The sequence below is a fragment of the Calonectris borealis genome, chromosome 3 (genome assembly GCF_964195595.1).
Source record: "Calonectris borealis chromosome 3, bCalBor7.hap1.2, whole genome shotgun sequence".
Classification (NCBI taxonomy): Eukaryota; Metazoa; Chordata; class Aves; order Procellariiformes; family Procellariidae; genus Calonectris; species Calonectris borealis.
Window position 1 is genome coordinate 6776707 of NC_134314.1, and position 111804 is coordinate 6888510.

A 111804-nucleotide genomic window follows, 5' to 3' on the forward strand; every position below is an offset into this window, starting at 1 on the left:
AATCTGTACTGTTACTGACTGTGTGCTGATTTTAGACTGTTGATATAATAGAGCAATAACCGGACTGAACACAGAAGTCAGCCTGCTGGAAGATTTAAAATAATTAATTATATACAATAAGAGGTCAGGTTAATGAGTAACTATGAAGTGAATGTTTTGCAGGGTAGAACCTAGGCTCAGAGATACTGTAAAGGGGAGGATGCTTGAATTCCTACATTGGAGAGAGTTGTTAGTTGCTTGTAATTTTGCTAATAAAGGCTGCCATCCCCAGAGGGTGGCAGACTTGCTGGGAGATGCTTTGCATCATCTATATATGGAGAGGCTTGACTCAACTGAGTTACCTTTATCTTTCTGGCAGACTTGATAAGACCAAACTGTACTGTCCTCTACCTGTGAGGGTTTTTTTTTCTGGATGCTAAAACTGATAAGCACAGCATATGCTCCACTCATCTTCCCTTGCTCCTCCTTCCCCTGAATAGTTGTCATACAGTATGTGATTAACATGCTTTCAGTTCTGCTGAAACTCACCATCATAAGCCAGGTGTCAAGGTTACCACCAAGATTTTAATTACCAGAAATTTAAATGTTGACAGAAATGCAATGGCAGCACTCTAATCTGAAATACAAATATTGTTACAGATGGGGAAATCTAGGTCTAAACGCATTTCTCCTTCTAGCTTTAGGTAGCCCCTTCTGATAAGAATTGCTACAGGCAACCAGAAAGTGAATAGTAGTATCCAGCAGAAATCCTTATTACCCTCTAGTTCTTCCTTTGGTGTTGAAACTAAGCAGTGCTATTGTGGGAAGGGTTTAAAGAGAAAGTTTAAGTATTAAGAAATAGGATAAACTATATTCCAGTTGCATTGCTGATTATTTTCAATTCCAAAGATGCAGTATGGTCTGTAAGAGTGCTGAATATTCTTCCTGGCACATATTCTTCTTTGCTGCTGGTAGGGGGGGTTTAAAAGTAGCTCTTGTACATCCAGGATTTCATACATATCACGTACAAACCAAGAGAATCTAGAAAAACACCTCTTTCTCTTTAGAGAGAAAGTTGATATATTTTAAGATTATTGTTTTTAGTGTTAGTGCCTTTAACATGACGAAGTATTTCCACTACCTAGTTACAGTTTGTATGAATTATTGCATGTAAAAGCCAGCAGCTGATTTCCTTTTGAATAGCTAATTCAAAACAAGAACATGAGAAGCTGTGGCTTCCCCCTTCCTCAAAGCTGTGATAAAGGAGATAGATACCCTACAATAGTTTGTGGCAACATTTAATGACTTGCTAAATATATGCAACTCTGCAACATTCATACAGGCCATATTAATTTAGGGGAAGTTCTTAAGTACTTCTTAAACTAGCATTGAAGTTTAGAAGGGAATAGGGGAAGCTTGTAACACCACTTCCCAGCAGTAAAGGCTAACGTTTCATTATGTTGACTGCCTCCATAAATGAACTCTCAACACTGGGTAGAAAAGCCTTACAACATCCACCCCTCTGGGTTTATATGCTTTTCATCCATTAGCACCAAAAAACGGTTCCAGAATTGAGCTGATTTCAACTAACTATCAGTCCAGAACACTTGTTTCAGGGGGAAGTTTATCTTGCTATAAATTGAAAAGAATATACTGCCTATGAAAATAAACCAACATCCTGCACCTCCAAGGATCAGACCAACAGGATCAGATGTTTGCTTTAATATGCATGGTACCACCTTTCATTGCAAAAAACAGCTATACATATTTGTTAACTTAATAGGATTCAGATTAGGATTTCATTATGGAAAGGCCATCCATTTGCAATGCTGCAGATACCGCTATTGAACTTACCATTTTCATGTGCTTGCAACAATTTTTGTAGTCTAACATCTCATAAATGCTTACATTACCTTTACTGTAGTACAAACATACCATTTCTTGAAAGATATGTACAGTAGCATAGTAGGTATGGCCAAGACAGGATCCATGGCCATTATTTAAGCAGGGAAAATTCGGAAGTAAGCCTGCTATATCTGCATTTTACAAAACAGCAGACTCAACAGCTGCACGTTTGTCACTCCTCCCACACACAGCTCAAGATTGCGTTGTTCCACACTTCTGAAAAGTCATGCTGCACAACCCTTCATCTTATAATAGGCTTTTGTGGTGTGTTTTTTTTTTTTTTGAGACCGCATTTATTGTAAACAGCATTACTGCAGCTCTTTACCAAGAAAGTCTAGAAGACTTTTTTGATAAAAGAAACTGTGTTACCACTGTTGGTAACAGATAGCGTTATTTCCATATACAGTAGCAAAGTGGGAAACAAGGGCTCTTTTATATAAAACTTTGACCTAAAATTCGTAAGTTCTATCACACTTCCAATTATTTTTAATGAAGGCATACACTATGCAGAGTACAAGAAATAATTTGGGATGCATATGAGTTAAGGCCATTCTCCCCCAGCCATCCGCCCACAATTCAAGTTTTTTTCCAGAAGGGTTTTTAAATGAAGTAAGCACTCAATTCTTAATAGCACTATAGCAAAGATATATTTTACCTTCAACATTTCCAAACAGGAAGAAACCAAGAAAATGTGAAGCATACTTTGAGAGATGTCAAACAGGTCAATAATGAAAGACAAAATCATGCAAGCTTCTCAGTTTCCAAGCTTAAGTTACAAGTAGTATTACAGTGTACTCAAATCCACTTTCCAATAAACTTGTTCGTACATCATAAAAAGTATCATATACACAGAAACCAAATCCCACGTCCTCCCCAACCAAAAAGGTAGTCTGAAAAAACCTCACATCGCATCAGAGAAAAAGTTGATATTTTTCTCCAGTGGCATGATATGTGCTTTCAATTTCATTAAGCATACACCCAACAACTTAAAACAGTGTTTAACACCGGCTAGGCAAATATCCTAACTAACTATGCAAGAGGTACCTGCAAATATACCTAAGCAATAAAGGAAACATGTTTAAACCTCATCTGAAATACCCAAGTGCTGAAAGATTCCCTTCAGTTTTCTACAAAGGTTCATTTTACCCTCCTCAAAGCAGGGCCTTACAGTGCAATACGGAACAATGACATCACGAAGAATTCTCATGTTTGTGTTCCCAATCTTTTCGAATATTATTGTTCCCAAGCCCTTTGTTAGGGGAAGCCCACTGCTCTTCCCTTGTTGCGTGTTTGGGCAGGTAAGCCTAAGTACCAGGATGACTGAACAAGACTGACCAATTTTGCCCCCTCCTTAAAATCAAGGGTCACTTTGGCCGATGATAGAACTACACCTGTCACAATTTTAAAAGTGGGAGTTTAATGAACACCTCTGAGATTACAATCCAGTTATTTTTAGATCTGCCATGAGCATTGCTATGAAATTACTACAATAGGAATTTCTATTAAAGCAGCATGTTTCAAAGTGGGAAAGTGTGTAACTGAAGTAGCTACAGGTGAGGCTTATAGCATCTCCAACTTTCACTGTTATTCCTTTAAGCAAGCCTGTAGATCCTTCTTTAAACACACACTAAGTTTGTGCTACAATTCGTTTTTAAGTAGCAAATAAGCAAGAAAAGGTGGACTTAATGCATCAATTTGCTATCTGCCATCCACTTTTTGGAAGGTAGCTAGGGAAGTGATTAGTAACAATTTAGAGGTTTAGGTTTTCTACTTGGACTTCCCCAGCCTCTCTAGAAACTACTGTGAACATCATTACTGCCTTCACCTTGATAAGCCCCTGCACCATTCACTTTTAGCTGGCGTTAGCAAATTAAACTTCAGACATACCTAATGGTCAGCTCTGCCAAGAATCAGCTCTACAGTGTCAGGCACAGCTATCCCAGAAGTTTTCCTTCAGTGTTAAGAAAATGGCAACATAGGAAGACAAGGCAGTACACAGAATAACAGTAGGATTGCAGCGATGAGTCAGATTAAGTTATGCAAGACTTCATACACATCCCCCAAATTAAGGGGCTGTCCTCCAACAGATCTGCTAGTTTCCTGTTTTCCTAAAGCTACTATTACAGCTAGACTTTCAGCATATACCTTAAATTGGAGTATTTCATTGCCTTCCCTCTCAAGCGTTCACTGCACTTAGCTGTGATCTCTGGAAACGTTCCGCATCTGTTTGCAAGACAGCTTAACGCTAAGCAAGCATCCCTGCCATCACGGAGGAATCCAACAGATTACTTCTGACGCAGTGAGGAGCAGACAGTTCATAACACGGCACTGTAGAGTCATCACTCAGGCAGCGAGAAGTAAGCTCACTTCTGAACCCGCCTGGACATCATTCATTAAGTCTGGAATTAAGTTTAGCAAAATGAGTTTTGAACTTCAGTTAGTCAGCTTGTTGCAGCTCCTTGCTAGGTCTGCTAGCAACCCTCCCCATCGCAGTATTAGACTTAGTCACCCCTTAGTTTGGCAGAGCACATCCAAGGTCAAGATGTTCCCATCTTTGCAGGGTGCTGTGGATAGAACAGTAAATTGCACTTACAGAAATACCAGATTGAGTATTTGTGTGAATTTTGAAAGTTTCTTTCTCCTTCAGGCATTGTACTCTGAAGCAAAATGCAGAGAAATACTAACTCACACAGAGAGGGAAAAAAATTCAGCTTTTAAACAAGTCTGACAACTAGACAACTTTTCTCAATTCATACCATGTTTTTCATACAACCCTTAGTCAGCAGCTTCTCACCTACCATTTAAGTGAGCTCACAAAAAAAAAAAACCACAATAGCAAGAAGATTTATTGCCACACACAAAAGAATCAGAGTAATACATGGTTTTGACTCAAAAATTTTCCCTGACAGACACTTTCCTCTGGAAGAACAAACTCCAGTCTTAAACCTTTTTTCATATTAAAATGTGCTTTTTCAGATTTAAGAGTATATATGGCTTAAGCTTTATACGGCTGTTCTAATTGCGCGTTTAATCCTACTCATCAAATTCTAAGGTCCACCCAGACATATCAGATAAAACACAAGACAGCAAGCCAAGCTCGCACCTGAGAAGTGTCTCCACTGGCAGATCTGATGTTACACCCAGTGACAAGCTTGACAGCAATCTGAAACCAGCTTGTACATGTATCTTCCTTAATCGATTCATCTGCCTTATTCTGAAATACCCCTCTTGTAACAGAAATATAAAAGACTCCATTTGCGTATACAGGTGCTGTGCTTGTACGTGTCTTGTACCTGCCAGCGGCATGGAATTCCCAGAAAATTTAGTCCAGTGTACAGGAAACAATAGAAAAAGTAAAGACCTATATTTACCTAAAATCGTAAAGACCTATATGTACATAAATAAAATAATAAAAAAAAAATCAAGTAGTTTAATGCTGATTGCTAAAGGCAATACCACCTAGATTCATATTTTGGGGCTACAATTAACACAGTAGTTTAAAGAAATATGCCTAACTCTAAACTTAGACACTTAGCACTGCATGACCTAGCTTAATAATAATGTTGTTTTCTGCAGGATTTAATCCACCAAGCTATCTGTAATGGTGATCCATGCAAAAGCTTCCTTGGGCAGGAACGAAAAAAACCCCAAAGAAGTCTAGTCACATGCAGCGACTTGTTAGAATCTAGGAGACTTAAAAAAAAAACTCTCAAAGAAAAAAAAAAGGAGGGAGGGAGATGGGAAATTAAATCACCGTGTAATAGTCTGTGAAGTGCACCTCAGTTGATGTTACTTCCCTAAAAGCAGCTCAGAATGAGGTATTGAAGGTCTATTGTCACTACATGTCTAAATACATACACAGCTTTCCAGGTTTACCTAGAATATTTTCAAACCCTGAAAGATTAAGTGGTTGTAGGGTGAAACAGAAACACGCTCTTCCTCTGCATACCTAGTATGTACGTACTCCAGTATAGCAATGGATCAGCATCCGTTTCCTTTTACTCCACATCTTTATGCTGATCCACCTCTATTAATTTTTTTGTATAAGCTTACTTTAAGCATCAAACAGGAACTAGTACCAAGTGTTATTAATCTTGCAACAGTGGCTGGGCAGCTTCAGTATGTTGCATTTGCATGGTATTTGCTTGGGTGAGGATAAAATGCTTAACAAAAACCGCAATAAAAACCATAACAAGAAAGCTGCCCAGAAAGACTCCTAGAACAGTAGCATAGGTGTCTGCTCCAAAGGCTACAGGAACTTCTTCAGCAAGTATATCTTTCACAGCGTTGAATGAACCATTGTTTGGCAGCGGGTTAATACCAAGGAGATGGCACAATAAGGGGTACAAGTCTGTAGCATTCATGACTTCTTTGGTGGCATTCTTTCTGAAAGCAGGACCAACTGCCAAAAAAATTGGATGCATTTCTGGTAAGGTGTTGTCATATCCATGATTACCAACTAGAAATAAAAGATAGATAAAGGTCAATGTTCCAAAGTTGCAAAACAAGCATTGAACCTTTTCCTATAATTAGCATAATGCAGAAAAGGAACAGCCATCATTTATTCTTGCAGAGGTTTAGAAGAATCATTTTGATCAACAGCACAAACGTCTCCTAGCAAATACAAAGTCTCAGGACTACAAAGAGAAGATGCCCTAAAAAAAGAATGGAGAACACTAATTAAAAAAAAAGAAAGAAAAAAAAAGAAAGGTAAGCTCACATGGCAGTAATAGCACTGTCAATGGCATGCTATGCTACACCCAAGTTTCCTTGATTTTCCTCAAGGAAAAACTCCAACTTTGCAACTGGACCAGATCTCTTAGGGGGGAAGAAAAAAAAAAAAATTCATGTAGAGACTGTCTGTGTGACTCCTAGTAGCAGACAGAACTTGAGCTCTGACTGCTTGGACTTTGTCCAGTTTTGTGCACTATCTACTCATCAAGGAAAAAGTTTACAGATCTCACTAGTGGGTCTCCAGTGCCCTTACAGGGGCACTAAAAACTCTGAACAAGTGAATAAACATGCAGGCATAAAAACCTGCTCTCATCAGCTATCAACAACTGAAAAACTTGTTAAGTCTTGCAGGTAACGCTCTTCAGCTTCATAACCAGCAGCAAAGTTTAAAAGGTTTTCAATTAAGAAACTTAAGAACTGACCATATGACACCTCTATTCTTCCTCCTAGCTAACCAAAAGTTACAGTTTACTGTCTCCATTTTACCTATAATAAATCTCAAAACTCCAAGGTGAGGAACTTAAAAGTGTTTTTTTTTTTTTCCCTTCAAATCACCTAGAATGCATCTTATCCTGTAAGGCAAACAAAAATCACTGGTGTATAGTAACAAAATATTCAAAGACTCTTTCTAGCAATAGAACAAGGTTACTCTAAGCGTAGGCATCCACAGAAGCTGAGGACTTTCAGAAAGCATTCTTACATTTCCAACCCAACCCTTCTCCAGTAAATAAATATTACATGATAAAACAACGCTACTCATCCTCTGCTCAACAAATTCAGTTACAATTTTTTTTTAATTTCTCAGGAAGTGCTTGTCAGTTTGCTAGATCTCGCAAGAAGACCTCAAGTATGTGACCACTAAAACACGTGAATGATCTTATCTCAGTAAGTTTAATTTTTAGAAACGGTAAGTCCAGTTCCCCGTCCCCTAATAGTAAGGTGTTTCCCATCCCATCAGGAAAAAAAAAAAAATTCTACACACTTAGCTTCAGAGTTTTCCCTCCCAGTCTTAAAAAAACCATAAAAATTAACATCGGTTGAGATTGGGAGAGAAAGTACCATGTGAGGTCTCTGACTAGGAAGATATAACAAAACACTGTAAAGACAGAATACTTACACTGAAAACCGTCAGACTTATTATGTACAATTTCCCATCCTTTATCAGCCACTGCTAAGATTGGCTGAATTTTACTGTTGTGTTTGTAATGTAATCTATCTGGAATCTGCTCCTTTTTATATACAGTCATGTTGGGATGAGCATTGGCCAACGCTTCATATACTTCATCCAGTTTGCCTTCAAACAAACAAAAGAAACAAAAGACAAAACTTAAACATACTAATATGTTTTCTGAACTCATTAGTAGTTTAAATATAACTGAAAGAAGAGGGCAAAATGCACTTCCCCAAAAGCTAATTACAGCGGTAAGAGACAACAGCGGATTACAATGTGCAGAGAAGTCACTGTGAGAAATCCAGAGCGTCGTTCACAGCGAGATCACACCCGGCATCAGACTTCACAGACTATTCCTAAGCAGTAAGTGCCCTGCTAATTGTAGAAAAATCCTTTATTTCATAGTTATCAGAATGTAAGCTTCTCACAAGAATGAGTTAGAAGGCATTCAGTTAAGTCTCATGGAAAAGAAACCAGCTCCTCCTAGCTCCATGCAAAGCCTGAAAGCAAGAAGATAGCTCCTAAACCTGTTTATGAGGTAATGTGCACATTAAGGCCATATTCTGTCTTTCCCCCAGTTGGCTATGATGACAAGTTCTGTTCATCTTAAAGCAGTTTAATTCTTAGTTGCTTTCCTTTAAAAGGCCAAAGAGAGCAGCCACTTTGTTTCTTGGCATCTCTGAAAACTTATTTCTGAGTGAACCCAACTATTTATTTCTCCTTCTACAAGATGCTCCAATAAACAGCTATGTTTGACCTCATTTGATTTCCAGTCTTGATCTTCTACCATTTCAATGACAAGTTTAGCCAATTTAGAAAGAGTAGCTAGTTTGTTGCTATGTACCACGTAACATCATAGTATGAGCAATTAATAGCCTAGGGATAAGCAAAACTAGCTTGCGTTAGTCTTTCAACGGAAGCCCTCAGGTCACAGTCCAGATGCCACCAACACGTTAGGAGCTGTACAAAGACTGCAGGGGTCTGGGGAGGGAACACACATCAAAAAAACGAAGGGACGGGTTGGACTGGCAGATGAAGACAGCACTTTTGGTCTAGAACTGTCAGCCACTCCGTGTATTCAATAACGGCTAACAGCACTACCGACTGCTTTGTATTTAGTGCCTACTCCTTTCCCTTCCCTAGTCATCTACCGCATAGTGAGTGTAAACCCTCAAGAGCTCTACTAACACTACTAAATAAATAGGCATTTTCCACCCCCCATTCTTTATTTGCTTATTTCCAGTTTCTGAGCTTTTCTTTCCAGTAAAAGTCACTGAACAGCCAGAAAGCAGTTGGACAAGCTGGAACATCAGCGCACAGAAAGGAGGAACTGGGACACACAGACAGGAACACAAAGGTGAGTTCAGGAATCTACATCTGAACAAGTTTCTTCAATCCACCCCCATCCATTCTATTGAGGGCTATGCAGTGTCTATAACAGACTTCTCTTACACACTATATAACTCAGCTCCACGACTTATTTAAGTACTTTGTGCTACACACGCGCACAATTCAGTCGGACAGCTGAGTTCACAGCTAGTCTCTGCAGGCCAGTTTCAGCGCCCCAAGGTCTGAAGCACGGTTGGAAGATGTTTACATTTTCTTTGTGGCCGACACTGCCGTTTTTAGCAGACAAGTGGGATTTAAGCACATCCTGTCATTTTGACTTCTCATTTCTCACTAGTTCTGCCTTCACAGCTAGCTGAAGATCCTGCAGCGGGTGTTCCTGTTCTGACTGTCTGTCCCAAGAAACGATGGCCTTGATCACCACAAGAACAAGCGCTTCGTTTGACCCGAGACACCGCCTGAAGTAAACCAAGGCTAAAATCCGGTCTAACATTTACAGCATGCATGGGAAGAAAATATCCCAGGGAGAAAAAAAAAAGTTTGGGAGGAGGTGTCCAATGTCTTTAAAGAAAACGTCTTCATTTTCCCCCTCAGTTCCTAGGATCCAGTATAGAAATTCTGGAGAAAAACTCGAAAAAGATTAATATATAATGTTTCTTATCTCAAATTGGCATAAAAAAAGAATCACTAAACTTAAGAAACACAATAAAGGTCAAGATGAGAGAGCAGAAGTCCAGATATGATAGACATAGTTACAGCAACAAGAAAAGCAACAAAATTAATTTTGTTATGCCACTTTTCTATATGGGATAACAGGGAGGAGAAGCCCCAAATACAGCAAACTATGATTTCACACTAAATTAATTATTTGAATTAATATATTTATATTAAATGGAAGAAATATGCAACCAAACAGTCAAAGTAGCAGAAATCACTGCATTTTTAAGCATCCAAAATTTTTCTCAATGTCTCACTAAGTTTTACCATTCCCTTGGTTTAAGCAAGACAAATGGAATAACTGTTGAAGAATCAGTCCTATGTACTTAACTATATGTTATTTCATAGTTAATCTGAGAACAAAGCTCATTTTTTTATAATAAAAATTACAGCTGGTAACACAGAAGGAAGGAATTTTAGCTGTGCTCAAAACTAATTCTTGTTTATTGGTAGTGTAATAAATATCTGAACCTCCAATAAATATCTGAAATCCACGCTATTTCTGAAATCCATTGAACTGGCTTTTTTACTATTCTGTCATCTAACTGCTGCAGAGACACTACTTCTTTTCAGCATTTAGCAGACAGGAGAATCAGGTTATGCATCTTCAAGTTCTCATTTACTGCATTAGGGATGTTTCAGCACTAAAGTTTACTTTTACAACTCTTTTATTTGGTAGTGAGAACGTATTTGGTAATGGTCAACCATGTTTGTCTCCGTTAGGATGGAGCTTCCAAACTCAGCTCTTCTGCCACCGAGAGAAACAGCGCCCAGCTACAAGCACCGGCGTGTGCTCAGGCAGCAAATGATCTCAGTTTGGACATACTAATATTTTAGTTTGGAGTATTCTTCAAACTAAAAATGACAAGCGACATTTGTTTACACATTTAAAGGTTCCTTAAGTCTGCAAAATACCCTCCCTGCTGGGGCTTTAAATACAGAGTGCTATCCATTAGTGATGCAAATATTACAGAAATCTTGAAAAACACCTCTTCAGAAGGCCACCTTAAAACTCAACTTCCAAATTAGCACCCCTGCCCGCACAAAAAATACTATTTTCCAGGTTAATGTATTCACACCAAATAGTTATAGCTTTTGATCATCAAAATACAGAGCAGCACCTCTACCTCAGTGACACTAAACATACACCTGACACTTAAGCAACCCTTCAACGACTGCAACCAGTCTTCAGATTTCAATTCCAACAGCATTCTTGCTCATCATTATCACAATAAAAGTGGTATGAACATAACTGGCTGGCTGTTGAGTGTGATGAAAAAAACTAAAGTGAACTACAATAGCTGGCAGCTAATCAAATAGCCAACACAGGCTTTCTTTTTATCAAAGGTCCCCATCTGGTTTCAGTTTACTGTTTGAGTTAGAAATCTAATTCTTCCACTATGGCTTTAGCGTCTTGATGAAAGGCAAGATATGTAACATTCAGTTGTTATCTATCTAGAACGCCATTCATCCTTGATAATGCCATTAGATTATTTTACTTCTCATAAGGACTAAAGGATATTTGGCAGTATTCGTCAACAACAGACAGATTTGCTCACTTTTCATTTCAGAAAGTTAATCCAGGCTTTTGACAGCGCTAGCAAAAAGAACAAGGAAGTGATCCTGCAAGCACTCCTTGTTCAAGGCTGATGTCCTACTGGCATCAGTGCTGCTACCACCACTTCAGTTAAGGAATGAAGTCTATAAAGTTTTGACACTCAAGTATTTTCTTCAGAGAATTTTACTGCTATAGCTCCTACCTTCTTTTGGCAAAATAGCTACTGCAGGAGAGTGGTCAATGACTTCATAGAGGTCTCTGTTCACATACTGATCAAGCTCAATGAGCCTTTCTGAGGAAGACTGTGACATTCCATGATCGCTTGTGATTATGACATTTATCACATCCCACAGCTTCGCTTTCTTCAGTTCAGACATAAGATATCCCAGCTTTTTGTCAATATCACTAATTACCGGTCCCATAAGTGGGTTTTCTGGGCCCAGAATATGGCCCATCTCATCAGGCTGTTCCCAATATAGGAGACCAAAGTTTATGGGTCGTTCTGACGTAAACCAGTTAATAAGTCTAGCAACTCTATCTTCAAAGGAAACAGATTCATTGTAGGGCATATAATATGTAGGAAAGACTCCATGTATTTTCACATCTGTTCCAGGCCACATAGCTGCTCCGGTTTTATGTCCTTCCCTCTGATTTGTTACCCATATTGGGCTGGCTTCTTCCCAGAACTTGGAGTTATGGATATCCATTTTGTTCAGAGAGAAAGTTTCATTCAGAATAGGATCATACATCTCATTAGCAACTATACCATGGCTTTCTGCATAGAGACCAGTCACCATTGTATAATGATTAGGATACGTTTTTGTTATAAACACATTAGTGACCTGTTGGACATGAACACCATTCTCCATGGCATAGTGAAAATTGGGAGTTGACACTTTATAGATGTAATCCCATCGAAATCCATCAAAAGATACTAGCAACACTCTGGGCTGGGCTGGCTGGAGAGACAATGCACTTGGAAGAAATAGTAAGAAAATTGCCAGGACTTTCCAGTAACAGTTCATGGCTATTCTGGAAGGTATTCGTCCCCTCTTCTGAGGCAACATGGCATCTGTTGAGCAGAGACAGAAGATTTGTTTGCGTTAACCTGTTTGTCAAAGTCATAACTTAGTTTTAAGAATGAGTAGCTAAAATATTCCTTATGTATTTATACAGCTTGCCTTAGTAACACCGAGCACTCCAAACATAGGAACAAGACCATTTACCTATCAGTTATATTGATATCCCAATTTCAGAGACAGGAAGCCAGACGCTACAATTTGTTGAATGAAACACAGTTTGCAAAGCAACTTCTTTATACAACATCACTGCCCAACCTCTTCCTTTTTTTCTTCCTGCTCCCAATACACAGAACTCCTGCTCTTGCCATTTGACAAGTTTTCAAGTATTTTCTGTACTCGAAGTTGGAAGAAACTGTCCTATGAGAAAGCTTCTGCTAGTTAAAGAGTTAAGATGTAGACAGGGGCAGTTCTCACCTTGAGCATAACAAGGTCCAACTCCACCAGAACTTTATAACCCTCATTAAAATCTCGGGAGCATTACTTCTCTTCTGTGCAAGTGTGGCACAGACGCACTAGCATCGCCTGGCAGAGCAGCGGACGGGAGCAGAAGTACACTGGAACTGGAGGACTCCGCACCTGCACAGCTCCTGTCAGGGAGGGGGGACCAGCTAGAAACCACCACAGCTTCTCAGCCCCGACACTCGGTACGGGATTACTGAATGTGCAGAGGATAATTTCTAGTGGAGAAACTAGCAAATAAGCTTTGAATTTCAGATACAGCAATATATCCATTAAAAGGTTTTGCTGCTTAAAAGGAATCAGATCAAGAGTCAGACAAACAAAGAGCAGGAACACCAGTTTCCCAACATTTTATCACATCTCTAACCTGACCATAGCTTCCCTACGTAACAAAGCTCTTACCGATCAACTAATTCTGACGCTTACTACCAAAGGTCACTTCTAGTGCACAGACAGCTTTACAAACAAGAATGTATACAAGTCATACAAGTCAGTGTGCAGTTTAAGTTCTTCTAACTAACCACTTAGGTCTCTGAATAGATTGGAAAGAGGTGGTTGAAAGATCCAGTGGTACAGTTTCAGTGAGCCCCTGGAAATACCACATCTTTCAAGCAAGCACCACCCGTGCTTTCCAGTCAAACACCACTGCTACCTGAGCACAAGCAGCATGAAGTATGCAAGACACAAGAAATATAATGCAAATCCCGTCCATGAGCTGCATGAGATGGTGACCACCACACACCGTACCCTAAAGCATTTGCTCTCTAGACAAACATTCAGCACTGGTTCTGATCATATGACTCAAGGATATTGACTATTCCTAGCTATGACTGGCATTCCTTATCTAACAGCATGACATAATGTGACACACAATTTCATACTGTATTGGGCTGTAACCCCCTGCCCCAGTTTCCCTCCACCCTTTCCAAACAATTCCTTGTGCAAAACTCAGTTATCTAACTCGAAGTAAGACCCCTGAAAGAACCCTCACACAGGATTTCCCTATCTGTGACTGACCTAAAATTTCATGCTAATATTCCCCACTTCTTGCTCAAAAGCATAATTTAACCACAAGACCAGACACTGTTAAATCCAATCCTGCACATGGTCTGTACTGATACTCCACACAGTTCCCTTTAGGTTCCCATTTTTCAGCAATCCTCTGGAACAAGTCACTACTGAAATTCAGCTGGAAAACAGTGATTGTGTAACCAATACATCCATATCAATATCCGGAGTACATAAATATCCTAGTTAATATAAAAGGTTATAGTGTAACAAGCACCTGAATACCACTGCAATGATGGAATAGGATTTGTCATTTTGGTAAAACACAAGATATCTTCCACAGGAAATTCTCCTACTCCAATCTAAGTATGAGCTAAATCTCTCATATATATATTTACACTGAAAAACACCATAGGCACCGTTGACTTGCAGGTAGTCAAATGTTACACCAAACTTGCATGTCTCCCAAAATTAAAATTCAGGCCTAGAGTCCTGCTAAGAATGAACTGATGCTTCAGAGGCATAACTCCCCTTTCAGCAGACACCACAGACCCAAAGGCTGCAGAATCACTCGGTTTCACCCGATGCGGGATTTCTTTCACCTGAATCTGAAGGAAGAAAGGGAGAACACGCTGTTGTGCCCATCTGAACCCCATCCGCCAAATTAAGCACAGCCCACAGCCCAGTCATAAATCCCCCCTTCCGGGGAGTGACAAGTATGAATTTAAGTCCTCTCAACTGAAACCAGGTCTTTACTTCTGAATTTTATGCAGTTAATGATGTCAACACCACCTGATCCTGTAATTGCACATTTTTAATAAATAATGGTTTTTTTCAAGGCCTTCCTATACTGGTCTTCACTGGTTACATCCCGAGCACATCTACTGAGGCGGCTCTCTCCAGAAACCCAGCACCACAAGGCACAGCTCCGGGGTCCCGAAAGGGCTCTGGTGGGACGCAGGCATCTGACTGCCCAGGGCAGGGAGCTGCCACTGACAGGCGGACGGACAGGGGAGTGCCCAGGGACCTGCTCAGCTGCCGGAAGAGCTCAGCGCACCGAGAATGACAAGGGCAGGCCGGCATTCCCCTACACCGGCGCCTCCAACCGCGGCCGGACGCCTCTGTGCAAGGCTTGCTTCACCCCGACAGGCCAACACGCGAAGCAAAACCCGGACTCCAGAACCCCACGCTCCCACACGCGAGAATCACCTCGACACCCGGGGCAGCCCCCACCGAGGCCCACTCAGGCCTAACGAACCGCCCCCCCCCGCAGCCCTCGGTCCGGGCTGCCTCAGCTCCCGCCGCCCCGCGGGCGGGTAGGCCAGGAGCGAGGCCGCGGGGGCCGCCCGCAGACCCGGCCGCAGGCAGCGCGCCCCGCGGAGGAGCCGCGGCCCAGCCGTTACCTGCCGGCGGAGCAACACCGGGCTGCGGCGGCGGCGACCCCTCCTAACGGCCGCTCGCCCCGCCACGCCCCGCCCCGCCCCGCCCCGCCACGCCCCGCCGGGAGTGGCCAGCGGCGCTGTCAGTCAGCGCCGGATAACGGTCACGGCGCGCTGAGGGGGGGCGGGAAGGCCGCGGCGGCCCGGAGGAGCCGCCTCAGCCCGTGGGGTGCGGTCACGCGTGTTGTGCTCGGCTGTACAAACGCTGTGGGCGGTGGTTAACGCCTCTCGGGTGCCCCCGAGAAGGGCCCAGGCGAGGGGGCAGCTCCGGGGGGGCACTGGGCCTCCCCCGCGTTGGAGGCGGCTCAGCGTGAGGCGGCCCGGGTGTCACGGAATTGCTTTGAATGGAGAAGAAATGGGGCCCCGGCTGGCTGTGCGGTGGCCTGAGTGTGCAGGCAAGGAGCAAAATTGACCTTGTGCGCATCTGCAAGTGCTGCTTCCGTTTTAAAAAAAAATGGATTTTGATTCAGGTGCTTTCCTATCTGCCTTTTTTCTCCCCTCTTGTTCTGAGGCTCTAAATTTTCCATTTTTGTTCAGGCGGATAATTACACTTTCCCATACTGTGATGTTCAAGACCCATAGCCATGCCCTGGAATGAAGAGGAAAATCAGTTTATCCCTCCTCGTCTCACTAGAAGCTGAACTGCTGAAGGGGACGGAAATCCAAGCTGGGTTTCCCACCTTTACTGGGTGAGGATCTGTGCCTCATAGGGATCCAAAGCCCATGCCTTGTGTAAGTACACAAACCTTACCCCGCTTTGTGGCAGTCTGGAAAACAATTACACTTTCACTGGTGCACAGGAACATGCTACTTATGCATCACTTTATAGCTGGCACTGCCTAACTTACACATCCTTCTGGTGCAAACAAGCATTACAATGTAAAGAAAACATAACTTGTGGGTTTGGGATTTTTGTTGGTTTTCTCCCCCCCCCCCCCCCGAATCAAGCAGGATGAACCTGCTTTCATGTTGATGGCAATCTACTAGAGGCTTCACATCTCCGATGTCGTGCATTATTGGTAAGCAGGTAGAAAAGGGTTACATACAACCCGTGTACAGGCTGTAATCTGGGTGAGATTCTGGCTCCCTTCCCTCCTTTTTGTGTTAAGTTACAGCTTGGCTTCACGAACTCGAGATCACCGGGCTGGCCAGGCTCGTGCAGCAAGGGACTGGCTCGAGCCTGGGGCAGTGGCAAAGTCTGGTCATCTCTAAATTTTTTAAGCAAGAGTGATACCTTCCTCCTCTTCACCCCGGCTTTACAAATTATAGTAGGGGACAAGGCTCTTTTAATTCCTTTCTTAATGTCTTTTTTTCCCTCTTAATTACTGTTCTGTTAGAGATTTGGGACTGAGACTAGTAAAAACTGGAGGTACATATTGCTGCAGTGATTGGTAGCAGCTGTGTGGATGTGGCTTTTGTGCACAGGAAACTGAACTAGACCACACCTGCAGCATCAAGTTCATCACCTGATTCCCGACAGTGACACACACCACAAGTGCTGGAGAAAGGGGTAAAAAGAAAAAAGCCATTCTAAAATTGCACCTGTGTGTATTGAAATCTCTAGTTGGGTGCCCTTCAACAGCAATGTGCTGTCTCACGCTAAGTTACTCTCATCAGCTAGGAAAAATAGTACTCGCATTTAGTGTTGGTTCAACTGTAATTTTGGCTTCTTGTCACTCAGATCCAGAGGTCTGGGGAACCACGGTAGTGACCTGCACGCTTCTGCAGTGGCTGGAATTAGTCACTAGAGGGTAGAGGTGTACAGGGATTTAAGGCACTGTTCTGAATAGCTGGAAATGATAGTATTTGTCTTGGATGTAAGAAATGGCTCAGCTGCTTGAAACTGGTACAAAATGAAAACAAACCATGGACAAGGAGTTTGCTAATTCCACCAAAATGTTTAATACCATAATAGATTTTCACTGAAGTACAGAGCTAATGTGAATATTTGTACAAAATATGTGGTTAAAAATAGTATTGATTTATAATATATACAGATATGTCACATCTGTGTCAGAAATGCAGACACTTGAATGAAAACATGAGTAATGTTTTTAAATCTACAACAACATACATGAAATATTTCTGCAGCTACCCACAGTAGGACAACTTGCCAAATCGACACTTAAGGATCCGTCAGTCATTACAGATGACGTTCTTTTCAGAAATTCTGAACAAGAACTCTGCTCTAAAATGGATTCAAAACATTTACTTTCATTAACTGAATAGTGAAGAGAACACATCTGTGTGACACTCATGTAGACACAACTTTCTCATACCAGATTAATGATCAATTACAAATAATTTGTTAAAACGAGGCTGATTTTCTGGTGTATAATAATAGAGAAGTTTAATCCTTCTTGCTGGATACTCTTACTGAAGTGGGTGAGGAAGCCCCTGACTCAGGGACAGCAATGGGCCCTTCTTAATACAGCTCTCATTTACACGGATTTAAATCCTGAAGTGTGTCTTAAGGTCCGGAACATCTTCATTTTTCATTAACTTTGAGGCTGCTCACACTTCACAGCCTTCACAGCCTTACTCCAGCAAGAATCTCACTAACAAATGCCCCAGATTCTAGGCTTTGTCGCGACTGCATCGATACACAATGCTGTATTAAAAGAATCCACAGATGACTCGTAACTGTAGCCCCAGAATCTCTGTGTGGCAACTGAAAAAATTGACAAAAGGGGAGAGACGAATTAAGGCTTTTTTTCTAACCCTTTCTGAGCATCTCTGCAGCGGAGGCATTCAGGGTTCTTGCCCTTCCATCGGGCGCGCTGCTCCTGTTCTGCCTCTAGCAGCGCAGGCTCTGTTCCCCTCCAAGCCAAAGCAAATGTACTCGACACTTCAAACAGGCATGTGGGAAAGAGCTTGTACAACACGTCCTCCCTTGTAATTTTACCCGAATGCCGCAGTCTACGTGTATTTAAAAAGAGAGCACAGCTCACATTAGAAAAAAAATCTCCTTTTAAGAGGAGCCTAGAATATTTGAAAGCTGCTGTACTCCCCCTAGAAGATGTGCTAGAACAGGAAAAGCAATGTTTGCGTTGTTGGGGTTTTTTTCCATAGTTATTCAAGAGCATTGCATGAGGATGAGTATAAGCGAAGGTCTGTCTGGGACCTTGACCCGTATCAAAACCAAATACCTGGTTTTGCTTTTTGGTAAAACAGAACTAAATATGATTTCTTGGGCCGAGGGGAATCAAAGAAATGCAAAGGTCTTAAATTCATACAAGTACATGAGAGAAAGTCGTAAGTGGCTAAATGTTAAGTGGTAAAATGTTTACCACTAAAGAAGGAACAAAAATAAATTTAGTAAAGTTTCTTTAGAGGAGGCAATCTGAATGCACTTTAATCAGGATATCCATAATGACCTACTTAAAACCCCTCTCCCATAGAAAGCTTGTTCCATCTCCCCAGATCCGTGACAGGTATTGCCTTTACTTCAAGCAAGCTGTTCCAGTAAGCCTGCCTGTAACACCACCAAACTGACTACAGATTTCATCATCGGGCAGTAAAGTACCGAAGGACCCGACCCCTGTGAGTTGCTGAATCCGTTTTTAAGAAGTTGGGCCGATCGTCAGGGAGTGAGTTGGTAACTACGGGCCCAACTGCAGAGCTCTGCACTTTCCAACCTGTCCTTCTTAAATCGCCATCTCTCTTGCTTTGGTTGTAACTCTTTAGGCCAAAACACCGAGGCTGCACAAGGAACAGCAACAGCCAGACTATCAGTGATGACGTATAGCGAGCTTCAGCTGTAAGTGACCAAGGCACGAGCCATGGAAGCCTCAGGCCTCTGCTACCCTGGGAGAAATATCTGAACCTCCATTATTCCGTGTCATGCAGGGCAAGGTTGCACGTTATCACTTGCATGCACAAATGCCCAGTATAAATAAATATTGCCTATTTGTGTGTGCAAATTAAGTGCGGACTGAAGTTACACGCATACAGACAGCCTTGTCTTCAACCAAAGACCAGTTTGAGATCCTCCAGGACATACAGCTCCCTACCATTTACCACCGAAGCCTTGAAGCTCATTTCCAGGTGCTGTGTCCAGTGCCAAGCAAGACGGAAGAGCCACAACTGGGACGTAGGTGATGCAACATTTCAGTCGGAGCAGATGAAGAACCTTACTGTAGTTGGGGAAAGCTCATTTGTTGCTCAACACTGAAGAATAGATCAGGCCTCCTGTCGTGCATTTTACCTCTGAAGTAAGAAGATGACAATTACTACTTTTTCTGATCAAAACACAGATGTTGAGGCCTGTCTTTTCAAAAGGAATCAGTGAGCTCAGAGCTTACATTTCCAATGAGACTTCTTAAGCGGATCTAATTTTCAGAATCATGAACAATCACCCTTTGAGAAACTGAGTCCTTTATGCCAGGCACCCAGAAAAAAAAATAATTTTTCCAAATGCAGATCTGAGTGATCAAATATAAGAATTTCACAAGACAGTTAATCCGCAGACTCATCTCCTGGTTTCCAATCCTTTGCAAGATCCAGTACAAACTGTCACAACAGACTACAAACAATTCCTTTCAATTTTTGTAATAATTAATAGAACTTTTTCCGCTGCCTGGATGGTAGCTGGATGCCGTGTTTCTTACTCAAGCACTCATGCCCACTGTATTTACCCATTAGTACAAAAGCACAGTAAGAACCACACCAGCTGTCGGGATGTGCTTTTGCTCACCAGGGATTGCGCTGTATTCTTTTTTTGCGTAGCCCTAGCCAAATCCAGAGCAAACCAGTGCAAGTTCACATGACTCTGTGAAACTGCAGCAGTTTAAAACGGAACGTGGCGTATCCTGCCAATAAGAGGGCTATTTTTCCCTCCTAATTTCTATTGAAACAGAGTTTGGCCTATGTCACACATTTAAGCATTTTCAGTTCTACCAGGTAAGAGAGCAGCGGTATATACCACACTAGTCAGTTTATTAATATAGTTTAACTAACTCTTTAAATGTTGCTTTTCAAATTGCCAATGCAAGCAGAACACAAAAACAGTTTGCCATATTTATTTTTTAAACTAAGCTCTGAATTATACAAGTGTAAAAGTGATTAATTAGCCAATAGCTTTTTAATACTCCTATAAAATATGACTAAATAGAATATTTCAAAAGTATGTACAATGTAATGGAAATGCTAACATAATCTGTCACAGTGCTCAGACATACCACTGTTACCAAGTCTTGCAAGATGGTTCAGTCCGTACTCTGTACAAAGAACAGTCTTTCTTTTTGCAGAAAGCTTTTTCGCTGTTGCTGAATGGGAGGAAGGGGGAAAAAGGCCAAAAGAAAAACAACCCACCCCTCCCACCCAATTTAGGATCAAATAAATGTTAAACAATTTATCCATGGGGCACATTTTTATAATATAAAGCACTTTACAATAACTATGTCTGTAGTCTTGTTATGGTTGAGGAAGGGATGCTCTTGCTATGTTTTCTTGCTGAAAACAAAGTGTACTTGAGTGTGTATGTATATGTTAGGAAGGGGGGAGTTTGTACTACCTTGTCTTAATTACACAAATCAAGGCCACAGAAATTCTTTGTTTTGTTCCAAAAGAGCAGATTTCAAAATACCCTTTCTCTGTACGTTGTAAATGTTTTCATGCTTTTAACTGTAGGTAGGAAGTCATTCAAATTTCAACTTCGTATCTGCAGAGGTCAGAAAGGACAAGCAGGCAGCGGGCAACAGAAACGGGAACTGTACTCCCCTGATTTCCTTCTTCACTTTCCAGCCGGCAGCAGGAGCGATGTCCACCCAGAGGGACCCAGGGCATCGCTGCCAGCCGCTCCCATGGGCTCCTGCTTTGGAAGGGAAATGAAAAGGACGTCGCCTATGTCACTGTGCATCGGAAGCTGGAATGTAACGCAGAGTTCATTCTCATTTATAGTATTACGACATGAGAGAATCTACTTCAGCACTGCAGACATCCTGTGAAAAGTGCAAGTCAGAGGAGCTCACAAAAGAAAACTCCCACTGAAGTAAGTAGGGGCTCTGCCCGTGAATTACTGAATTAAATAGGACAGTTACTCTTCCAGATGGTCAGCATTTTTTGAAAGAAGCCTTTCTTCCGCATCAGGCAAGAACCTTTAGCAAAATGCCAAGTTCTATTAAGAGTCACAAATGCTGTTAATTTTATGGTAGGGACATTATTCCATAATACCTGAAACATTTTTCTGTGATGACCGTTATTTTACCACATAAAGGTGATACATAAGCTTTGACCATAGTTAAAATGGGCTTTGATTTTCAGGTTTGTAGTTGTGTTTCTATTTCTGTGCTTTATGAGTGATGTTCCGCTCCCTCCTGGTAGTACTACATAGTTTTACCAAGACAAGGAGTAGTCATTGAATGGGGCCTGTTTTTAAATCTGTCTGAAAATGCACTTTGAGGAAAGAACATTTAAGGGCCAATGCTTTAATTTGCAGTATAGTTTTACTTGAGGCCAAAGTCTGCAGTCTCTGCAAAGTTTGAGTACATGGATACAAGGACTAGATTCGGCCTCCAACACTTTCGCATGTAAAAATATCCAGAGAATCAACTTTGATTGGCGATGATTTCTGATCACTTCCATTAGTTGAGGATGTGGCCAGTAATTTCTTCCATACAGCATATATCAACAAAAAATCTTACGCGTTTAAATCTTACTCTCCCTGTTTATACTGGTCTAAAACCCATCGACCTTAGCGTTCTGTATGTTCCCAAAAAAGACAGTGCTGTTACTCCTGAAATATTGTAGGTGGCCTACGATGGTGTTTTCAACAGGAACATCAGGTTATCGTCCTAGGGCAGTGAGTGACAATTTATTTATTTAAACCAATTTTAAATGCATCACTGAAAAAATAATTGAAGTGAAACCTCTACGGAGTTACTTTAAGACAACTTTACACAGCTATCATGAGGATACTAACGCCCCATTTTTTGTACAGTCTCTGCTGTATTTAATGTGCTTCTATTAGTGTAACGCACGCATGACGATGTCCATAATGCAGGAACAAGTATCACATTATAGATATATGCTAAGTAAAGCACTACGTCTCAAGAGGAGTATTAGGGGGCTGTGGTGGTCGGAGAATGAACTACATGAGAATGGTAAATCCTCATTCTCAGAACGTCCTCACCATGCGTATTGAGAATGGCATCTCCTGTCTTCACCGCCAAAGCAACATGCTTTCCTTCCTGGAAGTACTGCAGGGCCAATACCCCAGCAAGGGGTATTTGACTCTGCTGAAGCTTGTAGCCTCACTGCTAATTAAGGGTGGAATGGAACCCTCCCTCAGAAACCACATCATTAGGTTTTATGACAAAAATCTTGATTACAGAACCTAAGCTGACTTTTCAGATCCTAGAATGAGCTTCCAAGATGTATTTACTTATTTTAACTTGTAAAGGACTTTAAACCATGGAATCTCACTGTGCCATTTTATAGTCACTTTCGGGAGTACAGCTGCAGCTAATTAGCTTAAAAATCCCACTGTATCTTACACATATGCTCAGTTTTCTGCAGTATTAATTTCAGTGGAACTACTCATGTGCATAAATTAAGCGCATGCTTAAATATATGCAAAATCTGAGCTCAAATGTCTAGAAAATATGTTCTCAAAATGACAAGTACACATTAAAAAAAAATCATCATGGAGGGTCTGCCAGACAGGGAATCCAGTATCTGTCTGCTGTCAGCCATGATGAAAACACAGAACAATTTTTGTAACCCAGTATACATTGCAAGTGAAAGAAACATGCAGGACAGAGTGAAAAAAGGGGATTCAATTGCATGCAGTCTAATTTCAAGTGTGTAATTATGGTCCTGTTTTCTTTGGCCTAAAAAAAGAGAAAAAAAATGACAAAAGAACACCAACTAACCTCTCCTCACCTCCACAAACCCAAACTGCATACAGCTCAAAAAAGGCTTTAAAGCACAAGAAGTGGGGAGGGAAAAGGTCTGAATATTAGAGATGTACCACTAATTACTAACAGTTTCAGGGCTATTCAACACACCACTAGTAAAGCATTCCGCCTGTATCATTACTAGAACTTACAGCTATGACAGAGAGTAATAAATCCCATCTTAGATGAGTCGTCAGTTAGCTTCTCTTTCTTCCTCAAACTCAGAGAGAAGTACCACTCGTACCTTTGTGGAAGATAAAATGACAGTCCCTATTGATATTCTGGCTCCCTCCTCCTTAGAAGGACTGAAAGACACCAGACCCTCCAGCAAGCTGCCGCCTCTCCCCTCAGCCCAGAGAGCTCTGTCTCACATCCCTGCCACCATTAAGAACCAGCGTACTCTACAGCTGTTGGTGGAAGAGGGTGTTTTTCTGCTGTTTCTAAAAATGTTGCAAAGATAGTATTCCTTACAGAAAATTCCAGGGGGATGAAAAGGCCACCAAGCTGCTAGTAGGTTAAGAACAACACACACAGCCCCCTTAAAAAAAAAAAAAAAAAAGGAAAAAGGGAAAAGACTAAGGTTTGCTGGGGAACTGAGGAGGTCAGAGGAGCAGGCTGCTTGATGAAGGGCAGTAGCAAGTATTCCGGGAATTTGAATATCAAGCCTGATATCGGCCTAATTGCCCACCCTGAACGATCTCTCTGGTAGTGGTGTTTCACATGCAAATTATAGCTGTGAAAAAATCCTCAGACTGAAACCCTCCCTTGTTTCTTCAGCCTTGTTTTGTCTTCCAGAAAAATCTATTCGTTGGTGTGTGATATGGTTACATACACAAAGATCTTTTTCCTAGCCCTTTTATTACATAGGCTTGATTACTGTGAAGGGATTTAAATGAGTTTAATGTCCTGGTACTCAAAAGGCAATGGCTGCCTTTCAACAAAACAAAGCAAACAAAAAACAAGAGCTGTGCTGGAGGAGAGAAGTGCTGCTTCTGCCGGAGAGGCTCAGTTAGATACAGGAGGTGGCAGACCAGGGCGTCGAGTTTGAATGATTTTTGGCTTTGGAGAATTCTTTGGGTCCTCGTCTTCTTCCATGTCGCTGTCACAGACGTGCACTACCACACTGGGAGTGGACTCCGTTCCTGCGTGCAGCTCGTATTTCTCTCCTGGAAGCAGAGAAAAATAGTTAGATCAAAAGACGACAGTCTGAGTATCAGCGCAGACCATGGCACTCCTGGACTGCAGAATACTCCTGCACCTGGATAGGGCAGATGAGCGTGTGCTGCTCCTAAATATAGTGAGGCAAGCAGCTGTCACAACAGATCCTGGGGATCCTGCCCCGGGGGGCAGTGATCATTGGTCTGTAAGGCATAATAAAATACCCTGGTGTCTGTAACGGTGTTTTGCACCAGTATTAGTGGCCAGCAGCACTGGGGGAAAAAAAAAAGTACGAAGAGGAGAGAGAACACGAAAGTTCATGGTTAAGAAGAGGGACTGGAATCCAACCTATCAAACGTTTGGTCTGAAGTCACGTCACACCTCTTGGGCTGGGGCTATTCTTTTGTTGTTGTTTTCTTTCAGTCTAGCATGGCTCCAGTCCCACTTAAAGTCCACTAGATTCTGCAACTTGTCGCCTCCAGACAGACACTGACACTTGGTCCAATTGCTCCAGAAATAAAAAAATACATATATCTGCTCCAGACGGATTTTGAAATTCAAAGCTCTTTAGCTGGGGCTGTAACAAATTCTGTCTCTACAGATGAGATTACAGAGTACAGTCTATAAATGCTCACTATCAGGCTAAATGCTTAAACAGTACATTAGATTTTCTAATTATGTGCATTCCTTATTCAAGTCTCCACCCAGTACTCCTGCGAGGAAGATGAATATGGCTTAGGTGGTTACCTGCAAAGAGTCCACAAGCAAACAAAGGAAAATCAGGATCAGACATAGGACTTTCAGTCCTGCATTCAGTCTGTTGGCACTACATGCGTTTTGGATTGTACACAGGATGTAAGTAGGTATTGGTTATTAAATTGCAAGGAATTAATTTAAGACTGTAAAGAAAAAAAAGTCCCAACGGTGACATTTCTGACAGGATGACTTGGTCTTTCAGAAGTGACAAACACCCATCAGCAGCACTAAAAACTAGAAACGATTTGAGATTATGGGCTGCCCCCCTTTGGACTATTTGTCATCACTCTTATCTCCAAGACCCACAAGCCACAGTTAAATTCAAATAGGCTTACAGTAACCGCACGCATACCTGATAGCTTGGATTTTTTTTCTTAAGACTGCTCCAAAACCACTGCACATTGCCTGCAAAATATTCTACGATGACAAAGGTGAGGCTCCTATTGGGACCTAGCTGACCTGTATTTGTGGTGCAGCAGCTCCTAAATGCCTGCGTCACAGGCAGAACCCGGCAGTGCTAGGTGTTGTATGATGAGAGTGAAATGTCAGTCCCTACCTCAACGCACTTGCAGTTTGCTCGTGTTACTAGTTTGGATTTTTATTTATTAACAACTTTGTGGCAGAGTAATTCATGTGAGGAAGGGGTTGCAGGTTTGGCCCTGCATTAGCACATGCAGTTCTGGAACCGTGCTCACATGCTATTTGTGCTGACAAATTCTTGGTCCCAATAAGACGGGGTGGCTTGCGGCTAGAGGACGTGCTGCATTTTTGCCTAAAATATAGGAGGCAACTAGTGAATAATAGCTGTAAGTCAGGCATCTTGCTGTGAGAAATATTTTACTGCTGTGATACCATTAATGTTGACATTTAACTGCTCTATTTTTGGCAACCTTTCTTCCGAATCCAAATTGAGCAAAGCATTACAGGTCTTGCTGATAGGCTAAAATATAAAAAGAGAAATAGCTTGGTTGTGCTGCATTGAGAAATTATATGGTTTTTCTTTGCCTATTTTCCCTGCGGGCTTCAACTAATTTCTCAGCTATGGGCTGACGTCAGTGCTGCCAACCAGCACTGAAGGCTACATTGGTCACTGTCAGCTACAAGCAGCTCTGCAGTGCTGCGCGCACACAACGCTGGGCCCTCTCCTCGAACACCAGCACCATGAAGTAAATCGGATTCACTGCCCTCTTAAAAGGTAATAATCCCAGTTCAAATGACACATTCTTTTACTGTTCAAATCCTTCCCAGAAGGACTCTTGGCGCTGAAAAAGAACAGTGGAAATAAGTACAGACACAAGGAAAAATATTCAGATGCCTCTGGCACAAGTAACTGCAACAGCAATTAATGTCACTTTGCAAATCAAAATGTGACGCACTCATAAATTAGGTTTTTAAGGCATACAGTTATTTCTGAGCATAAATGAGCTGCAGACTCAGTTCTGTACTCACGATTACTCATGCCTGCAGAACTGCGGCTCAAACTGCAGAAAACCTTTTAATGGCTGAGCTAGGAAGAGGACAACAGTAACTATGGGATTTTTATACAGCTGTATCTTGTTCCTAAATGTAACTGTTGTTTGTGGAAAAATACTAAGGTAATAAGTACAAAATAAAAATCCAATTGATACAGCCAGATTACCCCTTCCCTTCTGCTTTTTTCTATTTTTTCTTCTTTCCTCTTAAACAACACCTCCAGCATAAAAAAAAAGCTAAATCCACAGCAGTTAAGCTAGTGGAGTAATGGTTGAATCACTGCAATGGAGTGATGTTTACAAGACATAGGTTGTCCCAAGCTAAGAGTAGCAAGTTGAGTTAGCATAGTTAAGACTCACCAACTTCTGTATTTAATATCACTCAAGCATTTGTCCTGTTACCTCATTCAGCCGTCTCTGATGCTGCCTGCTTTGCGTTCTCAGGCCCTGCCTTGCTCCACCACTCCTGCTTCTCCCGCCTGGAGAACTCCTACAGGTAAAGCCAAAGGACTCCTGGGGAGAGGTGTCCTTCTCCTCCAGCAGTCTTTAGGCTATCTCTATCCCTTAATAATAAGTTGTTTAAATATTCATGTAAGCTGAGATAACAATGGAAACTCACATACATTTACTCAGAAAAATATCACAAAATTTATCAAATATGCTCGAACATCTGAAGTCAGCCTTCAGGATATAATGCAGGGAAGAATTAAGCTGTGGCACCTCCACCATACAGATTTGTCAGAAAATGTTCCTAACAAACCCCTGAAAATAGCAGTGATGTTCCTCTATTCATTTGCTTCGCACAAGAGAAAAAACAGGAATTTGAAGTTTCACCATTCAACAATGGGCCTAGCTCCTTTTATGTCACTTGGCACTACCTTTTGTGACCACATTAACCACAAGCAAACCCACAGCCTCAGGTGACGCAAGAAAGGTGACCACAAGAACGGCGCAAAAGCAACTTAGGCTATTTCAGAATTTAAAATAATGGCATGTGATTTTCTATCCCTTTGTGAATCAGTACTATGACCTTTCATTGATGGTGCATCTCTTGTCTAATGAGGCTATTTTGTCCAGAAAAGAGTATGTTCGTATACTTAATTAATAATGCAGAAATGGTAATTATACTGTGCAGCTACCTCATCCCTGATTCTGACTCATGATCGAAGGTTAATGGGTTCAGAGCTGTCCATTCCATGTTAAACGTGTCATTAGTATCATAAAAATACCTTCCACTTATAGTTCCTTCATCCAAGTGCTTTACAAATAATACGGTGCAGATAACAGGTGGTCCTTTGTACGCGTGCATGTTTGTGTTGGAGGAGATACAACAACCCATCCCGTACGATACCTCTACTGCATGGATCTGCCATATGCACGATGGAGGAGTTGCTCTCTGGAAGCCCATTACTGATGTTGCAGGAGAAGGGCACTGTCCTCTCCTGGCCAGCAGAACAAGGCAGAGGGAGAGCGTTCTGCACACAGCAGCTCTGTGTACCCTGTCCCTGGCAAGGGGAGAGAAGGGCTGAAGCAGCACCTAAGGACAGTTTTAGTCTCTAATTTTGTGGCTATGTATTAGAAATAGTGTGGCCAGCAGGAGCAGGGAGGTGATCGTGCCCCTGTACTCAGCACTGGTGAGGCCGCACCTCGAATCCTGTGTTCAGTTCTGGGCCCCTCGCTACAAGAAGGACATGGAGGTGCTGGAGCGTGTCCAGAGAAGGGCAATGAAGCTGGTGAAGGGCCTGGAGCACAAGTCTGATGAGGAGCGGCTGAGGGAACTGGGGTTGTTTAGCCTGGAGAAGAGGAGGCTGAGGGGAGACCTCATCGCGCTCTACAACTATCTGAAAGGAGGTTGTAGCGAGGTGGGGTTTGGTCTCTTCTCCCAAGTAACTAGCGATAGGACAAGAGGAAATGGCCTCAAGTTGCACCAAAGGGAGATTTAGACTGGACATTCGCAGAAATTGCTTTACTGAAAGAGTGGTCAGGCCTTGGAACAGGCTGCCCAGGGAAGTGGTTGAGTCACCATCCCTGGAGGTATTTAAAAGACGTGTAGATGAGGCGCTTAGGGACATGGTGTAGTGGGCATGGTGGTCTTGGGCTGACGGTTGGACTGGATGATCTTAGAGGTCTTTTCCAACCTGTATGATTCTATGATTCTATGATTCTGTGATTCTATGGCAGTGTTCTGTGAAAGGACATGACCTGTATTCATGGAATGGGAAAGTAGCATGGGTCTGTGTCCAAGTGGTGTATCTTACATTCCCAGCAAAGCAGGTCAGTAAAACTCATCTTGTACTGAGGACATACAAAGAAACTGTCCACTATTTACACACTCAAATGAGGTTTCCTGGCCCTGAGATATTAATCTTACCAAATCAGTGTATTTAATATAGCAAAGATTCCTCACAAGTTAAAGACACAGAAGTCAGGCTCTAACATTCAGAGTTCTGTAAACAACTGTGCCAGTGAGTATTTCTGATAGCTGATAAGCCATAGTTACATTTTTTAATTGTATTTTTTGAATGAAAAAAAAAATCTAACTTAGCTGAGGCTAACAGCGTTATTTGATGTACAGCAGTATGTTTTACTAATGTGATACTGAGAAATGAGTTTTGGTGGGATTTGTTTTTCAATGAAATTCTAAACATCGTAAATGCACAACTGAGAACTGCAACACTATTTTAAAACCGCCACTGCAGTTAACTAAAATTGATCTCTCTAACAAGTGCTAAAAATAGAAAGAAGAGAGCACACAATGACTTTTCATATTGCTCCCTGCAGGCTCCTTAAATACGGGTGAATATGACCTTCACGCAAAGCTGTCCCAGAGTGTGGGACAATGAGTGATATTTCACATTCCACTGCTCTAGAACAGGAATTGATTTATTACCCAGCTAGCTAGGGAATTTGTTTACATGTTTCCATTTATAACACTGCTGCATCAAAGGAAAAAAAAGGACTTTTTTGTTTTTCTTTTATTCAGCAGTTTAGAAGAAAAGCATCAATTCTGGAAATAATAATATGCAATATAGCACAAAGTGTTACACCTGACAGCTTTTCTATGGGCTTTCCTGCTGAAGGGGAGTAAGACACAAGAATCTCTGATGTTCTCCTGATATATATTTTCTCTCTGTGAGAGATCTCATGTGAAAAAGATATGAGATGATCCTGCAAACCTTGTGAATCATGAAACATCTCTTCCTGCACCCCACACACTTCAGCTCTGGGTTATTCTGGTGCAGTTACACAAAAGCCCCAGTGATAAGCTGTCTGCAACTGGAAGCTAGTCTCAGAACAAGAAAGCAGCATCTTAGTACAGCTGGGGAGAAGAAAATTCTTTCATCCCACAAGAATTTCGAAAATAAACACTGATAAATTTTCACCCCCCCAATTGTTATTAGATTGGATCTGAAGTGTTTTATTTCAATACGAAAATAATTTAACAAGCTATTTTTTCTTACGGTTTACAATGTAGATTAGACTTAATTTCTAAATGATACTGCTTAGACCTGAAACTGGAACTTTTTCCATTTTGAAAATGTTAAAAGAGGATGCTTTAACAGCTTTGAAAGAAAACTATTTGTAAAGATAACTTAATTAAATCAAAAATAATCCTCTCCTATGAAAAGTTTTGGTTTCATCAGATGAGCATTTTCTAAGGGAAAGCACTGTTTTGAAAATCCCAGCTAGCTTCAATTCCTGGCATTAGCTGAAGATGGGAAGACAGAAGAAAGTCTATCTGCATTATGCATTAACATCTATCCTATTTTGATAGAAGCTACAACTTGTCCCATTCCTTCTGCATACAGTTTTCAACAGAAAATGGGCAGTCCCAACAGAGCAATCCTGCCAGGACTGGGGAATGGTAGTTCTCTCTCGACAAACTTATTAATGTGAGAGATTCTCCACTCTGGTGGAGATGCAGCGATGCCTAAACATTTGATGAGGTATTCTGCATCATTCTGCAGTACCAAGCAGATGTGATTTAAAGCAAAAACTCCTCAAGTTCATGGACAAGCATTTGTCCAGTCCCCACATAAACCATCCGTTGTCTCATCTAAGCACAAACCCCAGCACAATAAATTGTGTAAACAAGCTTTGATCTGCTATTCAATCAAATAGCACTCACAAGCTGCAGATAAGATATAATTCTGTATGTAACGGTAAAACTCATTCTTAAGCAAAGAACCAGTTGACACGCATCAACTTAAAGCCAAAGCTTTAATGCAACTTACAGGCCTTACCCCAACTTCCTCTACAGTTATTCTCTATACTGCTGTTTCTCTTCTGCTTTTTCTGACACATTTTCACACAAGAACCACAAGCTCACCTGGTCCTAGCTTAGAAACTGCATAAAGGAGGTCGTAGTTGATGACAGGTGTTGCATCATCTATCGGTTGCCACCCTACAGGTGGGGAGGCTGGAGGCGAGATGAGAAACTGTTTTGCAGGCTGTGGCGGTGCCAAATGAAGCTTGTCTCCATCTGTCTCAGAGGTCTGAATCTTTAAAGCATAACAAATACATTGTTTAGTATAGGATGGGTAAATGGAATGATTACTCAAATCATACACTTCTAATACCAAATGCCACCCAAGCAGGGTTTCCACATCAGTCTCAGCAGAGAAGGCCCCATCTCAACCTTACAGATGGTTCCTCTACGGTAAATACACTGTGGGGGGCTGTTATATGAGCAAAGCTGCAATGTTTGTGCCTATTGTATATGTTCTCTGAGGATAAACACAAAGCTTTGGTATCCACAGCTGCTATTTTGAGGCTGAAAAGATATTCTTGTGATCTACTGGCCTAAACTCCTAAATAAAAACAGACATAAGACAAGAAACTCCTGCAGCAAGGCCTTATCAGTAACTTTAGAAAGGTTTCTGAAGTGATAAAGGAATCTATCCTATTCCTTAGTCATTTGCAACTAATTGTTCTCATTTTATTTCCATCTTAAATTATCTAGTTTAATTCCTTCTTTTTTCTGGTATACTAAAGAAGTCTCAACATAAATTAGTTATACTCAGCCTTACCTGAGCAAGTTTACAGCCAGCTGGGGCCCAGAAGCAATAAACTGCATTTTCATGACAGCAAGCCTGAAAGAGCACCCTGCTATACCACAGTGGGTTTTGGAAAGAGCCAGCCTGGGTCTCTCAGCTCCATGTTCCCCAGAACTTCTAGTTCTGGAAGTGCTTATTCAGCCTGGCTCAGGTCCATATAAACATACACTGCTCCAGACACTGTGTTGCTTCCACATATTCATTCCCTGGACACAACTAATAAGCTTTTTTAAGACTTCATGTACTTGAGAGCATAATGCAGATACCTAAATGGCTTTGCAGGAAATAGGCTTAGATATGGAGACTGATCACTGTTACGCACATTTTTCTTTTTCTTGTGTTATCCCAAGTTTCCTATTAACCTCTTGATTGTACAATTAGAGTGAAATGATTCTTAACAGCATGTCTGCTTAACAGCAAGTTTTGAAACCTTTCGGAAAAAAATTCAGAGCCAGATCTAGGAGATTAAGGCATATAAAATGGGATTGAGGTAGACTGTCAACACCTAGCTGTGAGATCTTCTGAACTCATCTAACCTGTTAAGCATATTGTTTTTTTCACAACTGTAGTTTCCCATCTTCCTGAGGTTCTGCTTCTGCCTAGGCTCAAAACAGCTCCTATTCTGACCAGGCTGTAGGGGCTCAAAATTTAACTGTCTCTTAGGTTTGATTGATATCTTCAAATGAGCCTGCCCTTTACCTAAGACTTCTGAAGGACCAATCGGGCAGCTCAAAGCACATTTACATTGCTTATGAGCACTAGTGAGTATCCCATAAGCCACAGTGGGCACAGCACTGTATTATTACAATACATTCAGAAGAGGTGGTGGTCAGGTTCTCAACCTCCCTCACCTTTCTATATCCTGGCTGGGGCCTAGTACTCACCCAGCCTGTAGGACATCTGGGTTCTCTCACCCTTGGCCAAGAAAAATTGAAACCCCCATCTCACACTTCCAACAGATGGATATAATCCTCTATGCCCCCAGGCTGGGGGTATTCTTCTCCCCCTACCTTCTCCCTTTTACCTGAACTTACTGAATTCCTTTTAGAAAATTCACACATGTATTCAGTAAGAAACAAAAGAAAAGGCAGGAGGAAGCCTGACTGTGGCTCAGGGTTGCAGTCACGTAAGTAATTCAGCCCTACTTTTTTAATGAACTTATGGTACTTTACATTACCGCTTTTTTTATGGTTAGTTTAGAGAGTTACCCACAGAAAATACCCAATGTTGTAAATCACTTCTAAGCTATGTAACTTCTGTGTGTTGAGTAAGAAACTTGGGTCCTAAGTGGTTCTTTAAATTTACTGCAGACCCACTGGGCAGGTACAGCTCAGGCAACATAAGGATGTCTGTTTAATCTTTTAGCAGAGAGATTGGGCATGGGAGAAACCTTTATTACTTTTATTCAGTGTTACTATATATTTCTATATCATACAGTAATGCTATGCGCTAACATAGAAGCAGATACCAGATTTCATTACCTGTGCAAAATACAGCTTTAACTTCTTCCCTCTGAACTGTGTTTCATGCAGCTCTATTCTGGCACGAGCAGCTGATTTGGGACTACTAAAATTTATCCGCACACGCCTGAAGCTTTTAAACAGCTGGAACGTCACACAGTCATCATAGGCACGGAACAAGCCTTCAAATTTTTCCTGCAAATGAAAAAGAAATAATGCTGAAGATTAACTTTGTGCTCTGTCACATCAGTCTGTGTCAAAGGATAAGCTGAAATTTGATGACAACTGTTTAACCAGGAGGTTTCAGCCTGTGGCCTTTGGGGGTGGGTGTCCATAGACGAATAAAGGCTCTGTGAAAAGAAACTAAGGAAAGCTGGTCTGGAAGTGCTGAACTCTGCAAACTGTTTGGGGGAAGGTGTCTTCAAATTGAGAACCCAGCAGCTATTGAACTTCTCATAAAAGTTAAGCAAAACTGCGACAGTGACTTATGAAATGAAGCTGAAACGGGCATATGACTGAAAATACCAGACAACTGTGGTCCCATCTGTACAAAAGCAAACACTGTGCTGAATTACAATGGAGTCAGCAGACAAAGTCAGGCCCACTGTAACTGAGGGTTACATTCACATCAACACTGCAGGGTCATTTTGTATTGCATGTTATGTTTTTCTGGATGTTTTGTCATTTCAATACTTAGCACAGACATATATTCATTCCTTGAGAGTTCCTATAGCAGGAAGGAAAAAATCAGATAACTTAAAACAGTGACCTGTCCCAAAGACAAGTTTCAGGCTTAAAAATGTTTAGCTGTAGAACTCCATATTCAAAAGCACATGACACACTTATGGATATTTTACCATTGCAAAAGAAAGGGCTGAAGTGTACCACATCTATGGACCTAGAGATCAACAGAAGTTCAAGGTACGTTAGCAGCCTTGGAGGATCAGACTCTCTCTGCAATTTCTCTGTAAACTATGCTCACACAGAGGACTAGTTCCACATCATCAAATAAAACCAAGTCCTTAAATCATTCTGACACACTTGCACAGGTCTTTTCATTCACGCAAGCATAGATTCATAAAATGTTAAGACTAAAAGGGAGCAGTTATCATTTAGTCCAGCCTTTGTGTTTACTCAGATTTTAGACTGCCATCCAGTGAGTCTCACATAAAGTCCTAGCATTTTAACTACTGCAACCAAGACTTGAAGTCTTAGAAGAATGGAGAATCAGCCAGAGCAAAGCCACTTCTTTTAAGAGTTCTTTATTCTGAAAAAAACAGTGTTAGAGATGATTTGCCACACCATTTCATACACTGAGGTCTATTACGTCAGGTGTTTGTATAGTTACAATAACCTGACATTTTCTTTGATATATCTGCAAGTAAGCGCGTTTTTACGTGTTTTAAAATATAACCTCTTTTCTTCTCATCCAGGAAAATGATTTCTTATCCCTTAGAGTGGATAACTGGGACAGGCTGCAGAAGATGACATAGAAAATGCAATTTATGTAATCTCATCAATACTTCAGTTCTCGTCTGTTGATCTTACAGCAAGACAAAGAATCCAGAACTTCTTAGAAAAATGCATCCTGAAGCACAGTGAAGGTGCATCAGGGAGCACTATTAGCACTGTGGGATTGCCTACTGTCAGCATGATACATTTGTTAAGGAGTTAACTAGGAAAACAGACCAGTTTCGTGGCAAGGAGTACGAAACACTAATGCGCATGTACCAGATCTCCTTTCATTCACTGCCAACTCTGTGGTCTTCCTCCCCATAACTGATATTACATCTCTGGCACCCTTTCAGAGGAACCTCCCTGCGGTCTATTAAGCTTTCATGATTTTCATTTCATTTTGCCTGACCTCACTCACTTCTTCCTCTCACCACAGGCGATACTTTGGGGGGGGGGGAAGAGAGGAGAGAGCTCAGTGGTTTGGTTGAGGGTGAATAAAGGCACGCAGTAATCCCACAAACAGTGTGAAGTTGATCAGTTTGTACAAGTGGTCTAGTCATACCACTTAATGTTCAAATTGTCAACATTTCACACCTGAGTTATGTTTTTTAACTGCTTTGCTTACAATTTTCTAAAATTCCATTTTCCAGAGTAGAAGTCTGCATCCAGTGACATTTGTGTAAAGGTCAGCCAAAAGCAGCAGTCATCTCAGTCCTGTCCTGCTTGGAATTTTAATGCTACAACTTTCACAATGACCAGGGGAAGAGGACTGGGGGAAGGGAGAGAAAGGGACAGAGACCAGCGTATGTGTAAAGTAGGACTTATACAGCGTTCAGAAACATGCAGTACTGTGTATAATCTAAATAACAAATAACAGTGACTAACTAATTAAAGCTTATGGATTTATGTTACCTGTATTACCTATTTCAGACTACTTTGGTATTTTTTTTAAAAAGCACCTTGAAGTAAACAAACAAATACATATCTGTATGAGCGATATCAAGGCATTTATATTTTTTTATATATATACACATCTATATATGAGAGATGATCAAGGTATTATAACAGAAGTCACATAAGCTAAAAATAAGCAGCAAGGTGAACATTTCCTAGTCCCCTGTAGTAGCTCTCAGTTTCCCCACAAGTCAACAATGAAATAATTCACCATATAAAAAAGGTATTTCACCAGCCGTGGAAGAAACCATGCATGGACTTGTCTGGACACTGGGAAGTAAGTATCTATTATGACTGACTATTGATTAGGAAACAGATTCTCCCTGTATCGACACAGCAGTATTTTCTTGCATCGGCCAGTCCTGTGTGCCTGCCCTCTTTGTGCACATCATACGTGACAACGTGGAACCTAGATCTTGGTTAGGGCCATAATGCAAAATAAGGGAGGACACGATTTCAAACGTGGGTCCAAGAACAGCGAGCACAAGGAATGTTCTGGGCACACTTCTGGACAATACTGAGATGCACTCTCATTAGGCACTGAAAGGGACAGATGGGAGTATCTCTAAATAAAGCTGATTAAGTACTGGATGCCAAATGTAATACTGGGAGAACATTAAAGCACTATGGACTTTATTCTGCTTACTTTTCAATTTGATACTGGCACAGCTTTAGAGAGCCAGCTTTGATTAACACTCCTAAAAATGCCGGGGGGGGGCATTCAAGCCCTCTATTTGATATTAATACAGGGCAGTCTATCCACAGTGCGGCCACATCTACTGCACTGACTGAAACTGCATCTCTCATGAAAAAGATTCATGCATCTGAATTTTTCTACATTTTCAGCTGATAATAATAATAATGACCTCAGCAGAGGTCATTAATCATCAACTGCAGTTAATGGCCCTCAGCTGTATCTTGAGCCACCCCAACTCCTCCCAGCTTGATATTAATTCCCAGGAAACGCCTTATGCCTTAATTGCTACTGCCTGTGACTTCTAATATCTGCTGAATGTACTTATCTGGATAAAAGTCTTTCAGAGTCATCCCAATCTATAAGAAAATGTATCATATACATTTTAAAGACCTAAGCAAATTCTCTCCCTTTCAAGTTTTGTAGATAAATTATTCAAGATTCATAATCCTCTCAATTTAGGACTTTTAAAGTTCTTTTAGGATTCAGTATTTTTAAGATGCTTTTAGAAAATAAATCTTTAAACTTTCAGAATACTTTGAAAACTCCTGAAAAAAAACAAAGGAATGTCTGAAGTTAAGCAGCAGTGTTGCTACTCTTAAAAAGGCAAAATGCAGAAAGTCCCGAGTGATGCATTTATTTCTGGGATTTTGGCATGTCTTCATCCACCCCAAGTATGTCTCTGTGAGACCCAATTAATGCTCTGGTAACTGTGAGTAGCCTTCATTTGACCAATACTACAGAAGTTCTCATTTCTCCCTCGTGGGCTCCGTGCCCTCTCTTCATCTCGCTATTTCTTTGCCCAACACTGGGCACCTTTCCCCAGTTCTTTCCTGTCACCTTACGTCAGCTCCCATCACCCATCATTCACCACCTCTAGCAGATTCTAGAGTTCTTTTTTTGGTTAATTAACAAAATTAGCACAAAGTAGGAACATACTAATTAAGGCTGCTGATTACTCAAGCTTAATTGTTATAATTTACGACAGCCAATGCAGAGGACAAACAGAGCACCATCCACGGAAGAAATGAGCACTGGAATAACAGAGACAAGCTAAAAGCCTCGGAGTACAAAGGCAAAGCTGTGCACTCCTGGACTAAAAACTATTTCTGCTACTAAATGGGAGCTCACCTGGGAACCAGCATCCTGTAAGTCACACGATAAAAGTAATCAGGGAAATGCAACCGTAAGGAGGCAAACAAAATACTGGATGTATCTGGAAAAGTATTTCCAGGAAAGCGAGGAAAGTATTAACAACATTATATAGAGCACTATTACACCTCATTAAAAATGCAGATTTTGTTGCCTGTATCCCAGATAGATTAAGCCAAACAGGAATAGATTCAGATAAAGGCTACAGGGAATGAACAACTTACTGAATAAGAAATGAAAATGCTTGGCTTATTTAGTAAAACGAAGCAAAGCCTGAGAGGAGATGGGACAATCATCAGTAATTTACCAGAACTGTATAGAGTAAAAACAAAATAAAGACTAGAAGACTATGTTGGCATAAAACAAGTGGAAACAACTGGCATAAACAGGTTTAGGCTAGAAGCTAAAGAAGGTTTCAAACATCAGAGTAACGATCCAGAAACAACCTTCCGATTACAGCAGCAGTGGCGAAAGATTTTTTTTTTTAAGATTGAATTTGGTTAGTTCATGCGAGGGACTATGACAAAGTATCGACACAACAAGCATTGTAAAACATGACTGCCTGAATTAGCAAGTGAATTGGGTTCCGACACAGCAAGTTCCTGTGATTCATTTCCAAACATTTCTTTCATGAATAGCTCCCCTGGTATTGTGTTCACTCAGGACAAAAGCCAAGGCCTAATTCAAATCAATGGAAGTCTTTCCACAGGCATCAGTGAGCTTTGGATTAGAGCCCTAGAACTCAGAACACAAATTACATTTTATTATTCAGCGTGTTTACGCTCATTATCACCCTCGTTACACATTTGATTTAGGAGATGGCTGTGATTTAAAACTTTAGATTAATCCTTTTTCCTAGAGTTTTACAAGCAAATAAAGCAAGCATTTTTCCCATTTTAATTTTCTTGTTCATTTATATAAAAGATAATCCAAAGGAACTAACTCTATACAATAGGGAAACTGAGACATAATTTACAATTATGAAATATGTTTTTCCTGAAATTAGTTCTGTACCAGATATAAATTTTCCTGTGAGAAATAAACTCGTGTCAGAGTCGAATGTTTTCTGTTTCCCCATAGCCATGCTGGTTGCAACACTGCAGATCTCTTGTGCGGCACAAGAAGAAAGATGGAATTTGATAGAACATATGGAGGACATGCACTGAAGAGTCTAGTAACAAAAACATTCTACCAACAGATTAATTCCCCGCTTACAGCAAAGAGGATGGGCATGCTGGTTAATTCTAGGGGGGATAAAGGAGTCACTAAAGTGGCACACAGTTTTAAAAAAATAGTAATACAGAAGCCTAGAAAATATCAGCTGGAAGTAATTTCAGGATTGGGATATGTCAATGCCGCATGAAGGGTATTGTAATGACCTAGTCTGGATATTGTGTATGGCTTTTCTCATCCAGGGTTAAGGAAGATGGAGGCAAGCTGGAAAAGCAACAGAAGACGACTGCAAGGATGATCAGAGAAGTGGTGAGCCTATCACAGGAGGTAGATGATCTCACCTTGGGAAACAGAAACTAAGGTACAATGTGTTTCCTGCTACATCTAAGTATAAGGAAATCAGTAAATGATGTCAAGGGAAAGGGATTATCTGAATTAAAATAACCAACAGTGTTGGTGTGAAACAAAGACTGACCATTAAAAGATTTAGGCTCAAATTGAGGAGGTTATTCAGCACTAGACCTGTAAAATTTCAAAATGCCATTGGCCCATGGTAGCAAAAACTAGCAAAAAGGCTAATTACTTTTATGAAAAGGATAGGAAGGAAAGATTACAGTACAGCAGTATGCATTTCTGTAGTTCTGAAAGTCAAAAAAAAAAAAAAAAAAGGGAAAAGGGGCTCTGATGTGCCTAATCAGAACCTTAAAGAACTGGGTTCACCTCAAGTGCTTTTAACAATTATTTCATGAGCCACAGAAAATAAGCAAGAAGCTTGATATAACTTACATGTGAAAATTCCTTAAATGGCAAGAACTCCTGTAAGTAGCCAGTGTAAACAACAGCCTAATCAATGATCAAATTCTCTGCTTCTGAAAAGGTAAAACTTACCAGGAAACGTTGGAACCACATATCAAAAAAGCACTATTGATTCTCAGTTAAAATTCCAGGAGTGCTAAAAAGGGAGAAAATACTTTAAACGATTATGATGATGATCAATAAAGAGCTCCCATGGTCTTGTCCTCATGCCTTTAAGAAATGGCAGGAGAATAAAATACAAATTTATCATTCAGAGATCACTTTAAGGCACAGGTCTCCAGGTCATAGCTTTTTATTTTACCTTTCACTGAAGGTAGCTGTAGCCAAGCTGCAGTTTGTAGCGAAGTGAGATCTTCCTACTCCCTCCTTACCAGTGGGACAGGGTATTATATGAATAAAATATTCAGACTGAATACTATTGTCTGAATATTGGTTTGCAGAAAGTTTCATCTGTTATCAAAGAGAATCCCTTATACAATCCCATAGGTAGAAACAGCAACAAAAAAAAGCAATAGAAAAATGTGTCCTTTCACCTGTCATTCATCAGGGTACATTTTAAGATGGTAACATTTCTACACGTGAGAAATTTTGAAAGGGGGAAAGAAACAGGGCACACTGGGAATTCTGTCAGGTAACCAGAATTACAAAGTACTCTGCAATGACCGCCTGGTTACCGTACTGTCTAAAAGTGTCTTTCTCACCTTGGATCTCAATGCAAAGTTCTGCTCATCTCTTCCTGAAGTTAGATTAGAGCATTGAGATAGGGGTGAAAAGATCTTGGGTTTATTTATTTATATTACACATAGCACTAATTAGCCTCTCCCAAAATTGCACAATTGTCTCAGTACATGAATAAATCGACCCAGGTTTGCTACCCCAGTTCACGCAGTTTGTTGTTCTGTGCTTGGCTTTCTGTTGTTTTTAAGGGGTGAAGGTCAGGTAAATTGTGAGCCAAAGATGAAATGAAATAGTGTAAGCCAAAATAAATTTTAATGTTGGACTTTGAGAGGGGCAGGTTAAAAAATGCATTAAATCTTGCTCTCTTTGGTTAAATCTAGAATGATTTGCTTGCACTTTTGCAATCCTGTTAATGTTAAAGGGGGCCCTAATATCTGTAAGTTTTACTATTCCAGATGTGATGCTAAGTGACCTCATTGCTCTGCTCTTTGCAGTGAACCAACCCCAACCAGAACACGCATTGGCCATATCTGCACACAGCCCTGGTCCATGGCTCACCCATGCTGCTGTGTTATCCTAACGCACGAGAGCTGTTTTGGAGGCATCTGCATAGAACTTTTAGATCCCAAAGGCTGCGTCCAGGCTTTTGCTTTCATTTTGTGCCAAAATCATTCTGACAGCAGAAATATTTGATATAATGCTTACTGCTTACAGATTCAGTGTCTTGTTCCAGAGAGAGACTTTGAGAAAGTATAACAGACATTACACAATGTGGTATAGACATTTGTAATTCATCATCTTACAAAAACTTGTGATGACAAAAATAGGTAGGAAACTGGAAGAAGCTTGATAGTTCCACCTCACAGTGGGACTGAGGCAGTAAGAGCCATCCCTCATTACCAGTCCTCCTGCATGGGGACAGTCTACCAAGGCATGATAGCACTGCAATAGCACTGCAAACCTCCTGGTGAACAAAACAAGACAGACTTGCCTCTTGAAAAATCAGCTGAACTAAATAAATTTATGTTCAGCTTCCAACTCATCAGCACAACAAAAGGTACAGAGATAATATCTGCCCCAAAGCTTAATGGAAATGGCATTCACATTTCAGAAGAGGCTGACAAATGTCAGGGGCACAGAATTTTGCTGCGTTGCCTTTTCTGTTTTTAACCAGCTCACATCCCTGTTTACCTCAATGTGACGCACATTCCTCCTGCTTAGCTCCACTGATCTGGAAACCAAAGGCTCCTTCAAGATGAAATAAATTGTTCCTGTGGCAATGCCAAGGGGGTGATTTAATATAGTTTGGAGACTTCTCAATTCAATTTCACACCCAATGATTGAGCTAAAAGAAAAATCCACACTTTACATTTCTTCTTTATATGAGCACTGCTATTTTACTGTATCACTCGCAACAGCTTTTTTGAACATTCTGTATTTGAAGTACTCCAGTTCCAGATGCCATATTAGCTCCGATGAAATGCTGGAAGCACTTTTTCAAACCGGCTGGCCAAGTGCACATTATATGACGAGATCTATTAGTTTCACCTCCAGTGCTGGCGAGGGAGTGTTCTGTACAGACATCATTCTTTGTTCTCTGAGAAGCTACTTTTGATTCCTGTGCTGGCTACCATTTTGTGCAACATAACTCCATACTTTCTTTTTTTTCTCTTTTGCATCATATTTGGCAGTGGAAAAAAAAGCAAGGTTTGTGGAGGATTTAATGCAATTTCTGTCTTCCAGAAGTAGCAGCCTTACATTTTGGCTTTAGAATGATAAAAATAATGCTAATAACAAAGACATGAAGAAAAGATTCAGACTTTCCTGAAAAAAAGCCTTTTTTTGTTTGTTTGATTTTAAGAATTCAAACAATAAATGAGTAGATAATGTATGTAGTGAACTCCAAGGAGCTTGTTTGCATTGGATTTAAGAAGGTACATAGTACAATACCGACTATTGACTTTGTCTTGCTGCTGCAAACATTTAAGCCCAACAATTAATTGGTAGCACAAGGAACAAATTGCTGTCTATATGTTTAGCCTGTTTCAATAATTCCTGAAGTTCCTATTATCTTAATTTAGCAAACAAAGCTAAGGAAGAAAAACAACCTTAATTAGTTTTTACCAATAGTTGCTGTGTTTATATCAATAAGAGTGTTCCAATAGGAGCAGATCTCTACACCTAAACAGTTGGTGCTGAGGACTTTCTAATCAGGTGCCATGGACTGAATGCCCATTAGCAGCTGGAGCATATTAAGCACACTACTGGAGTGCATCTTCTATATTAATTTCATCTGAAAGTTATCCAGTTCATGAACTGCTCTGTGATGTGAACGAAAAGCACAGTTAATGAGGATCAAGACGAAAGCTGCCTTATGAGAATCCTCAGCTCAGACTAAAAATGCTAATATAGATGCAAGCCAGTATCTCTCATAAGAATAGTTAGCTGGAAAAGCTAAAAAAAAAAAAAAAAAATTAAAGTGCTTGGGACAATAATAAATAAGGCACTGGTAGCCAGACTTGTGTAGGAAACTACTGCGTGAAAAATATTCATACTAACTGTATAAACTTAGGGACTGTAAGAAAAGGTACATAAATATCCATCTTCTTATTACACTATTTTTCAGTGATCTTTGACAACTTACGTTTCACCTCCTCAACCCTCTGAGGTATACCACTCTCTTCTTGTGTGGTGACACTGAGGTGAGGACAGACTTGCTTATGGTCACAGTGCCCACTTACGGGCAGCCATGGGAGTAGAACCAGTGTTTCCATACCTCATTCAGGAGCACCTTACTTCTATAAGCATAAACAATCCTAGTCAGACCATCTAGAAAGCTCAGTCTCTTAAAAATCTGTTACCGAGCCTGTTGAAGTGTCAGGGGACACCTCTGTTGCTGTCAGTGACGCAGATTCAGGACCTCACTGAACAGAATGCTGAATTGAAGAATGAAATACAATAAAGAGAACACTAAGAGCTGAGAAACTTTATTTATATTCTTGGAGTTGCAATGTTGTAAACCAACCATAAAATACATACTATTCATTCCCTGTGTCTGTCAACCCAGTTGAACTAGAAAAATAAACAAGAAAAAGCCATGGGACAGTTTAAACAAATAAAATGCTTGCCTTGCCCATTCCTGATTTACTATTTTGCCTACAGTGATCAACATTTATAGCATTTCATCGGTTTCTCATGATGGTCATGGGGAATGCTTTTTCCCTTCCCTCTCCTCAACAACTGCAAACTGCACTAACATGACTAAAAATGTAGTTTCAACTTGTCTGGATTTAGAAAGGCCACTGACGATTTTGAAAGTGACTATTAAAAAAAACAAGCAAGAGAGCAGAAGAGAATCTAATCTCATGCTCCTCCATAAATGTTATTTAACCGTCGAAAAAAGGTACAAGGGAAAACTGTTGACCCACCAATACACATCCTCAGCAGTTTAGTAAAAAGATCTCTGCTGAAATGTAGCTTCAAATCCAAAGGAAAACAGTCTATGAGGAAACAAAAATGTAGAAGTCAGTTTTCACTCAAGGCATTAGTCTTACTTTGCACCTCTGCACTAAAACACAAAACAAAGAGCCTCTTACCATCCTCTCTTGCCTTCCTCCTCACAGGGCGTTGCTGCCCACAATTAGTGGGCAGAATCTGCACTACTGTGACTGCTGTCTAACGCTCTGGTTGTACTATTTGTTTCTTATTCTTGCCAGTCTCTCTCGACCATCTGTCATTCGCTGTCTTACACTTCATTTGCAAATTACTCAAGTAGGTCTGTTTTCTGTATATATTTGAACAGCTCCTAGAAGCTACAGCCTCTAAGACTGGAGTCTCTTTGTACAATAAAGATACATCAAGGACAATAATACGCTACCTCCAGCTGAGCAACTGAATGGAGCCTGTAGCAAACCTACATAAACTACATGTGAACACATTTCAAGCCTAACAGTATACAAAAAAAGTTCAATAAAGGTACCTTCTATCAGAAATAAACATGTAAGAAAGAGGTAAAAAAAAACACCTAAGAAAAAAATCATCATTGGGCTGGAAAAGAGCAAAGATGTACAGAGAGGAAACTTTCTGCTTACAAATAGAGGGATATGGGAATCCCTTTCTCGGATCCTTTCAGACATATTCTGACCTATTCCATCTCTCGTACATCCAGCTCAGTGTAGATGACGGAATAGGAGCACGCTGGTCACAGAGCAACACGCCATAACTGAATGGATTACACATACAATCCAAACAAATTTTACCTGATGGGCTACGTAAGGATTTGAGGGTCCAGGGTCACGAGAGATGCTTACACCACACCACACCCCAGTTTTCTGCATTTTGCGCTTGGTTAATACAGCAAACCCCTTCACATCTCGCTAAACAATAGAAATCAATATAGTTTTCTTAAAATATGTTAACTTCTTCTAGTTCCTAATTTCACTCTAAAATAGAGAAGTGGTCTAAGTGGGAAAAAATGGATAATAGAAGAGGAAAATAAAGTGTAATAAACAACCTTAAAACATAGTTCAGAAACTATGACATCTCTCTTAAATTGAGAGATCCAGAAAAAATATGTTGAGTTGCTGCAATCTCTTAAGCAAAATTATTTCCAGAAAAAGCTCTTATGATTCATGAAAGTCTCCTTCTGTAGCTTGCCAGTGAAAATCCATCTTCATCACCAATTCTTTAGGTATATTTTATATTTAACCTATTTTGCTCTTTGTAGTCCTTAGTTCACTAATTGTTTATAAGAAAACATTTGCGCTTGATGCATTTATTTGAAGAGAAAAAGATTTTTTTTATTATTACATAGGATATAGATTTTCTTCACAACAGGAACTGTGCTATCGAAAATTGAAAGTCACCAGTGTATATACAGATCTTTTTTTTTTTTTTTTTTTAAAAAAAGAAGGATAACTACAGGTAACAGTCTGTTCCTCCTAACTTTAATTGGCAGAAATTCTATAAACTAAAATGCTTATATTTGTACATTGCACTGTAAGAGGCAACTATAGAAGACTGCAAGTATACCATTCTCCCACAGTCACTGATTTGGTGCCCACAGAGGACCCTCAGATGAGCTATAATCTTCTGGGTATAATTGACCTTAATGTTGTTATCACACTGAAAAGTTTACCTGTGAATTTGATTTTGCACCTCATAGCAGAAAATGAATGGAAAGCATCTGCATAAACAGAGATGGTACACTCTTCCCTCCATGCTTTTTCTATATTGTCACTGTAACACCTGTTTAAGCTTTGTCCTACAAAAAACTTAAGATGCTTTCCAGTTTGAATAAACTTCAGTAAAAAAAATGTGCTTGAAATATTTTTACACTTTGAGAGGCTGTTTTCTTGCCCATCACAGATGCTGAAATACCAAAGAAATGCTATACAGTGATCAACAGCATATTTTCATTTCCAATATATACCACAATGCTTAATTAGCCTCTAGAACTTTATGGTGTTATAGTACCTAATGAAAGCAAGACTTTAGCACATTTCAGAAAATTGGCCAGAAGAGAGGTTTTGGATGGACTTGGTAAGCAGCTTCCCAGCACGCAAAAAGGAGTTACTGAGATGACAGACCCGGGCTCTGTATCAGGTACGTAAGGGCAGAAAAAGAAGCAATGGTTTCTATCTGCCTCACCAGCCGCTAGTACTGTCTAATACCAGACAGGACATGGACGAGGGAATTTCAGTCTTACAGTGATATAATTGTTTTATTAGGCAGATGGAAGAAACCCCAGGGTGAAAAAGCAAATATTCCTGACCAAACTGCTCCCACGTCATTTTTCAACCAACTGGATAATTTCCAGTTGGCACAGATTTTGTTTAGAAACAAGAATTGGAAACTAGACTAATCCTATCTTACAGCTAAAAACGGCACTGCTCTTCATCAAAATAATTTTCATTTCCTGATGTGAAAAATATATCAGTAACAGCATGATATTAAAATGATACTGGACTGGCATTATGAAACTGAAGCCGCTCTTCATAGAAGCTTGTATCCAGAGCAATCAGTACGAAGGCAACGAGCCCAGTGACTGGCAAGCAGAGTGGTAACCAAATGTAGATTTTATTGTTTTTATAAGCAAGTTTTTTAAAAATAAGTAGGACATATAAAAATAATTAGTATCCCGTAGAGCCTAGTGTCTTGCCCTGTGGCACTGTTTCACACTGTCTCTGTGTCAAAGAAAGGTACGTCCTTTGCGATCCATTATGCAAGTCCATAATGTGTGTATTGCAGAGTGGGAGACAAACGTGTAGACTCAAGGAGTCTGGCCTTGAGGTCAATGAGATTTTCAAAGCATTAAAGTTTGGTGCAAATAGATTCTAAGTGACATGAGAAGACTTGGGACTACCAATTTCGGGGGAACTAGTCAGTCAAAATAAAGGGAAGCAACCTGTTCCCTACTGAGGTTACATCTTCAAAAGGAGAGGGTCTCCCAGACCACCCAGCCTGATGTACGGACTTCACCTGCATCTGTCTGCAAATCACTACGCTGCAGAAGCAGTGTCAGTTGTAGCCTCAAAAACAGAATTTACACTTTTCAATTTCAGTTGAACTGTTTACTTAATCAGTATGGGATACTAATATTTAATTAAGAAGGACAAATTATCAACTAAAAGTGAACAAGTTCATCCCACAAGTCCCTTAGTGCAGTCCACAGACTCTTTCTAAGGGGTATTTAAATCAGAAACACAGTAGATCTAGACTTGCTACATATAAACCTCAAATTTGATGGAAAACATTTAGGGGAGAATAAATCAAAAGAGGTTGAAAGCAAAGATATGTTCCTATAGATAAATGATCTCAAAATACAGTAGTTCAAGATATACCAATCTGCAGCTATTATCAACCACTTACTTTATTTTACACAGACTTATACACTCCTATAAATTATCATTTTACCATACCTATACCAATTACTTATTCCCAAAGTAAATTCTCCTTATCCAAGACATTTTAAACCTTTTCTTAAAGTCCATCTGCTCTGCTTCTGTTTCATTATAAAACTATATAAACTATAAACCTATATAAAATAGTTAAAGCTTAAGCAGAAATTTTAGCAAATACCAAGCCAATGACATTCAAAAATATTCTGTATTGTTTTCTAGGATGCAGTATGCATTCAGTAATCTCCTGTTTCGGGACTGCTACTGTAAGCCAAGCAAGTATTTTTATTCAGCAATACTTAGTGACACCAAGCTCTTTCTCCTACCCCAAGATACATCACTACTTTGGGAGTTAATATTGTGGACAGGTAGCTTAAATCACTACAGTTTTTCAACAGTTTCAGTCTAGTTATCTGCTACAAAAGCAAGAAATAAATATCTAAACAGCTTTCCTCTTTATTAATTTATTTTAAAAATTCAGACAAAAATGCATCAACTTCCCAAACCTCTAAAACTTTAAGTATGCCAATAATTTACTTCTGTCTAACATAAGCAGCGTACTTATTATTATTATGGCCCAGCATTTGGCCTTGCTCCCAGCTGTCGTGATTAATAAGAATTTTTTTTAGTTCAACGATTCTCAGATTATGGTTCAAGGACTAGCAGTAACCTGCAGAAAGCTGGCTGGTCGCAGAGCCCTGGAATTCCTCTAATATAATGAGCTGTTTCTAAAGATAAAGATACTACCTTTCACTCTTCAGTAGTTTTCTTAGGATCTGTAAAGAAGATAGCAACACGAAATCCCATTTTTAGACAACAAATGTGCATCTGAAAAGTCTAACCAGCCTGAAGAGACAAACGGCACACCTGCAATAGGCAAGCTTACTTAAACTCACCAATGGCCACATTAGCACAGAACCCAAAATAATAAACTTACCACTCAGCAGAATTAATGAGCTCAAGAACACCACAACAATACCCACAACTCGAGAGCTTTCAGTCAGCTTGACAACAGTCAGAAAGTACCTGCCTCTTGCAAACCACTATCCAAGCAGCAAGTGGGACTAGACTTTTATTCCACAAACCTAGGCTCTGTAACAACTTCAAGAAGTGGAATAACCTCCCCACAGAATAACCGATAATTAGCTATACCAGAAGAGTTTAAGTGCTGTAACAGCACCATCAGAAGGGCTGCCATCCTGGCCTCTTTGCTAAGCTTCTAATGCTCTTGCAGCTTTGCCACGTTCTCTCCAGTTGTCTGCATTTGCTTTAGAGCACACTGAAAACTAGCCACGGTAGCCCAGCATGAATGTACGGAAGAGAGAGAATAAGTGATATGTAGTATCTTCCGTACATCCAGAAATTACATGCAGGAAAACATATCCTGGGCTGCATAACAAGAAGCATGGCCAGCAGGTCAAGGGAGGTGATTCTGCCCCTCTGCTCTGGTGAGACCCCACCTGCAGTGCTGCGTCCAGCTCTGGGGTCCTACCACAGGTCCTCAGCACAAGAAAGACATGGACCTGTTGGACCGGGTCCAGAGGAGAGCCATGAAAAGGATCAGGGGGATGGAACACCTCTCCTATGAGGAAAGGCTGAGAGAGTTGGGGTTCTTCAGCCTGGAGAAGAGAAGGCTCCAGGGAGACCTTATTGCGGCCTTTCAATAGTTAAAGAGGGCTTATAAGAAAGATGGAGAAATACTTTTTACCAGGGCCTGTAGTGACAGGACAAGGGGCAACAGTTTTAAACTGAAAGAGGGTAGATTTAGATTGGACATAAGGAAGAAATTCCTTACGATGAGGGTGGTGAGACACTGGCACAGGTTGCCCAGAGAAGTTCAAAGTCAGGTTGGATGGGGCTCTGAGCAACCTGATCTAGTGGAAGATGTCCCTGCCCATGGCAAGATGATCTTTAAAGGTCCCTTCCAACCCAAACCATTCTGCGATTCTGTATTTGTTTTGATTACAAAAATATGACACTGCTGACTATTACTCATTGCAATTCACTAGAACTGAAGAGATTTACATCCCACAACTGTTTAGACACGTGAATTTCTTTATACAGCTGTAATTTTGATTTCTTTAAGTGTACTCCTTTGCAGTGAATATCGAATAACTGAATATCATCCTGTTGCTTAATTTAAGGTTGTTCAGAATTTTGACCCTGCCCCACCAGCACAGTGTCATCCACACATTTTTTTAAGGTTTTTCTCTGTTGACTGGTATTGTTAATGTCAACCTGGTTCCAGGAAGAAACACGTGAGCTTGTCTACTTAAATGCCTTCACTCTTTCAGAATGAACCACTTCTGTTTTAGACATTTTTTAAACAACTATGCACCCACCTTATGGAAATTATATTTAGACTGTAGATTACTTATGAAAATGACTTGTTGAACAGCGTGAAAGATTTAGTCAAAATATCCATCTTCCACATCTCCTTTATCCCACTTATCCAGTTGCCCTGTCAAACAAGGAACGCATATTTATTTGACATGATTTGCTCTAGACAACCCAAGCCTAATTAATTCCGAAGTACTTACAAACTTACTTCCCAGAATTCAAGTTAGATAAAATTATCTGTAATTATCCAGGCCTTTCTCCCCCTCCTCCTTCTAAACACAAATGCTATTTCTTCCCATCTCCCATCCTCAGCAGTCTCTCTGTAACCTATGAACTCTCAAAGATAATTTCAAATAGTGGAAAGCATGCTTTGGTAGATTTTATCGGGTCCTGTACACTTGAGTAACTTTACCTTACCTCTCTGTATGTTTAGCAGTTTTTCTCTGCTCTGGCCACTACTAGGGATTTTTGTTTGTTTGTTTGTTTGTTTCTATTAATTTAGCCGATTATCTGTCAAGCTCTTTATACAGACTGAAACATACAAAATCAGTCATAACTTAACCCTCCCTGCATTGTTCGTTATGTGCTGTCTTCTTGCTGTTAATGGATTTGCACATTGTTTTCCTTTTACTTTTTATGCATCACAGGAATTTCCTTGTTCTTCTTTAAATCCTCTGCTAACTGAAACTCATTTTGTGATTTTGCACACTTGGTTTTCTCTTTATATATAAATCCTTAAACTGCTGTAAAGCAAAAGGAGTATCTGATCTAGCCATAACAGTCTCTTAATGTACGTCCCATCTGTCCTTTGCATCAGGACGGATAATCTCCATTATGCATTCAAAAGTGCCTCCTTAACTGCTAATTCTCATGCACTTCTCAGTCTCTCAGATAATCTTCTTAGGAGACGCTATTTACCAGCTCCATAAGGTTGCTGAAAATGACTTTTCAAAAAAATAATTTTCCTTGTTCATCTCATCTCAGACTTTCTTTATTTCAAAAGCTTTCTTCAAAATAAATTTTCACCAAAAGCCCTTGCCATTATTAATTTCTTCCTTAATTGCTAGGATCAAAACCTAAAATCAAATACAAATTACCTATCTCCATTTGCTGAAAAAAGTATGCCCAGAACATTCTCATAATTTGATATATCACATCTTACTGTATCACTTACTGTTTGGACACCTTCAACAATTTAGAAAGTATTGTTTATTTCTAGTATCATTTACCACACTGGACAACAACCACAAGGGGAAACACACAATTCCTTCTTACATTCCAGGATGAAGCAGAAAGGAAGACAGAGAAGGTGGGAATAAGATATATGAAAAGAGAATAGATTTTTTTTTTTTTAGCGTTTACAGAAATATATTCTGTTCCACGCATGCATATGTAGCTTAGTCTAGCCACATTCAATCACTTAATTTCTTGTAAGACATTTAACACCAAAAAGTTTTGAGGAGGGAGTTGAAAGGAGGGGGACAGCAGCCCAGAATAACAGTTCACAAAGGGATTTTGTTACCTGGAGGAAGAATGGAAGCCTGTGGAAGGTGCTTTCAGGGAAGTAGATGAACTTTCAAGATTAATTTATCTAAGGTTTCAATGATGCTAACACCTGCTTGGTAAAAGCTTTGTCACAAAGTCCTCCTCTTTTTGACCATCACCTGGTTTCATCTGACATCTTGTGTCAGCTTCTGCTCTCAGAGTCCCCAAATCATTCCACTATACCATGAGAAGTCAAAGTCCTCTGTTCTCACCTTGGTCTTCCCCCGATTATTCTTTTTTCTATCAATTCTCCCTCCATCCCAAACTTCTCTGCCTCTGTCACCCACTCAATAAGAAGGCCTGCCACAGCCTCCGCAAGAGTTTCTCCGTTCTTGGTCTTGCACCACAGAGGCGCTTCTGATGGGGGGAAAAAAAAAAAGCTCTTATCATCATACTGACTTCCCTCCTCTGATACCCCATGCTTCCCCTTCTCATTTCAGCCACCTTTTTGAATAACCAGCTGCTTTCCTCCTCCCTTATGTTATAAACCACAGCTCAGAGGACTTCCACCTATGACCTGTTCCTTAAAGATACTCGCTTCTCATAAATAAATGTTCCTCTTTGAGGGAGAAAGGCCATTTCTGACAGTGGTTTTTTTTTTTTTTTAAATCAGCACTAGCAAATGAAATAATAAACCCCCCCAAAAAAACAAAAAAAACCAAAAGGACCCAACATCAGATCAACAGCTACAGAGAAGTGGTGGTTCTAATATAGTTCTAATTATTGAGACAATGAGAAAGTTTGTATTCTTATTGGTTTACTTACTGGTTTTCTCTGAGAAACATGGAAAAGTAACCAAAACTGAATGAACCTTGTCAGCATATGCAGCAACCTTGTCAGAATATGCAGCAAAGGACGATGAAACTTGAGGTTGATAAACTTGGAGCAAGACTTAACGCAGCAAATGAAACAATCTTCTTCCTGTCTCCTCCATAAATGGAATTCCATTTCTTGAGAGGATTAGCAGTTCTTTTACCATAATTTGTTCATCTGCCTGCACACCAGCACATCTGACCTCATGAATAAAAGGACAAATGAGATTTCTGCAAGGTTGCCACTTCTCTGGCCATGACATAGGTGTGACACAGCAGAACTCATGTTGCATGATTCAGCTGTCTGAATGCCTCCACCTTTTGTGGCTAACGTATCAAGATTACTCACTGCACTATAAGAAGCAGACAGATACTTCCACAAGTGACAAATTGAGCTGAAGAAATGACAGTGTAAAGCTGCCCACTGATAACTGCTCTGAGCACCACAGGTTCATCACGTTTCTCAGCTCAGTGACTATTATTTCAACAGATAGGACTATCCAGTGTTGCAAAACTGGAGGCTCCTCCCTGCTGCAGTACATTTCTCCTGCTAAATATGAAACCATCCTGCAAGATAAAGTCCATTTGTCCTTCCAGGTGCTGCCAGAATCTCAGGCAGATTCTGAAAGGTAGCAAGTTTGGGCTAATTCCCAAAAAAACCCAAAAACCAGCTAGCAATTAAGGAAAACTCCTTGCTCTCTGGAAATCATCTAGAGCTCAAACAGCATTTGAGATTGAACATCTACAGAACCCAATTATTAAAAACAAGGATTATTAATTACACCAGATCTGATACATTCCCAGCCAGCTTCCTAATCAGAAAACTTATTTCCTGGTTCCTTAGTTCTCCATCTGCAAATGAAAATACTTGGAGCTTTTTATCCGTAACGCCACTTTGAGGTTTTTCAGCAACTCCAGGAGTGCAGAAGAGAGACACATGCTGCCATGGAGATGTAAACAGCAGCTGCAGCACCCAGCTCTGCACAGGCCCATCTATGTGGTTCCCTGTTGCGCAGTTTGCTGGGCAGACAGCCTGCAAGGACAGTGGGGCTGTTCACTCCGTCAGAGCTGCTGCAACAAAATGTTTCTCCTTGATTCAGCACCAACAGAAACTCCAAATGAGGGCAGTTAAATGCATCACAAGGACACTGGTGTTGTGAGAAGGCGATCTGTGCTTTCAGGAATTAACATGAACAAAGCAGAAATCAACTTGAATTCTAGATGGAAAGCATAGGCTGGAGCCGAACTTGATGGCTGCACGTGCATTTTAGAAGCATTGTCAATGAGAAAAAAAAGAGGAGAAGTTTACTATTTGGCCAGAAAAAAATAAATAATTATAATATCCTATACTGCAGTTAATGCAGAGGGCAGCTAAGCTGTCATGCCTCAAGCTAGCAGCAATTGAGGCTCATCTGAATGATCTACACCAAACAAAAGAGTCGAGATCCACACTAGGAAGTCAATAAATAGTTACTTCAAGGAGGGTTAGACAGTACAGTCTCAGAAGTCTCCCATGGGAAAAATTTTAATTCTGTTGGCATTTAGAAGGAGAAGGTGCTTATTGACTCTTAGCCATATTAATGGGGGAAATTTTCAGGAAAATCCCCCGCACACAGTCCTGGCACCACTATAAATCGTGGAAAGAAAACACAAAATCCTGCAGCAACTGAGTACTGACTAGAGGCTTAGCTTGGCCAGTTTCTGGACCTTGGCAGCTTGTGCGTTAGCCAAGTGTTTGATAAACTATGGTACTCTTCATGTTCAACATCTCTTCACCAAGGAAGAATTCACTGCTCGAGACCACACTGTCATGGTTGTTTGCATTCTAACATATGATTAGATAATATCTTCCAAAGCAAATATGTTCAGCACATGAACGATCAAAACGAAGTAGATTGTTAAACACCTTTGGTAGAATCATCTCTAGAATATATTAAAGGAAGAACTGACAACCATAAAGCATATCTATTAATCTAGGTGAAAAAAAATTATTAAAGAGATACACACACACAAGACTGGTGCACACCTCTGCCTCAAAACCTGCAACTTCTCTCAGTATCAAAGCTTATATCATGCTAAGAAGCAGCAAACAGTATCAGTAAAGCTTGAGTCAAAACAGTGCACATATACAGTACCTTTAGAGAAGAAAGAGACTAGATCACTATAGACCTAAAAACAATATGCCCTTGTAACAATTTTTTGAGAAAAACAGAAAGAATTTGGGTACTTCACCTCTCCAGGTTCTTCTGGGAATTCTAAGCAAAGTAATTATTTAATGAAAAATCAGTATCGCACTTGCATGTGTATTAAAAGTCCCTCAATCTACAGCTGTACTGATTAATTCTTCAAATATGCTAAATAAAATCATCATCTCTTCATTGTTCCTCACATAGGCCTGGCCATTTATCAGTATAATTGCAAGGTCCATCTTACCTCATTACCTGCCTTGGATTAATGCTACACCTTCTAGTAACACATTCTAGCTGTTACTTATTTTCTTTCGACCACAAATCGCTCATTGTCTAATTATCCTTATGAAAACGAAATATCTTTATGTGAATTCCAACAGAAAGGAGGATCAAAAAGAATACAAAACCTCTGACTTCTTCTGCTGTTCACTCTCTTAATATTAAAAGAGTGAAGAATGATAAGCAGAAAGCATGCCATGTTCAGAGGTGCATAAGGACCTCCAGTGTAACAGCTTGACTTCCTCTGAGTCAGGCAAGAAGCAAATACAAATAATTGAAGGTAAGCCTAAGGGGCACATCACAACCCTTAGAAGTCTTACCATTGTATCATTTCTTGTTTGGAAACTTCTTAAGGGTTCAGTTGCCTTCACACAGGGGCTGTTAGAAGGACAAAGGCAAAGCCTAAACTATTTCTGTAACACAGGTTACCCAGTGCCTCAGTCTGCAGTAGCACTGGGTGCATGAGCCCCAGGTTTGCTGACTCAGAGTCTCTCAGCGCTGACACTGAAGCCATGCAGCAGGGTCAACGTGCTGGAAACAGCACTACAGCTTCTGGGACCTTTTGAAGAACAGCGAGAACAGTGCTACCATTCAATTAAAAGTGGAAACTATCTCTCTGGACATGTACCTGCTTATTTAGGTACCAAATATTTCTCTTGCTTTTGAAATTTTCTCATATTTACAACATAACAACTAGTGCTTTATATAAAAAAATAGATTCCAAACCTCTTAAAAAATGAAGGTGACGTATTTTATCTTTCTAACTCTCTTATTTTACATCTGTTATATCAGTATCACAGCTTTTTGAACACCGTAGAAAAAGAGGTTGCACTTTTCTCTCCAAACCAGTCTTATTTTAAAAGCGTTAAAACAGATGGAATAAATGAGCAAGAAAGCTAAGTGTTTTCATTCTTCCTCTTTGTTACTGATGAAGACAGACAGTAAGCAGACATCAAAAGACATATATATCTATTTCCCAAGCAGAATTATTGGATCTTAAAGATTTCACAGATGCAACATTATTTGCAAATAGAAAGAACTATCAGGTACAGTAAATACTAACAGAAGAAGTTATAAAGCAGTCCTTTCAACCCGTCGGGGTATTTTTGGTAGTCATGCTGTTGTTTGGTTTCCTCCTTATAGCCCCAGTCTGTGCAGTCTTATGACTGTGCAACAGCCTCTTCCCACAAATCAAGCTCACGTGGCTAAGGAGAAGAATTTGGAAATAGAAACCCTGAAACTCTCCCAACAAGTCATGATTTCTGCCATTGGGCAGCTGGCAGTACCCAGACGGGCAACACTCCTCCCTTTTTCTACAGCTTTCTTCACTTGACTCTAGTGTTACAGCACTTAAACTTTAAACCTCACAACATCTCTGTGAATGAGCCACTTTTACAAATGGAGAATTGAAGCAGGGAGGAAAAAACACAGGAACCTTGTATGCTTTTGCTCTCTAGACCTCAGCAGTTTAGATAAGATGTTAGACTGCTAAACCTCTCACAGGCAACTGCAGGGCAATGACTGATCTCCAAATCATCCATCCCCAACAACTAGTATTAGCAGAGTGCTCGCTGGAGCGTTTGAACTGAATAATGAGTTTACAGATTGGCAGAGATCCTGTTCCAATGGGGATTAATCCCCCAAAGCAATACGGTCAAAACAGTGAAACTATTTCTACTATTTCCCTTTGCTGCCTGGCTCGTGTCCACATTGTTTTTTGCTTGCATTAAGATAATGGTCCTATCCACATTACTTTACATTGCTGTCTTCAGATACAAATTTGATCAGTCTGGATCATTAGTGTTTCTTCTCTATTACAGTAGTGCCTCGTTGTCCCAATCATACCTTGTTGCCTAGCGGAATGGTGCGTGTGAACATAACGTGCGTGTGAAGAGAGAACATGAAGAATTAATAATATAAGAATATCTTGCTTAGAGTAAGAAATATGAGTTTAAATCCTCTTCCACTGTTTCAGTGATGTCTGGAATTTCTCTATTAGAAATAAACAAGATATTCATTAGCTAATTCCTTATGTAACAAACATCATTACATAAAATTATCATCTAGAGGCACCGAAAGAAGAATTTTAATTATCCAGGTGAACTTCAAAGCAGAACTGCACGTTGTGATTTCTATAGTTGCCTTCTCAACATTACTAGCTCCTGATACACTGGCACTGTACAGTTAGCAGCATGTTGATTAGCCTGACCCAATTTTTGGATTATAAAAGACAATTCAAAGCAGCAGCTGATCAAAACCGAAAGGCCTGTTGGATGGGTTCATGGATGGTAAACCAACGGTGTCAGTGCTGTGGGCCAGCTGCCAGTCTCAGGGCATCCATACAAGTCTCTGTTTGTTGAAAGGATGAGCCACTCCAAATGCTGAAACTAAAAAGCTTTGCCTTCAGTACTAAGTAATGACTCTCCTATTCCAGAGGCCAAACAGAAAAAAAGAGTATTTCCGAGCCTGTCTGCCAGATGCTAAGAGCATAATGCTTACAGAATAAGGTCACTTCCATAGGTGGAAAAGCAGCAATAAGCTAAGCAACTCACTCCACTCCAAGCCCAGTGCCCAGTAGCAGACGTTGCCTCTCTGTGTAAGAATTCCCCAGCACTGAAGGGCCGCTGCTCTTGAGAAGCAGCAACTTCAAGGAGTCACCATTGTCACCTGCTGCGAGAGCTCCTGCTCTGCAGCCCGAACACATACCCGGCTTTTCCACTGCAATCGGGGCAGCTCCTGTCTGTCCCCCTCTTCAGCCTGCTGGCTGCGGTCAGCCTCCCAGGTGCATCCAACCCACATGCCGCAAGCAGGACAACGATGGCTCAGTACAGCCAGCATTCTTCTCCAAAGCCTCACTTCAGTTCTAACCCTAAATTGAAATAAAGTAAGCTATGCTGCAAGCATATCCTAAAACCTTAAACACAATCCTTGCTGACATCAGAGAACTGCTTCTTCAGGACTAATAGCTCGTTTTAGCAAATCTCACCAAGTACCACATGTACCATGAAATCTTTAATATATGTTCTACCACTGAAGAAACATTCCCTTCACACAGTGAGAAGGTTCCCTACAAAAAACTTTCCTTTACATGAAAAGATCTATAGCAGAAGAAAACTGAAAGGACAATAACTTAGATTTCAGTTTTCAATACTACTTGTGCCTTCCAGTTGACCTGCAGAAGGGCTGGGCAGAGAGGTGCACACCGGAGAACAGGGGAGGGGGAGAAGGCAGGATTTCTGTGCTTGCTTTTGCTCATTTATGTCAACTTCCACACCCATCTCTTCTCAGAAACAGCCTCCTTCCTTTTTAACCTTAAAGCTTGATGTTCCCGTCATCCTATTAAAGTCAACATAAACATTTTTATGTTAACAGTGACCATACTGTCAACAAAAAAGTCCACCCCTTTTGCAGACAAAAAGAAACATTTTTTTTTTTTGCTGCAATTCTCCTGGGAGTGAGCAAAGAGCAGTAGGTCTCTCCACCTTTAAAATACCAGTAGCGCTGAAACTTTCACCAGGAGGATGCCTAGACTGCAGCCTGCTGTGTAGAGAAAGGCTGGGGATCAGCGCAGAGCTAGCCGGGCTTGAGCACTGGAAGCAGCCTAGCTGCGGCAGCGCCGCACACAGCCTCCACAACCGAGTTTGTTGACAACTAAGTGAAAATTAGTCTGCAGTGAGCTGTGGGTCACCGAGGACAGACTGCTTCTAGCATCTGAGCCAGACAACTTCAAAGCAGACTTCCCGTTTCTAAGCTGCAGTGCAGTCTGCAGTGCAGTCTCCATTGTAAATATACCCGAAGTCTTTGCACTCAACATTTTAATTCAGACATCAGACAAAACGAAAAAAAAAAAAAAGGCAGTTTTAACCAAAGCAAACAAAGTACAGAAAGTCCAAGTAACATAAAAGGGATTACAATTCCTGTAATGTCTCTGTAACCCTTTTGTTCTCTTTTATTCCATGTTCCTGGGCCACACTTTCCAGATGCTGCAGCTTAAACCAGGCTAATCTAAGTCTTACCAAAGTCAATGGAAAGCTTTCTGCTGATTTTATGGAAGCCAAAATTTTGCTTTCTCATTGCTACAGTCATATGAATAAGGATACAAGAAGATCACTACAACTTTAATTTCTTGCATAGTCTTATGTTGAACATGGACCAGACACTAAAAGACAGTTGCTCCAGGTACAAGCTCGTATCAATGCAGGCGTAATTCCTAAATTTAAAAAAATATCTTCTTAAGTAAAAAAAGAAGAAAAAAAAGGATAAGCAGACGAACATTTTACTACTTCAAAACACTACAGGAAACATGTCCCAATGCAGGCAAGCCTGCTCTCCTGAACCATTCCTCTGAATAATTCACTATTTCAACTCTAAATCCAGTATTAAACTATTAAGAAAAAGCTTCTTAAATTAAGAAGAACCTCTTGCTGGCAACGCAAGAGCATCTATACAAAGTATACATAATATTACCTGGTAAAACTAAAAGGGAAATAAAAATCATCATAACCTCTTGCAAATGAAAGTGGGCTTATTTCCAGATATTTCCATTGGCTTCAGTGTTTGACTCTGAATTAAACAGAACAGGGGTTCAAAATCTGACCTCTAATTTGTAAAACCTTTCTTTCCCTGTTCCATTCTTTCCATAGTAAGAACAATCAGATTAGGAACTAATGTTGTCTGTATCTTTGTCCTTTAAATAAACTGCTGAATATCACTGTGTTACGTCTGTGAGCTCTTTCAGATGATCTGTGAAAAGCATACTTGAAATTCCTTTTTCAAACTGAATTTGCAGTGATTTTCTTGCAGTAATATGAGAATAAATGAAAGAGATAATTGATTTCAGCAGTAAGCAATTATACACAATGACTTTTCTACAGCCGTTGTCTAATCAAGAGACAATGAGCCCAGCATATCAAGCCTTAGATTTAAGCATTGGTTTTGAGGTATTCATATGATATGCAAGATGCACAACTTTTTGTATTCTGTTATATTGCAGATGCACCAAAATACTTGCTACAAACTTTTAACCCTTCAGAAAAAATTTATACTTGTATACATGATTTGGATCTGAAGAAAAGAAACAGCTACTGTTCAACTGAGTAAAAATATCTGATGATTATCAACATCAATAAATAACATTTATGGCAAGGCTGATCTAAAAGTGACACTGGGCTAAAAATAACTCAACAAAATTAACAATGAATGATTTGTTATGAATATGAAACATGCATATACACAGATGCCAGTTACATAACCCATTTCTTGTATCATTAAAGAGTAAACACCAGCCTATTCTTTCAGCTTATCAAAACACAGTAAAAAGCAGGCACATTTCTCTCCTCTAATTAACAGATTTTTTAACTGCATGTCTTTTACTACTGCAGCAGAATCTCATCTGCCTCCTTAATCTGAATTGCTACATACAAATGCCTATTGCTCCCAAAGGCTTTTCTAAGAAGCATCTGTAACAAAAGAATTGTAGGCGCATACCTTAACCTCTTGGTTGGCAAAAATCTCCACATCAACCCCACAGGCAACCAGAGTGGAGACATCACAGTCCATGCTACGGGCTGGCATCCCCCCCTTTTGTACACAGAGTTAGGCAACCTCAGAGTACAAATGATTGGAAGAAAAAAAAAAAAAATCTTCAATTCAGTATTGCAATCGAACAGTCCAAAATTCTGTTTCAATGCTGACAATAACTGCAAGCTTCCGACACGAGCTCTTGCACTTAACTGAGTTGCTCCTTGCCTTTCCCTCGTACACCCACCAACTGAGCAGGCACAGCATAGTAACAGCGCTATTCCATCTCTCATGGCAATGACATCACCACAAAGACTGACATAAGCTAAATCTATTTTTTCAACCCTTTTATCTCTAGGCAGCACAGTGGATCAAATTGAACATGATTATGTGCTAAATCTGAACTCGGACTAAATCAATTCAAGCAGCGTTCACTGGCAACTGAGTCATAGCTGTTGTTTCAGCTGAGCGCTTATGTTGGCAAAAAAGATTGCCTGACACTGAAAGCTTCACTCTGAGTGTAAATTAACCCAGCATTTAAAGCCGCTAAGCACAGGGTAACATTCATTACTTTATTATACTTTAAAATCTACAGCATGAAAAAAAAACCAACAAAACCCTCAGCATTCTGCTTTTAGTAGCTCTAAGTCTTTTTTAATAAAGCACGCTATATAACCCCACACATGAGATTAGAGAACATCTAGTCCTACCATCAGGAGTGATCAGCATACTGCAAATTCAATCCCTGCACTTAGATAGACAAGTTGCACTATGACTCATCTTCAGAAAGATCAGAGGCATGTCTGTGTGTGATTTGGAAGTCAATGCTCCTTCAAAGAACAGAACATGAAAAGTTTGCCTTGAAATTAGGACTTCACACTAGGCAACCTGTACACCATCTGTCCTTAGGGTTACTCCTTCACAAATGTAACAAGAAATAGATTTAAGGAAAGGGAAGAAGTTTTATACCTGCTGACTCAGTGGTCTGTTTATTCTTTGCAAGCTTATTTTTTAATGATAGAAATAAAATATCTACAAATTTGGGGCTCCTAAAGTTGATCTTTATCCCAGACTTGCACCATTATTTTTCCTCTAATGTTTCATTCTTGTGATCCATAAATTACTTTTAATTGTTGCAGGCCTAGAAATGACATTTATGGATAAGTCAGATTAACAGGCAGAATTAAAATATTTAACTGTTGATATAAACCTAGCAGCAGCACATAGCTCAATGCAAGAGACTGTTCTGCTTACTCCGCTTCATTGACAAATACTGCAGTTTGTACCACATTCTGTGATGCTGCACATAGTTTTAGACAACCTAGTTTAAATATCAGTAGCGAACTATCTCGGACACGTATGCTGAACCACGGTCAGTTTGGGCTGCAGACTACCATACCTTTAATGCAATCAAAATGAAGACACCTGGGGAAAAATACATCACGTTCTCTGCACCAAAACTGTGGATTCAGGCACCTAAAAGCAGAAGCAGCTTCAGATTAGACTCAAGCTACCCAGCTTCCTGCCTTATTCTTTTGCCAGCGCCATAAGTTTGGTAAACGCAGGGAATTCCAGGTTAGCCGATGACAGAACAACCTCCACTGAGAAATCCACTCTTTACCCCTGCGAGCTGGCAGTAAGGTTAGATGCTGTTACAGAAAAGCTGAGATCTCTTATCAGAACATTCTTTTCCAAGTTCTATTAAATTATTTGCCTGCTTTTTAACTTGCATTTGTAGTAGCCCCCTCAGCAGTAATCACAAACTAAGATCCAGAACCAGGACAGAAACATATCCCAGCACTAAAGATTTTACAGACCAAGACTATACCGATCAACAGAAATGGATAAGGTAGTACAAGGCAGCAAATGAATCAATACGGTTTATCATGATAATCAATTGTTCTGTACACCAGTCACTTAATTACTGTCAATTTTTTTCATAAACCATAGGAAAAGACTTTTAGGAAACAATTTGAAATTAACATTTTTGTGCATGTTTAGAGGGACTTTTATTCATATATTTGAATATCATATATATGTGATATCATAGAAAAAAGTCATAAAAATGCCTGATTGAAATTCTAAGCAGGCAGCAATGGAAAAATCATGTCGATCAGAAAACTGAGAAGTTAGTAACTGGTTATCAAAGAGCTGGAAGGAAACACCGAAAGCAAAGACAAATCATGTATATCTGAGCCTAATGAAAGTTTTAGCAGTGTGGACCAACAGGACAAAAAAACATAACAAACATTTGAAAAAGGAAAAGATCAAGAATTAGATGATGCTGATCCCTAAGGTCTAGAAAGGCATCTGAAGTGAAAGTGATGGTGTGGTTTCATAGCAGTGACAGAAAAAAGATCTTACAATACAGAGCTACACTGGACAGTTCCATAATAATTTATTTCCTTTTTTCATTTTTAAAACTGTCACCTATCAATTTCAGTAGCCCATCTCCTTAATCTTATGAAAATGGTACATGGTGTGCGAACTGACCTGTTCCACTTCATGATTATTCTTGCACTTCTCCTTTCAAAACAGAATCATTGCAATTTTTCCACTCCATCTGACTAAGGAAATCTCACTGAGATCACAAATACTTTCATTTCTTGTTTCTTCTTGCCTATTCCTAAGCATAACCTATTTTTCCCCTTAAAAACCACTCTAGCTCACAAGGGTATTTTAGTGAGCTCTTTACAGAGACAACCTAGTTGTTTTTGCTTCTCGAAAACAAAGATTACCTAACAGAAGAACTCTACAGAGCGTCTGAGTACTTCAACTTACGTCTTTCAATATACGTCATATTCTATTTGTTACTACTCACTTCTCATTTGAAATCAAGACATAATCCTATGTGAGATTTTTTCAGGGTACTCTACAATTCCTTATAGTCTCATCTAACGTTAATAAAAAAATTTATTATCGGATAGTTTAAAATTGATTAATATTGACTGCTTTCTCCAAATCAGGAGACTTGTTTTTCAATCAAATTTAAAGAAAGATTCTTTCAATTTCTTTCAAAACAATTCTCAACTCTGGCTCTAGATGGTCTTGCTAAATTCAATTCAGCAAACTCCCAAGAAAAAAAAAAACACATTTCATGCATATTTTGAAGTATCATATTTAATAAACACAAACTGATATAGACCCATAATGCATTTCAGCATACTCGAAGAACCTACTCTTTTAGTAGGTTCTTCAGATCACAAAATGCTACTACCATAGCTTTAGTACTAACATGTGAGCAGGAAAGTCGCTCTCTTGTTGGCAGGTGCTAAGCCAGAGGATTGATGGATCACATACATAGCTTAAAGCTTCACCTGAAAGTTAAAGGCTAGACAATATATGGAGTACTAATACTGACCAATACAAGCAGATTTTTTTTTTTCAAGTAAAACATTTGGTGTTGAGGACCTGACATCAACAGTATACTTAGTTTCAAGAGGGATTATTTTAGGCTAGCTCTAGTATGCCCTGTGGACCGGTACCCAGCAGTAGCACAGTAGAAGCAATCCTGGAGGCATCCTCTGGTGTAAGTTCATCTGAAGGGAACCCACATGCAGAGTGCTCTGCAATGTGAGCCAAAGCGCAGAAGGTGGAAGACCATTTAGGAAGAAAATGACCTGAACTAGAATGCTAATGTAAGTGCATCCAAAAGTAAACAACTCTGTTGCCGTCCCCTACCAATTTTACATTGGGCTTAAGGCCACGACCACTAATTCTGAGAATGGAGAGAAAGTAGAGAGTTTTAAACAGTCATTCAGAAGTTTCTCAATTCATTTCAGGTTTTGTCCATAGTAGCAATTGTGCATGGAATTAAATGGGCACTATTCACTATGTGTGTGTATTTCAGGGGAGTGAATTTAAGAACAATTGAGACTCACTTGTATATCTAGGCTGAGTATGGAAATACCAAGTTTTTACAGTTACGTGTATAGCCATGAAACAGGTTCTAGAACTCAGAATAGTACTGATTAAACATAACTCTGGGTGGTATCGTTCCTTCACAAGAACCAACATGATCCCGTAGCATCAGTAGACTCTCTGATGATTAACACTTGATGATCATGTCTTATACATGAATCAGCAATTCCCTTCAAAAAGACGAAAAGTTTCCAAAATCAGAAGGAAAATAAGTCATGTTGTTCCAACCAGGGACAATCTTGCATTCTGGATTTGTACAGTGCCTGTGACAACGCAGTCCTAGTCTACAACCTTTACTGCTGCGTGTGGAGTTTTTGTTTTTCTACAGTGTTACCATAGTTATAGCTATGTCTCAGCTTGATCATATAAATAGTACCACAGACTCAAGACTTTTCAAGCTCAACTGTCAAGTCATTAAAACAACTTGTGCAAAATCTTGACCCTCCTTTTGCAAGCAAACTACTACTGATTTAGCCTTAGGGAAGCTTCACTGTATCTGGACCTCACAGTAACATCAGCCACATTGTAAACAAAAATACCAGCTAAATTCAGAAGCAAGTGTGACATTTTTTGCTTACTGGATGAAGCTTGTGCTCATTATTACTAGTAATAGAGGGATTATTTCTGTGGCAGCTCTGCTTGCAAGTGCAAACCATATTAAGGTATTGTACAAATCCAGAACAATAAAAAGAAACCCTACATCAATGACCCTTTGATGCTTGAATGGAACACCATAAATAGATTCACATTAGGTCTGACTCAAATGTTTTTAATGATGTACGTCTTTATCGATCTGTCAAACCTACTACACAAGTCAAAAGTATTTAAACCAAGCTCCCTTATATACCTGTCACTAGGAACATACTTTTACAAATATAATCCTATTTTTTAACAGAATTATAAAAGATAAACACTTTTAAAAACCCATAAAAATTTAATAATGTAAGAGACAGCCCTGGAAAAAAGCCCAGAAAAAAGACAGCTCTTCCAGTTTCTCTGTCTGCAGCAGAAGATAAGAAAGGCCAACCAGATACATTCTTCAGGAGCAAAGCTAGCTCCTTCAAAGAGGTCTTTCATAAAAACATTAAAAGAAAGTGGAATACTGAAGACTGAGTAGGGTTCAGCCATAGAAGGAAAAAGAACATACTACTTTTTTTTTTTCTTATGACAGTGAGCATTGACTTGTGCTAAAGTAGATTACCCCCAAAAGAATGGAAGTTACAGATAAATCCAGCCAGAGGAACACACCAGCAACACATCAGACTAGGAGAACCTGGGCCAAGAACTGGGAACTGAGGGGAGGAGTCATCCTCGTCTCTAGCTACACTGACGTTTACGCTCTGTATATATTGAAAGGTGAAGACTGGCACTTTCAGGACACAATTCAGAGAGAGCTGTCTGAAGCTAAGGGAGATGTGAAAGCAAATGAGAGAAAATACATTACCCGATGCTATGAGCTAGCATCACCATGCTAGATGAGTTCACTGTTACCTGGAAATAATATTCCCACTCTTCATTCCCAAACAGAATGGACACCCAATGTTACTCTGTTAAATTATGCCTCTTTTAACAATGTTGTGAGGATTTTAACTCGTGATTTAATAGATTTAATAGATTTAATAGATTAATAGATTAAAAAGCCTGAGATTCCATTAACGTCCATTAGCAAACTTTTCCAAGAATGGAGTCAACAGCTGAAACAAGACTGCGTTAAACCAGAGGAAGCCTATCTGCACCGACCTACTCTTTCCTAGGCTCTAAATTACTATCAAAACTTCATGAATTTTCAGAGGCTATCGAACACAGCAATATAGAAGATACAAAATAGAGCATCTAAAGCATCTTTGAACCCTCCAAAGATGATAAATAGATGAATTATATATCAAATAAAATATCTTTTAGATAGAAAATTTAACTAGCATTTACAATAAATAAGGAACAATAAACTATCCAACAGCTACAAACCCACTGATTTTTCCAAGATGAGTTTGACCCCCAAGCTAAAGTTTCTACAAACTCTAAATTGGCAACAATTGTGGCAAAAAAGGACCCCGATTCACCCCTTCTTGTAACAAATAATCATTCCTATGGTTTGAAGATTTGTAAAGTCACAGAATTTTGGCCAGAAAAAAAAAAGAAATGGAAATTTAAACTCAGAATAACCCTAAATCAGTAAGTTCCTCATACATGCAGAAACTCTAGAGCTTGGAAAATCCCTAGCTGAACCATGCCTTGGCTGGCCTTGATTTTTGGAAAGGTAACTTTTCTGTATTATAAGTGATATTTTGCTTTTCTGTAGGTAATAACTTTCTGTTAGTCACACTTATAGATCTCAGAATCTGAAGGTCCAAGAGTCAGGAAATAAACCAAATCATAAACATTATGAAGGATTTCTCCCTCCTTTAATAAAGATAATATCAAGCAACTCAAAGACCCACATATGATAATGTGAGAATACTTCAGTGACTGAATAAATGACTATGTCATTTAGCCAATATCATTTTGCTGTCTCCTTTAGCTACATACAAGTTTCAACTCTGAGTCAGAATTGTTCAATTACTTTTAACATGCCAGTATCATTCATAGTCCTTAGCTTCCAAGTATAAGCGGGGAGGTGTGAGGGGGTGGAAATCAGTGCATGTGTCTTCTGCCTACTGGAAATGGTTACAAATCCTTCCCTGTGCCAGATCACACAGGATAAGAACTGTTATGGTTCCAGACTACAGAACCCTCTCTCTCATAAAATGAGCTGCCACAGTTCAGAAGTCAGGATGTCCTTGATTCATTTGGTGAACGGATGACCACCCACAGAAGATGTAACACACACATGAATCCCTGATAACAGAAAAAGATGATAATCCTGCAGTGTAAACTAAATTTATTTGCAGTCTGTCTACATAGTATCATAGATAAATTGCGTAGGTTTCAGTTTTAAATTAAAAGAACTAAACATAGATCTCCACAGCCTGGTATATACATTGCCATTACAGGCGACAGATTTGGGACTTCGTTTCATTGCTTCAGCATGGATAGCTAGTGCCATGTGAGATGCCTTGGGTATCCAAGACACACGCACGGGGTTGACAAACGTGATAAAGGATCTCTGGAAGACCCTTCTCCTCTGAACCATCAGCCAGAGGCCCTGAGAGATTATTTAAGATATTTAAATTAGCACTAAGCACCTGTATTTGGGCAACTGAATGGTTCTTGTTCACTATGCTCGACGGACTCGAGTAGGATTTTGCTGACCAGTTGCTTGATGTGTAGTTTAGAATTGGATGAATTGCTCTCTAACCTCCACTGATTGCTAACTTAGATTTCCAGCAACTACAACAGAAACATAAACATATAGTGCATATGTACAAGCTGATGTTTAAATTTAAGAGTTGATCTTGAACTGAATCCTACACATAATGTTACCACTGTGCCTCACTTTCTTCAACAGCAAGATAGGAATGGTGATACTTAGCCACTGTGTAGATGTATGGCAATGTTGATGAGCATGTATAAAACATATTTTCCAGGGAAACTTCGATCGATAGATTTTTATGTTATCTTTAATTTTATAAAAGACTGCAAAATGGGTGACACGCTTACATATATTTACTCTTGCAGTACTTGAAAACAGAATTAAAACTAGGTGATACATGGATTCTGTAAGAGACTGCCACACACACACAGAGGATGCCAGGCCAATGCGCTGAGAGCTGCAACAAGCTCCGAAATCTCAGGCACCTTCTCAGTTACTTGAGGAGGATGGAGGTGCTCATAGGCCGGCACAGGAGCAAGACGCTGAAGAGATGGATTCAACTCTTCACAGAACTACCTTTGTGACCTTGGATGAAGAACACGCAGGAACACACATTCAGAAGGGCTCAGAGCCCTTGTGTTTTATTTGGATTTTAAGTGTAAGCTGGGCAGGACAGGTACTCTCCATTACTAGACGTTATTTAATGGATGCCAGTTGGGACAGGCCTGTAATACTCCTGCCTAAAAATGTTATTTACAGTTACCTGTGAACTCTGTTAACAGTTTCAAAATGTGTTTTTAAATCATTTCCATTTACCCTTACTTGTCTCAGACTAGCAAGGGTATTTAACATGCCTGTATGTTTTCCTTGGCATTTGAGACACTTCATCACAGCAAAATGCCCTTGAAAGAAAAGCCTGGAATACCAATGCCCACTGCTGTGAGAGAGACCAACCTTATCTCTCAACTGCAGCTCTGCACAGGACACGCAGGTGAAAGATTTAATGGCTGTGCTGAGAGAAAACAGTGCTTACTGCTAAGCCAGCAAAAACAGCCCAGCTCAAAGGAAAAGAGAAAAAAAAAAAAAAGAAAAAAAGAATAAACAGCATGCAGTCAGACAGCAAATAATGAAGCAATGAATAAATAGATTTCTTACATAATTTGTTACTGCTATTTTATCCTGATACTATAGGGTGGGTATTTATTTTGCTGCAAGACTTTAAACCAGATAGTCTCTTCTCCTGGTAATTCCCTCATCCAACTGCAGACAAAAAAGAAGTGTTGATACTTAAAATTTACCATATACAAATATCCATTCTTGTCTTCATTACAGACAGAAGACACTGTCTTCCATTTTGACACATTCTCTGCTATTATTTTTTTATTTATGTTCAAAGGACAGATGGAGATTAGATAATACCAGGCCCAAAAGTCAGATATAAAGCTTCTCCAGTGGCTCTAAAGTGAAATGTGAAATCTGTTGAGGAAGTTGTGTTGTTTTTTTTTTTTCGCCCTAGAGCATATAACTGATGATCAGAAAAAAAAGAAATCTGAGTAATTCTAAAATATTAGTGAACTTGTAATGTATTTATAAAATGGCTTTATCCAAGTCCCTCCCCACAATGCTGATTTCATGATTTCACAAACAAAAGAAAGATACCACGATGGCCCATTTAAGAGCCTGTATCTTACGTGAAGATATAAGAGATCAGATTTAGTTTCCCCCTTTTCCTCTCCCTAAAAACCAGACTTACTTTCCCAACTAGAACTTGAGAAATAGTCTTCCTTGACCCAGCCAAAGAAAGGACCAGAACCAGTCTTCCATTCTTCTGTTTTCTCAATATTTCAGTAGTTTTTATAAAGTGTGATACAGCTCTAAACAGATATTAACAAAAATAAAATAAAAAAAGTTAAAACAGAGCTAGTTCCCATACAGTCATCTCACACATGAAGTATCAGTACAGTGCTTTCAGAAGATGTGTATTTAATACAGTTCTAAATCATTTAGTCATTCTATACGTTGGTTCACTCTCTAATAACAGGGCATTACAATGCATTGTCAATATTAAATTGACAGTAATTAAATAGCAGATACATTAAAAAATACAAGTGAGTGACAGAAAATCGATCTTATTTCAAAGCAACTTATCTATATTTAAACAATCAACTTCCTTCTGAAACATGGAGCTGTGAACAATGAACCCAAATGCATGCTATTACACAAACCAAAACATTTTCTAGTATAAGAATGTTTCCATACAAAAATTCCAACTTATTCTAGTTTTTATAGTCTTCAGGAAAAAAAAAAAAGAAGTATTTCTGATTTGAGTCATCCAGATCCATGGGAAGTCTTGTCTGCACTAGATATTCTGGCCAAATTAGAGCTACCACTAAAATGCCTAATATAGAGAAAGCCTCAGTGCAGATTTTTCTCACTTTTGAACAACGACATCAGCCGTACTTGCAGTTGAGGCAGCAGTTCTGCATGTACCATACAAAGTCTATAGTAGATGCAAACTGTCAATTAAGAAAGACCTCAGGCATACATGCTATTCTCACCACCTTAATTTGTAAAGTCTCTCAATCATATAGAAAAGCCTAGACAACAGTGACTTTTCAAGAGCTATTTCCAAAGACAGGAGGGCGAGAACCCAAATATTGGCTCCAACTAACCTAGAGCAGTTCAGCTGTTACTTTAGCTTTTGGGGTTTGGTTGGTTGGTGGGTTTTTTTTTTTTCATTTAACTGTAAGTAACTTAGTTTTAATCAGGAGTCCCTGTAAAAACTCGAAAAACCAGAAACAACTGTTTCTATGAAGTTGTGCAAAGTTTCTTGTTTTGTTGGAAACAAGACACTTTCTCAGCCTCAGATTTTTTTTTTTTTTTTTAATAGCTTCTTACGGTCTTCTGGTTGCTTTACATCTAGGCAAACCCAGCTTATGAACTTCTTTGACTTTGGGAATATGCTGGTTAATTTTTTTTTAAGATTTCAGATTAAGTGGCTACATACCTTTGGACCTAGGACTGATTCCTAAATTGTACCTACGGTTACATCAGTAAACTAAGTCTGCCAGGAATAGTCTAAGCTTAGTTTTGAGACCAACTAGCACACACCAGTCCACATCTGTGCTGGTAATGTTGGCCTTCAAAACAAGAGAACTGTCTTCAGCCTGCCCACGGGGAACATCTCAACTGCTGCAGAGCTCTACCCATGCCCAGGAACTGCTGGGAGAAAACACTAATTAGCACAGCTAGATTCAGGCCAGTCTAACAATTTACATGTTTACATAGACAAGCATGCCTGAACTTATTGTTGTAGATGCTGTTGTTAAGACTTCTTAGTTGCCCCTGCTCCCTGCCAGGCTTTAACAGTCAAAGATAGTTTGTAGAACCTAATGGACCTGTTTAATCACTACTTTTTTTTTTTAAGACTATGTTAAAACATTCAAATTGCAAAAGTGGGGGAAAAAAAAAACAATAAAACACAAAACACGCTAGATCTCAGAAAATGCTACGTAAAAATTCCACTAAGTCATGACTTCAATCCCAAAGCAACTACCTTTGACTTCTGCATGTCAAGACACAAAGATGCAGGCCCATTAATCTGATGTGGAGTTGTTCTCTATAGTGCAGTCCATCCGTAATTTTGTCCAAGCTAGATTTAAACATCCAAGTGAGGATCTCTCTTTAACAAAGACTGTAGTTAAAATTATCTGTTAGGACAATATGAATTTACCTGTTACTCAATTCTGCATTTCTAATCATGACCACTTGCGCCCCAGTTATTTTCCACTCTGAATTTTGCTCACAATGTTATCACAGCTTACTTCACCTCATAATCAAGCAATGTATATATTTAGTTATTTTTATATTTCTTCACAAGTAAGCTCTTCAAATTACCTGAGAATATTTATTGATGATTTAACTTTAATCTGCTAATTATTTTTGTAATCTGTTACCAACAATTCAGGGTAATCTGTTCCAGTTATATGAATCAATTCATAGAACAGTTATGGATACAGAATCTACAGCTTTCCCTTACACAGGGAATTAAAGTTTATTACATAGCTATAGATCACTTAACTCTTTAGTCAGTTAAATTAGAACAATGCAAATAAGCTATGTAGAGGGAGAATGCCAGCACTGAAGCATTCAAAAATCAAAAAATTCAAACCATTAAGAGTTAATCTAACAGCCTCAATTTTCATATAATGCACAGGATCCCAGCTGAGAGGGAAAAAACAAAGTCTCACTAAAAAAACCACTCCTCTCCACCTTATGCCCTTTGATATAAGGCGCTCTGTACTGATGCTTACCATAAAATATGAACTTGAGATTATATTAGTTTGGAGGTCACTATTTGTTTTGCAGCCTTCTTCTGTAGAGGAGTCTTTCTCCTTGCAGCATAAAGGAAGTAGGACTTACTGTAAAAAGGCAGTTGTTTGCTCCTTGTTGAAAAGATATAATATACAAGTATTAATTTGTAATTTAATATGTAACTTTAAAATAGTATGTATAAATTTTAGCCATAAACTGAATTTTTACAGTTAGAACTTCATACTCACCCTTCCAACTTAAGATGGACAAGCAAAATTCTACTTCAGTTCGCTTGAGATGTCACCATTTCTATTACAATTTCCTCAGGCCACAGAGCTAAAATTAGGCTCAAATATTACAACACATAGCAAGAGGCTTCTTGGGTGTACCACCTGCTCTCAAAGGAGTACTTGGAACTACGTTGTTTTATTTCATGGCACTGTTTTTGTCAACTTGAACAAGAAGAAATTCATGCTCCAAAATGTGCATAACAGAGGAAGGTCACAACTCTAAATTAGCTCTTAAAAGACTGCTAAAAAGTATTCTAACACTGGATGACATCAAATGATAGCAACCACTTCTCATGGAAAGGATATGCTCTGCAGCTAATACAGATTTATTCCCACTCTAAATTACTAAGCATATCTCAAGCATGTTTATGTTTCTATGACACAAGGAAGTAACTGAAGACAGGCACAAGCCAAGAAACATTCCTTGAAGATAACTGAATTAGAACTTGAACAAAAAATAATTTCTTATCTTTTGGACAGAGCAACCAGAAGAGTTATATATTTCCTGTTCCATCAATGTTCTTTTAGCATCTTAAAATATTATTGTAATGTCTGGTTGCTATTTACAAAATATTTTACATACACCAAAGAACACAGCCAGATTTCTGAAGGGACATGTACCAGACCATATACAGTAAGCAGATTTTAAAAAGAACAAATTCCCTAGTGAAACAATTCCTATATCAAGTTGCAGACTGTTGCAGGGCAGACATCTGCCCCATATTAGATGGTCCTAAGAGAAGGCCACTGTAGTGATGGCTATAGTATAAAAAATTTGCACATAAAAGATTAAAAGAGCGTCTTGCTAACCACCAAAAGACAGTCCCATCAGTCTACCGTCTGGCTATAAGCCAGGAAGCACAATGGTCCTGAAACAGGGGCAAGGTACAGTCACACAGTCTTACACTGATCCCACCTTAGCAGCAACATAAACCAACAGGGACTAAAAGACATTGATTCATAAAGATACATATTCTGACATCCATAAAGATCGTCCCAACTTGCTACCTTGTGCTTGTAAAGATACAAAAGAGAAGTTGGATGACAGACAGAAAAGTTTCTGTATTAAGATCCACTTACATGTGGGGCGAGCTCCAAACCTGTAAAATAAATGTTCAAAAGCTACTAAATATCACAGAATCATAGAAGGGTTGGAAGGGACCTTCAAAGGTCATCTAGTCCAACCCCTCTGCAACGAGCAGGGACATCTTCAACTAAATCAGGTTGCGCAGAGCCCCATCCAACCTGACCTTGAATGTTTCCAGGGATGGGGCAAATACAGTATTTTGAAAACACATAGATAACAAAAGCTTTTCTGGAAGGCAGAGAAGTTACCAAGTACAAAATCATGCCACAAAGAATCTTCAAAGCATTGACAGGTTTCTCAACGGTTGTATGGTTTTTTTAAAATGTCAATTGAAGATCTGGAAAAGTTATTTAAATTGTAATGGCCCGTATCTTTGACTTTTCCTCTAATGCCTTTGAACCATTCCCTAGCTATGACAACTGCTGTATTTCAATTTGCTAAATAAATTCTTCAGTTTATTAAGATAAACATGAATAATTATTTTTACTGATTTATTTATTACTATACAAAGTAAAACATTTATGCAAGCTTAATGCACAAAATTAAAAGTAGTGCCTTTGGCCCCTAAAGTGTAGAAGGTATTATAGGTTAAGAACTATTTTACCACTACTTCGGAGCAAAAGCTGAGCAAAGAAATAGTATTTTTAAAAAAGCAAAATTGAAAAAGGCAGAAAAAGAATGAGGAGATATCTTTTCCACCATTTAAAAATCAGTATCCTCAAAGAGTGATTTTGTAATCCACAGGATAGTTGCATGCTGCAGCTAACACAGAATAATTTTTTTTTGTTAGTTTATATTTCTGACTAATTTTTTCTATGTAATACTGATGGAGAATTCGGTTGTACAGAATTGCTTTGTCTTAATTGAAGTATTATTTCCTTTGGTGAATGGGAAGCAGTACCAACAACTTTATAAATCAGAAAACATGTCAAATTTAGATACTACAGTTAGTGTTGTCCAGAGACTCCGGGCTGGTCTTTCCCTCAAGAAGCCCAGGAGGACTTATGGATACACAGATATTCACATATTATATCATAAGTTGTGGAAGCTGGAAGCTTAGCATTGAACTGTTGGGGACAGTCACATCTTGAAGATATAAAAGTTAACTCTAAATAATTTGTACAAAGGCTACAAGAGGACTCACAGAGACAAAATGCAGCAGAAACACTTTCTGTTGCATTTTTCTCAACTTGGGAGTAGACCTCCTCCTTACATAACAGTAATTTTATTCTGTGAATTTGAAATAAAGGTAGCCAATATCCTGAGTACATACTTCAGTACAGATCCATGATCTTGCAGCGGGCCAAATCAACAACAAACCCTGCTATCAGAGCTAGGAATCTTCTCACTCATTAAGTTCTTCAGTCTTTTGATGCAGCTGTTTGGCATAGTAGCAGATTGAGCTGAATGAAAAGACTAAGAACTTATCTTTTTGGCCCGTCCACTACTGGAAGCTGTTCCAAAACCAGATGCTCTGTTAGTTAGAAACTCCAGTTTTCAGACAAACTTAAGGCCAGGTTTTTCCCTCTCCCCGCTATTTTTTTTTCCAACTCTTGAATTTATAAACAGCAACATAATAGTTCACAGCCTTCGCTTCTGCTACATTAAAATGAGCCAAACTCTTCCACAAAATATCAATGCAAAGAGAGCTTAGAGATAAAACCAATTTAGAACTCGCTTGGCTATTTCTGCTTGGCCTCCTACAGTGCAGATTCTAACTCAGCTCTTGAGTCACAAGGCTTGCTAGCTTCACATGGACAGACATCCTACCTGTGGTCCCAACAGCTCAGAGCTTTCCATGTCGTGATCTGAGTAGAGGTGTTATTTTCAACATTAATTTGTTAAGTGACAGAACATTGCAGAAGAGCTTATATAAATAGAAGTGGTCGAAAGTTCATGTAGTTTTAAATTCAAATGAAAGAACAGAAACAGATCTATGACAGATACTCCAGTTTTCATAATGGCAGAGAACAGAGAACCAAAACCAAGCTCCTTTCTTTCCATTATCTCAGATTTTCTCCATTTATGACTGTGCAGAATCTGCTGCAACCGAGAAAGCCACTGAAAATGGGCGAACTGGAAAAAGATTCCTGTGCCTCCTCTACACCCTGTTTTTACGGAGTAAAGTTTTCTGACCACTTCATCGTGCCTCTTATATGACTTCGGGGATCTCATTATTTGCTTTCTTGTTTTAGTGTATCATTTACAAATCCTAATAAAAAACACCTGAAACTTCCACTTCAAATCAAAGGCAGGGAGTTAGGTCAACCTCAGATTTGATCAATTTGGAGTTGTGTCACAAACTCGTAACACCACATGACTGGACGAGAATAAACACAGCTTTCTTAAATATAGGTGGAAGTACAATAGACAAGCACAAGCTTACACAACCTTCAGGAGATTTTTGGAAGAGGTTTTGAAAGAGATCATTGCAATCCATACACTTAAATGCTAAAAAAGGCAGCAAAAGTTTAAAGTTAGTCTCCTTCTAAAGAGAACCTTTAATAGATTTTGTCTAGTATGGTTTATTTCAGATAAATAAATGGTGGATCACATACAGTAAGTCACCTGATACAGTACTAGACAGCAGATTATTTGTTAATGCAGAGAAGACAGGATTGGTATAGGAACTGCTAAGCATAGATGAGGATAGCACCACCTTCAGTGCCAAAAGAGGAAGTACCAGTCCGGGGGAAGGCTATTAATACCACTTCTGTCGAAATGGATTGTTAGCAGTAGTTTTATCTGGCATATTAATGACAACCCACGCACAACCCATGACAACCCACGCAACAGACAGGCACTCACAAAACTGCCAATGGCTTAGAATTAGAGGCATCTTCAAAGCACAGGACGATTGAGATCAGGACTAGAAGTTTATCACAGATGGCAGTGCTGGTAAGTTAACGTAACAGCATTTGGAAAAAGCCAACGCAATCCCAGGTTTCAGCAGAATAATTCCAGGTAAAAAGAGACAAATTGTGTCACTTCACAACACCTCAGTTCAATAATGAGTACAGTTTAAGGAAGAGATAGCTAAAAGATGATGGTGGCATAGCAAACGTGTACACGTCATAACAAGCTCCAAGATGTCTGCGGGAGTGCCAACCAGAGAGCAAGATTGGCATTGCTGTTGGAAAGAGACAAGGGTTTTAAGTTAAGTATGGGAGGGAAGAAGTGCAAAGCAACAGTGGTGATAAACTTGAAATGGAACTGTAAAATAACGGCGTGAGTGGGTAAGAGTGCTGGTGCTGGAGAGAGGAAAAAAGAAGCCTGAGCGTACTCCTATTTCATACCATTTTGCATCATCAGATACATCAGAACTGTAGTCACAATGATTCATAAGGAAGAAGGCTAACAGCAGTTTTGAATAATGAAACAGCATGGGAGAAAGTCTGGGAGTCGTGAAACCCAAGCACATGGTCAGCTGAGCTAAGAGATTGTTATGGCCAATACATTCCTTCAGCCATAGAAGCAGGGGGAAAGAATAGTTCTTAAAGTTGAAATTTGCTGAGCATAAATAAAATTAGATGGATTGTCTGGGTCTGTCACCTGGAATCAGGGCAAAGATATTGCAACATATTCAGCATAAAAGGACAAAAAAGACGTCAGAAAAGGAACAGGAGTTTGGTTTCAGTCACTCAAGTTTTTACGCTGTCAGCAAAGCACATGTAAGTGTCCATTAAAACAGGCCAGCTGGATTTAAGGAGCCAGATAATAATTGGGAAGCTGAATCAACTCCAGCTTTTGTGCTGATGACTGAAGTCAGGAGAAAAAAAGGAGTGATGCAAGGCAACTTAAAGAGGGTTCCTACCAAAAGAGACAATGAAGCGCAGAGCAACAATAGGTTATGTCTCATCAGTAAATTGGGAATACAGTATCAAATCCAAGTCTAACGGGAGCTCATTAATAACCTAAACTAAGAACATACTGGAAGCTATTTTACTTCCACAGAGCCTGATTTTAATTTGGGTAAAAACTCAAGAAGTGCCAGTCGAAGAAGTGCCCAAATTTGTGCAATAAAATTATTTTAATGACTGTTAAATCAGTACGAGCAATTGATCATTTTAAATTAAACTAATCATTGTAGACCAGTGAAGTGTGGGCAAACAGGAACCAGAAGTCTGATACTAGCATACCAACACTCCTGAATCTACCAAGAAAATTCTACTTCATACAGAGCTTTTATAGGAATGCTTTGTAAGAACAGTCTTAAGTTGTGACTTTTTATATGAGGAGAAAGACAAGTAAGAATTAGGGAATAGCTGCAGCTGGAAGCAAATCTGGAGATCGTTTAGTCCAATCCCCTGCTCTGTGCAGGGTCAAACTAGAGCAGGTTGCTCAGGGTTATGCCCAGTCAGGTTCTGAATATTCCTAAAAGTGAGAGTCCACAGTCTCTCTAGGCAAGCTGTGCTAGCACTTGACCACCTTACAATAAAAAATTTTTTTAATATTTAAATGAAATTTCCTTTTTTTCAATTTGTGCCCACCGCTTCTTTTCTTTTCAATGAACACCACTGAGAAGAGTCTGGCTTCATCTTCTTCACTCCCCCCCATCAGGTATTTATACACACTGATAAAATCCCCCCTGAGCCTTCTCTTCTCCAGGCTGAACTGTCCCAGCTCTCTCAGCCTCTCCTTACATGATGCTGAAGACTCTGAATCACCTTCATGGCCCTTCGCTGGACACTCTCCAGTATGTCTATCTCTCTGGTACTGGGGAGCCCAGAACTCTAGTTCTAGAACAAAGCACTCAGATGGATCTCCTCAGGTGGGTCTCACCAGGGCTGAGCAGAGGGAAAGGATCACCTACCTCAACCACCAGCTGCCACCACTCTTCTGAATACTGCCCAGAATGTCTTTGACGTTCTTCACCACCAGCATGCACTGCTGGCTTATGTTCAACTTGGTGTCCACCAGGACTTCAAGGCCATTTCTGCCAAACCGCTTTCCAGCCAGTCAGTCCCCAACATAGCCTGGTGCATGAGGCTGTTCCTCCCCAGGACCACAACTTGGTATTTCCCTTTGCTGAACCTCATAAGGGTCCTGTTGGCCCATTTCTCCAGCCTGTTGAGGGCCGTCTTAATGGCAGCACATTCATCTGGTCTGTCAGCCACTCCTCCCGATTTTGCACTGTCTTCAAAACTTGCTGAGGGTGCACTCGCTCCCATCATCCAAGTCATAAATGAAGATGGTACACAGTACTGGCCCTAGTAGCAATCCCTGGGGTGCACCACCTCCAGCTGAACTTTGTGCTGCTGATCACAACCCTTTTAGCCCAGCAGTTGAATCACTTTTCAATCCACTTCACTGTCTACTCATGTAGTACCTACTTCATTAGTTTGTGTATAAGGATGTTACGGGGACAGTGTCAAAAGCCTTATTCAAGGCAAGATAAGCAACATCTACTGCTCTTCCCTCATCCATTGAGCTAGTTATTTCATTGCAGACCACCATCAGGTTGGTCAAGCATGAGGTCCCACATATTTAACATTTTACACTATAATTTAAGGAATGAACCAAACCCCATTTTTAACCTTTTTCTCTTCCCTATTAGTTACCTTTCTGTCCCCTCTGCTTTTTATTCTGTCTCTCCATGTCTGAAATTCAACTAAGCATACTCTAGCACAATAACATTTTTGCAGATGGCTGTTCAGTAGCTCCACACCACGGATATGCACAGATCAGAATATAATCCATAGTAATGGGATATTCACTTGTGTACCAAAAATGTATTTTTCTTTTAAAATGTGTGAGAGAGTTTACTTGACTAACAATCATGCTAGTATGGTGCCAGGCATTCTTTATTATTCTGTTTTAAGTGTCCCCAAGCAGGTGAGAAAAATCTCAACTTCAATACATTTCACACACACAACAGCATTTTATGGGTGCACCTATATTTGCATTTAGTTCAAATCAGGATTGTGCTTTTGAAGCAAGCCTTCTGACAACCCCCACCTATCACACTTTGTTTTACACCAGTGATCAGGCTGTGTATACAAATTTGATTTCTTTGGACAAAATTGTAGTGGAAGAGGCACTCCAGGAGCATAATGAGCATGCTTAATCCAGGGGTCTTAAATTAGATTAAAACGTAGTCTGAAATACCACATCCCCACACACATAACACATACAACCATTTTCCTCTACAGACCCACCCCTGCTTTGCTATCCTGCTCTCTAATGCAGACACAGCCAATGAACACCGTCGAGATCCCAGTCCAGAGACAGCTGAGGTTGTCAGAAAGCAAGAACTTAAGCACACAGTACTTAGCCACTATCATGGAAAAAAAAAAAATTATCAACAATGCGAAAAAGATTAGGTTGGTGTCAGAATGATGCTAACCATTTTCCATCTCTTCACAGTCATGCAGGAAGGAATGTGAAGAATGAGATCTTCTGATCTGTAATAACAACAATGCTCAGAAGGGCCAGGAAGCAGTCCAAATAAAAGCATTATTTTAAGAGGCCTGCAACCAACCATGCTCCATCTATGGCAGTTTATATACGAGGAAGCTCTACGTTTGCCAATTAGACAACAAAAAGACCAATACCAGACATATCTAGTGAATCAGTTTTCTAAAGCAGACTTGCCACAGTGTTCACAAGTAAAGATTAAATGCTTTACAAAGCCAATACTAAGAGAACCATGGCACAAAAAATACTGACTTTGCTGAATGATCTTCAAAAGTCAAAGAGCAAGAAGAATACCCATGTACATAAAACCACGTTACTTTCCAGGATACACCAAAGTGCCGTATAAGTGTATGTCTTATAGGACAGTAAAATAATACAGGTTGGAAAGGACTTCTGGAGGTCATTTAGTCACCTACTCAAGGCAGGGAGAGCTTCAAAGTTAAAGCAGATTGCTCAGGGTATTGTTCAGTCAAGTTTCAAAGAATTTTCAAGGATGGAGGTTTCTCACCCTCCTTCAGCAGCTTGATTCAGTTCTTACCCACTGTGAAAACTGTTTTTCCTTATATCCAGTTGGAATTTCCCACATTGCAACTTTTATTTGCTGCCTTCTGTCCTTTATTGTGCACCTGTGAGAGGAGTCAGGCTCTCTCTCCTCTACAGACACTCATTCAGTGGTAGAGGAGAACAACTACTAGATCCCAAGTTTTAGTCTTCTCCTTAGGCTGAACAAACCCAGCCCCCACAGACAGCCTCTCCACGTGTTACGTGCTCCTCCAGTGCCCCTCTCCAGACCCTCTCAAGTTTGTCTGCATTTTTTTTGGAAAGGAGAGCCCAAAACAGGACACGCTATTCCAGATGTTGCTTCACAAGTAAATAAAATAAATCACCTCCTTCAGCCTGCTGGCTCTGCTCTTGCTGACATAGCACATTATGCAGTTAGCTGTGACTGAAGACTAGAAATTTAACGTTTTAAAATACAGAAGTCTCACAGTGAGAAAATAGAAATGAAACACAGTTGGAAGCAAGTTTACCCGTATACTGTGTCCTAACAGATAGAAGGGTTACCCTTCAGGTGGCTTCCCATCCAGCAATAAAGTGGCATCCTGCACTGCAGGAAACTCAGTACATTGTCCCCTGGTTCGCCGGGAAGTCTCTTTCCAATATCTCTGCAGCTTGTGCTTCTGCTCCCAGCTCTTCCCAAAACTCTGTTGCGGTGCAGGTTTCTTCTTCTCTTAACCTTTCTCCCCGCCTACTTTACATTCTGGAAGCCTGTCTTTCCTAGTGCTCAGTTGCCTCCAAGGAAGAAATAACATCTCTTGGCTGTCCAGCCGGCTCAGGTTTCAGGATTCAGTGGCTCACAGAAGGCAAACTGAGCTTTCTCTGTCAGCCAGTCCCAGCCATTAAAAAAACAAAACAAAACCACACATACAACAAATAAGATGCTAATACTAAGCATTCAAATATAATGCAAATATCACCTGTTTCATAAGCACTTTAAAGAGCTCTGACTAAGACCAACTTCTCAAAATCCTTATCCAATGATCTCATTTGTAAGCTGAGGAAGTATCAGCTGCATGAACAGACTGTTAAAATGGGTTGAAAACTTGCTGAACTGACAGGCTGAAACGCCAATAATCAAGTACTTAACATCCATTTGACAACGAGTAACAAGCAGAATATCATAAGGGTCAGCATCAGGGCAGATACTGTTCAGTATCTTCCTAAGCACTCTGGACAAGACAAATTGCTGAAAGTGCAAGTGATAGTAAAATAGATAGTAAAATAAGGGGTAAAGCCTTAAGTCGCAGCTTGGGAGGTCCCGATTGGACATAGAGAAAAATTTCTTCACTTGAAGGGTAAGGCAGCACAGATGCCATTTACCCAGAGAGGTTGTGGTTGATGTTTTTCAAGAGCTGATAAAAAAAGTCACAGCTGACCTTATCTAGTGTTGGCAGCACTCCTACTTTGAGCAAAAGGTTGGACCAGATGGCCTCCAGAGATCCCTTCCAACCAATGTCTCTGATTCGCTGAAGATACAATGCAGCCACTTAATTGCTCGGGACAGCAATGATAATTTGGGGAACAGTCCTGGGGAAAACAAAGCATATATTGGGTCCACTAAGTGGATGCACCAAATAAAATGCTTGCCATTCTGCTCAGGTAAATGGATACTTGTTACCACTCTCAAACTCAAAAAGGAATTTGTTAGTTTCAGACCTTCTCATTACAGATTCCTAATTATCATTTGCATGAGTAAAAGCAGGGAGGTCTGCTTGCTTGTAGACTCAAAAAAAACCTCAACTAGAGAAGTCAATTCTCAATATGGTAATAATACAATATACTTCACATTGCCAAGAGCTTAGAAGAGGCTCCCTTGCTTTTGTCTTGCAATTCTCTTGTCAAGCTGACTCATTGACTGCCACTTAAATATCATTTTAAGTACATTTAAATACCTCACTACCTTTACCAAACTTTGAATTACAATGTAATTCATCACAGTGGCTTTTGAGTATATAAAGCCATCTTTTTACCTACTTAGCCTGTAGCCTATTCCAGTATTGCCAACAGAAATAAGATGTATACAGGATTGAATCCCAGTTAGAGCAAATTGTTTTGCAAATAAAACAATAACTTTTGCGGTAATAAATTGTCTAAAAAATATTCAATAACATTTCCTCTAGGCTGCTCTATACTTGTCCAAGTTTATTACACTGAATTTTAGTTGCCTAGACTGCTCTAGTAACTCATTTGTTTGAAGTCTGGCAAGCAGACTTTCTACTGGCTTGCTTAAAACTACCTGACTTTTCTGCTAGCCCAGTCAGCTTCCATACCAGAATCATTTTTCTGAAGTATGCACACACACACACTACACGCATATGTACATGCAACACAGAAAAGAAGCAGAATAAAAAAATCAAACTGGTAGGAAGATTTATTATTTGTCCTTACATACTCAAAATATAGAAAAAAAAGTAATCATCGCACTCAGTTTATATAAATATATGAAGCTAATTCCTTCTACACGCAGTAAAACCATTTTTAAATACTACCTTAGAGCAGGATGTTGGTAATTAAATGGTCTGGCTTAGCATTCATTGAAAAGTCAAAGTCATAAGTATGAAATAGTATCACCAAGATCTCTTAAGATATTACAGAGGGACATGAGTGTATCTTCCCAAAAAAATCTTCCTGGCATCACTAGGGCTTTATTATTCATTTTGGTTGTGTTATTCCTCTAGGGCCTAGTACATTGTGTTAGATGCTGTACTAACAAGCATCACAGTCCTAAAGCGCTTAAGATACAGTAAGTTACAGATGATAAGGAAAGTAAATCATCATGTGAAACAATGAAATAATCCGAAAATAAAAATAAGACATTAGCTTGGCATTTGTAACTTTCTAGCTGATAAATTATGACAAAGTTTTTCTGTTGGTAAAACTTCTATTTAACATGCTAAGAGGGCATAAACTTCTAAAAGCTTCATGCAGCGGACTGCTGCTACAGGAGGAAAACTGTCATTCAGTATAAATATGGGATCACATTTAGCTCCCAGTAGAGTTACAAAAGCAAAAAATTATTTTTCCCCCAAGTAACTATAATTCATATGAAATGAACTGCAGAAGACAGAATTTGATATCAAGAACTTACATCCTTCTTTAAGAAAACGCTCTCATGTAGGCAGTAGTGCAGTATCAAGGGACTAGTGATAACCACAAATGAATTTTTTTTTCTTCCCAGGCCCGTGTACAAAACAGAGTAAGTTTATGAAAACAATTTCTCTACAGCATCTGTATAGTGAATATAGCCCAAACTGCATGCTCATCTAGAGGTCTTTTATGTTACTCAGCACTAGAGTTAAATGAGCATGCAATGGAAGGAATTAAAAATGGTAGAACTTACCATCTTCTGATACAGATAAGTAAAATTCAATAATCATGTCATCGGTCAAAGAGATCAGTCCTGTTTACAAGGCTTGAAAAAAATATACTTTTTTTAATGTTCAATGCATTTAAACTACTGATATATTCAAATATTTCAGGAAGCATTCTCTTTAGTCCATTAATTTACTAATAACTATCTTTATGCATTAGATAGCAACTGTATCCATTAGTTACCAATTAGCTCTGCTAAGTACTTCTGTGTATATCTGGAGAGCATCTCCCCTCCCCAAAAAGATCAGAATACCAAAGATTTCTCCCCACCCCCCTAAGCAATCAAGTGGAGAGGACACAAGCAATATATTCTTAAATTAGAAGATACAAAGATAAAAGTAGAGTATTTTATCAAGTTTTTTTTAACAAAAACAGTCTGCTTACCAAGGCTGGGCTATGAACAGCACAAGTACTCAGTCTTCCCATTTTGTTCAAAACATACTGTAAATTTATCTAAATAATTTACTACTGCATATTTTAGCTGATCCCATTCATCTAACCCAGGCTGAAACTTTATCCATCTTATGCACTACCTTGCTTTCCAAGTAATCCTATATACTTCAGTAGGGCTTTGCCAAATAAGAAAAAATATGAATAAACATGGCTTAGATTTTAATCACCTTAATAGAAAAGTATTTCCTCTCCGCTCCTTTTTTTTAAAAAAAAAGTGGTCAGGGGCTACCTGTAACAGCAAGGCATGTTAAGTGCCTTAAATAATTCTCACAATACATTTTTCCTAACAACACCCCTGCTGCAGTAGGTGGGATAGTAATGGAGCCCCCCGATATACATATAAAGCAGCCTGGTCAGGACAGAAAGATAAACCTGTGAACACAATTTGTGTCCCAAGTCCCAAAAAGGCCTGTAATAATTTGGTTATGCTTCCTCTCCACAGCATGGATTCCAAACTATCCACTAAGGATGTTCCACTTAATACGTATCTTCCATCATTTCCTTTGTAGGTGGAGGTACAGAGATCCTTGTGTCAGCTGGCATGAAGAACAAAACTTGTACAATCCATAGCTAAACAGGTTGATGGAGGCAAACACTGTCAGGGAATAGATGGGGGTTAGGAAAAAAAAACAACCACCAAGAACTAGAAACAGGTATTTGAAGGCTATTTTACCTAAGTAGTCTTGTTTGGTTTTTTTTTTTTCCAAATCATGGTGACAGTAGTTGAGAGAGTAAGTGGAATCATATCCAGATACAATATTATGATTTGAATTACTGGCATATATCAATTTGGTATGGAGAATTTGAAGTACGAGTAAGAAGCAGAACTGTAAAGAAAAAGCTCCCATGTTTCCTTTCCAAGCTTTTTGAAAGGTCCTTATCCCCACCTTCTGGTGGGTCTACTTAGACAGATGAGATATTCCAGCTGTGAAAAGGAAAACAACCTAGAAGTTAGATAAAAGCTCACATTTACAGTATCAATGTCGAGAAGCAGATAGCTTCCCTCACAAAAATAAGCTACTATATTTTTCTTAGGCTGCACAGAACCTACTGAAACTACTTTAAACACAGCAGTGCAGCCATGCTCATGGGGCAAGAAAGCAAAAGAAATGTAAGCTTCCAGTTTCAAGGGAGGTGGAGGGTTGTCCTTTCTTGTTGTAAATAACATGCCCATTAGTGACACTTTTAGGAGTATACAGGAAGACTGCAAAACTAAATCTCCAGGAACAGGATTTGCATTTGTTCTAAGTGCTTCTTTTTGTGTGCCTCAGGCCTCTTTTTTTGTAATTCAAGTTTTCATGCACTGATTTGCACCATCACTCCTCATGGGCCAGATTCTAAACCCTTCCAACACATTCTAGACCTCTTTTTCCAGGCGTTGTCCCACCTGTTTAAAAGGAATCAGCTACAAAATACCGGCCATTCATCGCGAGTTAGAACAAGATCTTTTTCCAAGCACTGAAAAATTGTTAACTTAATAAAGTTCAACTATGTAACCTACTATTAAGTGCTTGTCTAAAAACCTCTCACACTTCTAGATTCAGGTTACTGTTATCAGTACAGCAGTGAAGCTATTTCATCAAAAGTTAGCTAGCACAGTAGGAGACCCATAAAGTCTTGAACAAATATGAAAGTACAAGTTAGAGAGAGAGAGAGAGAGATGAAACACTGGACATTTAAAAACACATTAGGATTCTGAGCTCAGCAGACAGTTAAGTATTAAAAGCAATTTATGAATGTAAAGCACTGAGAAGAAATTGGTTTCCTGTGGTGCTTATATCAATACTTGCTTATTGGAAGACTGCCTTCAGCACTGCAGAGCACTTAAATTTCAGTTGCATAAAATGTTCTGTTCAAACCTTGCAGATAATTCCTACTCAGCTGCAGTTCAACTGCAATGTACAAGTTGGCGGTGTTTTAATTCAGAGTTTGACTGTATAAACTGTCTGAAATTTGATATAACTCAAGTTTCATCTATCCATCAAACATATCATCAATAATACAAACAAGCTTTTAAAAAATAGGTTATCTCTTCTAGAGGTATGTTCTAGTTAAAGAGAAAGTAATTTGAAAATTAGAACCTACATAATGAAATGACAGACAGAATATGCACGCAGCAGCACCCTCTGATTTTTATAATCTGCAAGAAGCAAGACTGTGATCCAGAGGAAAGCAAACAACAAGAGGAAAAAAGCAAAGGTAAAGAAATAATATGAATTCCCATTTCAAATGTCTTCTCTAATCCTTCTGACAAAGTAGGCAGACATCTATCTCAAGTATTGAGGAGTGAATGATGAGAACTCCATAGGTTTTTTTGTTTAGTCAGAATGGGTTTCAGTAGAAAATATCAGGTAATCAAGAACCAAATCCTTTGGAGGAAAAAAATACTAGTTTCATTATAATTCAACCATGGATGATTCAAATGTAATTTTAAAGACAGACCGCATGCTCCTTTGAACTGAAGTCAAAGGAGGAAAACCAAGTTCTGTGAAAGAATCAAAAAAGCTGGAAAATGAACCTTTGTTCTTGTATCCCAAGCACATACCTTCACAGCACTTCTATATTAGGGTTTCAGTGACCCCATTTTGGGGCTAAAGGTTTCCGAATGTTTTGCTTTTGTCCTTACAAGAAAGCAAAAAAACGCTGGAATTTTAAGTGTTTTGCTAGATGCAAATAAAGCGGGGTAGGAAATACAGGAGTCTTGATGGTATCATTCCAAGGTTTTCAACTATTATTCTGCTCTGTAGATGCTATATTTTCTACTGTGGTTTGGAAGATAAAGTAACAGGAAGAAAGAATGTTTATAAGCTTCTCTCAACACTCATTTCTGACTTCCCTGCTCTTTCCAGTTCAACCATTACTGCTAGCCACATGTGGATTCAGACACTAGCAAAGCACCTTCAGCACATCATCTCTGGCATTGATGTTCATCAAGATTGAAGTCGCACTACTTTCCATCAGGATCTGCCTTTGCATTCTGCTTTCAGCTATGTTAAAGAGTGTCTGGAGCACCCCTTGATTTACACCAGGGTCTCATAAAGAAAGTGCACTCAACCTTTGATTTTGCACAGCTCTCTAAAATGTGTTCTTTGTCCCCCACTAGGTATTTCTAGAATTATTGTCTCTATTTCATATGCAATACTTCCATGAGTAACTAGCCAAAGCCCTGACCATATGTTCAATCATATGATCCCAAGATGTCACATGAGAAATCTCCAGTTAATCCAGCAGGCTTAGACTGGTATCAGGACACAGGAGCTACTTCTACAAGACAAAAGTTAAGTGGTGTCAAGGCCTGTTCCCAAGTCCTGAGGCCAACTGTCAGGGAGTAGCAAGAGCAAAGCTGCTCCATGAATGAGGATTAGCTGGAAGCTGAGGGTGACCACAGTGCAGGCAGTGCCCTCTCAGAGCAAGGCCTATCTGGCAGCATCTGAACAGGGTAGGCTGAGCAGGGTGCTCGTCACAGCAACCATCGACAGCCCTGGCGACAGAAAACGATGGAAACAGGTCCAGGTCTATCCAGGAATTCAGGTAGATAAAGAGATGGGACCAGAGCCAGAACTAGAAAGGCTGCAACGTAGAGTCAAAGGCTACAATGTGAGTCCAAGGACAGGACTTGAGACAGGTAGACCTATGTAATTGTTCAGGCCAGGAACGAAGGCCCCATCCTGAGCTTAAATGGAGCTCCTGGACCAATAAGCAGAAGGTGAGGCTGGTCACAGTAACTGAAGCTTGTTGGTGCACTTGGGGCCCTGACACAAACCGCCATGTGCTGGCCACATCTATGCTATTAAGTGATAATTAAATTATTTCAAGGAAACTGTTAACTCTTAGCTTCTGAAATGGCTATTGGGAATGATCCCTGGGACCATGCAGACTCCCAAACTATGCCTGGAAGTTGTTAGGGAAAGTACTATTTGTCCTCAGCCAAAAGCATGTCATGGACCATTTTAACAATTCAGTTGAAAACATTATCTCAGACTATAGTGCTGGAACCCTTGCCAGAACACTATTTGATTTACAGCAGCAACACAGCCTAAGAGTATAGCATTAGATATTACACTTTCATGCTTATCAGGATTGAATTTCTCCTCAGTAGATGCTTACTGACATTCAGTTGAGTGACCCAAAGCAATACATCAATTTAGGTTTTAAAGAAAACTATGGCAAGCAAGACAAAACAGAAGTTTCCCAAATAGGCTATAAACTAGTCTAGGGTCTAGCTAAACTGTACTCTTCCAGTTTGCCCCTTTTCTCAGCTTTGTTACTAAATCAGGTATAGCCAGTTATTTATACCACCTTACCTGGTAGCGCTGCTAAGGACAATGGAATCTATTTTACCAAGTTTGCAAGCAAGCACAATAAAGAAATCGTTTCAGTATCACTTCCTAGCTATTTATAGGATACCATATATGGAATATAACAAGTGGAATGAGGAAAGAGTTCAGAAATGTAAAAAAGTTGAAAAGATAAAAAAGCGCATGGCTAGAAGCTGAGTTCAGACAGTGAGCCGCAATACCTACAAAAATCGAGGTCTAGATTCACTGTAAGCAAAAACACTACAAAAGAACACTGATAGTAATAATTACTCTGTAAAACTATTTTGCAGGGCTGAAATGAAACTCAGATACATTTAGGGTGAACACTGTTGTTCATATTGCACAAAACCAGCAAGGATTAAAAATTATATTTTGTATTTAATATTTGAGTGGCAGGGTATTTAAAACTACATTCCTTAACATATGTTATCTTTCCTTGTTCCCACGGCTGAAGAGCTTATGTGGTACATGCAGGAGTCAGCAGATGGCACCCATGGCACTTGATACAACCAGAGCATACACATTCTGATGTCCTTTAGTTCACACACAGTGGATTATTCACAGAAAGTGTGGGTTTTTTCTGTACTAGCCAGGATTTTCCTTTATACAGTGTAAATAGTCTAAGTGGATATAGATTAAGTTTATCTTCACTATTAAGGTGACTTGCTGCATGATTATTAGGTGCAAGGAGAGTTCAGAAAGAAGCGGAACAGAGCTTTTCATTTTCATAATTCTAATCTTAAATTCCCCAATATTGTTTTTTTTACCAAGTTTTCAGAAGGGATGCATCTGTGTGAGAATCCCAGTTTCAAATACTCTCCTTCAACCCACCCTACACACACCTAAGATATGACCTCAAGGAAAAAAAAACCCAACCCACATACAGATGGTGATTCAGGTGTACCATAAAGCTCAAAAACACAGAAGGCATTGAAGAGAATCTGAAGTTTTCCTAAAAATCAGTATCACAGAACACTGACACAACCCATGTTTTGTAGGTCAGGGGTTAATAGCAGTCCATATGCTACAAGAATGTGGAAAAAGGATAGCTGAAGGTCCTTCAAAAGCAAGGCAAGGTAGAGAGGGCATTAACTCCTAATGCAAAAGTAGAAGAAAAAGCAAGGTAGGTACCAGATATTTCAAGGAGATCAGCCTATCCAGAAACTGTATACCGCATATTTGCGGTACATATAAAACACAAAATCCTAAAACAGTCACTGTCCTCACATGACTTTCCTCACATGACTTTCAGCTTACAAAGAACTTCCTGAGAATCCAGCATCTGTTAATGTTTGTGTTTGGACTCCACCCCCCCATTCAGATATACTACCAGCAAGTAGGTGGTGGTTGGTTTTTTTATGTTGGAATAATTCTTATTCAAAGTGCAGATCTGCGCAAGACCTACTAACAGGGGAAAAAAAAAAAACAACACAAAAGAGAAAGAAGGGTGGAAAAATAAGGATTGTACTGGGAATGGAAGATATGAGTTTCAGAAAAATCTCATCTTATTTTGTAATGTATTCAGTAAAGGTATTGATAAGGCATACATCCATCTCTTTCTGGTTTAAGACTCTGACAAATAACAGATAAGGATTTAATTCTTAGACCTGAAGTAAATACATGAAATGCAGATACATAGTTTGGACAAGCTATTTTAAATGGTTGTTTTCTTGTCACTACATAATGTCAACTTGATCATACATTTTAGGTCAGCAGAAAGACTACAATCCAACAGGGTTTTGAATAGATAATCTGAACTATGCTTCAGTAAGTGATAGTTACCTCCACAAAAATTTCTCAGAATTTAAATACATACACAGGACACTGCATTTGCTGTATGTAGGTCATAAACCAGCAGGGAGTCAGAAAAGCTTCAGTTTCAAAACTGTAAGGGTGATAGATAATCAGTAATGAATAAAACAATTTCTTTGGGAAAGACTTATTAAAAGATATAAGCTTTATTATTTAAATCATTTGAAACTGGAATATAAAGAAGGAAGACAGATTATCTTCCTAAGAAACACTCTTGTATCATTTATGCTACGTGTTTCTCCCTCTAACTGCAAGACAAACGGGAGCAATTAGAATGCTCATAGCAGAAGAAGCTGTATTACAGAGCACACAGCAGATATAATGGACACTGTTTAAAGAAACACCTGAAATGAACTGGTCATCGTAACAAGGAAGATTTGTAGTTGCAGATACAAAAGATAAGGGGATTTACAGAAGGACGTGGGAAGGAAGGACAGCATAACACCATTCTGTGACATATGTCTGCAGTTCCTGTTGACAGCAGCAGATTTTAAAGGAATTTGGCACTGTCCATGACCAAAACCTTTAAGTCAGATGGTGAGAAGCAGCCACACACATTTATTCAGAGGAATAGGATCACTAGCAGAACAGAACAGGTCTAGAAGTTATTCATTTAAGTATATATCATTATATAACCTGAATTTTCTTTTTGCGTGTTAAACAGACATTCTTGGGAGAATCCACCCAAAAGCTTTGCAAAGGCAAGAAAGTGAAAGCAACCATTGTCAAAAGAAAGTAAACTTGCTAATATATATTAAACATGTTTGATATGGCACAGGAGCCAGCCTCTGGATCAGGGCCTGCGCTGTGTCAGTGCTCTCAGTTTGTATACGGCCCTGTCCCAGGAACTGAAGGAAAACCAATAAAAAACCCTCCAGTTTCCAAACTGGCAGAAGGCTGATCTAGAAAGCCCTGTGGCTTGATGCAACACAACTCAGCCATGTGAAATACCCCTTCCCTTCACTTCAACATTGGTGGTATTTCAGCCTGAGTGAACTGACTGTATTTTCAGTCAGGGATACCATGGACTCCAGCTGTTAAATGCAAAAAAAACCCCTAAGGCTTTCAACAAGAAGTTGAGAAATAAATAATCACCATTCAGAAGAGTCATGAAGAATAAAAACAGAAGAGACATGCATTGCTTGACTTTATCATGGCTTTTAGAAGTCAGCTCCATGGTGCACACCAGTCTGTTACTGAGGCCTTAAAACAGGGGCCAACTTCCATTCAGTAAGGGGCTGGTAGCTCATTTCCTCAGCATCTTACAAAGCTTTCAGTTTTGTTCTTCCCTTGTAAGCCAGCCACACACTGGAAATATGGGGATGAAACTATCGGATTTCTTCACAGTTTTAGTTCCAGTAACATTAAATGCAAAATTTCTAAATTATTGCATGCACCAGTCTTACAATGTCTTTATGCTTTTTAGACTAACTGCAAAACCAGTTAAAGACAACACATACTGATTTGACTCCACCTTGCTGCAGTGTAATAGATGCCTTCATTACTCTCTTGCCAGGGATACTGTAATTTTTTTTCCCATCCTACTGTCATCTTAACTTCCAGCTCATTAGTCTCCATCACATGGAAAAGGTTTCTCTTATCCCTCTGAGACATACACATTACTTCTACCATATCTCCAATGCCTCTGCTCCTGTATTAAGTTTCAAAGCCCAGTAAAAAAGTCATGTAATTTAAGCAGGGTAAAGTGTCCATAAAATGCAATCAAATTAGAGCAAAATAACCTACAGTTAAAAGTAATCACATTAAAGCAAGACAATAAAAAAGTACAAAATACATTATTTTTAAAACCATTCACGCACTCGTACTATGCAGGAAACTAAGAATTTGAACAAACTCCTCAGCTGACAGAATGGTATAGTATATCAGTAGATCTGTTGCCTGGGGATTGGATCTGAGAACACAGCCGGAGAGAAATCCTTGCAGTATTGCAGCAAATGCCAAAACTTCCATCAACCACAAAGAACCATGAATTTATCTGGCACAGAAGAAAACATGTTTTCAAATGCACAGAACTAATTGATAACTCATTTCACCTCGATTCAACTCTGAATAAAGACCCCTCACCTTTGTGCACCAATCTATTGCAGAATTTGTCTTAACCAATTTTAAAGCTGCTGTCTCTCTTCTCTCACCTTCCAGTATCCCTCATTTTCTAAGACTACATTTCTTTTCAAGCATTACTTTTTTCCTTCCTCTATTAAGCATTATTTGATTTATTGATTACATTAAACTCTGGTGCAGTGTTCTTTTGTATGTATGTATATTTTGTATGAAACATTTGAGAAATTCCCTTAAATAACTGGTAATTGTTTAAAATTTACTGTTTTGAATGTGATCAAGCCAGAACGTAGCAATGTCTTTATGCATTGGTAATGAAGGCTGACCTTCTTTTAGAAGCCTTTTCCTTGGGCCAGAAAGCTGATATCAGAACTTGTGGATGGATTAGGACCTCTGATGGTATTAAAATAAGGAACAGCTGCTGCCTTAACCACATTAGAATGGCTTTACTGCACTTTTTGATTACTATCAGCTAGAAAAACAGTATTTTTGTTGACTTCAGAATGACAGTTTGCTGGAGAGAGAAGGACAAAACTGTGTTTGATTATTAGCACATAAGAACTACCTAGTGGAACAAACCAAAGATTTTTCTGTAGACTACATAAAGGCAGCTTTTTCCTTTGAAAGATGTAGCTCTTGCTTGTGTCAGCAGATACCAGAAGGGTTGACTTCTTGCTTGTGTCAGCAGATATCAGAAGGGTTGACTTCTTGCTTTAATACTCACTGTGCCAACATAAAAGCTTCAATCAGATGCAAGGAAGTTCCTGTAGAAATCATTGCCATGGTTTATTCCAAGTGTGACCTGGTGTCTATCTTCTTGGCTTTACATTGCTTTACAAAAACATGCCACACCTTAGATTGCCAGACAAGAAAAAAAGCAAAAAAAAAAAAACCAGCAGTAACACTGGTCAAGAATAGCAAGTATCACTAGTTACAATAAATCAAACCCTCTCAAACTTGGTAAATAGGAAATGGCATAAAATTGCATAGAGAGGTTGCTGCTAAGTTCTTTTGCTTGTCATCTCAGAAAGCAACATACCCTGCTATCATCCTGGAAGAAAAAGGCTCAGTATTCCATGTACACACAGTCAAACTCTCAAGTATTTTCAAGCAGGATAATCAGAAGGAAAAAAAAAACAACAACAACAACAACACCACCTCCTCTCTGCCAGCAGAAGTCCTTGGTTGAACTCCGCGTCCCAGCTGACACTGGTAGCAAGTTCAGAGGAAAGGCATACTAGCCTCAGTGTTCCAGGCCAGATCTAGACTTCCCCAAAGATCAAAAGGCATTTGAGTCCAGGAATTTAGTTCAACCTATTACAGGAGACAGACAACTGCGAAGTGTAATCTTAATCTAAATCTGTACAGTGTTTAGGGATATCTAAATCAGATCTACCCACATTATCCTACAATGTCCATTGGGCTAGAGAAAGGAGTAATTAACAGAACAAGTCTTTACTGACTTCAGATAAGACCTTGCAATTCTCTCTGGCTCCCAGAGCCTATGTTTTCTCATGCTACAACAGAAGGTCCTCATAAACCTTGGCATGGATTTACCAACACCTTTCTTAAAACATCTCATTATTCAAAACTCTGTATATTTTAGCAGAACTGATAAGGAAATTATATTCCTGTACAAAAAAATTGAAATACTTACCCTGAATGGTCCTTTCCCAGGAAAGATTTCCCACCCACCCTGGTTTCTTGAGATAACGCATTCCCTCTAGACTGCAGAGTAGAACATGACCACAGAAAGCCAACACTAGAAGAATTTTTCCATAGTTGCTCTTAAGGAGAAAAGTACATTTCCAAATTTAAAAAGCAGACAGTAGTTGCTGTCTTGTGTGTTCTGGAAAGAACATTAATCAGTTTATTTTTGTAATTTACAAACAACTAGTACAGTTAGATGCTTTGAAGCGCTACTCCAGATTTCAGCTGCAGCAAATACAGGCCTACCTTTAACCCAGCTGGTCTTTTGCCAGGCACGTTCTCCCATCGAAGCAAGGGCATTTGTGCTACCAAGCACCCTGTGCAAGGATGGGAAAATAACCCCAAGTGCCATATAAATTATTAGACAGCATCCACATTACAGACAGTGGCGTTTCAGGCCCAGAAATACTTGCTACTTTTTTTTTGTTGGTTGGTTGAGGTTTTTTGTTGCTTAAAAAAAAAACCCAGCACATTTTCAGAGCAGGAATTGAACATTGATTGAATTGAGGAATATTTGGAGCTTGGTAATTCCTGGATAATTGTGGCCAAGCATACCTTCTACTTGCATGGGATGAAGTGGGCATACGCATAGATTCAACTTGACCATACTGTTTCAGCTACACAATCTCAGTATGCCCTTTATGTTTCTTCGAAGATTATCAAATCATAAGGCTTATGCATTTTTCCAGAAAGACTGTAGAAATGCTGAAGCCTTTCAGTAACAGCCAGAACCACCTAAGAGGGAAGACAGAAGGAATGCCTAAACCAGACTAGACTAATGACTCCTTACAGTTCCATTAGAAATCCTGCAGATCACCTCAGAGAAAATTAGTGTCAGACCCTATATACATACATAAATACATAAGCTGCCTTTAGTACCCCTCAGCAAGTAGTCTTGTTAACAGCAACAAGAGCAACCTTAAATAATCTCCTTATATATATATATACGTATACACATATATGTATTAATTTTGCATTAATATGCAAGCCACACCAATCAAAACAAATTCATTTTCTTCCCCCGAACCAGAATGAACACAATAGATCCCAATGTCAATGAAGGTTAACTTCGCTACTGCCCTTTCTCTAACAAAACCTCAGCTCCTTCACTGTGACTGTGGTTCTACAGTCCTAGGGAGTTCCAGATACTCATATGCTTTGTGGATCTTGGTGCCAGTCATGTTTAAATAGCTCATATTGATACAGTATGTCCAACTTCATGAAGTGACTGCTTTTCTTATCTGAGCTCCTCAACATAACTCACAACTGACCTGTGAGTAAAGCACAGAACAACAGCAATACAGAGGTGGTGTTACGCCAGCATCCCATTCCATGTGTGAATACATAGTTGACTAACAAGGTCCAGCAGCTCTACCATAGCAAGTAAACCAAGGTAGATTTATGAATGACAAATATCAACAGCTCTTTTAGGTTGTAGAGAGGACTTATATAATGCAGCTGGAAAAGTTGGAATTACCCAGCAGTCAGATGGGAATCTCAGATGCAGAGCATGAAAGTTCATAGGTGTTTTCAGCTGAAATGCTGTATTACACTGATATGGTTCACAGAGAAAGTATTTGAAATGAGTTAAATAATGCCATGGAAAGTGGAATTTTTAGACTGCATACTTCTCAGAGCAAGAACAGCTTCCTATAGCTGTATTTTAGTGCCTCCATGATCACACAAAAAAGTAGTTCTTAGATGTCTGTAAACCACCACCCAGCGAAGAGTGCAAGATAGGATTCCCAGAGGGCAGCTATGATTCGTGAAGTGCTGAAGGACACTGCTCCTGCAGCCTTTCTTTGCAAGCTCTCTGCGTCTAATAAAATAAAAATACATATGCAGTGTATAGTAAAGAACAACTTCAATTTTTACAGAATGACAAGGAATAACATTCATCCCATTTATAAAGCAGAACAAAACAAAGTAGGTAGAGATTCCACAGCACAAGGCACAGTCTGCTTCAAGTGGCAGTTTCTGATAATGTTATCGTATCAACGGACAACAACCTTAAAAGGTAGAAAAACTGAAAGTAAAACAAAGCAACAGCAAAGTGTACCAGGAAAGCAGAATGAAGCCTGCATTCCTTTCCAGCCTTGGAGCAGTGACTTCATCTTTGCTAGGGTGACCTTCCACTGAGTCCAGGCTTGAATACTAATATTAGCCTAAAAAGAAGTGTGCCACCCTCTAAATATAACGATGACTCAACACCTAGAGGCTTCAGTGACGTGATATGACCAAAGAGTTTCTGACTTCACAATCTAAGTTTTTAAAAATGAAGTCAAAAGGAACAGATCTTCCCCTGCAGAAACAAAGACTGCCTCCTAGAGCATCTTCTTGAATTAGCCTGCAGGAAAAAGGAACCAAAGAAACATTTTGCACATGGCAGTGGACACACCAGCTCCACTTTAAAAGGAGCACTGAACAGACACATTTCAATTATATGCTTCAGAGTCAAAGCATCAGTAAAAAGTTTCAGTTCCAGAATTAACATATAGAAGTTAAAGACAACACAGCAGACCACTGAACAGTCCAGTATCTTTTATTGCAGCTTAAAAATAAAAACAGCAGCATGAAGATGTGCTTTGTTGAGAAAGCTGAATGCAAGTACAAAGGAAAAAAGCCTTTCCAAGTAAGGTTACAGAGTTCTCGTAAAGCATCATCCTTGGACAAATATTCCAGCACTCACTTGAGGTAGCCTTAAATCTTTTTCAAGGCCCAAGCTCAATAATACATCTTAAAAAAAAAAAGTCAAAGGAGTCTAACATAGGCTTCTCTAGTAAAAGCAAGTAGTCATCCAACATATGTAAATAAAGTTGTAATGTGAAAGAATCCCTTATGAAAATAGTAGCTGTTTTCATAATAAAGTCCTTCCACTAAAGTAGGATTCTCTTTTCCATTGACTTGTTAGTTCGACTTCTTTTCTCCTCCCTTCCCCACCCCACCTCCATTAAGCTCATGGTTCAGGAAATGCATTTTTAATCACCTTCATCCCCCAATCTTGCATTCACACATTGACCCTCCTCATCAGAAGAATCAGGATACACCAACATATGTTCACAGAATTGACCTCTGGAGGTCATCTTGTCCAACCCCCCTGCTCAAGCAGGGCCACCAACAGCCAGCTGCCCAGGACCATGTCCAGACAGCTTTTGAATACCTCCATGGAGGGAGACTGCACCACTTCCCCGGGCAACCTGTGCCAGTGCTCAGTCATTCTCACAGTAAAAAAGTGTTTCCTGATGTTCAGAGGAAGCCTCCTGTGTTTCAGTTTGTGCCTGTTGCCTCTATACTGTCACTGGGCACCACTGAAAAGAGCCTGCCTCTGCCTTCTTTGCACCCTCCCTTCAGGTGTTCATACACACCAATAAGATCCCCCCAAACCTTCTCTTCTCCAGGCTGGAGAGTCCCAGCTCTCAGCCTTTCTTCATAGGAGAGATGTTCCAGTCCCTTCATCATCTTAGTGGCCCTTCGCTGGACTCTCTCCAGTATGTCCATGTCTTCCTTGTACTGAGAAGTCCAGAACTGGACACATGTTTGGTCACTGTATTTTCTCATGCAGAAATAATAATAATACCCCTTATTGGTTTGAATTACATTGGCAAGAAAAAGCACTTAATGGACTTTGGCTATCATTTCCTAGGCAGCTCCACCATAACTAAAATGCTTAGAAACTGATTAATCATTCTTTAGCTGAAATACAACTATCAAGTTTAGTAGGTGCTCCTTCCAATTTGAGCCAAAACAGTGGAAAAAAGAAGAGCATACAGCCTGAGGAAACACATCCTTCCCTCGTGTAAGCATATTCTAAGCATCTCCTGAAGCATTACAGCATCTGAAGAAACCGTCTTGAGAGACAAAGATGCTTCACTTTGACAGTGTGCTTACCAGTTTCAGCCTGAAGGAAGTTACACAGTCACGTTACAGAAAGGATGGTTTTACAAAACAGTGATATATGCATAACAAGAGCAAAACAAAAGGGTTAACCTTCAGAATTTCTGGATAGTATGTGTAGAAATTAACTGTTAAAACACACACATATCCACCCTTAGGAGTAATCAGAGTCATGCCCTTTGGCTCACCACCATAATTGCTTTATCAGGAAAGATAAAAGGAGCAGCGCCTCCCATTCAGTCACACTATCAGACAAAAATAAGTCTCAATTTTGCCATATCTTGCTCACTTAAGCAGTCCCATCAGTTTTTCCAAGAGACACATGGCAACTCCCAGGGTTTAGGAGTAATTTTATTTTTAGCTTTTTTACAATAAGACTTCCATGACCCAACCAAGTCAGTGCTGTACACTCCAAAACACCAGAAAAACTGCCCATACCGTTAACAGGCTATACGCCAAAACAAGTGATCAGAGCACAGGACAGCAATGGGAACACAGCTGAATGTGATCCCAGCTTTGCAACAGGCCTGTTGGATAATCTACTTCAAGACGTTGTTCTTCCTTAAAAACTAAAAAGCTCAATATTTTCTAGTCACATTGTGAAAAAGGTACAATTTCATTTTCTGTACAAAGGAGCTGGCTGTTCGTGATGGGAGTGGACATAAGCAAAACCATCTCCCTTCAGTTGTAGCAAGCTGTGAGTGCATTGAAGCTGCTAAGCCATCCTATGCAAATCCTTAAATGCCCAGATTACGACCCAGCTATCCAGGGCATTCTCCTGACCTAAGTAGAGATTTCTTTCCAAGAACACAGGTCTGAAAGGTAGGGAAATATTTTTTGACCATATGCTCTGTTACTGTAGCAAAATCAGATATGTGTAGCTAGTACTAGTCTATATTCCCCCTTTCTTCTGCCAGTGTTTAAGATCAGGCAGTCACTCCTGAGCAGCTTCCTTTAAGCCAGATGGCAACACTCATCTTCAGATCCCAGGGCCCACAACTCTTTAGACTCACTCTGTCTATGTTGAGACTTTAGGATGCCAGCCAGGAGAAAACTCAAGCCTGGCCTAATACAGTTTCTCTATCTGTAAAGTGGCCTTGAGCTGCAAGAATTCCTCATCTTCAGAAAATGAAGGTGCAAACTCAGGCTCCCTACAGATGCTATCATCACTCTTAGTAGACAACACAGAATCCTTTAAGAAGCGCTGTACAGCCACATGATATTGGTGAAAGGGTGTATCTGATACAGGACACAGGAAGAACAGACAAAGCAAACAGCTTATCTACAGTGCAGCCAAGTGTTCCCTCAGGGTTGCTGCAAGCCTGTACTCAAGCCCAAACTGTAACTTACCCTATATCTGATACAAAGTAGTTAAATGCCTTCAAATTAAAACAAAAATATTTAAGGCATTTGCTTTTAAAACCTATCTTTAGTGAGGATATTGCTTAGATATTTGTGTGTTAAAAGTTTGAACTTGACAGTTCAGCCTCTTAGACACTTCAGGTAATGTAACTCCAAAGCTGTCAGCAGCATGAATTCTTTACATTAATACTGTTGCATGCCAGAGCCACTCGGAAGTTTATATATTTAAATATTATTTATGCAGCAAGTTCACACATCAAATCAAAACAACCATTTAGAATGACAGGTTTCTCTGGCTTTTTTTACCAGCTAACTTGTAACTTCCAAACCAATTATACCTCCATTTTCCTCCTAAAAATGTAGGTCAGGAGTAAAAGTCAAAGATACATTGCAAAAACTTCACTTTCTGTAGAATGCATAACACAATGAAACTACTGCAGATATAACCATTACTGTAGTATGTTCTTTAAAAAGTTAGTGTACCACTACATATACATTGGATCAATATACAATTGAAGATATGATTGTTAGCACCATTTATTAATTGTGCTTGTGTGAGACTTTAAACTTTAGCTTAGTAACTTGACAATATTTTATATTGAATTCGTGTGTGCTCTTATCCTGCAGCAACAGTTAATAATAGAAAGGATTACGGGTATTAATCAACTGGGAACACAAGTACATGTTCTACATGAATAATAAAAATCATAATCAGCTCCCCAGGTCCTTGGATTTAATGAGAAATCTGAAGGTAATCCCATCTAGTTAAATATAGACTTACGGGAGTAACTACTTACCTGCAAACGGAGCTGTTCAATCCACATCACTGACAGATAGTATACAGACACGCACATGGAACAGAATATCCACCTCCACAACCCAGCTGCTATTCTTAAGACACATCCTCAAGTTCTGCAAGTCTTTGGGGATTGCTATCCCACATACTTACATAATCACCCATTCCATTTTCTAACTAAGCCATCAGCTAAATACTAGAATACAGCTCTCAAAAGGGAAAGCTCAGGAGCAAGTGGGGATAGAATCTCTGCAGGATGAAGAGAGATTCTCTAGTTCTAGGCAGGCTTCTGTCTTCTTCCTTTAAAACTGGACCTTCAGACCCCTTTAACTTTAGTGAAGTTCATTACCAGATGGTTATAAAATTCCACAAAATGGCTCAACATAAATGCAAGATGCTTATTAGCAAAATACAATAAAATGGTGCACTGTTTTCCAAGATTGCAATTTAGAGTGTAGGATTTTTTATCTATATATAAATATGACCATTTTATTTAGTGCTGTGGTATGAACTTTTATTTTCTTTTAATCTGTATTACTCAAACATACAGAAGACATCATTATGGACGACAAAGATGTCTAAAAAATTAAACCCAAACAATTCCACTGGTGCAGCCTCAACAGATACCACTTTCAGTACCTTTAACAGGAAGCCTGTACCCTTAGAAGTCTTGTTTCATTTCCCTTTCATCTGGAAATTTCCCCACTAAAGACCCTTTGTCCATCCTGGCCAGCTTTGGTCCCAGTGAATCTGTAGTTTTACCTGGATACATCATCAGCCAGTTCCAGCCAAAACCCACTTTAGCACTGCCAGCTTGTTTCTGAATTGAAGATTCTGGACAAGACACTCAAGTAGCCTCAGATGTGCCTATAACAATTTGCCTAGACTAATTTCATCAGACAATAAAGCCCCAAGCTATCAGTTTTATATTCCTGACATCTCCATGAGGAAGTATACTAGGCTAAGAAACAGGAACTGAACACTTCCTGCAAAAGTTAAATTTTTTTTTAATTTTAAGAGGATATTGTTTTCAACATACTGTTTTAGACTAATTGCAGAATCAAAAATATTCTCACGCAGTTCCTCTTGTCCTTGTTCTATCATTCATTTTAGATTTTCCAGATAAAAAAATATTTCAGATAACTTAAAACATTTAAGATGTTACTGCTCCCTACAACTACCTGAAAGGAGGTTGTAGCGAGGTGGGTGTTGGTCTCTCCTCCCAAGTAACAAGTGATAGGAAGAGAGGAAACGGCCTCAAGTTGTGCCAGGGGAGGTTTAAATTGGATATTAGGAAAAATTTCTTCACCAAAAGGGTTGTTGAGCATTGCAACAGGCTGCCCAGGGAAGAAGTTAAGTCACCATCCCTGGAAGTATTTAAAAGATGTGTAGATGCGGCACTTAGGGACATGGTTGAGTGGTGGACTTGGCAGTGTCAGGTTAACGGTTGGACTTCATGATCTTAAAGGTCTCTTCCAACCTAAACAATTCTATGAGAAAAATAGAAGAAAGGCAGCTTCCCATCAGAGTGGTATGTGATCAGCAAATGGGAGAAACTTTTGCATGTTTAACTTTGCCACCTCCACCATGACTGCAACTATGAAGACATGTACCGACACTTCAGTATTCTGCAAATCTGAACGAAAGAAAAACATTTTTGTTCATCATAGCTGACAAAAAGGCTTTTAAGCTCTTGAAATAAACGTCATGGCAGGGTGTTGTTGTCACCTTAGAATTCATATTTGTGATCCAGTTTCTTTGTACAAGACAGATTAAAATATCTGTTCCATTGAAACTGCAATAAACACAAACATAAGGCATATGTTTCTCTTACATTGAAAGTATAGAAACTGACACTGTACCTTACTGTCCTCATCTTCAAACACAGACTGGTGAACATTACAAGCAAAGAGAGAATTCGGGAGATCGTTGAAGTCAATTATTTCATGAAAATCTTCCTCTGCAAAACATCTCTTTAAATCGTTGTCTCCATTTATAGAGTAGAGTAAGAACTGTCCTCCGTCCTCCGGGATGCAGCCATAGTGACCAAGGCCTCGCATTCCAAAGAAGTACGAGTCTCCCCTCATCCCTGGCAGCATAGAGAAGAGAGACACAGTTACACTACGCTTTTAAAATATCACATACACAACCCAGAAATCCTTAGTTTGGGGACTTTGTTTGTAGAAAGTGTATTTCACACTATTTTAAGGCAGCAATTGACCTCTGAAACAGGGCACTAAGACTAGTTTCACCAAGGCTCAAATAGGAACTTGCTTTAGTTTCATTTATTAGCTCAGAAGAGACCTAACCATATCAACACAAGCTGCTGAACACAACCAGAAGCTAGGCATTACTTAAGTATCCCATGCCCTAAAAGAAAATACTATGTTGTATTTGGGTTTGAGAGAGTCATGTTTGTTACTGGGAAGGCAGGCTGGTGCTTCCGAGCTTGCAGTCAGCTTAGAGAGAAAGTGTAATGCACTGGATAAGAAAATGAAAATAACTTTTAAAGTTATACCAGGCATCAACTCAAAGAAAAAAAAAAAAGACCCTGTTGGAAAGTAGCATGAACACAGAATCATTGAAAAATAGTACAACCAAGACACATCACTATTACAAAGAATAAAAAGTAGCATGAACACAGAATCATTGAAAAATAGAACAACCAAGACACATCACTATTACAAACAATAAAGCCAGTTTTTTCTACAGTTTAAGGACAGAACACACCCTGTTTTTCCATGCCCGTTAACAATTTCTTTCTTTGCATCTTAATCATTAGGAAGCAAATAAAAAAAGTGAAGGGAAGAGTGGACTCAAGATATGATTCTCACCACCTTTGAGGAAAATCCTGCTAACTTTGGAGCCTTTACCCCAAATCCATCAGAGTAGAAAGATAATTTTAAGACACACTGAAGAACACAGAAGTAACAAGCCCATACATCAAACGGTATCCTTACTGTTGATACAAGAGTAAACTTCATACCAGCCAAGCGGAGTAAGTAAAGGTCCAATTAATTACCAGTGTGTTCATTAGTATAAATTCAGGTATTTATCATGGCTAGTGTAGGCAATCCTTAGTACACGTGTATTAGACATCAACCTATAACCTTTATAGAGCTCCAGTAAGCTGACTAGAAGCTATGCTTCAGGAATAATTAATTGTCTTATATTTTTGTTTCTTTCAATAACAATATGTAATCATTGGCTGCTTTTTCTCCTCATAACATAAGGAGTTAGAGAGTTACATAAACACAGCGTGCTCATCTGTTTCAGATTTGCCCTTGCCTCTATTGCGTACTTGCTATTCTCTATAAATAGTTGTAAATATTAGTTCAAATACACTATTTAGGACTACTGTCCAAAATTAAACCGTATGTGCTTATTTAGACTTCATCTCACTAAAGCCAAACTAAATTATAGAGTTAATTTGTCATGCCTGTGCCTTTCATATAACCTCATTTCTGCCGCAGCTCTGAGATGACATTTGACCAATGACAGCGCACATCATGCCATAACCTTATATTACAGAAAGGTCAGTAATTGTTTTTGCTGAAGTCTCAGGGCTAACGACAGAAGTCCTCAAAAGAACAAACTAAAGTCATGCTCAAAAGTATCAGTTTGGAGCACTGAGTCCACACTTACCAGGCTCTCAGATCACGTGATAGAGACAGATTTCTTAGCCAGTATTAGTCAGAACAAGTAAGGTTGGAAGGGGCCTGCAGAGGTCAGCTAGTCCGAACCACAAGGTCAGACCAGGATAACTCAGATAACCTTGTCCAGAGGTAAATGTCATACAGCAATACCACTCATAGTGCATATTATGATCTGCAGAGAGCTGGTAGGTCACAAGATCTTAGCTGTCCTCCTTTTCCAGGTACTAAAATACGTTACACAGCTAAAAACAGAATAGTTTCCTAGTCCTGCATTCTGTGCCTGTAATTTATGAGGGAGGGATTTAAATGAACAAGGATGCAGTGTTGTAAGGAAGTGGGTGTAATGTGAAGGCCTCAGGCCAATTACCTCGTTTTTACTCTGTCAACCTGACAACAGGTTTTTAGACTATCAAATACACGCTAGTATTTTCACCAACTCAGTGACATTAGCACAACTATCTCCAACTAATTTCAGTTTAGGAATTCAATTCTAACTGTGAAAAAAAGCCTGAACAAATGACAGAAGAGGTGGCTAGAACTTCAGCAGTATACATTAGTGTATAGGAACCCCATATTACAGCAATATTGCCTCTGGTATTTGAACCAACTCACTTAAGCCCAGTATTACCACACATTTCAGTGTAATCATACCCAGATAAGTACTATAAAGAAATCCTCACAGCAGCCACTACTGGGGAAGAAACTTAAATTCAGAATGTAGCAGAAAATATTAATAGATCATCTACTCCAAATGCAATCATCTCTAAATGTGTTTGCCATCATGTCTAGCCTATGACAAAATTAGATTCATTGCTTTCACATTTATGAAAATAAACCGCAAGCCTGGTATGTTACAAAATGTAACTTACAGGGCAGAGCAGACTTTTGCCAGTGAGTACGAAGTATTTCATTCACAACAGTCAAATTACTTGCAGTCAATGAAGATACTGAGTGTTTTATAGTCACACCGGGTAAAACCCTTCTTCCCCCACAAGCATTAAGCTGGAAGAGTCCACTCAGCAGAGAGGTATGTTTCAAAGCCAACTTTACACAAGACTCAAGAGGATTAAGATGACACAAGCTGATACTCAAAAGTTGTAGGAATTTGGATTATGAATTAACACTCAATAAGTATTCTAGAGAGAAGAGGGGAGATTAGACAGAACTGGGAGTAGTGAATGTCCTAGGATATAACAAAACAGGAATCTGCTGGCTGAATGGAACTTGGAACCAAAGTAGAGTAACAGAGGCAATACAGCACATTGATTTGTTTTCCATACACATCTCTAATTATATTAGCTGATTTCTTAAGCTCTACTTTTTAGTCTAATAAATAAGCTTCACTTTCACAGTAAAGTATGATAGTAATGTTAAAGATAACTTCACGGTAGCTAACAAATTTCATACATCCTGTTCAACAATGCGTAACAAAGCTATTAGGGTGTGCAGAGGAGTAAAGAATCTCAGTATTATCAACAGAAGTCAGAAAAGTCTACAGGTTTCTTCACTAAACTGTTGTTTATTTTTTTCTCCTGGGAGAGCAATATTATAAGATACTAGATAGCAAAGGAAGCTTTTAAGTTAAGACTTAAGCAACAAAACAGAACAGGTTTAAGTTACAACCATGAAGTTCAGGTTTTTAACCATCTTAGTTGGCAATAAGGAAGTGAGCGTACACTATAGCTGGCAATTCTACAATATATAGGCTTCAAAGTCGATCTGAGATTAGAAATTAATAAATACTCTTACATTATATAGCAGTTTTGCTCTGCTAGAGCTCTTTAACAGGAAAGCTTGCTCCTTTTTTCAGTCAATTCTTGAGACAGATTTGCTCAGTGGGACTTGGGTATTGGCCAAGTCTTCTTAAGAAAGTCACTGTCTTGCATGCCTTTTGACCATCTCTTTTTCAAGACCTGTAGGTGGTAGGTGCGTGTGTACACATGCACATGCCTCTTCTACACTTAAGACATACCCAGAATTCTGATCAGTCTTCCCTCCACTAGCAAGTCAACTTACAATACCCTGATTATTAAATCCTCTGCCCAATTTAAGATGGGACCTGCTCAGTTAAGAACATCACTATGGAATAACTATTGTATAGCAAAGTAAAATTTGTGAAACAAGGGCCATGTATTGCACAATATTAAGCACAGCACCACAACTAAAATAGAAATCTCACTAATAAGACATATATGGTCCCCAAGAGAAATAAACTGCCTATGAGCCTGAGCTCAGTGATAATCAGAGGGGACAAACATACTTGAATCAACAATGTTTGTTAGCACACTTCGAGCCCTTGGGCTGCAAGTTCAGACTCTGACTGGACAAACTAGCACTTCTGCCAAAAGATGCAACATAATCTGTCATGTACCTCAGGCTTTTCACATCTAACACCAGTCACTTCCTACACAGAGACATGCCCCACGCTACCTTTTGTAGTGGAGAAAGCATCTCCTGCTCCGATTCATGGCACAGCCGCACAAACTGATTCAGTTAAAGGAAAAGACCAGGCCTAAGGAAAAAAGTTTGGGTTTAACTCCATTAGGCAGATAACTGACCCGATTCATTTCATGGCTGCGTAAATGTTTGTAGCAACCAGAAAAAAGTGGGCAAAGCTTTTTGGGAATGGACAGGCGACAGCAAAGGTTAGGATTGTACTTTCCAGCAACTAATCTACTTAAAGCATTCATGAAATTATAGTCTGAGTTTTCACAGCTCTGCATAAACTTCATAATGAGTCACCATATCAGACGTTATTTTCAGCCAGTCACGAGCTGGAATTCTTACTTTTTTCCTGCATTATTTATACATTAGACATATATAAAACAAGTCATAACTACATATCCTTCATTATGTCCGTCAAACACCTTAAGGCTCAGGTGTGGTGGTGGTGGTGTTTTGTGGCTTCTTTGAATTTACTTAGCCACTTCAAACAGTCCTCTCTCAAAAAATGTTCTCTTTCCAATTCTTCTACTAATCTAGAATAAAAGAATTTACATTTCAAATCCCTTAAAATAATTAATTCTAAATCATGTATAATCCATGAACTGGATTGCCATATAAAATAAACACAATTAAAAGTCATCTTTTACGTAACTATAATACAATCACTGGATCACATTTCCATTTACATTAAAGCTCCTTTCCACAGCTTCTGACAAAATAAGTTAAATTCCCTCCTCTTATGGTCCCTTTCATATTATCAAAACAACATAGAAAGACATCCACATAAGAGTAAACCATACTCATCTTACTTTTAAAAGGTAAAGAGTTCAAATTGAGGTGTGCCTTTGCTTCTCCTTCCCCAAATCAGGAAATTTTTCAAATACTTAAAATACCAGTAGTTGTCATACATAATTTCAAAAGAAGTGGCAATGCCTTAAAAACAATACAGTAACACTAAGGCATCGTTCAGCACCAATACTGATGCTAAATTCATTCACCAAGATCTTAACTGGGACCACACTAGTAAACTCCGTAGCAGGATTTGTCCCTTCAGAAGACTGAGATACTGAGACACAAACAAACCTGAGCGCAAGTCATGTAAACTCCAACTAATGCTGATTCCTTGCCACATCCATTTATCCCCTTTATTTAAAGTTCACCCATATGTAATCTGTGTTCCTATATTATTTCTGAATTTAGTGTAGGGTTTTGGCCCTAATCTTTCGAGTCAGAAAATACATTACACAGAATAGAGTAGCCCAAGAGTGCAGTACTGTTAACCCTTGGAAAACCATAGCAGCCACTGCCCTTCCAGACCCTATGCAGAATCTCCTCGTCACTTCTTTTGTGCAATTCATATACACAATTTGCATCACTTTACACTGACGTAAATTATTTCAAATTTCTCCTCCTGTGGTCAAGGGGTATCAGAGCTTGTAATCTGTGATAGTTCAAAACACGAAGCAAACTCCCTTCCTGCTGGAACAGATTAGGTCATGTCAGTGTTCAACCATGCAGATACTATAACCAAAAGCTCTGTAGAGGTGGGAGCTAAGTATTCATTCTGTTAGCTCACTATTTTTAGACATGCTACACCTCTAATTAAAATTAACAGAGACCAGCAGAAAATTATATTCATTGGCAAAGAGCAATAGGTTACTGAAGTTTCTATTTGAAAAATTGCTATCAAAAAGTATTGCTTTTCTAGTGTAAAACTGAAAGGGCAAATACATACAACTTGTTATGATGTTAGACCCCTACAGAGCAAAGAACTTGGTTGAAATTTTGCTGAAGGAAGACAACTGGAGCACATGAAGTGTTTGAAGTGCCTTATATATCACCAAGCACATATGGATTTATCCACTGTTTTTATGGAAACTAATAAGGCATTTCCTTGGTGACCATTTTCCTGTCTTAAGAGTTTTTAAAAAGAGTCCCTGAGGGAAATCAAGAAACAGGAACATATCTCTTGAAATTGCTAGGAAACTTTACTTTTTTTTTATTAAACACTGCTTGCCATGACAAACAACATGACTAAAAATAGAATAAAGCAAACAAAATGTTACAAATAGAAGCTTTAAATTTAATCACTATAAACTAAAAGTATTATCGAGTCCTGAGTGCAAACCTGGAAACTGTAATCTACAAGAATTAAGAAAATTTGGGAAAAAAAACAAAGCAAGAAAAGTTGCAGGTTTTTTTTTTTAGAAGGGTCCAGAAAAAGTGTAGGGATTCCACCTCTGCCCCTACAGAAAAAAAAAACCAAGCCCAAACCAGCAAATTTTACCATAATTCAGACCTACTGAGTAAGATTTTACTGAAACAATCAGTTTTTACTTAAAATAGTCACTGACTTAATGAAAGCAGAGTCATCAATTTCTGTAGTGTTAGCCTAAGGATACAACTCCTGCTGAAGTCAACTGGACCCACACTGAAGACTTTGGCACAAGGCACAAGTATAATAGGGAAGTTCAGATAGTAGCAACCTACTGAAATTTCATTCCATTCTGCAAAATGAACACTGGAGATTAGTATTATTTTTATATGGTGCTAATTCGTCACTATGGAAAGCTCCCATGGACTTAAATGGAAACATTTTACTTAATTAGAAAGAGCAGAACGGGACCTCATGTGACAGGATTAATGAACTGTTGCAGTCTCAAAAGCAATATAGACTATGGTCACCCCTTCCCTTAACCTTCACCCCTGCATCCCCCACCTGGGCAATGACTATTCCCCTTACAGTAACAAAAATTACCAGGACAGTGAAGTCCACTCACATTTTAACTCCAATTTGGTTACCACCACACAAAAATAGCATCAGTCTCCACTATTTCCTCTTACAGAAGTGGCAGATATAAGGAAGAGGATTTTACTTTTTTATTTAAATTCTAACTGGTGCAAATCCCAAATGTTCTAATCCTTTCCATTGACATTCTAGCCGTATTAAATTTAGCTGAGACTTTGTAACTATTTTTGGAAGCTTTTAACATCCAAAGGGACTATTCACTTTTATTCATCTAAAGCAGGGCTGGCCAGCTCAAGCTGTTCGAGACCTGCCTATTGCTCAGAAGGCTCAGCTGTGCCTCCCATGCCAGGGATGTATCCTATGCCCAGTAAAGGAACTCAGTTGGCATTGGCTTGCTAAGCAAGCTGTATCTCCAGACCTCAAGAAAACAAGCCTGGTGCTCAACCCTACTAAGCCAAGACTCCAGCCCCATTCCACAATAGAAAGATGATACTTTGAGCAACCAATGCCAGGCATGAAGATTTTATGTGCTATTCTTAAGGTCAAGAAGCTGGACTATGATTAATCAACCACTAAAGTTACCATGGTAACATTAAGGTATTCAAAGAACAAAAAACCCTCCCCAAACCCAAAGAAACCAGAACAAGCTTTCTGATTACCGTCACTTGGCCTCTATGCTACTCTATTTAAAGCGAGCCAGTTTTATAAGGGGCACACAGTATTACAACGTCATTGGCCTTCAGCCAGATCTGTCACCTCACACAGGGGTCAGTGGAACACTCGTTTAGTAGCCCTCTAGCTTGTAAGATAAAATTCATAACTATACCCCAATTCTTACCAAGACCTATTTTCCCTTTCACTGTCGGGAGGAAGAAAAGGAAGAAACCATGTATGTCAGAACTACTTGCAACAGGAGCTGTTCACAGTGTTTAACTCCTAGAAGATACTCAAGACACCATGAGGACTTGGAATAAAATTTCAAAGTCTCCTTAAAAAAGATTTCTGCTGGTACACACAAGTAATTTATAATTTCAAAAACATTAAGGACACCAATGCAATGACAAACATTTTCAATACAAACAACAAACTAAGCCACTGAATCTGAATGCACACTACAATATCTGGAAGAGGACAGACAAACTAGATCACATAGCTGACAACTCCTTCTCAGAAGTTTAAGGAGAATGGGACAGTTCCTGCTGTTAAAAAAGAAAGGTATCCGTTACTAGTTAACAAAGTTGATAACCTACAGAAAATCTTCTTCTGTCCTTGTTTACTGTGATGCTTCTGTAGTTTTTCTGATTGTTCTATATTCTTACAGTATTCAGACTTCCATCTGTTCACGAATGATGTGTAACCATATAATTTAGTTTTACTGCAAGAATAAACGCAGCAGAATTTCTTTACAGTAATTACATATTTTCATAGGAAAAGAGTTTTCCTTTTCTACACGAGCAACCATTCTAACTAGGTAAACAACAAAGAGCAAACTAATTTGTAAGTGCAGCACTTGAAAGCCTAACACAGAAGCTCATGTAAAGCCTAACCCCTGATTAAACTACAATTCTCGTTTGTATTATTCCTTTAAGCTGTATAAACCTATCATACATTTTCCTTTTAGGAAACTAAAGCAGTAAAGGGACCAAAATATTTTAAAGAGATACAAAAGAATCTAGGAGAGGTGGGGAAAAAACCAACCAACAACTTTGGAGAGCTACCTGCTATATAAGCATCAAATAACATCGGTGTGGGATGCTGCAACTAACTTTAAAGCAGCCCAAGAAGAGTCTCCCTCGGGGATACGGGCTTTACTGCATCCCTGCACACCAGCCCTAAGTAGCTGGGACAGGTCTGCATCACCGCAAACGTCCACCTGCTTTGAGCCGACACCCAGCGCTTCCCGCACGGCTGCAAAACCTCCCTTCCCACCTCCTCCACCCCCCTCCCTGCTGCCTGCCCCACACGCGGGGGTGCTCCCTCGTCTCACCAAACTCCTCTCCACCGCCAGCGGACGAACCACCTGCCCCGGAGGACGAGCCGGCACGACGTTCTCCCTCGCCGCACGCCTCCACCTCCGCCCACCGGCCATTTCCAGCCGCCCGCGCGGGGCTGCACGCCGGCCACCGGACCCCCGCCAGGGGAAGCGCTGGGCTCGCCCCGCAGCCCGCCCCGCATCCCCCCGCACCCCAAAAGCCACCGGTGAAAGGAGCCCCAAGGTAAGAGCGGAGGCTGGGAAGGGGACAGGACCGCAGACGCCGCAGGGAGAGCCGGCGGGGCGGTTGCATAACCCCGCCACGGCGGGCGCACGGCGCCAGGTCGGCGGGGCAGGACTGTGACCGGGCGGCTCCGCCGGGGAAGGATTCCCTGTCCTTACCTGCTGCGGGTCGCTCGTCCTTCGCCTCCCCGCCCTTCTCCCTTGTCGTCGCCGCCGAGCCCCGAGGACCGCGCCGCCGGTTCCTCAGCGAGCACCCCGCACCTCTCGCTTGCCCGCGCCGCTGAGGCGAAGGTGGAGGACAAGGCGGGAGGGGTGAGCGGACGCCGCAACCCAATCAGCAAACCCCTCCACCCAAACGAGCAGGCGGAAGCCACCAATAAAAATGCGAGAAGCAAACTGGCCCCGCCTCCTCTGTCCCCTGGCCACGCCCCCTCACCTCCCACCGTTTCGCGCCGGGTCTCGGTTACCAGCGCGGGCGGCGGTGGCGGGCGGGGAGGGGGCGAGGGGCAGCGGTGTTCACGGCTCCGTGTGGGGACAGGTGAGCCGGGGAGGGTCTCACGTTGCCCCCGGCACCCAGGGAGCGGTAGGAACCAGGCAGCAGTTTGTGTCCTCGTTACTAGTGCCTGGCAAAGCTTCCCTGCCTCAGGGTGTCGGCCCGCCTGCCCTGAGGTGAGGAGGGATGGGGTGAGGTGAGGTGGGGTGGGGTGGGATGGGAGTGAGAAGGGGTGGGATGGGATGGGGTAGGGGAGAGATGGGGTGCAGAGAGAAGAGGTCGGATGGATGCCCACACAGTGCCAGCACCTCGCCATGGTTTTAGTGGCAAACCTCCTAACGTCCCCCATGGTGATTTCGTAGAGGGCCTGAACGCCTCTGGGGGATGGAGCTCCCAACTGCCATTCCCGCTTCTGACCATCGATAAGCAAACTGGCCCTTGAAGTGAGCTCCATCTAGAATGGATCCAGTTGTCGTTCATCTCTTCTTCAGACTAAGGTGAATAAGGTGTATCTCCCCATTACAGACGAGGCCAGAAGGTGCATTTGTAGAACTCTTAAGGAACGTCAGGGTTACAGTGCAAAAAGGCTTATCGTGGTCATGATTTTAAAAAGAAGAGAAAGCATTCAGATACCCCCAAGGCATGCTTTATTAAAGGAAGGGCTGTTTTCTCTCTTCCAGCTGTATGTCCGAGACTGCTAAGCGTCGGAGGCTAATGCTGATTTTCTGCGGTCTCTTCGCTTTGGAATGTAATACAGAGAGATTTAATCAATAGGGTGATACAGAAATGTAAATAGGTTTCTGTAAAGATGGCTTTGAAAATCTATAGAATATAATGGAGAACTAGAAGACTCCCATATAATTATTAAATACCCTATAAAAAATCCATGGAAGGAATAATTCC

The 111804-nt window shown here is 39.8% G+C and overlaps 2 protein-coding genes and 2 long non-coding RNA genes across 8 annotated transcripts; 2 read left to right on the forward strand and 2 right to left on the reverse strand.

Moving 5' to 3' along the window:
* Positions 1-2505: 2505 nt before the first annotated feature.
* On the reverse strand, positions 2506-15447 carry ENPP5 (ectonucleotide pyrophosphatase/phosphodiesterase family member 5). 3 transcript variants are annotated; one of them, XR_012672858.1, is made up of 5 exons: positions 15364-15447; positions 11614-12483; positions 7736-7912; positions 5834-6343; positions 2506-4283 (listed from the first exon to the last, which is right to left on the reverse strand). XR_012672858.1 is itself a non-coding variant. In XM_075144910.1 (4 exons), the coding sequence occupies exons 2-4, from the start codon at positions 12476-12478 to the stop codon at positions 5973-5975; spliced, it is 1413 nt and encodes a 470-aa protein (XP_075001011.1). In that variant the 5' UTR covers positions 12479-12483; positions 15364-15447; the 3' UTR covers positions 2506-5972. The 3 variants fall into 3 exon arrangements, 2 of the variants coding, with proteins under 2 accessions (XP_075001011.1, XP_075001012.1); XM_075144910.1 differs by having other exon boundaries at positions 2506-6343; XM_075144911.1 differs by lacking the exon at positions 15364-15447 and adding an exon at positions 12908-14185 and having other exon boundaries at positions 2506-6343.
* A 64-nt stretch (positions 15448-15511) lies between these two features.
* On the forward strand, positions 15512-25240 carry LOC142080077 (uncharacterized). Its single transcript, XR_012672860.1, has 4 exons — positions 15512-15794; positions 15937-16131; positions 21145-21391; positions 25153-25240. It is a non-coding gene; the product is annotated as an uncharacterized LOC142080077 (long non-coding RNA).
* Positions 17282-110702, reverse strand: RCAN2 (regulator of calcineurin 2). Of its 3 annotated transcripts, XM_075144917.1 has the most exons (5): positions 110568-110702; positions 101206-101432; positions 33222-33395; positions 31014-31185; positions 21711-24463 (listed from the first exon to the last, which is right to left on the reverse strand). In XM_075144917.1, the coding sequence occupies exons 2-5, from the start codon at positions 101428-101430 to the stop codon at positions 24303-24305; spliced, it is 732 nt and encodes a 243-aa protein (XP_075001018.1). In that variant the 5' UTR covers positions 101431-101432; positions 110568-110702; the 3' UTR covers positions 21711-24302. The 3 variants fall into 3 exon arrangements, with proteins under 3 accessions (XP_075001019.1, XP_075001018.1, XP_075001017.1); XM_075144918.1 differs by lacking the exons at positions 101206-101432; positions 110568-110702 and adding an exon at positions 59674-60379 and having other exon boundaries at positions 17282-24463; XM_075144916.1 differs by lacking the exon at positions 110568-110702 and having other exon boundaries at positions 101206-101442.
* LOC142080078 (uncharacterized) lies at positions 26243-33357 on the forward strand. Its single transcript, XR_012672861.1, has 3 exons — positions 26243-26406; positions 27128-27179; positions 33273-33357. It is a non-coding gene; the product is annotated as an uncharacterized LOC142080078 (long non-coding RNA).
* Positions 110703-111804: the final 1102 nt, after the last annotated feature.

What these genes read in the sequence shown, in the direction of transcription:
- ENPP5 (XM_075144910.1), bottom strand. Translation starts at nt 12,478, where the DNA reads ATGTTGCCTCAGAAGAGGGGACGAATACCTTCCAGAATAGCCATGAAC. An exon ending in AGCTATTTTGCCAAAAGAAG is followed by an intron (nt 7,913 to 11,613) that starts GTAGGAGCTATA and finishes GTTTGTTTGAAG; the next exon opens with GCAAACTGGATGAAGTATAT. An exon ending in TAAGTCTGACGGTTTTCAGT is followed by an intron (nt 6,344 to 7,735) that starts GTAAGTATTCTG and finishes TTTTATTTCTAG; the next exon opens with TTGGTAATCATGGATATGAC.
- RCAN2 (XM_075144916.1), bottom strand. Translation starts at nt 101,442, where the DNA reads ATGCTGCCAGGGATGAGGGGAGACTCGTACTTCTTTGGAATGCGAGGC. An exon ending in TTGAAGATGAGGACAGTAAG is followed by an intron (nt 33,396 to 101,205) that starts GTACAGTGTCAG and finishes TTTCATTTGCAG; the next exon opens with GAAAAATTTGAAGGCTTGTT. An exon ending in TAAAGCTGTATTTTGCACAG is followed by an intron (nt 31,186 to 33,221) that starts GTAATGAAATCT and finishes TATGCTTTAAAG; the next exon opens with ATTCAGACCTCTGAGACAGA.